The following is a 144,179-nucleotide window of genomic DNA, read 5'->3' as shown; positions in this document are numbered from 1 at the left end:
TAGATGGTGCCGTGGGGCCTCCCGCTGTGTATAGATGGCGCTGTGTGGCTTCCTGCTGTGTATAGATGGCGCTGTGTGGCCTCCTGCTGTGTATAGATGGCGCCGTGCGGCCTCCTGCTGTGTATAGATGGCGCCATGCGGCCTCCCGCTGTGTATAGATGGCTACGTGCGGCCTCCTGCTGTGTATAGATGGCTACGTGCGGCCTCCCGCTGTGTATAGATGGCGCCGTGTGGCCTCCTGCTGTGTATAGATGGCTACGTGCGGCCTCCCGCTGTGTATAGATGGCGCCGTGTGGCCTCCCGCTGTGTATAGATGGCTACGTGCGGCCTCCTGCTGTGTATAGATGGCTATGTGCGGCCTCCCGCTGTGTATAGATGGCGCCGTGTGGCCTCCCGCTGTGTATAGATGGCGCGGTGTAGCCTCCCGCTGTGTATAGATGGTGCCGTGCGGCCTCCTGCTGTGTATAGATGGCTATGTGCGGCCTCCCGCTGTGTATAGATGGCGCCGTGTGGCCTCCCGCTGTGTATAGATGGCTACGTGCGGCCTCCTGCTGTGTATAGATGGCTACGTGCGGCCTCCTGCTGTGTATAGATGGCTACGTGCGGCCTCCCGCTGTGTATAGATGGCTACGTGCGGCCTCCTGCTGTGTATAGATGGCTACGTGCGGCCTCCTGCTGTGTATAGATGGCGCCGTGTGGCCTCCTGCTGTGTATAGATGGCTACGTGCGGCCTCCCGCTGTGTATAGATGGCGCCGTGTGGCCTCCCGCTGTGTATAGATGGCTACGTGCGGCCTCCTGCTGTGTATAGATGGCTATGTGCGGCCTCCCGCTGTGTATAGATGGCGCCGTGTGGCCTCCCGCTGTGTATAGATGGCTACGTGCGGCCTCCTGCTGTGTATAGATGGCTACGTGCGGCCTCCTGCTGTGTATAGATGGCTACGTGCGGCCTCCCGCTGTGTATAGATGGCTACGTGCGGCCTCCCGCTGTGTATAGATGGCTACGTGCGGCCTCCTGCTGTGTATAGATTGCTACATGTGGCCTCCTGCTGTGTGTAGATGGCGCCGTGCGGCCTCCTGATGTGTATATGTGACACCCCAGGGGTCTGGTTGCCACAGTAATAGAGATATTATGTCTGAGAGCAAGTGGGAGGTTTCTCTGGTCAGGATCCCTAAACATGCAACATGGCCCACCTAGACCTGGGAGGGGAGGAATCTGCCCTTTTAAACTGGGTCTGGGGCGGGATTAGAGCAGACGGAGTCAGAGTGGAGCTGCAGACAGTTCCAGACAAAGGGAAAGCAAGAACAGGAGCTCTGTAGGAGCAGCAGCAGAAGTCCAGGGGCTGGAGCTGAGCAGAGTTCGCCCTGGACGAAGACACTAAAGCCGGACACAGGAGTCCGAGGCTGTGGGGATTGATATACACCCAGCAGCAACCAGCCGGCAGGGGATTCCAGGTCCTCTGGCCATAGAAGCCCGGAGGCTCAGTCACAGAGAAGGGACCAGCGCCGCCATCCAGGAGCGGAGGCTAATAGAAGGCCCCAAGTCACCAGCCATACGGGTGAGCACCACACGGTATACTCAGGGACGTGGGCTACTTGTAACCGCTGACAGCAAGGTAGCCAGGAAGAGTGCAGATTAACGGGGAGGCCTACAACTCCACCTGGCCAGGGGAACTCCTGCTTGCTCGCAGACTGACCAGGCCCCTTATACTAGCCAGTACTCCCGGGAGGGTCTGCCTTGTACCATCAGTAAAGACCCTGAACTGCACCTCACGTCTCTGTGATTCCTTGCCGCTCCAGCACCATTAGCACTGGGACCCTCACACCATCACTCCCATCATCTTCCACATTAGCTGCCCTGAGGCAATACTTCTCCCGTGGGGAGTCATCCCATACTCAGCTGCGCAAACAACATCAGCCTCAGCGGTCTGCAGCGCAGCGGCGGTCCCCACTGACCGCAATCCACGGGTGGCGTAGTCGGACACTTATTACAACACAAATAGACTGCCACTGGTTTGACCACCCTGGGCACGGACCGGGTCACCGCCACGGAGAACTACAACCCCCAGCGATCCGGTTCCGGGTATTCCCCCTGCACAGCAGCAGCAGCACAGGCCCAGGGGGCGCGTCAACTTTGGCGTAGTCGGCAGGATTTCGTACCCGCAACCACCGGGTACTGCGTGCCTGAAAAAGACTTTTGAACTTACCTGTGGTGAAGTTTCCCGCCGTCCGGAGTCGTTTCCCGCCGTCCGAAGCCGTTTCCCGCCATTAGACGCCATCTTGGACCGTTTCCCGCCGTCTTCTGCCTTCTTCCCGCCATCCGCAGCTGCTTCCCGCCATCGGACGCCATCTTCGGGACGCCGAGCAGGAAGAAGAGAGGCGTGGACGCCGAAAGCGCGCGGGATCCGAAGCTCCGCCCCACACAGTGACGCTGCGCAAGGTCCTGGAAGGGAGGAAGAGCGACGCTGACGTCATCGGAGCACGACGCCAGGTCCTCAACCCCGACGATCGACTGCGGAGCCGCGGCCTACGGAAGAAGAGCATCGCAAGGTAGGCCACGGTCCACTAGGGGGGAGGAGGATGCCGGATACCGAGGGGAGCTCCACTGCCACAGCCACCGCCAGCACAACCGCTGCAACAGTCATGCCATTCACCATGCCCTATATCCCGGGGGCAACCTGGCTACCCCAGTACTCAGGGGAGTCACATACTCTAAATGACTTTAGGGAAAGACTGGATAGCCTCTTCCAGGTATACCCCCTCACAGAAGAGCAAAAAGTGAGCATCCTGGTGGCCCAATTAATCGGGGCAGCCCAAAGGGAGGTAAAGTCCTGACCACCCTGGGCACGGACCGGGTCACCGCCACACGGAGACTACAACCCCCAGCATCTCAGCGATCCGGCTCCGGGTATTCCCCTGCACAGCACAGGCCCAGGGGGCGCGTCATATAGATGGCGCCATGCGGCCTCCCGCTGTGTATAGATGGCGCCGTGCAGCCTCCCGCCGTGTATAGATGGCTACGTGTGCTCAATATTGAGTCATACAATTAATGTAAGGCTATGTGCCCACGATGCAGAAATGCTCCGGATTTTTTTTGAGCATTTCTGCATCTCCCTGGCAGAAAAAACGCATGCGGATTTTACATGCGTTTTTCCTGCCAGGGACAAGCGGATGTGAAGCGTTCTTCACATGCATTTCTGCATGCGGGTTATCAAGCGCTTTTCCAAGCGATTTTAGCATCACTTGGAAAGTGCTTGACAACTTGGTCACACTATATAAATCCATGCAACCGGCATGGATTTATATAGTGTGACCGTAAAAGGATGGTAAAAAATAAATATATAATTACCTTCTGATGGTCTGCCAACGTCAGCAGTCACGTGACCCGTTACATGACTAAATGACGTCACGGCAGGTCCTTTTCAGACCATCGTGAGCTGTCGGCAAGCCAGGACGCATCGGATAAAGACACCGGGGGCCATCAGAAGGTAAGTATGATATTTATTTTTTATTTTATTCTTTTTTTTTACAGGTACTATGGTACCTGGGTCTGGAGGAGAGTCTCCTCTTCTCCAAACCCAGGTACCATCCGCACATTGAAACACATGGAATCCGCATGTACAGATCCAGTGATGCGGATTCCATGTGTTCCAATGCAAGTCAATGGCAGCGAAAACGCCGAGCTTCCGCAAAAAAATTGGTAATGCTGCGGATTTTTCCACAATGATAATCCACAGCGGAAATTTCCGCAGCATGTGCACAGCACATGCGGATTATCATTGGGGAACATGGCAGACCTTCTACCAAGCGTTTTTTAAGCGTTTCTGCAGCGGAATTGCTTAAAAAACGCATAGTGGGCACACAGCCTAAAATTTTTTATTATAATTAATATTGTGCCAAATTAATTTCACGTGAACTATCACATGATCTATCACAGGGGATCATGTGACATGTGATACATCAGGTGTGTGTGTGTGGGGGGGGGGGCCCGCGCCTTCTAAACTGCCCGGTGCCCTTGCTACTCTTAGTCCACCCCTGCAATTGCCATTCAGCATTCTCAAGCCCCTAGTATACATCAGACTAATGTCAGCCACACCTTCCGATATTGTCGGGTTCGACTGACAGTCTAATGTCAATGTGGGTGACGGCCAACTGATTGTTGGGGGAGATGATGAGCAGGCATGCCCGATTTCGGACTTTCGGACTGCTAATCGCTATATTCTCTGGGAGTAAAGGCTCTGTTCCAGATATCTGTCGGCGGTTTTCTCATGCAGAATACAAGAGCGCTCAGCTGAGTAAGTGCTCCTGTATATGGAAAAGACAGCTGAGATGCCTGTCAGCAAAAGAATCATCCGGCCAACAGTCATCTAATGTGTATGGGGCCTTTACAAACCTGTCTGAGAATCCCTGTGACAGCTGTAATAGCAGCTATATTAGTTGTCACTTCACAGGATCAGTACCACCATTTCTGGGTTCAAACAAAATGGCCCCAGTTTTCAGCACAACAGAGGATATAATATGTGTAGCATCGGCGTCTCTGCCCCCTGACAGGCAGAGACGCCGTCCCCCTTACCGCCGCGCTCCTGGCCCGGCTCTTCCAGCTCTCCAGCTGCTGCTGCCGGCGCGCGCAGTTTCCCGAGCACTGTGCTTAGGGCGCGCGCGCTCCCTCCCTCTTAAAGGGGACGCGCGCGCCGTCCTAAGGAGTCCACGGCCAATGGCCGGAGGACTTCTCATATAAAAGGCACCTCCTCCAAAATGGAGGTGCCCGTGCAAGGTTGTAGCTCTGTGTACTTACTCTGCTTCAGCCCTCAGGTCCCGCTGCCAGCCTGACTACCAGTCTAGCCCGCCAGCCTGACTACCTGTCCAGCCCGCCGGCCTGACTACCAGTCCAGTCCGCCAGCCTGACTACCTGTCCAGCCCGCCAGCCTGACTACCAGTCCAGCCCGCCAGCCTACCTGTCCAGTCCGCCAGCCTGACTACCAGTCCAGTCCGCCAGCCTGACTACCAGTCCAGCCCGACAGTCTGCTCTCAGCCCAGCCGACCAATCTGTCTATGGGCTTGGCCAGTCTGCTTTTCTGGAGCCTTTACCTGCCGTGCCTACCAGCCAGCCTACCTGGAGGTTCCTGCTTGTTACCTGCCGTGCCTACCAGCCTGCCTATCTGGAGGCTCCTGCCAGTTACCCGTGGTGTCTGCCAGTCTGTCTACCTGCCTGCCGTGCTCATTTGCTATACCGGTCAGTCCCTGCCTTCTCACCCGTGGGAGTCACCTGCTCTCATACAAAGACTGGCCCAGAGTAGCACCTGGTCCCTCTGCTAGGTCCTTCCCTGGTTCACGGAATCGATTGAGCCGCCGTGCGACCTTGGTCAGTCTGAGTTGATACCTAGTTACGCCCCTCTGGTCCCTCCTTGCTCCGCAGCAAAGAGGTTCCACCACCCGGATCCGTAACAATATGTCTGATTAATTTATCAGTAACCAGTTTAATCTGTCATCCTAATCCCAATGCATACAAAAGAAAACATACATTGTAATTCCTTTTAGACTAAAGCCTAAAGCACATTAGATGAACAATGGTTCAGCCGATCTTGCAGCTATCTCACCCGGCGCTCCCATACAGAGCGGTCACTCTGCCGAGGGCTCCTGTGTTCTTTGCGGAAGAGCCTCAGTCAGACATTTTTGGTGGTAGCTTATCTCTTAAGTCTTATCTCTAAATCAGACAGGTCAATCCTCATCTACCTCAACAATCATCTGAAGGCCCCTCCCCGCCGTACATATTAGAACCTGTGGATATGGTCAGTCTTTGCAGACATTAGTCTATTGTGTATGGGGCCCTTAAAGGGGTTGTCCAGTACTTTATATTACTTTATCAGCGGATGTCAGAGCCGGCTGCAGCCGGGGGTCACGTGATGCCTGTGAGCGGCCACCGATAGCGCTGCTCACAGGCATTATCTGCAACGTAAGGTAATTACAAAAAGTCTTAGGGGACCCGGGGGGAAACATTGGGGGGGGTAATCTAAAGTACTGTACAACCTCTTTAAAGGAAATCTGTCAGTAGGATCAGCCCTCCTAAGCCTTCTATATGGGCATGTAGGTCATAGTAAGTTGAATAAAGTGATACTTTAATATCTACTACGATCCATTGTTTTATTCAAGGGAAATCCGCATTTTCTTAATATGTAAAGGAGCAGTTTTGGACTATGGACCGGACACTGATCTGCATGAGAATCTGACTCCAGAGCTTATTTTTTTTTGTAAAAGGGGGCATTACCAGTGTGATCACGCCCCAATAACTTAGCAATTTAAAGAGTGCTACATCCCTCTGTAAGACTTTTAACAATCTTTGGCTTTTCTGAGTCAGCTAAATCATATTTTTGGCCCATTTTGCCTGAGGAAAACAACCTGGCTAATAATTCTGCTCACCTTAATAGTAAAGGGTGTTATCTCCTTCGGTCACCCCCCCCCCCCTCATTAAACAAATACACATCACCTGCTCTGCTTCATCCAATAAGTATTCAAGTTTACAGAATTTGGAGTTGAAAAATTAGCATAAAAATTATGATACAGTAAAAATACTCACCTGCCTAATAATTGTGCACACAATATAGGACCCCCTCCAATCCCAAGATCCTGAAGTTTGTCGTTTGAATTAAGCAATTGGAGTGTACTCAGCTGTCTCCATCTGTCCCTTACATAATAATTGGAGTTGTGGTGTGCATCGCTCAATTCAAATAGTGCACTTCAGAGCCTCAATCTTTGGGTCAGTTGGAGTCTGAGTCTCTAGCAATCAGCAAGTTATCATCTATCCCCTGGATAGGAATTCACTTTGCAAATTGGAACAAACAATGTTTCATGGTTGCACTGATGGCTGATGCCAAGGATTTTAATACGCTGAAATAAAAGGAAGTTTTATAAAAGAAGCGGATCGTGGATATTTTCTCTAATATTACCTTTAAAGAAACATTACAAAATACATAGGTCTTGGCATAGCTTGAAACTACTGTACTCCAAACTAAAGTTTGAATCAATTCTGTTATGTATTTTGGTTTCCCCAGAGGCACCAGGGTGACCGCAGCCTCTGTACTCCCTACAGGTACAGTTACTTATTAAATTATAAGGGCACTGTGGTGTAAGTGCCCCCAAAGGTCATGAAAATCACAAGCCTTAAGCAAGGACTTTATTGTACTTTTTATTATATGTTACGGTTTTCTTTTGCTTTTCTAAGGCACCAAAAATTGTCCTTGCTGAAAAAGTGATTTTCTTGTAACTATGCACCAAGCATTCTTTTGTTATGAGTTACCATATTTATGTGAAAGTCAGTAGCTATTAGTCAGCATGCTCGGAACGTGAGGATGAACCCACTGCCTCTGTTTATAGTGCCATTTGGCCCAGGCACCATCTGCAAATCCTTTTTACAATCCCAGAGAGAAGGGGCCACATTCCCACTTCTTATTCATATTTCCGTTCCTATTAAGATGGCCCAGAGAACACTTACAGCGATGGTACTTGGAAACCATGTGGCAAAAATTACAAAAACCACAATGAGGCTCCTGTACACGCGCTGCCCAGGTCGGATCTCACTGACCTTTCACACAGTCGTTTCCTACAGTTTATTTTTTTGGCACACTGATTTGAAACGTGTTGTGACCTTGTGTCTGATGTTACGGTTTATGTACGGTAGGTATGCCGGCCTGTCATTTCTTATTTAGGTATTAAATGGAATCTTCCTTTCTTACAGGAAATTAAAGCTGCTCGTACTTCAGTTCTCTTATACATTTGAAAAATGCTCTCTAGGAGAGACAGAAATAGTAAGGACATCCCGGTCATTGATAGATTCTGACAGTAAAAGCATCAGTGCCAAATTCCAATTTGGGGCAACTTTCCAGAAAACATTTTGAAATATCTTACAGAGAAGTTCTATGATAGGTAAAATGCTATCCTGGATTTTATCAATGAAAATCAACGTATAGCTCCATATCAGTATGGGTTTATGAGTGAAGATCGGTCTTTTAAGGCCTCATTCTTATCTATTATTATTTATTTTTAGAGCACCATTGATTTCATAGTGCTGTGCATGAGAAGGGCTACATACAAAATACAAATATAAATTACAGTGAACAAACTAACAATGACAGACAGGTATAAAGGGGAGAAGGCCCTGCCCCAGTCTACTAAACAATGGGGAAGGAGACAGTAGGTCGAGGGGGTTATGGCAGCTCTGGTGGTCAGAAGATAGCTCCAGTGGAGGTCAGGAGGCAGCTCCAGTGGAGGTCAGGAGGCAGCTCCAGTGGAGGTCAGGAGGCAACTCCGGTGGAGGTCAGGAGGCAACTGGATTATTGCATGCTGTAAGCTTGCTTGAAGAGATGTTTTCAAGTTCCGTCTGAATGTCTGGAAACTGGCTGATAATCGGACGTGTTGGGGCACCAAATTCCAGAGTGTGGAGGATTCTGGGAAAAGTCTTGAAGGCGGTTGGGTGAGGAACGTATAAGTGTGGAAGAGAGAAGAAGGTCTTGAGAGGACCGGAGATTAAGTCTTGGATGGTAACGGGAGAATAGTTTGGAGATATATGGAGGAGACAGATTATGGATGGCTTTGTAGGTCAATGGTCAATGTTAGTAGCTTGAAGTGAATATGTTGGGGAATTGGGAACCAATGAAGGGATTTGCAGAGGGGAGAAGCAGAGGAATAGTGAGGTGAGAGGTGGATAAGTCGTACAGCAGAGTTAAGGATGGACTGAAGAGGTGTGAGAGTGTTAGCAGGGAGGCCACAGAGGAGAATATTGCAATAGTCGAGGCGGAAGATGTTGAGGGCATGCCCTAACATTTTAGTAGATTCAGGGTTGAGAAAAGGATGGATTCTGGAAATATTTTTGAGTTGGAGGCAGCAGGAGGTGGAAAGAATTTGGATGTGTGATTTGAAGTACAGGGCAGAGTCGAGAGTTACTCCGAGGCAGCAAACATGCGGTACAGAGGAGAGCATGATATAATTTATTGTGATAGATAGATCAGGTAGGGGAGTTAGGTGAGATGGAGGAAAGATGACGAGTTCAGTTTTGTATACATTGAGCTTTAGGAAGCGTGATGAGAAGAAGGAGGATATGGCTGATAAGACACTCAGGGATTTTGGACAGCAGAAATGAGATGTCTGGGCCAGAGAGGTAGATCTGGGTATCATCAGCGTATAGATGGTATTGGAAGCCATGAAAATTAATAAGCTATCCTGGGCCAAAGGTATAGATTGAGAAGAGTAAGGGTCCCAGAACAGAGTCTTGAGGGACTCCAACAGAGAAAGGGAGGGATGAGGAGGTAATATGGGGGTGGGAGATGCTAAATGTGCGGTTTGAGAGGTATGAAGAGAACCAGGAGAGGGCAAGGTTTTTGACGCCAAAGGAAGAGAGAATCTGTAGTAGGAGGGAGTGGTCGATTGTGTCGAAGACAGAGGATAGGTCTAGAAGGAGAAGTATAGAGAATTGTCTGTTAGCTTTGGCAGTAAGTCGTTGCTAATTTTGGTCAGGGCAGTTTTGGTGGAATGGTGAGGACGGAAGCCAAATTGTAGGTTGTCAAAGAGCCGAGTTAGATTAGAGATGGGAGGAAAGTTCAGCATGAACATGCTGTTCGAGGAGTTTGGAAGCAACAGGAGCAGCATTATGGGGTGATAGCTAAACATAGAGGTCAGGTTGAGGGATGGCTTCTTTAGGATAGGTGTGATAGTGGAACGTTTGAAAGCATGAGGGAAGGTACCAGAGGTTAGCGAAAGGCTGAAAAGATGGGTTAAGGCTGGGATAAGCCTGGTGGTGAGGTTGGGGAGGTGGTGGGATTTGGACAAGTGCACAAGTTTGAGGTGTGATTTGGAGAGAATATGAGTAAGCTCTCCTTCAGTGATGGTGGAGAGGAAGGTTATGGGAGAGGGGCAGTGGTCTTTTATACATAGGTGTTGAGGTGGCTGGGCAGTAAAAACATGCCTTGTTTGGTAAACCTTGTTTTTGAAATGCGTGGTGAAGTCTTCAGTAGAAATGAGGCATGTCGAAGTGGTCAGCCACTTGGTGGTATTTTCTCTCTGGCACGGCAAAGAAATGCGGGAGGGCAACTGATGAAAAGTTTGATTTGAGGTCATTCACATTAATCAGGTGCATCAGACCCTTCAAGAAGCAGGATCAGAAATATGTTACAATTTTGCAGTAAAAATTGGAGAAAAAAAGGGGAATACCGTATTGACATCAGTTGTCATTGATGGAGGCAAAAAAAACTGATATGAAAGGCCAAGGTATAGTGAAACCTGGTCAAGAACTAATCTGATCAGCTTCTATGAGGAGGTTAGTTTTAAGCCCCTCATACACATTACTGTTGGCCACACCTGCCAATATCGACGAGTTCAGCCAATTGACAGAAGAGATGTCAATCAGGTGTGTCCGATTTGGGACTGCCGATCACTTTGTTCTCCTGGAGACAAGCCGCTGGTAGAGATGTCTGTCGGTGGCTTTCTCATTGGTCGAAAGAGTGCTCATGTGTATGGGAGAGCCAGCAGATATGGCTGTTGGATGAACGATTAGCTGAAGCATTGTTTGTCCAACAGCCATCTAATGTGTATAGGGACCTTTAGACTGAACTAGGATGAATCAATGGATCTCATAGACCTTGATTTTTCCAAAGCACTTGATACTTTACTGCATGAAATATGTGTAAATGGGTAAGTAATGGGCTCAGTGATCAAAAATGGTGGGTGGTTATTAATGGAACATGTTTATATTGGGTTTAAATTACTAATGGTTACCACCGAGGTCATTATTACATGAAAATAGAAAATTACTTGCTAAACTGATAAGGAAAAAGACTTGAGAAATGTAGCAGACAGTAAACGGACAACTTATCCCCTGTCCACAGTGTAAGTAATAGAGCCCATTGCCTTGTAAAGGCTCAAAAAGACCCAAGACTGCATCCACTCCTGAAAAGGAAGCAACTCTATCACCAAGACACTCTATTATAATTAAAGAGGCCTACAATCCTACATCGCTTCCAATAAAGGGGTTCCCCCAACACAACATCAAACAGACCAACACCATTTTAATCCCCTTTAAGAGCAGCAACCAGTCTCTGGCAGCTGCCGGCACTAAAATTATGCGGTGCATTAAAAGATAATGCATCTTTACAAATCAAGTGTCAAATTGCACAAGGAATATTGTGCATAATTATAGACATCAGGACACAAGAAATACATTGTAAAGTTTGAGCAGCTTTAACCCCTTTTTGACGTGATCAGTAATAGTACGTCTTACTGACCTGGGCCTTATGAACCAGGTGCGTACTATTACGCATCACAGGATCGCGCCTGGACACAAGCGGTGCGGGGCGATCACCGCCGGGTGTAAGCTGATGTGACAATGTGCCAAAAGCGGTCCTGCACCGCTTCCAGCACGTTAAGCCCCGAAATGCTGCAATCGAAGTCGATCTCAGCATTGCGGGAGCAAGGGGAGGTAAGCGCTGCTTACTTACCTCTTCTCCGGTGTCCCGCGCTGTCTGTGCCAGGTCCCAGGGGTTGTCATGATGACATCCGGGTCACCAGGCATCAGCAAGTTAGCTAGATTGTGCTCAGTGCACGGTCTAACTAACTTGTGTGTGCAGGGCTGCAGCCTGCATAGCATAGAGATGGGTTAAAAAGTGAAAGTCCCACAGCGGGACAAAGTGTAAGAGTAACAAAATAAAGTGTCAGAAAGTGAAAACATTTTTTTTTTAAAAATTGAAAAAATAAAAATAAAATAAAAATACTGTACCATAAATAAATATTATTATGAAAAAAAAAAAATAATAAAAGTACACATATTTGGTATTGCCGCGTCCGGAACGACCTGACCTATAAAACTGTCCCACTAGTAAACCCCTTTATTGAACACAGTAAAAAAATAAAATAAAAAACGAAGCAAAAAACAATGCTTTATCATCATACCGCCAAAAAGGTACCAATAAAAACGCCCCTGTGGACTTACAAAGTATAATGCCCTATACATTAGGGCAGGGTAAGTCCACTGGGATATATGCGATAACCCTACAAAGACTCCTGTATAACCTTAATATTGGATTCACTACGTGCTGCTATGCTATTCTATAATTAATCCCGATTTATTAGACCCACTTTCTATACGTTACTCTGAGATTTTCCTGTTCTCTTTCTCCCATTTTATGTATTTTTATCTCTCTGCCAAGTGGCGGTTTTTATATTTAAGGAGAAATAAAAATCATTTTTATTGATAATTTGGGTGTTCTATTTTTTCGTTATTTATATCTTCTGCGTGAACGCCCACATATGTATTTTGCTTAATAACGGGGGTTATTTTTAGTGTTATATACCTGTGTCAAAATCTGTAGCATAAAAGTTTTCCATGTCGAGACTTTGTACTTTTTCCTCATTTCCCAAGTCTGTGAGGTTGACAATACCTAATCTATGGCATAAGAGCTCATTCAGACATCATTTTTAGCATAGAATTCTGTTTTTCACCTATCAGAGTCTTTGGGCCTTTTCACGTCTGTTTTTTTGACCCGAGCGGTCTGCACAAAATCATGGGAGACATGTCCAATTTTGATCTGAGGCAGGGACCAAACTCGCCAATGCAAGTCTATGGGTCTGTGAAAAAATCAGACAGTAGTTGGATGCCATCTGTCCATTTTTCACAAATTATTTGACAGGAGAAGCTTGAAAAACCTCAGTCATTTTTTTTTCCGTATGAGAAAAAGTGATGAAATTCTGATAAATATCTGATCAAAAACACAGAAGAAACTTCGAAAGTTTTTTGCATACGAGAAAAATCCCCGACATCTGAATAAGCCCTAACATGGACCAAAAGAGCCTATTACATTGCCACCATATTGAGATGGAAATTTACATGAACAAATCCATGCATATGTAAAAATACAACAGAAACAAACATACAACAGTCCTAGCTTCATTACACATTTTATTCAATGTTTTGACAAATATTCAGATACAAGAAGTTTGAACTGCGATGTTCTTAAGTTGACCACTTTCATTTTCAAGATATTAATAATTATAATCAAAGATTTGACAATTTAAGAAAAATTTAGTTATTAAGGCTAAACCAATTCAGATTATTAATTATTATTATTGGCTGTCACGCAAATTTCTGCTATAAATCTCTCATGTCCGCATTTAATCTAATGGCCCTAGTACATATTAGCCTTATGCCGCAATGGCCAATTTTCATTTTTGCGCTTACATTTTTACTTTCCCTTTTTCCAAGAGTCAAAACTTTTTTAATTTACCTGCAACGTAGCCATAAGAGGGCATGTAAATTTTTGGGATGGCTATAGTTTTGAATGACACTATTCATTTACCCTATTTTGTACTGAAGACAGGAAAAAAATTAATATGTGGTGAAATGGTGAAAATAAAAAGACTCCACCATTGTTTTTGGGTTTTGCCTTTACTGTGCAGTTCGGTAAAAATTACCTAACAACATGATTCTCCAGATCAGCAAGATTGTGCCAATAAAAGTATAGTTTTCTGTTTTTGTATGAACAGTAAATGGTGAAAAAAAATCAGATATTTGTAAAAAGAAAAATATTTGGTTTGTGTAACTTCCCAAAAGTATGAAGATAATGGCAAAATTGGCTTTCAGCAGGGGTACGCTGTATATACAGATTACTATGGGGTGTGTTCAAGATACAGATTACTATGGGGTGTATGGTACATACTGATTACCATGGGGTGATGACAGGTTATTATTGGGTGTATTGTACATACTGGTTAATATGGGGTGTATTGTATATACTGGTTACTATGGGGTGTAATGTATATACTGGTTACTATGGGGTGTATTGCATATACTGGTTACTATGGGGTGTATTGTATATACTGGTTACTGTGGTGTGTCTTGTATATACCGGTTTCTATGGGGTGTATTGTATATACTGGTTACTATGGGGTGTATTGTATATACTGGTTACTGTGACGATACAGAGTAAAATCTTAATAAGCCAGACGTTTAGATTTGTTAAGTCAAGAGAATACACTATTGTGTTTAAATTACATTATTGTGTTTAAATTGTCTTGTACGTTTGTGTATTTCTAAAAGTCAGACCAGTATTTGTCTAACCCTGATTGTGGTCTCTTCTTGGAAACAATGTTGTTTGCTAATATGCTAATTGTACTAAAAGCCAGCTATTTACAACAGCCCCTGTGATACCAACTATGTAAATAAATTAGCTCAATAATAACAGAGTCCTGCACCTTTACCTCTTACCTGCGTCTGATGACCTCACACAGATGTAAATATAAACAGGGATGTCTGTAGTGCTAGAGACAGAATGAGACTTGGGACAGAGAATCAAGAAACATCAGAAGGACCTTAGAAGGAGTATGAGAGACATCCTTCAGGAAAGTAGATGGATTGCATGGCATCCAAAGAGACACAGATTTGTATTCTACATGATTATAGTCTAAGTGTACCGGCCCTGACTGGAAAGATTCGGATCTGCTCCATTAACCATCAGAGAGACATGGATACATTTTGGGGAGTCCAGGAGAGGACAAAGAAGTCACCTGGCCCCATGGATATGTTGTTTTAAGGGGTTGAAAGGGGGACCGACCAGTTGCCTGGCCCCATGGAAACTTTCGGAGAGGCCAGATTTGGACCCTTGGGTCTCCTGGTCTTGTACCTCAATGGACTGCTAGCTTCCTAAGCTTGCCACTACCTCCTGTCTGTGGGGGCCTACCAGAAGCAGGGGGCCACTAGTTGAGGTAGTCGGCCCTGTAAGTCTCCAAAGTCGCAGCTGTTCTATTCCAGGCGGGCAGAGAAGGAAGGGTGAGACTGTGTAATGTTGTACCATCTTGGGGATTTGCTGGGACTGTTCTACGTATTTATTGTCCGCTTTGTGGTTCAATAAAGTATTGCCACACTGTTTTACACTCACCCTGTGTTGTCTGAGTGGCGTTACGCCCACGGAAGACCCCGGGTCTTCACAGTTACTATGGGGTGTATTGTATATACTGGCTACTATGGGGTGTATTGTATATACCGATTACTATGGGGTGAAAACAGGTTATTATTTGGTGTATTGTACATACAGGTTATTAAAGTGTATATTGTAGAAATAGATTATTATGGGGTGTATTGTATATACTGTCTACTATGGGGTGTAGATAGGTTACTATAGGGTGTATTATAAATACAGGTTACTATGGGGTGTATTGCAGACACAGGTCAGTATGAGTTGCATTGTACATACAAGTTACTATGGGGTGTATTGTACATACTGGTTATTATGGGGTGTATTGTAGATAATTGTAGATAAAGGTTACTATGGGATGTTGTAACATACCTGGCGGCGTCCTTGCATAGTGGTCCATCTCCCACTGTGCAAGAGCGCGCACTTGATTTCCAGTCCAGACTGCCACCCTGGCTTCTTTCCATACTGTCTGCTTTGCTCTGCTCTGGCTGCTTAGGGCGACGCCCGCCGAACTTCCTGTTTCTTGTAGCTGCTGCAAACACACCCCTAATGCGTCCTCAGTCTATTGTTGTCTGTCACCTGGTATTTAAACCAGCTCCTCCTTGGAATCCATGCCTGAGCATCTTGTTCTTTCAGTTGGCTTCTAGTCACTGATGTGCCAGGTCCTGTCTATGTTTCCTGCCTTGCGGTATCAGTTCCCGTGTCTGAACTGTGTCCTGTCTGTGTACTCTAGCCAGCTGTCTGTCTGCCTTCCTGGAGGCTGTATTTCCAGGCCTGTCTGAACACGCTCCTAGCCTGTTCGTCCCGCCCTCTGGGGGCCGCATGCCCAGACTCGCTCCTGTATCTCGCTGCAGTAACAGTTCCTGTCTGAACTGTCTCCTGACCTGCTTCCTGTTTTTCTCTATGTCCGTACCTTCCCTTTCTCCTGCATTGTCTGAACCAGAACTTGGCTTTACCTTGGCTCGTTCCTGTATTTGTTGCAGTAACAGTTCCTGTCTGAACTGTCTCCTAAACCTGTTTCCTGTTTTTTCTATGTCCGTACCTTGTCTTTTTCTGCAGAGTCTGAAAATGCTCCTAACTCCTACTCGTTGTCGCTGTACTTCCGTTTGTGTGTTTAGAGTCCACTCGCTACTTCATTGCAAGTATCTTGTGTGTATCTGGTTCTGCCTTTCCCTTCCAGTCTGTTCCATGTGAACAGAGTCCTATCGCCTCTGCTCTGCCTTGCTCGCCGCTCCGGCGGTTTCTGCCCACTCTGCCTTGTTTGCCGCTCCGGCGGTTTCTGCCCGCTCTGCCTTGTTCGCCGCTCCGGCGGTTCTTGCCTGCTCTGCCTTGCTCACCGCTCCGGCGGTTCTTGCCTGCTCTGCCTTGCTCTCCTCTCCGGCGGTTCTTGCCTGCTCTGCTTTGCTCACCGCTCCGGCGGTTCTTGCCTGCTCTGACCCTTTGCTCACTGCTCCGGTAGTCTCACTCTGCTCTGACCCTTTGCTCACTGCTCCGGCAGTCTCGCTCTGCTCTGACCCTTTGCTCACTGCTCCGGCAGTCTCGCTCTGCTCTGACCCTTTGCTCACTGCTCCGGCAGTCTCGCTCTGCTCTGACCCTTTGCTCACTGCTCCGGCAGTCTCGTCCTGCTCTGCTCTTGCTCGCCGCTCCGGGCGGCCTCACTCTGCTGTGTTTGTCCACCGCATCTGCGATTCTGTTCCTGAGTCCCAGTCTGTACTGGGACCTATCCACTCTGTGCTCCAACCTGTCGTACCTGCCAGTACCTCCCTGCCTGCATACCAGTCGTGCTTACCAGCATCCATCCGTCTGTGTGCCAGCCTAACCTGCCTGTTCCTGTATTCCCCGGTGTGGGTCAACAGCTGTGTCCGCGGTCTGACCTGGAGTAGACCCTGGTCCCTCTGCTTGGTTCCTCCTTGGTGCACTGGCGTCGTATGCCATCGTGCGACCTTGGTCGGATCGGGTGGATACTTAGTTACGCCCCTCAAGGCATTCACTCTCCGCTACGGTCCAGTGGAATCACTACATATACACGCACACGCCAGTCAGTCCGGGCGCGTGCATTACAGATGTATTGCACATACTGGTTAGTATGGGTGGAATTGTATATACTTGGTACCATTGAGTATAGATAGGATATTACTGGGTGTATTGTACACACTGATTACTATGGGGTGAAGACAATTTATTATTGGGTGTATTGTACATACATGTTACTAAACGGTGTAATGTAAAAATACAGTAGCGACCAAAAGTTTTGCGTTTTTTTTAAAGTGTGCTTACGGTACTTCTCCTCTGGTTATTGAGATGTCATTTTCCTGGTGATTTTAGTAAACCGGAAGCAAGTAGTTGTCAGCTATAAAGAATAAAATTGTGTTTGACATTGTTTTATCCCTTTATGTGTTAGTTTTTAACATTTGCTGGGCCAAATGTTTTCCATATTTTGTCATGGGTAGTCGAATTTTGAATAAAATTTTATTTTCATTTTTTTTGTGTGTTTTTAGGTTAAAACATGGCAAAGACCAAGCCAAATTTATCAGCAGATGTCAGGAAGCTTATTCTGAGAGTGAAGTCAGGCATAAGCCAAAAAGAGGTAGCTATGGAATTCAACTGTTCTAAGAGTCAAGTGTCACGTATATTAAAGAAAGAAAAAGAAGGTTATGGAACAGCTAAAAGACCTAGAGTTGGACGACAAAGGAAAACTTCCTCCAGAGTTGATCACATTATTAAGAAAAAGTCAGTATCTGATGTCCATAAAAGTGCTGTACAGATTTTGCATGAAATGAAAGAAGAATATGGGGTCAAAGTGAGACGCCAAAATGTGATGCGACGGCTAAGAGCAGTACGGTTGAATGCACGAGTTCCAGACAAGAAGCCTTTCATCTCTGCAAAGAACCGGAAGGTCAGACTTGAGTTTGCCAAAAATCACAGCCAATATAAAGAGACAGATTGGTCTAAGGTTTTGGGGTCGGATGAATCCAAATTCAATCTGTTTTGTAGTGATGGCAAGCACTATATATACCGCCCAATTTGAAAACATAATGATGTAAGGTACCAAACACCTACAGTGAAACATGGTGGTGGCAATGTCATGGTTTGGGGCAGCTTTTCTGCATCTGCATAGAATCGATGGAAATATGAATGCTACCATGTAAAAGGATATACTGGAGAATGTAATGCTGCCACATGGTAAAACCAAAGTAGGCCGGGGATGAAAATTCCAGCAAGACAATGATCCTAAGCACACATCCAATTTAGTCAAAAATTGATTAGCAAAGAAAAATGTTTGCCTGTTGCAATGGCCAAGCCAAGCACCTGATTTAAACCCTATAAAGCACCTATAGAGTTAGAGTGAGGAGTTGGGGCCCGTACCTATAGCAATAAAGATGAATTGTTTGCAGATTTGCAAATGGAATGGAGCAAGATCCCTCAAGATGTCTTGAATACCCTAGTGGCTTCAATGCCCTTTCAGTGAGGTACAGTAATTAAAGCAAGAGATTATGCTACAAAATACTAAGTTATGGCAGATTACTCTCTATGTTGTGATCAATAAATAGTATATGCAAAACTTTTGGCAGTCAGTTTTCTGTAATTAAATGACCATACCTATATTCAAAAGCATTTTGGTTAAAATGAAGGTCTTGCATGAAGACAACTTCATGCACTTTGAATTCATCACCAGGGAAATAGCATCACATCAACCAGACAGAAGTAATCACACTTAAAAAAAAAAAAGCAAAACTTTTGGTCGCCACTGTAGATTGCTATGGGGTGTATTGTACATACTGGTTACTATGGGTTGAATTGTATATACTGGTTGCCATGGGGTATAGACTATTACTGGGTGTATTGTACATACAGGTTACTATGGGGTGCATTGTTTATACTGGTTACTATGGGATGTATTTTTATACTGGTTACTATGAGGTGTAGATAGGTTACTCTAGGGTGTATATTGTACATACTGGTCACCAGGGCCGCCCTCAGGGCATTACTGCTCTTACTGGCGTATGGGGCCCGGTGAGCAGACCGGGTCCTCGTTCTTCTGCACCCAGCAGTAGCATGTTCGGTTCAGTTTCTGTGAACGTGTGTCCTTGGACACATGTTCACTTTAAATGAAATTTATTGCCATGCGGGAAGCTTCCCGCACGGCAATAGTTAACAGCCGCCAGCCAATCACAGCCTGGCAGCTGACGTCAGCGCGCACATCACTGGCGTATGACTTTACTGTCATGCGTCAGCGATCGTCCTTCGGGTGATGGGAGATCCCAGCGCCGCTGGAGTGTCGAAAGGTAAGGTGAAACTTTTTTTTTTACTTTTTTTTGTAAAGCTGCGCCATGGAGGAAGAATGGAGAGACACGGGGGCAGGATGGAAACATGGACCAGAATGGAAACATAGGGGCAGAATGGGAGACATTGGGGGCAGAATGGAAACATAGGGGCAGAATGGAGAGACATGGGGGCAGGATGGAAACATGGGGCAAAATGGAAACATGGGGGCAGAATGGGAGACATTGGGGGCAGGATGGAAACATGGGGGCAAAATGGAGAGACATAGGGCAGGATGGCGAGACATGGGGGCAGGATAGAAACATGGGGGCAGAATGGAAACATGGGGGCAGAATGTGAGACATTGAGGTAGGATGGAAACATGGGGGCAGAATGGTGAGACATGGGGGCAGGATGGAAACATGGGGGCAAAATAGAGAGACATGGGGGCTGAATAGAGACATTGTGGGCAGAATGGAAACATGGGGCAGGATGAAGAGACATGGGGGTGCAGAATGGAAACATGGGGGCAGAATGGGAGACATTGGGGGCAGAATGGAAACATGGAGGCAGGATGGAGAAATATTGGTCAAGGACGGAAAGACATTGGGGCAGGATGGAAACATGGGGGCAGAATGGGAGACATTGGGGCAGAATGGAAACAAGGGGGCAGGATGAAGACATGGGGGCAGGATGGAGACACGGGAGCAGGATGGAGAGACATGGCGGCAAGATGGAGAGACATGGCGGCAGGATGGAGAGACATGAGGGCAGGATGGAGAGACATGGGTCAAGATGGAGAGACATGGGGCAGAATGGGAACATGGGGCAGAATGGAGAGACATGGGGGGCAGAATGGAGAGACATGGGGGGCCGAATGGAAACATGGAGGCAGAATGGAGAGACATGGGGGCAGAATGGAAACATTGGGGAAAAATGGAGACATTGGGGGCAGGATGGAGACATTGGGGGCAGAATAGAGACAAATTGAGACATTGGGGGCAGGATGGAGACATAGGGCGGAGTAGATACATTGGGGGCAGGATGGAAACACGGGGGCCAGAATGGAGACAAATTGAGACATTGGGGGCAGGATGGAGACATGGGGGCAGAACAGATACATTGGGGGCAGGATGGAAACATGGGGGGGCAGGATGGAGAGACATGGGGGGCAGAATGGAGAAACATGGGGGGGCAGAATACAGACATTGGGGCAGAATGGAGACATTGGGGACAGAATGGAAACATGGGGGCAGAATGGAGACAAATGGAAACATGGGGGCAGGATGGAGACATGGGGGCAGAATAAATACATTGGGGGCAGAATGGAAACATGGGGGCAGGATGGAGACACATGGGGGCAAGATGGAGAGACATGGGGGGCAGAATGAAGACATTGGGTGCAGAATGGAAACACTGGGCGTAGAATGGAGACATGGCGGCAGGATGGAGACAATGGGGGCAGATTGGACACAAATGGAGACACGGGGGCAGGATGAAGACAAATGGAAACATGGGGCAGGATGAAGACATGGGGGTATGAAGAATGGAGACATTGGGGGCAGAATGGAGACACTGGGGGCAGAATGGAGACATGGGGCAGGATGGAGACCTAGGGCAGGATGGAGACATGGGGCAGGATGTGGGATATTATTACTGTAGAGGCTAATTAACGGATATTATTACTGCTGTGATGTTTTTTAATTTTGAGGATACTGTTTTCAGTGAGGAGGGGATCCTGTTCCTGTGCAGGACGGCACGATGTCGCTTTTTTTTCTTCATCTGGTGTAGTGTAGAAGTTGGGGAAAAATTGGGGAATGTGCTCTGGGAGCGGTGCTCTAGATTACTGTGTTATTTTATGCAGAGACGAGTCCTGGCTGGAAGAAGTGATGGCGGTCTGTGCTGGATGAACAAGAAGAGCGAAGATGAAGGACCGGTGAGTCAGTGTGTTACCTGTACACTTACACTATATACTGTATACTATGTACAGAGCTCCTGTGTATAATGGCACTTTTGGTAATATTATTATTGTGTTTTTTATTAATGATCAGGAATGTAGTATTCGGTCACTATGTGGTGGTAATATGTGGTCTGGTCATGATGTGGCGGTATTTGTCCCTTGTATGTGGTATTATCCGGTCACTATGTGGTGGTAATATGTGATCTGGTCACGGTGTGGCGTTATTTGTTCCTTGTATGTGTAGCGCCGGCGTCCCTGCCCTCTGCTAGGCAGGGACGCTGTTCCCCTCACCCCTCTGCTCCGAGCCCGGCGTCCTCCTCCCGCTCTGCTGGCAGCGCGCGCTCCCTCCCGGCCACTGTGCTTAGGGCGCGCGCGCGCTCCCTCCCTCTTAAAGGGGCCGCGCGCGCCGTCCTAAGGAGTCCCCGGCCAATGGCCGGAGGACTTCACCATATATAAGGCACCTCCTCCAAAATGGAGGTGCCCGAGCAATGTTGTTGCACTGTTCACTACTCTGCTTCAGCCCTCAGGTCCCGTTGCCAGTTACCTGCCAGATTCCTGCCAGTTTGCTGCCTGATATTCTGCTTACCTGCCTGCTAGCCTGAGATCCGACGGTCTGCCTACCGACTCCTGTCAGTCTGTCTAAGGACCAGCTTGCCCGCTCACCTGGGAGCGCTCCTCTGCTACCTGCCTGCTAGCCTGAGGTCCGACGGTCTGCCCTCCAACTCCTGTCAGTCTGTCTATGGACCAGCTTGCCCGCTCACCTGGGAGCGCACATCTGCTACCTGCCTGCTAGCCTACCTGGAGGCTCCGCCGTCACGTGCTGTGACCACCTGCCATTCCAGAGACTCCTGCCCGCTCACCTGGGAGCGCACACCTGCTACCTGCCTGCTAGCCTACCTGGAGGCTCCGCCGTCACGTGCTGTGACCACCTGCCATTCCAGAGACTCCTGCCCGCTCACCTGGGAGCGCACACCTGTTACCTGCCTGCTAGCCTACCTGGAGGCTCCGCCGTCACGTGCTGTGACCACCTGCCATTCCAGAGACTCTCGCTTGCTCACCTGGGAGCACACATCTACCATCTGCCTGCTAGCCTACCTGGAGGCTCTGCCATCACAGGTCGTACCTACCCTTTACCCAGAGACTGCCCCGGTCACTTGCTGTGACCTCCTGCCCGTTCATCCAGAGACTGCCCCGGTCACTTGCCGTGACCTCCTGCCCGTTCATCCAGAGACTGCCCCGGTCACTTGCCGTGACCTCCTGCCCGTTCATCCAGAGACTGCCCCAGTCACTTGCCGTGACCTCCAGCCCGTTCACTCAGAGACTGTCCCGGTCACCTGCTGTGACTGCCTGCCCGTCTTCCCTGGTCGCCATCCGCTCCCTTACAAGGACCGCCCCCTTGTATAGTAGCTCAGAGGTTCCGCCTCCCAGACCCGTTACAGTATGTGGTATTATTCGGTCACTATGCGGTGGTAATATGTGATCTGGTCACGATGTGGCGGTATTTGTCCCTTGTATGTTGTATTATTCGCTCGCTATGTGGTGGTAATATGTGGTCCGGTCATGGTGTGACGGAATTTGTCCCTTGTATGTGATATTATTGGTCATTTTAAAAAATGTACAGTATGTGACACATTCCCATGAATAAAAATATAAAAATAAAAATTACAGAGTATTATAAGAAATGTTTAATAGGTTATAGTAAAGTAGGGCCTGGCCAGAAGAGTCTCCATGTCCTGATGGCGGCTTAAAAAATCTTTTGGCCAAAACAAAAGCTGCTGGCTATGTATGTGAAATGGTGTTCAATGGGAAGTGTTAATGTGTGATTGGTGAGGACGTGGTGCAGAAAGATGAGTTTTCCAAGAGTGGGTGGTGGGACTGTGGAAGGTTCAAGGGCTGAAGGTGGAGCTGGGGTGGAGCCTGAATGGAGTCTCAAGGGGGCCCGAAAATTTTGCCAGCATGGGGCTCCGAAATTCCTGGTTACTATGGGGTGTATATACAGGTTACTTCGGGGTGTATTGTACATATAGGTTTAAAAAGTAAAGCGTTTGTGCACCAGCTGAGTGACTGCTCCTCTATGCACCCCCGAGTCGCTGCTCCCCCGCGCACTCTTGAGTCGCTGCTCCTCCGCACACCCTCGAGTCACTGCCCCTCTGCACCCCCAAGTCGCTGCTCCCCTGCGCACCCCAGTCGCTGCTCCCCCGCGCACCCGAGTCGCTGCTCCCCCGTGCACCCCCGAGTCGTTGCTCCCCTTCGCACCCCCGAGTCGCTGCTCCCCAACACATCCCCGAGTCGCTGCAACACTGCGCTCCCGAGTCGCTGCTTCTCCGCACCCCCGAGTCGCTGACCCTTTGCACACCCCCAGTCGCTGCCACTCCGCACCCCCGAGTCGCTGCCCCTCTGCACCCCCCCGAGTCGTTGCCTCTCCGCACCCCCAAGTCGCTGCCCCTCTGCATCCCCTTAGTCGCTGCCCCTCCGCACCCCCGAGTTGCTGCCTCTCCATACCTCTGAGTCGCTGCTCCTCCGCACACCCCCGAGTCACCAGGGCTATGGAGTGAGTGTCCAATTTGATGGAGTTGGAGTCGGTATAAAATGGACCGACTCCTAAAATATATAATAAATTGGGTACAGTAGTTCAATGTAGTTTGTGGGGAATATTTTTTCAAAAGAATTTGGGAAAGTTATGAAATGTCCTATTCCTGATCTAAGGGTCTAGACTTTTAGCTGAGATGAATCTGTGCTGCAGTTTATGTAGATAAGTAGTGAAGGTCCTCCTCTACAGATAAGGGGAAAACCAAACAAACACACAGGGAAGGAATGCCTGCACTCATCTCAGAACTGCTTGAGTGAACAGGAAAGCAGGATTAAGAACAAAAAAAGAACAGGTTCTTGCTATTATAACTGATAATTAGTGATGAGCTAGCATACTCGCAAGTACTCGGTACTTGCCCGAGCATCTCAGTACTCGAAATGCTCAGAGCTCACCGAGTACTTGCGAGATGCTTGGGCGGATCCTCGGGTTCCCTCCCTGCATGTTTGGTGCTCTTTAGAGCGCCAATCTACATGCAGGGATTGCCTGCCACTCATTGTAATGCCGCAGCCATGGTGGTTGTGGCAATACAGTGATTGGCTGGCTGCACAGCGTCATCAGGTCTATATCAGACCTGGAGCCGCCATGCTCGTCACAGTCACTCTGGAATCAGACAGTGTAGGGAGAGCTGCTGCTGAGCTAGGGAGAGATTTACTTTTTTCTTGTTAGTGTAGGTGTACCAAACTATATTAGAGACACAAATCCATCTCAACAAACAGTCCGTCTGAGGACTAATCCATCTGCAGAGATATCAGGCAGGCAGTGTATATAGCAGACTGCAGTGCACATAGCACAAGAGGCTCCATTCCAGTTCTGCCTTCGGCTGCTGTTAGATATTTCTAGACAAAGGCCCAGGTCTCGGGGGCCAGGAATAATTTTTTTTTCAGAGAACACCGTTTTTCTGCGCCATTTGCTTGTTGGAACTGCAGAATACAGCCAGGTCCTTTCCATATTACAGCGCTAAAAATCCAGGTATTTAAAACTGTGTTTTCTCCGTCACACGGATCACATATACATTTTCAGAAAATACTGCCATTTTTGGCCTCCATTCAAATTTTTTTTCACTGTGTCAGCGAAGTTTTTGACACCGGTTTTCTGTTCGAAATAGTTACCTACAGGCCAGGTATTTAAAACTGTGTTTTCTCCGTCACACGGATCACATATATACGTTTTCAGAAAATACTGCCATTTTTGGCCTCCATTCAAATTTTTTTTCACTGTCAGCGAAGTTTTTGACACCGGTTTGCTGCTTAAAATAGTTACCTACAGGCCAGGTATTTAAAACCGTGTTTTCTCCGTCACACGGATCACATATATACGTTTTCAGAAAATACTGCCATTTTTGGCCCCCATTCAATTTTTTTTTCACTGTGTCAGTGAAGCAATTGACACCAGATTGCTGTTCAAAATTGTTACTTACAGGCCATGTATTTAAGACTGTGGTTTGTCCGTCACACAGATCACATATAAGTTCGCTTCAAATTCAGTCATTTGTAGTGAGCGTGGAAGATATTGTCCTCCATTTAAAATGGGCAAGGCACGTGGCAAGGGACGGGGAACTGGACGTGATGGTGCATGCAGAGGCCGAGGCCAAGGCCATGGGCAAGCTGAAATTGTGCCACAACACCCACATCCTCTCGCCCGACCTTCCTGTCCCAATTCATAGGGGACCGCAGCACACCACTATTGAACCCAGAGCAGTGTCAAAAGGTTGTTGGTTGGATAGCGGATAATGCTTCCAGTCACTTAGCCACCACCACCACCACCCTGTCTTCCACACGGTCAAGTCTCAGTAGACATGAGTCTGGACAGCATATTCCTCACCCTGATCCTCCTTCCTCCCACCATGCCGAGTGCCCGGAGACAAATGATCCCACACTTGGACACTCTGAAGAGCTGTTCACTTTTCCATTTATAGATTCGGGCCTCTCGCCCGGTCCACTTGAAGCGAGGCAAGAGGAGATCGCATGTAGTGATGCCCAAATATTTGAGCAGCCACGGTCACACGAAGGCGACGGTGGGAAAGTGTCACAAGAGGTGGACGAAGATGAGACACAATTGCCAGAAAGTCAGGAGGAGGACCAGGGTGCGGAAGTGGAAGACGAGGTGGTGGATGATATAGTAACTGACCCAACCTGGCAGGAGGACATGCAGAGCGAAGAGAGCAGAACACAGGGGGAGGGAGGCAGAGCACCCCAACAGGCAGGAAGAAGCAGTGTGGTGGCCGCAGAGAGAAGGCAGGCAACCGTTCCCCATAACACCAACACGAAGGAAGTTGCCAGTACAACTGTTAGGTCTTCCCGAGTCTGGTTGTATTTTAAAGACTCTGCCAATAACCCCAAAGAGGCCATTTGCACTACCTGCCAGCCCAGCATCAGCAGGGGTGGTAAAACGACCAGCCTGACCACCATGAGCATGATCAGGCACATGGCAGCAAAGCACCCGACTTTGTGGGCCGAACCCCAGGGTCCAGGAACAGTGTCTGCGGGTGGCACCATTGCTTCTTCCGCTGTTGTGCATGCAAGCCAATCCCCTGTCCATGGTGCATGCGAAGATGCCTCCTGCCCTGCACCTGTCGTTGCACACTCTCAAGTAGCAGCATCAGGAAGCACGTCCACGTCCTTGTACCAGTGCAGCGTTCAGTTGTCCATACCCCAGTCCTTGGAACGCAAGCGCAAATACACAGCCAACGCCCCACAGGTCACAATACTAAGTTCTCACATTTCATGACTGCTTGCGCTCGAAATGTTGCCTTTTAGGCTCGTGGAGATGGAAGCATTCCACAGCCTGATGGCGGCGGCCGTCCCTCGGTATTCGGTCCCCAGCCGCCACTATTTCTCCTGGTGTGCCGTCCCCGCATTACACAAGCACGTGTCCCAAAACATTACCAGTGCCCTCAACAACACAGTTACCGGGAAAGTCCACCTAACCACGGACACGTGGACAAGTGCATGTGGGCAGGGACGGTACATCTCACTGACGGCACACTGGGTTAACATAGTGGAAGCCGGGACCCAGTCAGACCTTGGGACGGAACACGTCCTCCCGATGCCAAGGATTGCGGGCCCTAGGTTAATCAGGGTTGCCCCCACGGTCTACAGCTCCTGCACCTCAGCCTCCTCCTCCTCTCCAGCATCCATCTCCGAAATGACCACATCAGTCACAAGCTGGAAGCACTGCAGCACTGCCTCGGTCAAGCGGCAACAGGCTGTGCTGAAGCGAATATGCTTAGGTGACAAACCACACAATGCTGAAGAGTTGTGGACAGCTCTCAAAGAACAGGCAGATCTATGGCTCACACAACGCTGAACCTACAGCCAGGCATGGTCATGTGTGACAATGGCCGGAACCTGGTGGCGGCTCTGAGGCGAGCTCACACACGTACCATGTCTGGCCCATGTACGTAACCTCAGTGGTTTCTCAAATCCTACCAGGAGCTGCCGGATCTGCTTGTTAAAGTACGCCGCCTGTGTGCCCATTTTAGAATGTCACCTACCGCTTCCGCCGCCCTTGCCATGTTTCGGCAGCGTTTGCAGCTTCCGGCGAACAGACTGGTGTGTGATGTCCCCACGCATTGGAACTGTATACTGCAGATGTTGGGAAGGATTTGTGAGCAGAAGAGGGCAGTTGTTGATTACCAGCATCAACAAGGCAGTCGGTATTCAGTTCAGACTCCACACATAAGACCTCAGGAGCGGACATGGATGTCAGACATATGTACCATCCTCCAAAACTTTGAGGACTCCACCAAGATGGTGAGCGGCGATGATGCCATAATTAGAGTCACCATCCCGCTTCTCTGTCTTCTGAAATGCTCTCTGCTCACAATCAAAGAGGATGATTTGCAGCCGGAGCATGATGAGATGGAGCAAGGAACCATACAGAGTGATTACCCAGCATCATCTTATCCCAACGTGGATTGGGGGACAATGAGGAAAAACAGGAGCTAGTTTCATGCACTATAGACGGTACTACCTGCACAGCTGTCATACCGTCTGTTAAGCGTGGATGGCCAGAGGACAGAGAGGAGGAGAGCATGGTCAGTCATCCTCTTGGTGAGGACACTGAAGTCTTGCCTGTTAGTAGTCTGGCACGCATGGCTGAGTTTATGTTATGCTGCCTTTCCCATGACCCTCGCGTTCTAAAAATTTTGGGTGACAGTCATTACTGGTTGGTGACACTTCTAGACCCACATGACAAGGAGAACTTTATATCTCTTATTCCTGAGGCGGACAGGTCTACAAAAATGGGGCTGTAGCAGAAGGCCCTTGTTGCGGAACTATTAAAAAAATTCCCATCTGAAAACGCTGGCGAAAGAGCTCACACTTCGTGGGACAACCAAGGAGTACAGGAGAGAGAGACACAACTTCAATCCAGCAGAGGCAGGGGAACACTGTCAAAGTTCTGGGAGAATTTTCTCAGCCCCTCCCATCGCACAAGCCCTGAGGCGCGGGGTACTCTCACAAGGAGTGCAAAGTTTGGGAAGATGCTGAGGGTGTAGCTTGCCGACCGTACCAACGTCCTCCGTGAATCCTCTGTGCCTGTGGGTATCCAAGCAGGATACGTGGAATGAACTGGCTCTCTATGCCTTGGAGGTCCTGGCCTGCCCTGCCGCCAGCGTTTTATCAGAGCGGGTTTTTGTGTCGCTGGTGGAATTATAACTGATAAGCGCATCCGCCTGTCAACTGAAAATGCTGACAGGCTGACTCTTATAAAAATGAACAAGGGCTGGATTGGGCCAGACTTCTCAACACCACCGAATGATAGCAGCATAACATAAACTCAAATGCAGTGTCTTTTCTTGGGAGGTGTATTCCCACGCACCTTTTCACACTCAGATATGGGTATACGCTTCCTGATTTGGGCTACTTGCTCTTGTTCTCCTCCTTCTCCTCATCCTCCACCACCATATCACCAGGGTGACCGTGGTCCGTGATGCAACACCCACATAATTTTTTTAAAGGGTGTTTATGATGACCGTAAAAAATTTTTTATACAGTATGTTCATGTATACCCCCCAGGGGTAAATGTTTGTCAGCCCATACACTTAGTGCATGGGCATTACAAGTATAGGAGGCCCGCTCCTTTCTAATGGGAACATTTTTTTATGAGGCCCTCCTCCACATCTCTTCCAAGGGGCATTGGAGTGCCTCCAAATTTTTGGCAACCCTTGCATTCACTGCATAGGCAAACACAATGGGAGACCCACTTCCGAATAATGAGAACATTGCTTTCAGGAGGCCCTCTGACCTTCACGTCTCTTTCAAGGGGGATTGGAGTGCCTCCAAATTTTTGGCAACCCTTGCATTCATTGCATAGGCAAACACAATGGGAGACCCACTTCCTAATAATGGGAACATTGTTTTCAGGAGGCCCTCTGACCTCCACGTCTCTTCCAAGGGGCATTGGAGTGCCTCCAAATTTTTGGCAACCCTTGCATTCACTGCATAGACAAACACAATGGGAGACCCTCTTCCTAATAATGGGAACATTGTTTTCAGGAGGCCCTCTGACATCCACGTCTCTTCCAAGGGGCATTGGAGTGCCTCCAAATTTTTGGCAACCCTTGCATTCACTGCATAGACAAACACAATGGGAGATCCACTTCCTATTAATGGGAACATTGTTTTCAGGAGGCCCTCTGACCTCCACATCTCTTCCAAGGGGCATTGGCATTCCTCTAAACACAATGGGAGACCTACTTCCTAATAATGGGAACATTGTTTTCAGGAGGCCCTCCTCTAAGTGTCTTCAAAGGGATATTGGGGTGCATCCAAATTTTCAAAGTGGTATTGGGGTGCGTCCAAACTTTGGGCAGCCCTGCCACTCACTGCATACACAATAACAGTATAGGAGACCCACTCTTTAGTAATGGGACCAATAAAACATAGCCGGCTGATGGCTCTCTAAGAATAGTGAGGGCCGACTGCTGGCCCTTTAAGAATAGCAAAGGCCGCCTTATGGCCCAATAAAAATAGGCTTTGTGACTTTCAGAGTCCCTCCTTCATAAATGAAACACGATGTGTTTGATGATATGTCACACACCACATGGCCAGATAAGGTTGTAAAATGTTAAAATGACATTTCCCAGTGAATGCATTTGTCAGGGTTGAAAGCAATGCAAAAGTGAAAAAACACATCAAAAAGGCTACGTGTGAACATAGCTCAAGGTGTGGAGAAGCATTATGGTTTTTGGTTATTTATTTTGCTTTATATATAAGTCATTACCCTGAAAAGGATGTTCCTTAACATATTTCCCAGGAAAATCCATTTTGGTTTTGTTTTTGTATGTTTTATTGTGAGTCCGTAAAAGTGGCATAATACCTCTGACAACGTTGTTGACAGAAGTGACCTGGGAGTCAGAAATGCTGCCAGGGGTATTCCCCATGCTGTTCCCATGTCATTTGAGCACTGTTCCCATCGATTTGGGCAATTTTTAGGCCCTCTGCAGACCGCCGGGGGGAGCTGCCTGAAAAATGCTCGAGTTTCCCATAGACTTACATTGGGCTCGTTGCTCGGGTTGAGCACCCGAGTATTCCAATGTGCTCGACCCGAGCATCGAGCACCCGAGCATTTTAGTGCTCGCTCATCACTACTGATAATGCTTCAAACATGATAAGTACAATTAAACTGATGAATGAGAATAATGAAGGTTAACAGCAGCTAGAAGAACATTTCAGATTCAGTATGTCGGAGATGGAAGGCCACAGTTCTGTTCCGATAACGGAGGAACAAACAGATATTACTACAGAAGAACAGCACAATGATTCTTTACAATTAGATGATCTTGTTGAAGCTGCTTCACACCTCTCTCCTATTCATCACATGCGCTGTGTTGTGCACACACTGCATGCAGCTGGCAATAAGAGATAGTCTGCAAGAGGGACATGCTGCAACTTTGATTAGCAAAGTGAGGAAATTGGCTATTGCTGCCAGAACCCCTAAAATTGATTCCATCCTGAAGAGACGTGCTGGAAAAGGGGCAATTGTGGAATTACAACATTTTTCACTTGCTCTCAAAGAAGTAGAAGGGTTCAATCGTTCATCAAAACTGACCGTGCACTAGGCAATTCCTTTATACCCTGAAATTGTAACAGATGTTGCCCATGTGCTTACTGCTTTGCCACCAACCCAAGTTAGTGTAGAGAGGCTGTTCTCTAGCCTTAAAATAATTAGGTCAGATTTGAGGTCATCTAAGAAGGAGGATCTGATGGAGGCGATACTATTTCTCAGAAGGAGAAACGTTACCCCTTAGACCTCAGTCCAGAGCCACTCATATAGCGAAATCAGTTCTCATACTTTGCACTGACGAGGGCCAACAGCCTGAAACACCGTGTCTGCAAATTAAGATTCTGATTTGGCTTTTATCCTGAGTCATATTGTTGATTGTGACTTGTAGGATTGCGGCTTCCAATAGGTGGCGTTATAGAGTTCAAGTCCTCTTTTTCTCTGAAGAGGCAATTTGCATATTTCTCAGAACAAATTCATAGACTGCACAAATGTTATTCAGTATTTTTGTTGAAAACAGTTTTTTTTCCACTTACTGGATGGTGTATAATAAATTGTAAATATGCTAAAGTTTTTTTGTTCTAAAGTTGTATTCCAATAAATATTTTCTGCTCTATCTAAATAGCTTGATTATTGTATCATAATAATGATTAAAAGCCTGATGTTACCATTTTACTACAGTAAATTTATCACTTAAACTTAAACATGAGCCATGTATGAGGGAGTCGTGGAGTCGGAGTCATGGAAATTGAGGAGTCGGAATTTGAGTCGGAGGTTTGGCTTACCGACTCCACAGCCCTGCGAGTTACTGCCCCTCCGCACCCCCAAGTCGCTGCCTCTCTACAACCTTGAGTCACTGCTCCTCCGCACAGCCAGGCCTGTGGAGTCGGAGCCCATTTTGGTGGAGTCGGTATAAAATGTACCAACTCCAACTCCTAAAATATATAATAAATTGGGTACAGTAGTTCAATGCAGTTTGTGGGGAATATTTTTCATAAGAATTTGGGAAAGTTATGAAATGTCCTATAAAGGTCTGTCCTATTCCTGATCTAAGGGTCTAGACTTTTAGCTGAGATGAATCTGTGCTACAGTAAATTTATCACTTAAACATGAGCCATGTATGAGGGAGTTGTGGAGTCGGTATCATGGAAATTGAGGAGTTGAAGGTTTGGCTCACCGACTCCACAGCCCTGCACCCACCCCCGAGTCGCTGCCACTCCGCGCTCCCGAGTTGCTGACCCTCCGCACCACCAGGTCGCTGCTCCTCCACACCAAGTCGCTGACCCTCCGCGTTCCCTAGTCGCTGCCTCTGTGCACTCACAGGTCGCTGCCCCTCCGCACCCCCAGGTCGCTGACCCTCCGCACCCCCGGGTCCCTGACCCTCCGCACCCTCGAGTCACTACCCCTTCGCACCCCAGGTCGCTGCCTCTCCGCACCCCCGAGTCACTGCCTCTCCGCTCCCCCGAGTAGCTGCCCCTCCACAACCCCGAGTCGCTGTCATTCCGCGCTCCCTAGTCGCTGCCTCTCTGCACCCCCGAGTCGCTGCCCCTGCGCACTCCCGAGACCCTGCGCACCCCCGAGTTCCTGACCCTCCGCACCCCCGAGTCCCTGACCCTCCGCACCCCCGAATCCCTGACCCTGCGCACCCCCGAGTCCCTGACCCTCCGCACCCCCGAGTCCCTGACTCTGCGCATCCCCAATTCCCAGACCTTCCGCACCTCCGAGTCGCTGCCCCTCCGCACCCCCGAGTCGTTACCCCTCCGCACCCCCGAGTCGTTACCCCTCCGCACCCCAGAGTCACTGCCCCTCCGCACACCGAGCCGCTGCCCCTCCGCACCCCAGAGTCACTGCTTCTTGCACCCCCAGGTTGCTGCCCCTCTGCACCACCGAGTCGCTGCCCCTCCACACCCCCGAATCGCTGCCCCTCCGCACCCCCGAATCGCTGCTTCTTGCACCCCCAGGTCGCTGCCCCTCCGCACCCCTGAGTCGCTGCTTCTTGCACCCCCAGGTCGCTGCCCCTCCGCACCCCCGAGTCGCTGCTTCTTGCACCCCCAGGTCGCTGCCCCTCCGCACCCCCGAGTCGCTGCTTCTTGCACCCCCAGGTCGCTGTCCCTCCGCACCCCCGAGTCGCTGCCCCTACGCACCCCCGAGTCGCTGCTTCTTGCACCCCCAGGTCGCTGTCCCTCCGCACCCCCGAGTCGCTGCCCCTACGCACCCCCGAGTCGCTGCTTCTTGCACCCCCAGGTCGCTGTCCCTCCGCACCCCGAGTCGCTGCTTCTTGCACCCCCAGGTCGCTGTCCCTCCGCACCCCGAGTCGCTGCTTCTTGCACCCCCAGGTCGCTGTCCCTCCGCACCCCGAGTCGCTGCTTCTTGCACCCCCAGGTCGCTGCCCCTCCGCAACCCTGAGTCGCTGCTTCTTGCACCCCTGAGTCGCAGCCCCTCCGCACCCCCCGAGTCGCTGTCCCTCTGCGCCCCCCAGTCGCTCTACAGACATGTGAGCCGCCTATCTCTGGCTCAGGAGTAGGTTGGATCAGTTGTCAGACATCTCTCGTCCTGACCCCAGGCCGCCATCCAGCGCCGTGCGCGGCGGCGGCATCTTCCCCCTGCAGAGGAGAAGGGACATTGTTTGTAAACTATCCCTGAGTGAGAGGAGAGAATGGGCGGTAATGACAGGGGGAGGGGAGCTCACTACAGCCCTGGCTGCACTATAAAGCCCATTGACACGCTGTGTGCAGACACTGACAGAACGCAGTGCCCGGGAGTAGCCGGGACAGGAGCCGCATCGTAGGAGGGCGCTGTGCTGCACGGGGAGCGTCTTACGTGCGGCAGGTAGGGGAGTGCATGGAGTCCTGGGATGGAGCTACAGCAGCCGCAGCCTGGAGAGCCTTCATAAGACGCCCTGCTATGTGACTGTCACATAGGACTGATCACCCCGAGCTGCACAGCGACCTCCGCACTGGAGCTGGTGGATTGCGGTACTGCACACCTGTGCACACTTGGGGAATCGTCGTACTGGGGTGCAGCCCATGTGGAATCTGGATCTCCGCTGGCTCAGACAAGTCCTGCCCGCCGCTCAGCCGCCTCCGCCCTCTCCTGAAGCTTTCCCTGGGGCTTTGTTCCTTCCTGTCCCGCAGTGGCTCCCAAGTGCTGCTGCTGCTGCTGCTGCGGTGGTGGTGGCGGTGCTGGCGGCGGCTCCTCCACCCAGCCGGCCCCCCTGGACCCGGAGAACGGGGGTGCAGCCGGCCCGAGCGAGCGGGCACTGAAAGCTGGACGCATCAAGAGGATGGTGCGGCTGGCAGCGGAGCTCCTGCTGCTGCTGGGACTTGTGCTGCTCACACTGCACATCACTGTGCTGCGAGGGAGCCCTGCCAGCCCGGCCAATGCCAGCAGCCAGCACCAGGTGAGGCGGCACTACCTGCACCGGGCTCTAACAGAAAGGGACAGAGATGAATGCCACCTGCGGCTCCGACACTGGGCGCAGTGTGAATAGGGTATAAGGAGTAATCAGTACTGCCAGCCTGATGGTGGAGAAGCAGCCCACAGGATGATGAGGAGTGTGGGTGATGTATATGTCAGAAAGAACATAGATCTATAGGTCACATACTATATATGTCAAGGACATGTATTTATAGGTCAGAAAAGAAGCATATATTTACAGGTCAGATATGTATATCTGCAGGTGAGATACGATGTATATGTCAGATGTGAGGTACAATGTACAAGTCAGATACAATTGTAACTATAGGTAAGATGCAATGTATAGGTCAGATGTGATGTATATGTCAGATACACGTCACATCTGACCTATACATATACATTGTATCTGTAGAAGAGGTGCGATGTGTATCTATAGGGGAGATGTAGATCTATACTCGGATAATGTGTTTGAGTATCAGAGAATGGGCCGATTTTAATCAATGTTTTTGATACAGTTTTACTATTAGCGTGGCATCTGTTTTGCAAACAAGATTATAATCTTTCCCATATGCATGTGCTATCAATTTTTTTCTTTTTTTTTATTATTTTTGCTGTCAGTCTGTTTACAAAAAAAAAACTACCTGTGAACATTCCTATATACTATGAGTATATCTTCTGTCCATGAAAAAACGAACCATCACATTCATGGCACACGTACCCTATGTATGATAATCACAATACCTCTTTCAATTTTCTCCAATTTGGGCTCTGTTCACATCTGTGTTGGAGGCTGTCGCAGATTCGGCCAGGAAAAGCTTCTCCTACTTAGTCCAGTTAGAGGACGGACACTGTGATCTAAGCCTGATGGACCCTATTCTAGTCAGTAGGCTCCATCTCACGCTGTTGATGTCTGTTATGTGGCTGATCCGACGCTGCAATAATGTTAATTGTTCTGTTTCTACGATGGAACAAAAAACGGAAATAACATCAAATGTGAACGCAATCATAAAAGTAATACTTATTTTTCAGGTTAACATAGTTTTACTGTTGAGGAATTTAGGGGCCGTTGTCAACCCTGACCATTGTAATTAACTTTTTGTGATTATTGCTGACAACTGGCATCTTCTTTCAGTGTATATGTTCTTCTGATCACGCACAACCAGTGGGACAGTATTCCATCACCACCGCTCTCATCAGACTTCTGGAGCGTCCCTATGTGTAGAATATAAGCTTTTCTTCAGTAGGGGGAATCCAGCAGTAGACGGGCAGCTGAGCAGTTTTTGGGTTGATCGACCTGTTGAGGTTTGGTTCCTGTGTGTAGATGTGTGATTTATCACCATACTGGTATATCATGCTGTATTCTGATTGTTACTTTGGCAGATACTTTGCTGTATGTTCCGGATTCACTGGCCACACAAGATGATTTCGGAGGATTCATCTTTGGTGACTAGTACCATGCAATTGGTGTAAATAATTCCGCAAATGCCAAGATGAGACTGAAGGGATCAATACTAGGAATCGCATGTCCTACCACAGACTTGCAGCTGAGCTGACCTTGTAGGACTGAGCTATGCTCTAAGATCTAGGTTCAGGCTTATGTAAAACAACCTTTGCGATATCAGTGTGATCAGTGCCTGGAATCCCTATGACTACATCGGTGCTCCCTTCTTAAAAATTCCCTTGGCAAACCCTTTCATTTCAGTCCCAAAAGCAATTGTGTAATTTTTCCAATTTATGTGTTAGATGCTGTTGAGCATCATTTTATCACCTTCCTAAGCAGTATCTGGATCAGGTAGCCGATGTACCTAGAAATCTGCTACAGACTCCTAACCTTTTTGGTTGTCTTCTACTGAACTTTTCTGAAGTTGTGATGTTCTCTGTACAACATATATCCTTGCTGTGTCTTCTAATCATTACTATCACTAACTCAGAAACTGGACATAAGAATAAAAATATATCTCCTGAAATGTCCGAATTTATGCCATCAAGTACTACCTTTTATAGAGGCGAGATGAGAGTCCAGCTGCACTGGGTGGATTTATTGGATGCGTATAATGCTTTCTGGACTTTATCTTTTTTTTGGATAACTCTATCAAACATTGGACTTCAAAAGTTGTCCATGCATTCATGTGGCATTTTTTACAGAACATGGTCCTAAAAAGTGTTTTCTAAAATCCTGAGATGACCCTACTGTAAATGTGGCAAGATGAGAATTTCAGTGCTATGTCCAGGGGACACATTGTAGATGTTAGTAACATGGCATGTTGGATAACCCTATAATCCGATCTGGATGAATTTGGACATATTTATGTAGGCTGTAGCCCATCAGCTTGATGTTGAAGTGATGCCATTCCTGTTATCTTCAGTCTGAGATTTCTAATATCTTCTGTAAGGGAATGTGTGTGGGGTGTTTTTTTTTTTTTTTTTTTTGTGTGAAGTAGTTACTAACCATAGAGCATTAGTTTAGGTCATCGGGTATGTGTTTGTCCCTTCACCCCCTCCATTTAGGATGAAAACATATTGAAGCAATTGTAACAAGGAAGTTGAAAGGCGCACGGTGAGGTTCTGCTTCTACTGTGCGCTCATCTTAAACATTGGGCAGCAGTGTCACTGATTTAGGAAGTACAACGACCTATTAGTATAAAATCTTGTTTTAATAATCTGATATATCAAATGCACTATAGATTACTAATCTGTTAACTGGGCATGTACCTATTACATTTGTGCTTTTTGACTGTAAAGTGAAAGTCTGCTGGACGATGTTTGGAGATCCTCATCCATTGTTCTCTGGCTGTTGGGAGATATTTGGAGACTCTCTTCCATTATTATCTGGATTTTTGAAGATGTTTGGAGACCCCTTTCCACATTTTTCTCTTATATGTGAGTCAACTACAGTCCAAAGATGGTATTGGTGTTGGTTCTGTCATACGAGCTCCCACCAATCTCTATATTCAAAGTTTTAGGCTAGTTTCACATATATTATGCTGTTGAGTTTGTGTCCGTCAGTCCCATGATTGCGGCCGCTAGTCAGTGTGAAAATAGCCTTAGTGGGAAATTTTAATGTATTGATTTATTTCATGGAACCTCTTTAGTAGCTAGAATTAGTAAAGTTCCTTAGCGACCATAGCCTTTAATTTCCTAGTGATTTTGTAGAGTTCAGGCAATAAGGTACTGGTATCCAATATGTGGTCCCAACATCAAGATGGGAGTTCTTCTTCTTCCCTTTTTTTTTTTTTTTTTAAACATTGGGAAAAGATCTCTAACTTAAGGCTAAAGAACTTCATAAAGCTCCATATACTGGACTCCATCTGTCTAAATTTGTCCAAGGAGCGCAACTTCTCTTTTTTTAGTTTCCAATACGAGCGTAACATGTTCATGTGCACACATCTTTTTCTGGCGACTTCGCTCTGAAACTTGCCTAAAAAAATGAACATATTCATTTCTATGTAGAAATTAGTTGCTGTTCATATGTTCAGTCTTATGATCGTCTTTAAACCACTTCAGGTTTCAGGACATACGAAGCGGCTTAAAAAAGTGACCTGACCATTTTTATGGTCCCTAAGGAAGACGTCACAAGCTAAATAAAGTCTCTATAGGAAGCCCAAACAGACAGATGGAAGAGCCAGGCGTCTTTTGAAGCATTTTAAAAATACCAGCATGTCCTGAAGTGAATTCTGCTTAAAAAAGCTAGGTAGGTTTGCCCAAGTTTGATGTATGCACAATAACCTAGGAATGCCATGCTGTGTGCATATGACGGGTAGCTTGTCAGTCTGATTCAGGATCATCCAAAGCAAGGTGACAAGCGGATTGTTCAGGAGCAAAATTGTCCTTGGTGCCATATGTGTAAAGTTTTCGGCGTATGAACAGTACAAAATAAAGATGCAAAGATATGAAGATTTTGCATAAAAAATGATCCCGTTGGTGGTTCTGAAGTCCATTTGTGTTGATCAAGGTGATGACTTCTCCATCTTGACCATTTTATGCAGTAGATCAGACCACATTAAGATCAGCAAATGAATCCCCCCTCCTGAAGCGTGAATGCCGCTCCTGGTGTATATACTGTATCGATCACTCCAATACACCCTGACATGCATAATAACTTCTACTTAAAAATCCTCCCTTTAGTCGTGAATGGTTTAAATTATCCTCTTCAATGTAACAGGATTTGAAAGCTTCACATTGTAATTCTATCTCCTCGGGTCCTTTCAAGTAAACTATTTCGGTTGAAGCAGCTGTATAACTATAAATTGTAATGATAACAGATATTAGCATGACTGTATTTATTATATATACAGATATATAATCCCATATCAGCTTTAAGGATCTTGTATATAATCAGATGTTGGTGGTGCATGGAATAGACAGAATCATTGTGTAATTTCAGCGTTTAATGTTCCACCGTAAATTTTCTGCTATGGGATCAGGTTTTTTTTGGTCCGATGTCTGCACAAATGGCGCGGTGTCCATGGGTGCAGATGGGCAAAGTTGAGGTGTTTCATTTCATCCCCTTCTATGGCTGTAATCTATTCCAGGTTCATTTGTGCATGGCTGATTATGAAATTATAGTTCTGACTTTTTTTTTTTTTTTAATAAAGTTTTGCATAGGGCTTGGGACGCCATAACGAAGCAAAGTGCACAGGAGCCGAATGAAGCTGCATGGCAATGAATCGCTAGAGGGGAAACTTGATCCCTTAGGTTTTTTTTTTTTTTTACAGAATTGTTTTTGGCATTTGCCATATCAGTTATTGCCCTGGACTGATCAAGGAGGCCGAGCAAAAAATTTTCCATGCACTGTGATTGCCCGACCGGTGCCCACCTTCGTCTCCGGTTGTCTCTGACACGTAAACCATTTGGCCAGACACAACTGGTATATGGAAATTCCGCCTTAATGGGGTTATCTGGTGAAGAAAAAGATATCACCTATTCACAGAATAGGTGGTAACTTATGGATCAATGGGGGTCCGACTGCTGGGATCTGGCAGAACGGGTCTCTTTTACCTCTGTTAGGATGGAGCGGCATTGCACATGCACAACTGAAGCTCCATTTATTCCATTTTGAGCTGCACTAGGCCCTATAGAGAATGAATTGGGCATCGGTCAGACATCCGACTTGCAGCTCCATTTTGTAACTTGGATAAAATGCTATCTTCCACCGATCAGTGCGGGTCCCAGCAGTTGGACCCCCACCGATGCGTTGCGTATCACCTATCCTATTGATTGGTGACCATTTCTTTTTGCTGGTCAGCCCATTTTAAGATCCTAAAATGTCATAGAGTAGTCAATTTAATGCCAGAATAAAAAAAATCTGGCCAGCAGCATCCTCATCCATCTCTTTACATGAAGCCCTATTAAGACTTGGAACTCCCCACTACAGGTCAACGCTAACACCCTTACGAGCATTGGCTCTGGCAGATGGGGCACGTCCATGTTTTTTCCAAATCAATGCAGGGTAAATGAGCAAAAATCATCTGTTCACTGAGAGTATGCCTCCCAACTTGCTTATCAATCATGATGTAAATGGCTGTCTGTTAGCACTTGTTGCACTAGGTGGAGCATGCTACTGATTGTGAGTGTGTAAGGTTTTACAAAACCTTATTTTGCTAGCCCTTTGGGAAGAGTCTTCTCCAGAGATCCACAACAAATTTACTGTTCAGCACCATCTGAATATGGCCTACCACAATCAAATTATCGGTTTTGGAACTGTTGTGCTATGGAAATTTTGGTGTGGAGCCTAAAGTTGCCATAAGAGACATTTATGACTTGTTAATGGAGTATGCAATAAATTTCCCAGGGCATAAGCGGATCAAGGGGAACCTATTGAGTTCTATAGGAGATCAGAAAACGTTGACTTGACCCATTCTATATCCTCATAGATTTCAGTTACCAGTGGTGAAGCATGCACAGCCTCTTCTGCCTCCTCATTGTTCAGGTTTGCTTGTCCCTAAAACATAAGTTCATGGGTTATTCTATAGATCTGTCAAAAAAATGTTGCCATATTGATCAAAAGTGGACAGTTTACATAAGATCATTGCTTATTTTTTTTTTTTTCCATTTGTACAAATGTAGTGCTAAACTTTATCATAATAATAATTTTTATTTTTATAGCGCCAACATATTCCGCGGCCCTTTACAAATTTTAGGGGGGACTTATACAGATAATACAGAATAAGTATATCTCATATCGAAAGGAGTGAGGGCCCTGCTCGTGAGCTTACAGTCTATGAGGAAATGGGGGAGACACAAAAGGTAAAAAGTACATATATTGTATAATGCAGCCTTGATATACTAAATGGGATAAATAATAATACATGGACTGGTCGCCAGCCAGTATGTGTGCAGTCCTGACAGAGGCTATTATGTGCATGGTTGGTATAAACCTGAAATTGAAGAAGATTTTAATATGGGGGGAAAACTGGGATAGAGAGAGAGAGATATGCAGATGGGAGTGGGGGGGGGGAGAGAGAGAGAGAGAGAGAGATGCACATGGGAGAGAGATATGCAGATGGGAGTGGGGGGGGGAGAGAGAGAGAGATGGAGGGGGGGAGAGAGAGAGAGAGAGAGAGAGATGCAGATGGGAGTGGGAGAGAGAGATGCAGACGGGAGTGGGAAGTTCGGATTATGGAGGATTTTAGTTTTAAGTCAATGGCAGAAAACTTATTTTACTTAATGTGCTTCATAAGGATATATCCACCATTTTGAAGCAAAACACTGGGGTATACACATACGAGACTCTGGAATAGTGTAAGAGCCTTTGTGTAGTGGACCTTCTTCTTAGTCAGTTTAGTTGGTATGATTGTGATAAGGCTCTATTCACAACTGTATCTTTAATGGTTTGGTCCACCATAGGAACTAAACAACGAAAGTGACAGTGCGGGATGCATCTCCTGATGGACACCAGAAGCACTTGATGCAACCTTTTGAATATAATGGGGTCCATCAATAAGGAGCCTCAAAAGCAGATCTGAACAGTACCTAATATGATCATATCACACAATGAAGTTTCTGTTAAAGACGTTGTTTCATCATCTTAACTAGTTATAATATCAAAGTACTTGTAAAAACAAGCAACTTTGCAATTTATCTAGTATTAAAAATCTTCTCTGTTTTCAAGAGTCAGGATCTCAGAGTGGCCGGTTACCTAGATAAGGACCACGGACTCCTTGTAGCATTTATGCTTTAGAGTCTGGTTGTGCCATCGAAAAGTTGGCCAGATTGTGGAATCCGACCAGCCTAAGTCCCCCTGCACTTCACCCATGCTGCATAAGTGAAGGTGCCTGGAAGAGAACTCTGGTCAGACCAAGCTATCAATCTTCAGGAGCACACCGCCCCTTACAAAGCAGGAAAGACAGTGCTGCTCTCCTGAAGAAAAGTGTCACTCCGAGTGGGTATGGACCCACTGCACCACAGGCTGGGCTTACCCTGGAGGGGCGTAACTAAGTGACTACCTGGCTCTTCATTAGAACCTCTGATGGTGCGGTTAGGCTTGTGCTGCAGGTAGCTGCCAGGTACCACTCGAGCAGTCCCCAGTACTGCAGCAGCTGACCCCAGGGGTCAGGCATGCAGGTATGGACTGAGTGTCGGACAGAATCAGGATCACTGACAGTATGGATATTGGTGCTGGTTCAGACACAACGGGTTGAGGTTCGACCAGAATGGCTGGTTCAGACAGGACTGGCTCAGGATCACTGGACAGGTACTGGTACAGGATCGCAGACTGGGTACAGACCTGATAATAGACTATTAGCTTTGAGACTCACTATATACTGAAGTTGCTCCGACACCTCCCTACAGGAAAGGGTGCCTTCAATACCTAATGTCTCCCAGCTATAGGCTGGCGCTTTAAGAAGTGGGGAGCATGCACACCCTAACCGTGTTGCCAGGAGACCTGTGCGATGTGTACAAGTCCTGGAACCGGGGAGCCGGAGCAGGAGATTAGTGCCCTTGCCAGGGGGGGGACAGGTACCATGCAGGGTCGCCGGCATTACAAAAAGCAGATGAGAACAGTTCTTTAAGCACTAGGGCTCCATATGAACACGTGGTTTCCCAAAAATCTAACCTTCACAGGGAAAAAAGGAGAGTAAAAAATCCCAGAATATTTTTATTTTTTTACATTGGATGCTTAATAGCTTTCTACATTAATTTGGTTATGGCATTAAAATGGAATTGTGACTTTATTGCCATCAAATCATTATCTTGGGGACATAACTAAAAAAACATTCAGTGGCATTTTACAATAAGCACCAAACAACCCAAAATAAAGTCCCATAAAGCCTTATCTCTTATGGCCTTATGACTTTTTTTTGTGTGCAAAACAGCATTAAAGGACTGATTCTTCTTGCATTTGCACCTTTTTTCTTTAACTAGTTTGTTTTTCTTTCGCATTTTTTTTTAATTTGCTCCCAATTCTTCACTGTTTAAGTCTATTTCATGTGTTCTTGAACATTTTTTTTTTTTTTTTTCCTCTCAATGTTCTTCAGTCTAGATGTGGATTTTGTTTTGCAGTCGATTCATCAATTGCAACTTTTAAAAGTCACAAATTTTTTCATAAATGTTCTCCCCTTACAGCACAAGATGTGTTTATTAAAAAAAAAAAAAAATCTAATTCTGTTTAAACAACAAGTGCCTATAATGACATGTTGAGGAGTAAAATGAGATGGACGTTTCTGGTTGAATATGCTGCTGTAAAAGTATTTGATAGTAACTTTATTACGCGTTTCAAGTTTGTGTTGAGCTTTTTTTCAAAAATAGACTACATGCCATTTTTTTTTTTTCTCTTTTCTCTTCTACAAAAATGACGTGTTAGCCATAGCCTTAAGATCTAAAAGTTCCGCTCCTCTAAGAAAATGATAATGTTGATGAAGGAACTACTAACATCGAGTTGCATGTAGATATAGAAATGTGTTCAGCGTTATTTAAGACCAGACCCAGTCTGAGAATAAACAGGAGGACTTTCCTTAAGCGATTTTGCCAGTAGCTTTGAACTTGACTTTGCTCCTGATAAATTGGAGAAGAGCAGTCACAGCTGAAGAAGTGATAAAGAAATGATGGCACTTCTAAAAAGAAAACCACTGATCATCCCCGAACAAAATCCTTCTGTTGAAAAGATCATTGATTTTCCCCTGACAATTTAAGTGAACATCTGTGCGGAATTGAAGTGGATTTCTTCTGAGGTAGCATGTGCCGGGGTGTGTGATATTTGAGATCACAATGCAGGCCCTTCTCTCTGCACCCTATAATGAATATAGCAGGTCTGTTGATATTTCATTATGCCTCACTGTTGCGTTTCATCACTATTTAACGTGCATGTTCCAGGAATGATTGCTATGCCTCATCTCGGATGATTTTTATTTATGCAAAAAAAAATATTTAAAGATTTTCGTCAACAGCCTCCATTCTCTTCTCTCCCCTTATGTCATAACAGGCAGCTCTGGAATTGTACTGATAAGGGGCACGGCAAGTCTTTGCAAGACAAGAATATTTTTTTTTTGGGGGGGGGGGGGGTGGATTGTTTTATTTTAGCAGAATGCACTGAATTTATTTGTATGAACCTTTTTAACAAATATCTGAATTCTGTGCATGGAATGCTATACTTTTGACAGTATTTTATGGCGGCTGGGCCGCTCTCAGACACGATCAGAGTGAGGCTTCTAATATGGCATGTACCTAAATCACTCTATTGGAAGCCCCCCCCCCCACCTTTAGGCTTTGTTCTCACGTGTAGAAATACTGTTTGTGTGGTTTGTTTTGTGTGGATTTGACTTTGGGGTTCAGCTCATGTGACTGTGCATGCTTTTTATCCTTATTAGATTTAAAGAGTAACATTTATTTATTTTTTTTTAAGTTTTATTTTATGAACCAAAAGGACACCTGAAAATTAGCCACTTTGTAATATCTTATCAAATAAATCTGCTTCTTTCTCCTCCTAGGACTGATCATTTTCAATTCACGGGTAAAATCTGTATTCAGTGTAGACAGATAACATTACTGAGATAGGAGATGGCAGCTGCTATTGATAAGTATGTATGTAGAGAGTGAAGAGATAGAGGCAGAGCTCCTCGTACCTTCTTCCGTCTACATAGCAGATGACAGTTGGTGCCAAGATTCTATCTCCGTAATGTAAAAATATGTCTTCACTGAATACAGATTTTACCCATGAATCGAAAAATTTTGAATCCTGGAAGAATAAGAAGTAGATTTCTCTGATAAGATATTACAAAGTATATTTTCATGTGTACTATTGATTTAAAAATTTAAAATGACTCTCACTCTTTAGGTTTGTTACTTTTCTGAGAACTTTTAGCTTTGCAATTTGTAGCTGAAATTTCACAGCATATTCATTACATTGAAACATATCCTAATGGTGTAAAGATTTATGTAAAACCCCAGTATTACATGGTGGTAGTAAGACTGGTTTCATACATCCATGTTTTGGTTTTTTTTCTAATACAAAAGCAGTCCGTGTTTTTATTTCAGTGTACTTGATCCATTTGGGGTTTGTGTCAGTTCTTACAATTCTGTTGCATCCGGTTTTCACGTATGGGGTGGAGGGGGGGGGGGGCCTTATCATCTCTTATCCATTAGGCTTCATTCCCATGATTAGTTTTTGATGTTGCAGATTTTCTACAACTATTATGTAAAAAAAGGTTACTTGCATTTTTGACGCTGCATTTTTTTTTTTACTGCAGATTTTCCACAGCGAATGCAAGTAAATGGGGAAAAATCTGCAGATTAAACTCTGCGTACAGGCAAGACAAATTGACGTGTTGCGGATTTGAAATATGCAAATTGCCTCTTTAGAGAGTAAGATGAATAGAACTGTAGCGCCACCTATTGGAAGTAGCAATCCTAAAAATCAATATCGACCCTTGCCTAATGACATAGGAGAAAAACCAAACCGTGTTAGCAGACACTGTTTCGGAGTATTGCCCCTCGTCAGTGCAAATTATGAGATCTAATTTGACTAGGTGAGACGCTTAAGACGGAGGTCGAAGGGGTAACGTTTCTCCTTGTGGAGAGTGACAAGCCAGGCCTTTACACCTTTGATCCTAGCCAGATCAGATCTCATACTTTGCACTGGGGAGGGGCAATACCCCGAAACACCATGTTTGCAAATTGAGAATCTGGTTTGGCTTTTAGGCTATGTGCCCACGATGCAGAAATGAAGCAGAAAATTTCTGCATCTCCCTGGCAGAAAAAAACGCATGCAGATTGTGCATGCGTTTTTCCTGCAGAATACATGCGGATTCACATGCGTTTCCGCATGCAGATTGACAAGCGCTTTCCAGGCGATAGCATCACTTGGAAAGTGCTTGACAACTAGGTCACACTGTATAAATCAATGCAAACAGCATGGATTTATACAGTGTGAACCGTAAAAATTAAAACAAATAAAGCTATACTCACCCCCGGCGTGGCAGCAGCGCTGCTTCCTGGCTGGTTCCCGGCTGCCGGCATATCGCGAGACAGAGCGGTGAAGGGCCTGCGGTCACATGACTGTGACGTCACTTCAGGTCCTCAAGCGATGCCGGCATTCAGAGAGAAGCCTTCGGAAAGGTGAGTATAAACTTTATTTGATATTTTATTCTTTTTTTACAGGTACAATGGTACCCAGGTCTGGAAGAGAGTCTCCTCTCCTCCAGAACTGGGTACCATCCGCACATAGAGACGCATAGAAGCCGCTTGTACAAATGTACAGTCGCGGTTTCTGTGCGTCTCAATGCAAGTCAATGGCGGGAGTTCCGCTGCGCTTCCGCAAAATTAAATGACATGCTGCGGATTTTTGTACGCAGCATAAACGCTGCGGAAAAATCCGCAGCATGTGCATAGAACATGCGGAATCCCCTTGGGGACCATGGGGTGCGGATTACCTAGCGTTTCACAAGCGTTTATGCTGCGGAAATTCCACAGCATAAACGCCTGAAAAACGCTACGTGGGCACCCAGCCTTATCCTAAGTTATAGGGCAAGGTTCATTAAAGGGTCAATATTGACTTTTAGGATTGCTGCTTCCAACAGGTGGCACTAAAGTTCTAGTCCTTGTCCTTTTCCTCTCTGAAAAGGCAATTTACATACTTAATTTCCCAGCGGAGCATGCATTGCGTATAAGCCTCCTCACTCTGACATGCCAGGCCTAACTTGTCACTCTCCACAAGGAGAAACGTTACCCCTTAGACCGCGGATTTCTATAAATCCCATCCACTTTGCTAGAACTGTAAGATGCTGCGTTTTTAGCAAAGCGAAAATAAAGAGCATCAAAAACTTATCATGGGATTACAGCCTTAAAGAGTAAAATCTGGACAGCACGGTGCACTAATTACATCTGTCTATCATCGTATGCCAATGAATTGCATTCGCGAGCTTGAACTGCAAAACACAGATCAAAGTGTAGGACTTGTCCCCCCCCCCCCCCCCTTTTTATTTATTTATTTTTTTATTCTAGACCATCATTCAAAAAAAAGTACATGTGAAAACGCACATGTATCGTAATGGGTCTGTGGTCTATCCATAAAAGTAATGGGTAGCACATGTATTGGGAAAAACTGCTGTGTAAAACCGGCCGATGACCATATCGCAGCCACATTATTTCTGTTGGAGACCACCATAAAACTAGAGCCACTGGTAGTTCGGGTTGTATCTGTCCTATGGACGGTGTAGTACTGGTGCAATCCTCCCACCATCTGTGGAAGTTCTTTAAATTGAGTTCTGGTGTCAACTACTCCAGAAGATGTCACATTTCATCCCTGCCCTCATCTTGTATTTTCTTTTTAGAATTTAGCTTCTGTGACTTCATATAATAAATGTAATGAAGGCACATTTTGGGGCTTGATGGTTTTGTTTTTTGCACGTTGCATCAAACTCTTTGTATAGCGGTAATCTCCAATTGAAGCATTGGATCTTGGTGCATATGGCACGTGAGGCTCTCTACAATCCGGCTCTTGGGTTTCTTACAGTTTCCATTCATTTCACAGTAAGGCCTCATCTGTTTTTTTGCAGATGAAATTAAGGAGAGGAGGAAAAAAAAGTGCACAAGTGGCTGGAAATACATCAAGATTCCCCTATATACACTTCAAACTTGGTTTGTAGCTGCAAAGTGTTATTGGTCTATTCATTATAAGAATTTTTTTGACCACAAGTATTTTAAAGTACAGTTTTTCTGGTGCAATCAATTTAACAAGTGTCAGGTGGCATTACTGGTACTGTAAATGCTTTGTGTCTATAAATATGGCATTTCCAGACCCCGACGTTTCCTTATGCTAATTATAAAAGCAGGCCTTATTTGCTATCCATTATCACAGCTTGTGCAGCAGAATTAGATCATTGACTCCTTTATTATGCTATTATACGGGCCTGCATGATTGTTCAACCACAGGGCTGGGTGGATATTTATAGAATGGCAAAAAAAGGTAAATCCTCAGTCGTAATAATCCCTGAGGACTTCTGGGTGGTTTATATGGGGGTCTATATTTTAGGTGTGTCTATATGTTTCGGTCTCCTGGAATGACGTGCTTTACTTCTTGGAATAAGTAGTGTTTGGTCACCACGTGTTAAGGCCTCCTTACACATTAGAAAGCTGCTGGCCGAAACAATTGTTTGGCCAACAGCATTCTCTACGCTACTCCCCAATACACAAAAATGCTCTACTCGGCCGAGCGCTCTTGTGTTCTCTATGAGACACTCTGCCATGAGAGACTACCAGAGAACAAAAGGATCACTTTTTCCCCTGATTTCATCTGTTGGGAAGAAGCGGGAGGGGGCCCATACACATTAGATCAGGGGTCCTCAAACTACGGCCCGCATGAGGACCTTTATCCGGCCCGCCGGGCTATGGGCGGAGGAGAGGAGAGCGGTGCCATTGCCCGCCCTTCTCCCCCGCTTGCTCAGGGCCCCGGCAGGCGGATACTTACCTCTCCCCGTGCCTCTGCAGATCCGCCGTCTTCCTGCTCTGCGCTTCCTGTGACGTCTCAGGTCAGAGGGCGCGGTGACGTCTTTACACCGCGCCCTCCCGAGAGCTGTCACAGGCAGCGCAGAGCGGGTCAACGCCACCGCGACACTGGAGTCCAGACCAGAGCAGCGGCAGCAAGTGAGAAGAGAGGTGAGTATTGGATTTTTTTTTTTTTTTTTAATGTATGGAGGCATAGGTCATTATATGGGGGGTGACATCCTGCAAGCGGTATAATATGGGGGGAAAGGGACATCCTGCATGGGGCATGATATGGGGGGGAAAGGGACATCCTGCATGGGGCATAATATAGGGGGGGTGACATCCTGCATGGGGCATTATATGGGGGGGTGACATCCTGCATGGGGCATTATATGGGGGGGTGACATCCTGCATGGGGCATTATATGGGGGGTGACATCCTGCATGGGGCATTATATAGGGGGGAAAGGGACATCCTGCATGGGGCATTATATGGGGGGTGGCATCCAGCATGGGGCATTATAAGGGGGGGGGGGGGAACAGCCTGCATGGGGCATGATATGGGGGGGAAAGGGACATCCTGCATGGGGCATAATATAGGGGGGGTGACATGCTGCATGGGGCATAATATGGGGGGGTGACATCCTGCATGGGGCATTATATGGGGGGGGGGGGTGACATCCTGCATGGGGCGTTATATGGGGGGATGACATGCTGCATGGGGCATAATATAGGGGGGGTGACATGCTGCATGGGGCATTATAAAGACAGGGGAGTGATATCCTGCATGGGGCATTATATGGGGGGTGACATCCTGCATGGGGCATTATATGGGGGGGAAAGGGACATCCTGCATGGGGCATTATATGGGGGGTGGCATCCAGCATGGGGCATTATAAGGGGGGGGGGGACATCCTGCATGGGGCATTATATGGGGGGGAAAGGGACATCCTGCATGGGGCATTATATGGGGGGTGGCATCCAGCATGGGGCATTATAAGGGGGGGGGGGGAACAGCCTGCATGGGGCATTATAAGGGGGAAAGAGCCTGTCTATTGGGAACATTTACCTGCCTATTGGGGACCTATGCTGCCTATTGGGTACAGTTACCTACCTATTGAAATACCGGTTGATTTAACTTTACTTGTTCTTCATTTTAAATATTATATTTGTTCCTGTATTGTTTTTTTTTACTTCAAAATAAGATGTGTGCATAGGAATTTGTTCATAGTTTTTTTTTTTTTTTTTAAAACTATATTCCGGCCCTCCAATGGTCTGAGGGACCGTGAACTGACCCCCTGTTTAAAAAGTTTGAAGACCCCTGCATTAGATGATCAGCCTATCCTGACAATATCGGTGAGTTAAGACCGCTTTAATTTAATGTGTATAGGAATCTTTTGGCCATGCTAAGACATGTCATTAAAGGGGTTGTCCACTACTCGAACAACCCCTTCTCAATCAGCATATTTTCCCCACAGTAAAATAACATAATTATTCTCTCCTCCGATGCTGACGCTGTTCTAGCACTGTCTACACCCGCTATCCTGTGAATTGCATGATTGTTCTGTCATACGATCCCTGCCACCAATCAGTCCAGGCTTCACTCTCTACATTTGGACGAATCAGACGTCAAGAGGAAGCGAGCAGGCAGTCACAGCTCTCACTTTCTCTTGATGTATGTTTCACCCGAAGGTGGAGAAAATTAAGCCAGCACTGATTGGCCACAGGGATCACTTGACATAATGTCACACAATCTACGGGACAGCCAGTGCCGACACTGCTGGAATGGCGCTGACAGCGAAGATGAGTATAAGTGTTGTTGTTTTACTGGGAAAGGAAACATGCTGATTGAGATGGTTGTCCACTAATTGGACAATACTCCTTTAATCCACTTCATCCACTAATCTAAAGATATTTACTGCTTTAAAGGGATATTCTCAGGTTATTAAATTGTATTAATTACTTGGGCAGCATGAAAATAAGCAAGTTTGTAATTTACTAGCTTTTTATATCTGCTCTTGTTCTCCAAAAAATGAGTGATTTACATGCTGAATGTGCATAGTAGTTATATTCAGGGCTGTGGAGTCAGTAAGCCAAACCTCTGACTCCGACTCCTCAATTTCCATGACACCGACTCTGACTCCCTCATACATGGCTCTTATTTAAGTGATAAATTTACTGTAGTAAAATGGTAACATCAGGCTTTTAATCATTTCCTCACTTTGTTAACAAGTTGCAGCATGTCCCTCTTGCAGACTATCTCTTATTGCCAGCTGCAGCGTGTGCGCAACACGGCGCATTTTATGAATAGGAGAGAGAGGTGTGAAGCAGCTTCAACAAGATCATCTAATTGTAAAGAATCATTTTGCTGTTCTTCTGTTGTAATATCTGTTTTTTCCTCTGTTATGGGAACAGGACTGTGGCTTTCCATCTCCAACATACTGAATCTGAAATTCTAGCTGCTGTTCACCTTCATTATTCTCATTCATCAGTTAAATTGTACTTATCATGTTTGAAGCATTATCAGTTATAATAGCAAGATTTTTTTTTTGTTCTTAATCCTTCTTTCCTGTTCACTCAAGCAGTTCTGAGATGAGTATAGGCATTCCTTCCCTGTGTGTGTTGGTTTTTTTATTTTTATTTTTTTTCCTTATCTGTAGAGGAGGAGCTTCACTACTTATCATATACATACACTGCAGCACAGATTCATCTCAGCTAAAAGTCTAGACCCTTAGATCAGGAATAGGACATTTCATAACTTTCCCAAATTCTTATGAAAAAATATTCACCACAAACTGCATTGAACTACTGTACTCAATTTATGATATATTTTCGGAGTCGGTCCATTTTATACCGACTCCGACTTCACCAAAATGGACACTCACTCCGACTCCACAGCCCTGGTGACTCGGGAGCGCGGAGTAGCAGTGACTTGGGGGCGCGGAGGGGAAGCAACTCGGGTGCGGAGAGGATGATCAGTTATAATAGCAAGAACCTATTCTTTTTTGCTTTTAATCCTGCTTTCCTGTTCACTCCAGCAGTTCGGAGATGAGTGCAGGCATTCCTTCCCTGTTTGTTTGTTTTTTTTTTTCCCCCCCTTATCTGTAGAAGAGGAGCTTCGCTACTTATAATGTACATAAACTGCAGCACAGATTCATCTCAGCTAAAAGTCTAGACCCTTAGATCAGGAATAGGACAGACATTTATAGGACATTTCATAACTCTCCCAAATTCTTATGAAAAAATATTCCCCATAAACTGCATTGAGCTACTGTACCCAATTTATTATATATTTTAGGAATCGCAGTTGGTCCATTTTATACAGACTCCGACTCCACTAAAATGGACACCAACTCCACAGCCCCTGGTTATATTACTGGAGAGGAGTCCCTTCCTAACATCCCACTCGTCTGTCCCCAGCCTATTGATTTATATATAGTAGTTAGCTGCTCACTTCCGTACCTCTCAGCTTTTGAGAAGATTTAAAAATCTGTAGCCCCTTCGATAAGCTGTTCCCAGAGCAGTTCTTCTAATCGGGGCACTCACTGTACTGAGTCATGTGCTTGTTCTAGTAGCCTGATTTTTTTTTTTTCTTTCTATTTGTAAATCCAGTGATATCAGTGCATACTCCAGAACAAACAACTGATGGTTGAATGTGTTACAGCAAAACTTGTGCTGAGGTTTATAGTTCTACTAATACTGTTATCACCAGAACTGTTACTCAAGGAGGATTGGTTTCCCTACCAGACACCAGGAAGTAAGGAGACTACAGAGTTGTGAGCTGCTTAAGAGACAATTTGAGAATAGCATTTTAAGGGAGCCTGTCAGTGTCTTTTACCCCTCCCCCAAATAGTTTACATGCCTGTGTAGCTCTTTAAATGAAAAAGCAGTTAATACCTTTTGTGTCTGCAAAGATCTTATTCAGTAACGAGATATTTCTAATCCAATGTATATGGATATTGGAAGTAAATTGGGGCGGCACCATGTACTTCCAGCTCTTTCGGCCACCATCTCTATTCGTTACCTACTGCTACTCTCCTTGGTTGAAGGATCTGTTGAGTCATGAGAGCCAACGACTGGTCAATCAACCAGAGGAAGGTGGTTCTAGGCAGAGCATACAGAGGGAAATGGAGGAGCTGGAAGTACATTGTTGCGCCATAATGCACTTCCGGCCTCATTTACATATACCTTCAAAAAGCAATTTTTTGACACTAGAGCAGCATTTTGGGGGCTTAAAGGTATCAAATGTCTTGTATTTTAAGGAGCGACACAGCCATATAAACAGTTATTTTATTTTTCGTGTGTGTGTGGGGGGGGTGCTGACATGTTCCCTTTGAGAGGGAATCTGTCGCATAGTACACGCAATGGATATGAAGCTTGCCACCTGCAATCCAAAATCTAGACGTTTCGTTCTGCACAGTAGACCTTCATCAGTAGATTGAGCATCTACCCTTCATTTTTGAGGTGGACATCGATTGTATACCACAGCGCTATTTCTCTTGGTTCATGTTTCACTCTGAGCAATCCGTGTACTGATGAAGGTCAATTGTGCAGACCGAAACCTCTAGATTTTGGATTGCAGTTGCCTAATAAAATCAATCATCTCATATGAGTGCCAAGTTTCATATTCACAACTTTACGGGGATAGGATCCTACTTGGACACCTACAAGCCAGAAGTGCCGAGCCTTTCCCTCTGTTACATAGTATATTCAGTCCAGCTGAGTGTATATTTTGTTGGAAAAGCTTCACTACGACCTCATGTCCTGTGGGTGATACTGTGTGACTTCCTCCGCTCATATCATTGTGCATATAGGGATAGCTGGCAATCATGTAATAGGAACACCCACCCTAATGTAAGCCACTAAGGATGGTGGACTTGCTTGTCTTGGATAATGAACACTTGTCTATCCACTGGTAATCCACATGTTACCAGAAAAAAAAGATGCTTTTAAAGGGTTATTCCCATCTTCATAAATAGCCATTGTAGGCTAGTGCGTGTAATTGTAATTATTAAAATTTTCATATGTTTTTTTGAAATATTAACACGTTTTGCTTACAGCTCATTGCCTTGGAGACCGACCACTACTGATAGACAGCGGAACATGTGCCGGGCTTACTAGCTCTTTTTCTATTCAGCTTGTAATCACTGTTTTGAAACTGGCCAGGATCTCTGGAGCGCACTGTTACCCCCTAATCCCAGCCTGCTTCAGTGAAGTTCTTTCGAGCAATACAGCAGCGGTGGTCAGTCTAGTTGGCAACGGAAATGTAAGCAAAAGAAAATAAGTGTTAATGTCTCAAGACCGGGTAAAAACGGTAGTAAGCAGTGAATTCTTTTTACAAGCAATATCAGTCTATGAAGATGGGAATGAACCTTTAAAGAGGACATTTAGTCAAATTTTATTTTATTTTTTGCCATTCTCTCTGCAATGGAGAGGTAACATTAAAAACAAACAAAGTTTTATTCTGGTACGTGTCATAATGAATTCTGCCTGGATTAGATTGTAACTCATCCATAATTCTTTTTCTTTTTTTTTTTTTTTTTTTTTTTGCTTTTCAGATGACCTCCTTTTTGTATAATTTCCTTTTGAAATTTCCACTTTTTCAGGATGTCTTCCTTTGTAGCGTACTGCTTTATGTACCTGCAGAGTTAAAACTTGATCCTTTCTCCCCCATGTAAGTAATGCTCCCTCTTTTTTAAATCTATCTTAATTAGACAGGTGCAATATTTCTGCATACAGATGACCAAAGCGATTCAGCTTTAAGTTGCACTTTAGTATCCAATCTGAAAACCAATTTGACTTATAGCATACATGTCAAACTCTGGCCGCAGGGTGATTTTCTATTCGGCCCGCGACACTAGAACACCCACCCCTATGTTCGTCCATTATTCTGTATGGAGGGCTTTGTGGGCCCATTATACTGTATACTGGTTGGCCAGCAACTTTGTCCAAGTTTTTCACTTTGGTCCTCTGTCTGCATTTGACATCCCTGATTTATAGAGACTTACAAGAAAGATAAAAGTGTTTTTAGTTCAGTTTTTGCTTTTGTGCCCTTTTATGAAAATCTTGCCAGTGTGAGTCTTTTGTATATTTTTTAGATGTCTCTACTGCAAATTAGGGATAAATGTGACTTAAAAGGTAAAATGGTAGTATCGGATGTGCCAGATTAGAAGTGAATTGCGTATTTAAACTTGGTAAATTCCTAAAAACTCAAACATTTCCTGTAGTTTAGTGGTCCAAATCATATTACATTGATCTGTGGGGCATTTAAATTGAATCTGTTAATAGGTTTTTGCTACAGTATGTAATCTGAAAGCACCATTATGTAGGGGCAGAGACCATGATTCCAGCAATGTCACTTACTAGGCTGTGTTTTGCAGTTTCAGCACAATTAGTGTTGTTGTGTCTTGTGCCTCCTAGTCTAATCACACCCCCACCACTGATCAGCACCTTTCAGTCCATATACATTGGCAGCTTTCTGTGTACAATCAGTGATGTGGGTGGGATTATACAGGGCTCAACATTCTGAGCTCTGCTAGATCAGCAGCAGAGAAAACTGACTGTCGACAACTTCTGCACCCAGAAAACTAAGTGATACACTGCTGGAATCAGGTTTGTATGTCGTGCTGCTGTCAGATTACATGGCAAAAACCTTCTGCCGGATTCTCTTTAATCAATAGATGTTTTACGTCCAGTGTTTTAGGAGTTCTGGTGATACTTTGAATTGTAGAAATGTTCTGCTAATCCCATTTTAAACCTCCCAGTATATCCTCAGTACTTGCTTTTTTTGGGGTTTCATGGATTATGCAGGTGGTTTAAATTATTGCAATTAATATATTTTCTAGCTCTGTGCCAATGCATCCTAAAGCAGGTGCTGGCAGACAATAAAAAATATGGAAGATTATAAAATGCTCAAATGCGATTTACTAAAGCATGAATAATTTTTATTTGTGGTAAAAAATGTGCTTTTCAGCAAATATAAAAAATACTGGCATACTATATTTTTTTGGAGGTTAGGGAAATTTCTTCATATTTTTTATTTTAACTGCTGCATTAATGTGCCGTTTTGCAGTGGTCCACATATTTTCTAAAGGATTTTTTTCATCCTTAAACAGGTCCACCTTGATCTGAAGGAATGGATCTTATAGCGGGCCTGTGTCAAATTTTAAAATTAAACCCAGATAATCTGTTATTTACAGAAGGGGAACTTGGGTTTGTTTTCTGGCTGTGTTGTGTATCTTGCATACATTACACTAAATTGTTTTGCAACTTGATATTGGGTGTTTCTTTTAGACCTTTTTAGGGCTAAATTCCCACCATATGCCATAGTTTTTCCGGCAGCCGTCTCGCTCAACTGTCCGGTACACAGGAGCGGGCTCTCCTTTGCACGCGCTCTGGCGGGCTCTCCTTTGCACGCGCTCTGGCGGGCTCTCCTTTGCACGCGCTCTGGCGGGCTCTCCTTTGCACGCGCTCTGGCGGGCTCTCCTTTGCACGCGCTCTGGCGGGCTCTCCTTTGCACGCGCTCTGGCGGGCTCTCCTTTGCACGCGCTCTGGCGGGCTCTCCTTTGCACGCGCTCTGGCGGGCTCTCCTTTGCACGCGCTCTGGCGGGCTCTCCTTTGCTCTTTATAAGAGAGATTATCTCTGAGAGAATCAATGGACAAGCAGTCCAAAATTGAACATGCCGAATCCTTGTCTTTCCCGAAAATCCCCCCCCATACACATTTAACTGTCCTCCAAACCGTGCAGACACTACTTTCTAGTCCGTTTTTAAAAAACTGATCTCTGTTTTCCATAGACTTCAATGTTTAAAAAAAAAAAAAAAAAACAGATCAATTAGCCATCCATTTTCTTCAATTTGTAAGGCCGGAGACACATTAACGAGAGCACCGCATGCGATATTCTAATGACACACTGTTCCAGCTCTGCTGCGAGCGGGAGCCGAGTGTCGGTGCTCTGTGCTCCGATTCTCTCACATGAGAGAATCACAGCACAGCTGCGGAGGAGACTGAGAAATTAATTTCTCCATCTCCTTTTTTGTCTGCAGGAATCGTGCTGCACTTGGGTGATATCCGAGTGCAGTGCGACGTTTCACACACACCCATAGGCTGTGTGCCCACTATCCGTTTTTCAAGCGTTTTTGCTGTGGAATTTCCGCAGTGTAAACGCTTGCAAAACTCTTGGTAATCCGTGCCCCATGATCCCCATTGAAAATCTGCATGTTCTGTGCCCATACTGCGGAATTTTCCGTAGCGGATTTTCCTTGCGGAAAAATCCACAGCATGTCCATTATTTGTGCATTTCTGCATGCGGATTTGAGGTCCCAAAGAGAGAAGCTGCGCCCAGAGATATCTGACAGCGCCTCTCAGAACACAGGAGCACTTGGCAGAGCAAGCACTCCCGTGTATGGGGGAGATGGCTACCGGTCAAACGATCAGCCGACAGGCGTCTAATGTGTATGGTGGGTTTAGATGTTTTACGCCATTTAGAAACTATTATTCTTTAATAAATCTTCTTGATTCTTAGTTTCCGGCAGAGAAGCGTGTACAGAATTATCTTTTAAGTGTATTTAAAAATGAATTATGTTCTACTCGTATACTGTTCTGATAGAATACAGAGTGGTCTGTGCAAAATTGCAGCGACATGTTTCATGTTGATCCGGGTGTCGGTTGAAAGTCTATGGGTCAGTGAAAAAAATCGAACAGATGCCATCAGATTGCTATTAGTTTTTCATAGATGGGAGAAGATGGAGAATTTTTTTTCTCTTTTAAATAAGAGCAAAATTTTGGAAAATCTGATGACCCTTGGACCGATTTGTTTTCATACGAGCAAATCACTGTGTGCATAAGCCCTTCGTCTGAGCCAAAGTGACAATGACTAAAACAAACTATTCTGGGCAAAAATAATAATTTGAGGAGAGAGGACTCCAGATATACTGAATAAACCTATAGAACAAAGGTTATGGTCTCCAAATAATGAATAAAAAATTATATTTTTATTAACAACCACTTAAAAAGATCGAAGCAATAATGACCCGAATAATATCAATACAATGTGAAAAGATCAAAAGCTTAATAGTAATAATTGAAAATATCGTGTAACATGAGGTTCTCAATTAGAGATCAAAAAGATAGAAATGTCACAAGAAGTGTGTCCTTTGACTCTTGAACGTCACCAGGTTTGCTGGGCACACCACAATGCTGGAGACATGGACTCCACTGAGCATGCACCATATTACAGACCAAAAGTTTGGACACACCTTCTCATTTAAAGATTTTTCTGTATTTTCATGACTATGAATATTGTACATTCACACTGAAGGCATCAAAACTGTGAATTAACACATGTGGAATTATATACTTAACAAAAAAGTGTGAAACAACTGAAAATACAGTGCTGGCCAAAAGTATTGGCACCCCTGCAATTCTGTCAGATAATACTCAGTTTCTTCCTGAAAATGATTGCAATCACAAATTCTTTGGTATTATTCTCTTCATTTAATTTGTCTTCAATGAAAAAAACACAAAAAGAATTGTCTTAAAGCCAAATTGGATATAATTCCACACCAAACCTAAAAAAGGGGGTGGACAAAAGTATTGGCACTGTTTGAAAAATCATGTGATGCTTCTCTAATTCGTGTAATTAACAGCACCTGTAACTTACCTGTGGCACCTAACAGGTGTTGGCAATAACTAAATCACACTTGCAGCCAGTTAACATGGATTAAAGTTGACTCAACCTCTGTCCTGTGTCCATGTGTGTACCACATTGAGCATGGAGAAAAGAAAGAAGACCAAAGAACTGTCTGAGGACTTGAGAAACCAAATTGTGAGGAAGCATGAGCAATCTCAAGGCTACAAGTCCATCTCCAAAGACCTGGAAGTTCTTGTGTCTTCCGTGCGCAGTGTCATCACGAAGTTTAAAGCCCATGACACTGTGGCTAACCTCCCTAGATGTGGACGGAAAAGAAAAATTGACGAGAGATTTCAACGCAAGATTGTGCGGATGGTGGATAAAGAACATCGACTAACATCCAAACAAGTTCAAGCTGCCCTGCAGTCCGAGGGTACAACAGTGTCAACCCGTACTATCCGACGTCTGAATGAAAAGGGACTGTATGGTAGGATACCCAGGAAGACCCCACTTCTTACCCCGAGACATAAAAAAAGCCAGGCTGGAGTTTGCCAAAACGTACCTGAGAGCCTAAAACATTTTGGAAGAATGTTCTCTGGTCAGATGAGACAAAAGTAGAGCTTTTTGGGAAAAAGCATCAACATAGAGTGTACAGGAAAAAAAAGAGGCATTCAAAGAAAAGAACATGGTCCCTACAGTCAAACATGGCGGAGGTTCCCTGATATTTTGGGGTTGCTTTGCTGCCTCTGGCACTGGACTGCTTGACCGTGTGCATGGCATTATGAAGTCTGAAGACTACCAACAAATTTTGCAGCATAATGTAGGGCCCAGTGTGAGAAAGCTGGGTCTCCCTCAGAGGTCATGGGTCTTCCAGCAGGACAATGACCCAAAACACACTTCCAAAAGCACTATAAAATGGTTTGAGAGAAAGCACTGGAGACTTCTAAGGTGGCCAGCAATGAGTCCAGACCTGAATCCCATAGAACACCTGTGGAGAGATCTCAAAATGGCAGTTTGGAGAAGGCACCCTTCAAATATCAGGGACCTGGAGCAGTTTGCCAAAGAAGAATGGTCTACAATTCCGGCAGAGCATTGTAAGAAACTCATTGATGGTTACCGGAAGCGGTTGTTCAGTTATTTTGGCTAAAGGTTGTGCAACCAAGTATTAGGCTGAGGGTGTCAATACTTTTGTCCGGCCCTTTTTTGGAGTTTTGTGTGAAATGATCAATGATTTAGATTTTTGCTTCATTCTCTTTTGTGTTTTTTCCTTGCAAGCAAATTAAATGAAGATAATAAGACCAAAGAATTTGTGATTGCAATCATTTTAAGGAAGAAACTAAGTATTATCTGACATAATTGCAGGGGTGCCAATGCTTTTGGCTAGCACTGGATGTCTTATATTCTAGGTTCTTCAAAGTAGCCACCTTTTGCTTTGACTGCTTTGCACACTCTTGGCATTCCCAGCCGGCCGCGATCAATCACAGAAGCGGGTTTTAAATTTCGCAGCAACATCGGTGATTGGTTGCGGCCGCGACCAATTAGCGAACCGTGTTACTGAGTACTGGAGAGCGAGTTTAAATTTGCCTCCCATATCGCTGATTGGCCGCAGCCGCGACCAATCAGCGACCCGTGTTACTGAGAACGGGGAGTGGCGTTTATGTGCAGGTACTTTCGGTGTGAGCAGACGGGAGATGAACTGCTAGAGCCGGTCATCTCCCGGCTACATCGCTGCTGACTTCCATGCTGCTACCATCGGGAGATCAGCGGCTAGTGCCGCTGATCTCCCGACGGTGGCCTGTGTGTTTAAAATCTGGCGCCAATTTGCGGCCATGCTGCGGCATTCGCTGATTGGCCGCGCCCGGCCGGCCGCGATCAAATCAGAGAAGCGGGGTTTTAAATTTCATGCCAATTTCACTGATTAGTCGCGGCAGTGACCAATCCGCACAGCAGTGTTTAAACTTGGCGCCAATATCGCTGATTGGCCGCGACAAATCAGCGTCGTATTAGTGGGGACCGGCGCTGCCTGTGCGGGTACTTCCACTGGGAGATGAGCGGCTGCTCGCAGCAGAAGCATCCCGACCGGCGGCGCTGATCTCCCGACGTTGGCCGCATGGAGGTCAGCGGCGCCGCCGGTCCGGGTAGTTCTGCTGCTAGCGCCGCTCATCTCCCAGCTGGATTGCCGCTGACCTCCGTGCGGCAGATGAGCTGCTAATGGCCGCCATCTTTTTTTCTGAAATCCCGCGTCGCTGATTGGCCACGGCTGGACCAATGAGCGACGCAGGATTTCCTGGACAGATGGGATAAGATATACTAATTTTATATATATATATATAAATATATTTACACACTATAGCACACTGATATAGCTCGGCCCACGCGAAATGTGCGTCGGGCATATAGGTACACATTCCTGCCATTGGTAAGGAGCTTCCACTTAATTGATATGCTGCTATACTTTTTTTATTCACACAGTACTTGTGGTCACTCCATTTTCTAATTCCAATACTTAAATATAATGTCTGTAAAGCGCTGTGGAATTTATGGCGCTATATAAGTGAGTAAAATAACTAAATAAAATATATACATTGTGCTGACCCCATGTACTTTCAGCATGATTATTTATTGGTCATTCATTGTCTAGTGGAATACTCATTCACTCTTGATACTCATATTCCTTGATGTACTGTTGGGTGTTGTTTAGTACTTAAAGAGGTTGTCCTCTATTTTTCATTGATGACTTATCCTTGATGTTATCGGTGTCTGCTGCCGCCAGCCGGAAGTGCTGACTTGTGGAGCTGGCAGTCTTCTGATAGTGGCTGAGGCTTTCTACTCGACATCCGCCTCCTATTCAAATCAATAGGAGGCGGATGTACAGTATCCTGCGGCGGCCATTACCAGAAGATGGGCAGCTCCACAAATGAGTATTTCTGACCGACCCCGGCACTGATAACAGCTGATCGGCGGGGGGTGCTGGTGTCGGACCTATCCTAAGGATAGGTAATCAATGAAAAATTAGTGGACAAACCCTTTAAGTAAGGCGAAGGATCATTAATACTGAAGCAGCTGGTTTGGGCATTTCAAATATCAGAAATAAATCCAGCCACTAACGTTTCTGGGATAGATGGCAGAGATCTGAGTGATTAGGATGCAGCTGCAAACTGGCAGAAAATACCAGAATATGTTTTCTGTAATATAAATTCTATTTGCTTGTTATAAAGGCGCTTTCTCACATTCTGAATAGCATCAGTGTTATAAAGGTGCTTTCTCACATTCTGAATAGCATCAGTGCTATTTAGCACCATAAATGTATAAAATTGGTTCAATATGATTGATATTTTATATTCTGATACCAATGATGTTATATTTCACTTAATGAAAATTTGATTTATGGAAACCCTTTTAAAATACTATTATGCATTAGTCCTGTGGTGTTTGCTCATATACCGTATGTATGGCTCTTCTCTTAAAAGCAAAGTTTCCATGAAGGATCCTACCGGGAGGTTATACTGGACAGACCTTTCTTTAGGGTTTGACTGTCCTATTTAAAGGGAATGAAGTCAAGCAGTAAATTCACTGTTCACCCTTTTCACATTGACCCTCTCTCCCAGCATGGAGTCTTTGATCTTGTAACAATAGCACATTGGCATGGTGTAAGATTAGGACCCTTGAGGAATAAAAAGAATCCATGCAGTAACCCTTTGTTAGAATATTGTGATGGCCTCTCTTCTGCACAGCACAAAATCTGCAATACTTAAAATATCATTAACAAGTGTTAAACTTTATTACCAGTTAGTCTATTCATGTTGTCATTCCATTTGTTAAAATGTACTGATAATTGCATTGTATCATAGCTTAAAGCGTAACTATAATTTTTGTTAAAGTATAAAAAAAAAAACAAAAAAAAAACACATTTTCCTGCGCGAGCTCAGTAGGAACTCTATGGGTCCGTACAACGCTCTGTGAGCGAATGAATGAACCTATAGACTTACAGGGGCTGTGAACTTCAGAGCGGTGGCTTGTACGATCAGTGGGGGTTGCAGGACCTGGATTCCAACCGATCAGAAGTACTTTGCAAAACCTATAATATATAAAAAGCTCTACAAATATGCTAGTTGAGGTTTAAAGACTATATACACTTTCGCACAGATTAGTGTGGCTCAGTGGTTAGCACTGTTGCTTTGCAGCACTGGGGTCCTGGGTTCAAATCCCACCAAGGACAACATCTGCAAGGAGTTTGTATGGGTTTCCTCCAGGTTCTCCAGTTTCCTCCCACACTCCAAAGACCTAGTGATAAGGAATATAGATTTTTAGCCCTAATGGGGACAGTGATTATGATATCTGTAAAGCGCTATAGAATATAATGGCACTATATAAGCAAAGCATAATAAAATAAATTTCGTTTTTGATTGTTCATTTGCTTCCTAAATGCAACTTTGCTGCCACAGAATATCTGCAAATCCTGTATCTAGATGAGTGCTTTACCAAAACACTGATCTATAGCTATCTAAACTCCTGCTCCGTTCTGATGACTGTTTCACCTCCTTTCTCTCAGTGTTAGAGATAGCAGAAAGCAAAAAGGAGGATGTACACAGATCTGCTGTTAACAGGGGAGAAGTTATCTACAGCTTTAGGGAGGGCAAAGAAAAGGCGGAAAGCACAACATGAGCTGTTGAGTCCAGTGGTTGGCTGCAGCACTAACATCCCGTCTACTGTGCTCATACCCACTGCAATTATGACTGGAGCAGCAGTAGAACAGCATCGCTGGACCCAGGGAGGGTGATTTGAAGCTCGGTGTAATATTTTATAGGTCTGCAAACTTGGAGTTCTTAATATTTAAAACAGGAGAACTCTTTTAAAGGGAATATTCCATAGAAAAAGCAGCAATCACCATTTCCAAAGCAAAAAGTCCTGTATTGTAGCATTCTGGACATGCATGCTGGGGAACCAGGACGACGGCCGTTTTGCGTCTGACTCTTCCACAAGTCCAGCATGGGTCAAAGCAGATGCGACTCGGCCATCGTCCTGATTCCCCTGCTCTCCCTGCACACCGCAAGCATGTTCTGAATGCTACAATAAAGGACCTTTTTAACTTTGGAAATGGTGAGTGCTGCTTTTTCTTTTTCTATGGAATGCATCAATTACTATTTGTTTTAGCACTGCACCACTGTATTCCATTTTTATTGACTTAGCCAATTGTTCTACTAAAGGGTGATACATTTATTTTTCTAAATGCTGTGGTCTGGTGCCAAAGACTATCTCTCATTGTGAACATTTCTCTTTTAAAGGGAATCTGTTAGCAGGTTTTTGCTAGGTTATCTGAGGACCGCATGATGTATGGGTTAAAACATGGAATTGAGCAATGTGTCACTTACTAGGATGTGTGCCGTTAACTTACAATGAAAGTTTTATCACCAGGAGATTATCACTGCTTGGACTACAGCTCAGGCGACTGCTAGACCGACCACACCCCCTCCTGTGTTAAGCAGCTTACTGTCAATAGACCATGTACAGGGTGGGCCATTTATATTGATACACCTAAATTAAATGGGAATGGTTGGTGATATCAACTTCCTGTTTGTGGCACACTAGTATATGGGAGGGGGAATACTTTTCCAGATGGGTGGCCATTTTGAAGTCGGCCATTTTGGATCCAACTTTATTTTTTTCAATGGAAAGAGGGTCATGTGACACATCAAACTTATTGAGAATTTCATAAGAAAAACCATGGTGTGCGTGGTTTTAATATAACTTTATTCTTTTCATGAGTTTTTTTACAAGTTTATGAACACTTATAAAATGTGTTCAAAGTGCTGCCCATTGTGTTGGATTGTCAATGCAACCCTCTTCTCCCACTCTTGACACACTGATGGCAACACCGCAGAAGAAATGCTAGCACAGGCTTCCAGTATCCATTGTTTCAGATTCTGCTGAAAACAACTGATGAGGTAGCAAAAACCTGCTGACAGATTCCCTTGAAGGGTATTTTCACATGTGACTCATTTGCTGTGGACTCCCCTCAACAGCAAAAATATTATCAAATCATAAAGTTTTTGTGTAATATTTATTTTATCATGCAAATGCTGCAGATTTTTAAGCCACTTTGAAAAGTTCCATTATAAATTAAAATAATGTGGATTTAAATTCCACACAACATGTTACCTTATTTTTTGGACTATAAGACCTTTTTTTTCCTCAAATTTTGAATGAAAGTAGGGGGTGCATCTTATAGTACGAGATATATGTATATATGGTGTGGGGGGAGCTGCGGCGGAGCTGGGCACACGAGACTGTAGCCCTCTGCTTCATCCTACACTGTGCCCGCTACTAAAGAAAATTAATATTCACTGCTCCACATGTCCATAAGCTTGGGGAGCAGTGAATATTCATTTTCCTTAATAGCGCGCTCACTGTACTTGCAGCCGCGGCTCCTGGTATGTATGGCACCCGTCATCCCTCATCCTGGTATGCTTGGCACCCCATGATCCCCATCACGCTGCACACAAAAAATAAACATGCTCACTGCTCTGCGTCCTGCTCCGCTGCCGACAGATCTCACTGTGTGAGCCGCGCATGGCGTTACTGCCATGCACCCTCACACTGAAATGCTGTGCAGGAATAGTCACTGCTCCCCACGCCGGGACTGTGTGGGGAGCAGTGACCATTCATTATCCTTAATAGTGTGCACACTGTACCCGCAGCGTGGCTCATGATGCCGCTCTGCTGTCTGTGTGCCCGCTATTAGAGACCATGAATATTCACTACAACCCATGGGAGTGGGTTGTAGTGAATATTCATGGTCTTTAATAGCGGGTACACGGAGCCGCGCTGTGGGTACAGTGTGCACGTTAAGGAGAATGAATGGTCACTGCTCCCCACACATACAGTCCCGGCGTGGGAAGCAGTGACTATTCTGGCACAGCATCTCAGTGTGAGAGCGCATGGCAGTTGCGCCATGCGCGGCTCACAGTGAGATCCCTGTCGGCAGCAGAGCAGGATGCAGCGCTGGAGGAGAGAGGAGGTGAGCATAATTGTTTGTTTTTTGTGTGAAGCGTGATGGGGATTAGGGGGTGCCAAGCATACCAGGAAGAGGGATGAGGGGTGCCATACATACCAGGATGAAGGGTGCCATACATACCAGGAAGAGGGGATGAAGGGTCCCATGCATACCTGGATGGGGAATATTAACAGAATTGGGGGACATTACCACTATAACTGTGTCAGCAGCAGACCCCCCTCCCCCTTAACAGGGCATCATGACAACATTTTTTTGCTTAATTTTTCTTTCTATTTTCCTCCTCTAAAACCTAGATGGTCTTATAGTCAGAAAAATACGTTAACTTTTCAGAAAACTAAGTTAAACCCTTTAGCATGCAACCAATGTTTTCAGAATTTTTCCATTTTATTTAAACAAGGGCATTTGGCTTTTTACAGTGGCAGAAGTAGAGTCCTATAGGCTCCAAAACAAAATTTTGACCTGGCTACTTCCTCCCCGTGGTAGCATGCTCAGATGCCTAGGCCCCAGTAGGTTTGATATAGTCTGTGCTATAAATCTATCAGAACAACATGACAATAAAAATTTTCCAAGTGATAAATCTAAAATGATTATAGTTACAGAATAACAAATATTTTTCATATACAATTACTGTACAAAATCCACTATACCAAGGCCAATACATAAAGAATACCACATGCAAGAAACAAGTAATGCCGCCACACCATAACCAGACCACATATTACCACCAGATAGTGACCGAATAATACCACTATACTGATTAATAAAAATGACAGGACTAACCCGAATACTACCCACCATGGCAATCCTACAGTAGTTGTCACGGGTTTACTGCGACAGAGGGGGGCCAAACAACCGCAGCGTCTGATTTCACTTACTCCTGCACTGATCAGAAGCACTTCTTCATATTAAACGGTGCAGGTTTCTTTTAGCTGTGCAGGGGTTAAACTGTTCAGTTAAGAGTTCCTGAAGCTTCCCAGCTTGGATGATCACAGCTGTTCAGTATTGGCCACTCTCCTCACCTATATATACTCCCCTCTGGTAATCTGGATTGCCAGTGTTAGCCTGCCTGCTGTGGAGTTGAGGAGTCGGTTGTTGGTAGAGGCCCTTGGAGTGTTGATCTGACTGTCGCTTGGTGTTTTGGCTGTGTGCAAATCCACATCCTCTATTTGGTTTTTCCTTCTGTCTGTGAGTGCATATTTGTATGATTTGGTATTTTCACTTATCCCTCTATTTCCTCCCTTGTTAGTCTGGTGTGTGTGTATATACATACACTATAACTCCCCACTTCCCTGGGTGGGGGAGGGGTGCAGATATAGGGCTGATTCAGGAGTTCAGCAAGGTACGTGTCCCCAGCGTCTTCACCATAAAATGTAATCCCGGGAGCGGTGATAGCTAGGTCGCCCCTAGCATTAGGGACAGGGAAGGAGGCCCGGGTTATCCGACAAGAGTTGTGACAGCAGTATTGTTCACCTATTATGCTCCTTTAAAATGTAACGTCCCTCATTGTAACCCTGATATAATAAGAATATTTCCCTTTTTGGCCCCGTGAATCAATAATGTTCCTTTTATATGACCCCCATACAATAATGTCCTCCAATTGTGGCCCCCATATAGTAATAATAATCTCCTCCAATTCTTGCCCACCTAAGTTAATAAAGTCCTCCAATTATGGGCCCAATATATTAATGTCCTCCATATCTTGTCCCGTATAGTACTATTGCACCTCGTATGTGTCCCCCATTATGCCTCCACAGTAATTCACTACTATTTAAAACCACCTACCATTCCTTCTCCCAGCTGGCTCCCTGCTCAGCTCTTACTCTATAGCCAGTGACTCACAGCGTGCTTCATGTACCATAACACTGGAGTGCTCTGCAGCTGTAGAGTAAGGCTTTGACACACGTTGTGTTTTTTTCTGAAGCTGAATCTGCTGGCAACTTTTCTCTGTCAGGAAAACAGCTACATCAAAAAATGCAGGCTTTCCTGCGTTTTTGCAGTGCTTTTTTCCCTGTCCTTCTCGCTACTTAGGCATGTACATAAAGTTCTGTGAAAAAAAGAATCCCATTCAATTTTGCCATCAAAAACTCTGTAAAATGCAGGTGCGTTTTTTGCTGCCTTTCTGCAGCGTTTTTTTTTTTTTTTTTTTCACCCTCCATTTCTTCCTTTGGGTGAAAAAACGCTGAAAGAAGTGACGTTTTTTTTTCCAAAAAACACAAGCAAGTCAGAAAATACGCAGCAAACAAAAAGCAACATGTGTGAACAGAGAATTCTGGTTTCTCATACACTTTGCTGGTATTGCAAGACGCTGCTGAAAATTTGCTTAAAAATACGCAGCAAAACCCAACGTGTGTGAACATAGCCTAACTGTGGGGCAGGGAGCCAGTGGCTCCTTGCTCCACAATAGATTTTAACAGGAGGTGCGTTCGAGGATGAAAACTAGCGCTGGCCCCAACAGCTTAGTTGAGGTTGCACCCCCTATGACATGATCGTTACGACCTTGGCTTTTAAAATACTGTAATGTTCTTCATAATTAATAAGCAATGTGACAACTACTGCAGACTTTATTCTGACTGTATATCTTTGTCAGTTCCTTTGACAATCTGTTTTGCTTTTTATAGTTTTTACACATTCTAAAAGTCTTAAATGTTATCAGTTTTACTCGAATGGAAGAAATGTTTCATGCCTAAAAGAATGAGCCTTGTACAAAATATCTTCTAGACATTTGGAATGGCTTGAAACAACATTTTATAGAAAGTCGCTTTCACTGCTGAAGTGGAGACCCATTCGACTTTTCCCACAAAAGGCCTATCCATTACTTCTCTTGGGACCGGTGTATGAGATCCGCAGTGTTCCTATCTGGTGATACTATAATGCTTCCTGGTGATAATTGTGAGGAGGGTGTGGATGGAAAGCTGCTGGAATGTAGACGCCAAAATACAGGAACATGTTCAATAACAGAATCTTGAAGCATTAACCGAAATCTGAAAGAAATTGGATCTAGAAAACATACATCACTTGATACCCCCAAAGATAGTTTGGTTTGTTAACGGCTTAAAGAGTCTTACATATATTAAATGATTAAAACTAAACCGTTTTCTAATATAGGAAGACTTTAATATCCTTGGGGGTTAAAAGAAATTCTGGCTTTATGTTAAATACTAGGTAACGACTTTTCTCAAATTTCTTACTTTTGTTCTCCCAGCATAAACTTATGTGTCCAAAGAGTTAACTTGTTTTACTCCACCTATTTTAATAAATTTAGTAAGGTTTAATCTACAATAAAATCTACGTAACATTGTAAGTTCATAGGATTAGTACAAGATAACTATTGCTTTTACCAGTAATTCAGAGCTGCATTCACAATTCTGCTTGGTTGGTTTTTGGAAGGGGGCCTGTAGTCAGGTTCCTCCTTAGCCCCATGACTTAAATGGGTGAACCTTTATGCCGTATTTGTAATCTTCTGAATTCATTAGGACGTAGTGGTGGATGTCACAGGCACATGAAATACAAGTTGTAATATACTAGTGACAATAAATTGCTATGGCCAGGATTGTAATTTGAAGTCCCCAAGTGGGACTAAAGATGATAAAATAATATTTTAAATGGAGTCTGTCATCAGGTTTTTGGTATGTAATCTGAGAACAACATGATGTAGGGGAAGAGACCCTGATTCCAGCAATGTTTCACTTACTAGGCTGTGTTTTGCTGTTTCATTACAATTAGCTTTTTATCAGCAGGAGATTATCACTACAGGACTAGGTGTCTTGTGCCTTCTGGTTCAATCACACCCCCATCACTGATTAGCAGCTTTGTCACTATACAATGGAGACAGAAAGCTGTGGTGTGGACGGGTTATATACAGCATTCAGAGCTCTGCTAGATCTACAGCAGAGAAAACTCTTGATTCTATCACATCTACTTTTTGCAGCTCTTTTTTTTTATTTATTTTATTTATTTTTGTTCCCATTCTTTTGGATGGCAAAAAAGTTCTGCAAAAAACACTGAAAGAATTGACATGCAGCATGTTGGGCTCAATCTGCACCGAAAAAAAAAATTGCAGTGTGTGCATGAGACTTCATAAATCTCATGGATTATGCTGGTACTGTAAAATGCTACATGGTTTACAAAGCATAAAATACGCTGCATAAATGACACATGTGAACATGCCTTGTTTTGTGCCTACATAATTCTGCAAGGTGATTTCTACATTGCACTGAAGCCTAAGCCCCGGTGGTCACCTCCCTGCTGCGGAAATGCCTCCATCTATTGCAAATGCATATTCTTAACATTATTTTTTTAAAGGCTCATGCAGATGACTGTATTTTTGGTCCAAGTGCGATCCGACAAAACCTCAGATTGTCCCCGGACCAATGTTATTCTATGGGGCACATGTCTGATTTTTATTTCTTTTATTTTCTCTCTTCTTCTCCAGACAGTCTGTTCGAGGAAAAAATTTGCTGCAATTCGATGAGTGAAAATCTGGTGGTGCGACCCTAGCCTAGTAGTGCAAAGAAGGCAATAGACATGTCGCCTACTTGTGGCTTCTAATATCCAGGGGTGAAGCTGGAGAAGTGCGGCACTTCACAGCTGGCCTCCTAGGGGTTTGGGCCACAGCGATTGTTGGGCGTTCCGCTGCTGTACGGTGGCCATCTCTCGGCGGGGTGCACTGTACACTGCTGGCTCGGACATTCCTTTCATTCCTGTGTGTTGGTGCAAGGTTATTTAAACTCCTCATTTAAAGTGCAGGAATTGCCATCTGACAGCTCTGTGCGGTGATGTGTTTATTTGTCAGCACAGAGATGTAATTGTCCTGTCATCTACTTCTACGTCCAAATATTAACTATGGTAAATAGGAGACCTGTAGTGGCGGCATTCAGAGTGAATATTATATTCTTTGTAAAACGAATAGAACATTTAACCTCATCCCTCTTGTTTTACAATTGGCTCTGTTCACACCATTTTTTTTTTTTTTTTTTTTTAATTTTATTTTCCCGCAGCAGCCAGATGTTTCGGACAGGTTATGTAAAAATTCCATTTGCGGTGTTCTTTGCAATTACATGGTGTTCCAAATTATTATGCAAATAATATTTTCTCAGATTTTCCCAAATCACCTATATGAATTGCAGTCATTGTAATTTTCCAGTCAAATAACCATTAGAGTACAATTGAAAGGTTTTTGTACAAACTGCCTATGAGAACAGTATATTTTTAAAAAAATAAAATAAACTCAAACTGCACTCAAAATGCATGTTCCAAATTATTATGCACAGCAGAGTTTTCAACCTTTTCATTTTAATAAAGAACAAAAAAATGGTCATTTTTGAAATTATAAGCATTAGCTGGTTATTACAAACTGAAATCAAACAGTTTTCAACTCAAAACTTTATTCTAGGTGATGTTACATTTGCACATAGGACCCCTTGTTCGAAAGGAGCTTCTGAACTCTCTCGTCCATTGAATTTGTCAGGTTTTGGATGGTTTCTGCTTCAATTGTTTTGCATGAGGACAGAATACCCTCCCAGAGCTGTTGCTTAGATGTGAACTGCCTCCCGCCATCATAGACACTCCTTTTGATGATGCTCCAGAGGTTCTCAATGGGGTTGAGGTCAGGGGAGCATGGGGGCCACACCATAAGTTTGTCCCCTTTTATGCCCATAGCAGCCAGAGATGCAGATGTGTTATGTGCAGCATGAGACGGGGCATTATCATGCATGAAATGATCTCAATGGTCCAGATGGATGGAGTGGAGGATGGCTGGTTGATGGACACCCCATGCAAACATGGCTACGGCGCTAACAAGGAGGAGGTGGAGTAATGTTTTGGGCTGGAATCATGGGGAGAGAGATTGTCGGCCCCTTTAGGATCCCTGAAGGCGCTAAAGATGAACTCCATAATGTATGTGGATTTTCTCAAACAGCACTTCCTGCCATGGTTCAAGAAGAAGAACCGTGTATTTCACAGCAAGATCATTTTTATGCATGATAATGCACCATCTCATGCTGCACATAACACATCTGCATCTCTGGCTGCTATGGGCATAAAAGGGGACAAACTTATGGTGTGGCCCCCATGCTCCCCTGACCTCAACCCCATTGAGAACCTCTGGAGCATCATCAAAAGGAGTGTCTATGATGGCGGGAGGCAGTTCACATCTAAGCAACAGCTCTGGGAGGGTATTCTGTCCTCATGCAAAACAATTGAAGCAGAAACCATCCAAAACCTGACAAATTCAATGGACGAGAGAGTTCAGAAGCTCCTTTCGAACAAGGGGTCCTATGTGCAAATGTAACATCACCTAGAATAAAGTTTTGAGTTGAAAACTGTTTGATTTCAGTTTGTAATAACCTGCTAATGCTTATAATTTCAAAAATGACCATTTTTTTTTCTTTATTAAAATGAAAAGGTTGAAAACTGCTGTGCATTATAATTTGGAACATGTATTTTGAGTGCAGTTTGAGTTTTTTTTTTAAATATACTGTTATCATAGGTAGTTTGTACAAAAACCTTTCAATTGTACTCTAATAGTTATTTGACTGGAAAATTACAATGACTGCAATTCATATAGGTAATTTGAGAAAATATTATTTGGAACACTGTGATGTTTTTTCTCATTGACTTTCATGAAGGAAACTGTTAGAGAATGTAATAAGGCCCCTTGCAAATCACATTTGGAGACTGCGGCACAAAAAGGAGAAAATGTTTTTCCTCTTTCCCTTTTGACACAAAAGAAAAAAAAAACGTATGAAATGTGAGTCTTCCAAATGTGGCTTAAGCTCTGCTTCCAATGGACTCCACTGCTTATGGTATAGTGTTTGGCAAAGTTCAAAGTGATTGTTCAATTCTTTAAAAATTATGTCCTTCCTAAAAGGGCTGTGGAGTTCATAAGCCAAACCTCCGACTCCTCAAGTTCCCTGACTCCACAGCCCTGCCTCACTACTGAGCGTGTACATAAAGTGCAGCACAGATTCATCTCAACTAAAAGCCCAGATGCTTAGATCAGGAACAGAACAGACATTTATACGACATTTCATCACTTTCCCAGATTCTTAGGAAAACACTTACAGCACATCCTGCATTGTACTATTGTACCAATTTATTATATATTTTCGGAGTCGGTGTATTTTATTCCGACTCCACCAAAATGGACACCAACTCCACGACTCAGACTCCACAGCCCTGCTTCCTAATCCTTACCTCCCTCTCCCCATACACATAAGATGGGTGTCAGACAAACAGTGGTTTAACCAACAACCATCTCCCTTGACTCCTTCATAGACGATCGCTCTATCCAGCTCCTGTGTTCTCTGAGAGAGCTGCTGTCAGATTCCTCTGGCAGTGGCTTATCTCCCAGAGAACAAAAGGATCAGCCTTTGTAAATCTGGTGTGCAGATCCTTTTTTTCCCCAAAATCATGTCAGGAGGCCACCATATGCATCAGTCTGCTGCCTATTCCCTCCAGGCCAGCTTCAGTCTGTGTGTGTGGGGGGGGGGCCTATAGTAAAGGCCATTAACCTTTAAACTGTTTGAGGTCTGACCCTCGGCACCCCCGCTGATTCTTACAGTGAAATCTCTCTACAAGACCACCTCTTGCAGAATGCCTGCCTGCTTTCTAACCAGTTTTAGGCTGTGTTCCCACAATGAATTTTGATGCAGCATATTTTTAATAAGTCAAAAACGCAGCGTTTTGCAATTCTAGCAAAGTGAATGGGATTTCTAGAAATCTCATGCACACTGCTTCTTTTTTACTCAGCATAAACTGCGTGTTTCAAATCCGCAACATGTTAATTTTTCCCACAGGTACTCATGAGTTGTGTGGATTTTTCCCATAGACTTGCATATGCGTTTCTGGGGCGGAAGCGCGTCAAAAACTTATGTAATCAGCACAACTGTATTAAAGATTTCTCAAAACCAAATACCAAGAAGTATCAAAAACAAAGCAGCTTTGTTTAAAGCAAGACAAGAGACCAGAAAAACCACAGCATTAAATATGCGATAAGGCTAAGTGCCCACGATGCAGAAATGCTGCAGATTTTTTCCGCTTCTCCCTGGCAGGAAAAACGCATGCGGATTTTACATGCCTTTTTCCCGCCAGGTAGAGGCGTTTGTCAGGCGTTTTTGCATGCATTTCTGCATGCAGGTTATCAAGCGCTTTTCTAAGCGATTTCACTTGGAAAAGTGCTTGACAACTTGGTCACACTATATAAATCCATGCAACCGGCATAGATTTATATAGTGTGACCAAGTTAATAGTTAAAAAAAAAAAGAATAAAAATGGTAAAACAAACAAACTTTATACTCGCCTTCTGATGGCCCCGGTCTTCTCTCCAGTGCGTCCAGTCTCTCATATGGCTCGTGGTGGTGTAAAAGGACCTTCCATGACGACAGCGGTCGCGTGCCCTGTCACATGACTAAATGACGTCATGGAAGGTCCTTTTACACCATCGCGAGCCATTGCGGAGCCAGGACACACCGGACAGAAGACCAGGGGATATCGGAAGGGGAGTATAATGTGTAAATTTTTTATTTTTTTTTTTAACAGGTACTATGGTACCTGGGTCTGGATGAGAGTCTCCTCTACTCCAGACCCGGGTACCATTCGCACATTAAATCGCTTAATATCCGCATGTGCACATGTAGTCATGCGGATATTAAGCGATTCAATGAAAGTCAATGGCGGCGATTACGCTGTGTGTCCACAAAATTAATGGACATGCTGCGGATTTTCCCGCAATGATAATCTGCAGCGGAAATTTCCGCAGCATGTACATAGCACATGCGGATTATCATTGGGGACCACGGGGCACGTATTACCAAGCATTTTTTAAGTGTTTTTGCTGCGGATATTCCGCATAGTGGGCACGCAGCTTAAAAATGCACTAAAAAATGCAATGAAGAAAAGGCAAGTAACCTAATTTACCTAATGGGTGCAGAAAATCTGCAACATCAAAAACTCCTTGTGGGAACGTAGCCTTAAAGTATGTTCACATGTCGAGTTTATGCCGTGTTTTTTGCACCGAAAATCTCATGCACATGTTGCTTCTTTTTTCCTGGCTGATTTTTGAAGCACATTCTGCAGTCAATTCTTTAAGCATTTTTCACACATTCTAATGAATAAGAAAAAAAAAGCAGCAAAAAACACACGTGTGTTTTTTATGCAGTAATTTTCCTGCCTAGAAACTTGTTTCTAATGCAGAAATGTCTACAGCTAATATTGCACATACCTTTACTAAGACAGATTTATAATTTTTTATCATATACAATACATACTGTAAGGCTATGTTCACATGTCTAGTAATGATCCATTAGAAACGGATCCAGCAGCAATCTGTTGGCAAAAAAAGTTGTGCAGACACAACTTTAGTCCGTTTTTAAATAATTGATCCCTGCTGGATCCGTGTTTTTCACATTGAAGTCGATGGAAAACAGATTCGGCTATTAGCCATCCGTTTTTTTCTTTCATTTGGAACGGATTCATTTTTTGCTTACTGGATCCAGTTTCCATAGATTTCAATGCTAAAAAATTGATCCAGCAGAGATCAGTTATTTAAAAACCCGACTTAAAGTTGTGTCTGCACAACTTTTTTGCCAATGGATTGCTGCTGGATCCGTTCCAGCTGATCACTACTGGACATGTGAACATAACCTAAGAAAACATTTTCTCAGTACAATTTTTGGGTGGTCATTAGGTTTTTTTTTTATTTTTTTTACGTCATTGACCAGACCTAAGTCAAAGAGAAAGAGCTCTTCTGTCTCAAGTTAATGGCTCTGAATTGTCAGTAATGTACACATTTATCTCGACTCCTTATTGTTGGCCAGTTTGACCTCTAAAATCTTCACTCCACCACTAGAATTTTTATTCTCCACAATTCTACATAATTTGTGCACAGATTGCTTTAATTTTGAACATTAAGTGTGATTTGTGTGATTTTTTTTTGTTTCGCAGAATGGCAAGTCTTCTTCTGAATCCAACTTTCCATTTTCCCATGTTGAAAGACAAGGATATCTAGAGGACCAGGCTGCACGGAGGTCTCTTCCTAAACATCCTCTTATGACCAACGGACACTCCTCTTTACAAAGAGATGGACCAGGTTCATTCCTTTTGGATCTTCCAAACTTTCCGGATCTGTCCAAGGCTGATATTGACGGCCAAAATCCAAATATTCAGGTAAATAGCAGTGTTCAAAATTTAGGTGGTATATCACAGTGCTCCATAGTGGCACTGCCTTTTTCATCATTCTACAGGCGGAAGCCTTCTTTAAAATCCCAGAGCATTTGCCTACAGTCTAGATCACCTTATATTCTACAATAAAGAAATGATCTTGTACCTTAATGTCTTAAGGGAATTTATGAGCAGGTTTTTGCTACCTCATCTGAGAGCAGCCTGGTGTATGCAAAGAGGAGCTAAATCCAACGATGTGTCACTTAGATTACTGGATGCAGCCGTTCTCACACAATCAGAGCTTTTACATTTAGCATGAAGCAGAGCTGAGAAAGCAAACCCTGCCTACACCAGGCTCTGTATGTACAATGTCCATAGACAGTAAGCTGCCTATCACAGGAAGGGGCATTGATGGACCAGGAGGCCGGAGCTGCTGTGTCCTAGCAATGATGAGCTCCTGGTGCTAAAATGATCATTGCAAGCAAATAAAAGCACTGGGCTTGATAAGAGAGGCATCGCTGAAATCTGCGTTTTAACCCCTTGATGTCTTCAGGTTACATAGCGAAAACCTGCTGACAGATTCCCTTTAAAGGGAATCTGTCACCAGCTTTTTGCCACCTAATCTGAGAGCTGCATAATCAGTGTTGTAATGGGCTGTCAAGGGCCCACCAGTAACCAACTCCAGGCCCCCACTTTTCAGCTACATGCAAATGTGACATTATCCTCAATCACAAATCTATATAGCAATGAACTGAATAGATTGTTAAATGAATAAGATGCTGCCTTTATCAGTACATAGTGATTCAAGTATATAGTGCCATGTACTGCTCATATAAGAGGGCGGTGGCCCACTCCTGCACAGGGACCCACCAGAGGATTCTTCTGTGGGCCAGTCCATGCCTGAGCATAATGTAGAGGCAGGGACCCTTATTCCAGCAATGTGTCACTTACTGGGCTGGTGCTGTAGTTTTGATGATCTCCTACTGATAAAACTGGTTTAATCACTTGAGGACTGTAAAAGCTGCTGCCATGTAGTTCTCCATATTTTTGAGCTTTTTCTAACCCTGCCTCCACCACTGACTGGCCGATTTTTGCCTATGCACAGTGTACACAGGAAGCTGCCAATCAGTGGTGTGGGTAGAGTTATACAAAGCTCAGGAGTCAGAGAACCGGTAGATCTGCAGCAGATAAAAAGTGATTTAAAAAAAAAAAAATACAACACGCTGCCTAGTAAGTGATACATCGCTGAAATCAGGGTCTCTGCCCGAACATCATGCTTCTCTTAGATGGTGACCGATTCCCTTTTAAAACCAAACATTCTAACTAGAATTCCAAAGAAGAAAGCTGTTGGCTTTTGTGGCCTTTACAAGAATAAATGACTAGTGTTATTGTATCTTTATGATCTAAAAAATTGTATTCTATTCATTTATATTTCACATTTATCACAGCAAGTTTGCTTGGGGCAGATGGGAGTAACACAAGGATGATGTTTGGGGCTTTTTTTTTTTTTTGCATTTTTCCAAATTGAATAATGTATTTTTTATACACTTTTTAATAATTGTAATTTAATTTTCTTTCACTTCGCAAACAGTGGTAGTACAACTGACTGGACCCTATAGGCTCTTAGGCCACGGCCCCACTTTCAGTATTCGGTCAGTATTTTTTCTCAGGAGTGGGAGGCAAAACCAGGTGAGGAACAGAGAAAATTTATAATAGAAACAAGTCACCAATTCTGCATTTATCACCCACTCCTGGTTTTGGCTCCCACTCCTGAGAAAAAATACTGACTGAATACTGACCAAATACGGATAGTGGAGCCATGGCCTTAAAAGGAGTCTTTCAGCACAAGATGACTATTCAAACCAAGCATTGCTGTTTGGTGCACCCTTGGCATTACCGAACAGTTCAGTGCATTCTTGTGTTCCAGTTATGTCCGTCCTTCTCTCTCTTGATTGACAGTATTGTCCTTTTTAGGAGCCAGAGAAAGTTGGAGATAAATGGGCAAACTAGCAGGTAGGAGGTTGCACTCCAACTTCAAGCTCTCACCAAGGGTGCACTGAGCACCCGTGTTTGGTTTGACCAATCAGTTTTGTGCTGACACTCCCTTTAAGAAGCGGATCCAGTACTAATTGGCTCTTTTGCTCTTTTTCACATTTTTGCTCTTTTTCAAAAAAAAAAAAAATGTTTTTCCCTGCAAAGCTGCTGGCTAGAATATTGTTGTGCAATATGAATTCTCTGTTCTCAGGATCTATGAGGGTCTCAGCAGTCCCTTCCCCATCATTATAGTGTTATGGATGGGCCTTCCTAGCGATAAACTATAATAATAATTTTTTGGTCCAGTGTAGACTGTGGATCGCTACTTTGGTTCCCTTTGTGCAATGTGACAAATATAGTGCGAGGAGACATACGATAAATTGATTGCATGGTATGTGTTAGCAGCGTGAAGCATGGACTGTATTTTCTTCCGCTAGGTCTCTGCCGTTCTGCTGAGCTAGCTTTGCCATTTCATGAATACTAGACAGACGGCATGTTTACATGTGCTGACGTTAGTAGCAGATCGTTTTGTGATCTGTATGGGATACTGGTTACAACAGCTGTCTCGAGTCTGTCGATGATACATTACATGCTGCAGAATGGTGACTACACTGAGAAGAGTTGACGTAAGATTATTACACTAGACATAGAACTGTCTCATTTCTTATCTTCTTTGCAATTGTATAAATGAGCAGCTGGAGACCCGGAATTTGTACCAGCTGTTGTGGAATACATTTGCAAAGAACCGTTCGCTTTTTAGGTCATCTGTTGGTGATTTTTGGGCCCATACAGTGGAACTTTGTCTTCATGTGACTGGATACTTCAACTCTTTTCAGCTATATGGTCATTCATCACTGAAATATTACTTGTCACCAAGATTGTGGTTTGAAGCGTATGAGCCTCCTCTAAAGATGACCTAAGAACTGATTTTAAAATTGAAGAATAAAAATTTCTTGGCGCTCTGCAGACAATTGCTGGAGTTCCACTTTATCTTAGATTTTCAAGGAAGGGAAAAGCATGACATGACATTTTTATGACCATTTACACAGCCAGATATTGATTTCAGTTCAAGTTTATAGTTTTGGAGATCGTCGTTGGACAAATACAAGTAGGTGGGAAGGTGCACTGAATGGTTAGGCCACACCAAGGGTGCACCAAGCACCTGTGTTTGGTTTGACCAGTCATTTTTAGCTGACAGTCTTTATAGTGACAGATTGACTGACTGGTCAAACCAAGTATAGGTGACTGGTGCATAATGGCCAAGCATTTAACTGCACCTTCCCATCTGCCTGTTTCCATCTATCTCCACCCTTTGCTGGCTCTGTGAAGCCAGAGCTGTCAATTAAAGAGGGGCTGGAGCTAGAAGGAAAACAAGCCGGTGGGAAGGTGTTTAAATATTTGGCCCCGCCATGATGCATAAAGCGCCTGTACTTGGTTTGAACAGTCATTCTGTGCCGACAGTGTCCCTTTTAAGGAATAGTAGGTTGCACTCATTTGGCCTCCATCATTCAGTTGTTGAGGGGATACCCTAGCAATATGGTCTATAGTTGGTGTAGAATGCAATTGTTTTTCTTAAAAAAAAAAATATGTATTCACCTGTTTTCAGTTTAAGGAAATTGACAGATTCCAATAATATTCCATGAGTACAATACAAAGTTATATTGTGGTACCGTGTTAGCAAGAAAATGCGATGTAAATACTTTTATGCCCAAAAATGACAAAAGTATTCTCGGAGTGGTAACTTTATTGCCTAACCAGAAAAAAAAATGGGTATCGGATATCGCTGATTCCGATACTGGAAACCAATGCAAGTCAATGGGACACAAATATCGGAATGAAAATAAACCCTTTCTTTCCTTGTAGGTTAATTCTACATTAAGGAAAACAACTAACAATAATGTAGAATGTATTGGGGGAGGTGGTTGGCCAAATCGATGGGAACAGTGCTCACAGTGAAACATGAAAAGCCGGCAATTCAGCAGCGGCATACACCGGTACCCGACAATTTAGAACCGAAAGAATAGAGCTTCACACATAGATTAGATAGATAGAAACATGTCAGTCACATATATATATGAAGTACAGTGACAGTGTTGCTTACTGTACTTGTCATTTAGTGTAAAGGATTTATTTAAAAAAATATTAGTGTTTTCATGCACCGTCTCTTTAAAAAAGCCGGCCGGCAATTCAGCATCTGTACCCGACAATTTAGAATAAAAAGATAGAGCATCACACATAGATTAGATAGATAGAAACATGTCAGTCACATATATAATAAGTACAGGGACAGTGTTGGTTACGGTTCTTGTCATTTAGTGTTAAAATAAAGGATTTATTAAAAAAAAAAAAATTGGCGTGGGGTTCCCCGTAATTTTAGTCTCTAGCGGAGGTTAAGCAGACGGCTGAGGCAGATGTTTGAAGCCTGGGAAGAGGGTAATACCCACGGAGCTTCCCAGGCTACTAATATCAGCCCCCAGCTGAATACCTAGCCTTTACTAGCTATTAAAATGGGGGACCCCCCCCCAAAAAATGATGTGGGATCCCCCCTATTTTAATAGCTAGCAAAGGCTAGGCAGACAGCTGGGGGCTGATATTAATAGCCCAGGAAGGGTGCCATGAATATTGGCCCCCTCCCAGGCTAGAAACACCAGCCGTCAGCCGCCCCAGAAATGGCGCATCCATAGGATGCGCCAATTCTGGCACTTAGCCTCGCTCTTCCACGCTGCCCTGGTGCGGTGGCAGGGGGTAATAGGGCTGGGGTTCATGTCAGCGCCAGCTGCCATGAAGCCCAAGTTAGTAATGATGGGCGTCTATAAGACGCCCCCATTACTAACCTACAAAGTGTTTAAAAAGAAAAAACACACACTACACCCAGAAAAAAAATAATTTATTTGAAATAAAACACACCATTTTTTTTTTTTTTTTTAATTCTTCGTTTACTAAAAAAAATAGTTACCTGTCCACGTTCCTGCGCTGATCTCCCATGCACAGCTGTCACATCTGGAGATGGTGACAGCTGTGCATGGCTGCTGTAAGCTCACACTGCCGGGAGCACGTCCGCTCCCGGCAGCGGGAGCCACTGACTGAGGTCACCGGAGTGCATTCAGTCAGCGCAGCTCTGGAGACCTCCTTTACGGCACTGCTGTACCGTGGGAATTTCTCACGGTACAGCAGGGCCGTAAAGGAGCTAACCGGAGCAGCACTGCCTGAACTCCGGCGAACCCGCTTATGCAATGACGGGGCTGCTTTACGGCCCCGTCATTCTAGCGGAGGCAGCGGTTTAGAGCGGTCACATTCTATGTGGCTGCTCTAAACTGGAGATCTTCGTGGGACACTCGTGGACTACTACGGAGGGGTAAGGATAAGGTTGTGGTTTATTTTATATTTTATTGCAGGAGATCGATGGCTTCGGGGAATTGGGTGTCTAGGTGAGTATAGGTGTATTTTTTTATTTTTTACTTTATTTTAGGTGGCGATCGGCGGGGACAGGTAATGTGTAAACCTAATTTATTTTAGGTAACCACTGGCCACCAATGAAATGTATTTAAAATTTATTGGGGACCAAAAACAAAAAAAAAATATTATATATATATATATATATATATATATATTATAGGGGACTAAAAGAATAAAACACGTATAGGGGTAAAAATAACATATGGGGCAGTTTAAATAGCAGGATCAGGCTGAAGGGAACTACTGCTCCCATTGAGATGATCCTGCTGGCACGAGTGGACGGGGGACAGACATAGGCCGATGGGAGTAGTAGTGTCACATCGGCCGATGGGAGTAGTAGTGTCACATCGGCCTATGTCTGCCTGCACGCAGACACCGCGCACACACTAATCATGACTGGTCTGATGGTCTGGGAGGTGAGGCTGACCTGTGCGGCCATGGGAAAGTTCATGTGAGTTCATGCAATGCAGTCAAGCATGAACTCGCATGAACCCTCTGAGGGCACCTCGGCTACTTCAAATGAACAGCTGATCGGCATCACCTGATACCTCAGCTGTTCATTTGAAATAACCGACGGGAGAGCGTAGCACAGAACGGGAAAGCCGGCGGTGAAGTCTTTTCACTGCTGGCTTCCCCGCCCGGGTCCTTCGCTCCCCGCTCCTTGGTGCTCCGCTCCTCGCCCGGTCCTAACTTACGATCGGGATGGGAGGTGGCGAGGGGAGCGGAGGATCGGGGTGGGAGGCTGCGGGGAAGCAGTATGGGGCTGTGATTGTTTAAAAGCCGGCGGCTTTTTACCGCCCGCCGGCTTTTAAACAATCAGGAGAATTATCTCACGCTGGGATGGCATTCTGATGACAGGCTGGATGGCAGCTGAGCGCTGCCATCCAGCTTGTCATCCTTCAGAGACACTGCAGAGCGCAGGCATTATGGGAACTTCCGATTCCAGTATTCGATATTGTAAAAGTATCGGAACTCCGATATCGCGAATATCGGCCGATACCCGATATTACAGTATCAGAATGCTCAACACTAGTGGTGATGCAACCGACTGTACCCTATTGGCTCTTAGGCCACGGCCCCACTATCAGTATTTGGTCCGTATTCAGTCAGTATTTTTTCTCAGGAGTGGAAGCCAAAACTAGGTGAGGAACAATCAGTGAAAAGGTATAATAGACACAAGTCACCAATTCTGCATTTATCACCCACTCCTAGTTTTGTCTCCCACTCCAGAAAAAATAATGTTATGGATGGGCCTTCCTGGTGATAAACTATAATCACTATTTTTTTGGTCCAGTGTAGACTGTGGATCGCTACTTTGGTTCCCTTTGTGCTATGTGACAAATATAGTGCGAGGAGACTAATACGATAAATTGATTGCATGGTATGTGTTGGCAGCGTGAAGCATGGACTGTATTTCCTTCCTCTAGGTCTCTGCCGTTCTGCTGACCCATGAATACTAGACAGACTGCATGTTCACATATGCCGATGTTAGTAGCAGAACGTTTTGTGATCTGTATGTTTTGTGAGTCATAAATATTATGCATGCAAACTATTCTTCAGGCTGGATTACAAATCAATTAATTTGTAATCCTGCCTGAAGAAGGAGCCTCTGTGCTCTGAAAGCTTGTATATATGTATGTATGTGTGTGTATATATATATATATATATATATATATATATATATATATATATATATATATATATATATATATATATATATATATATATATATATATATATATATATATATATATATATATATATATATATATATATATATATATATATATATATAATTAGTTTAGACACACCTTCTCATTTAAAGATTTTTCTGTTTTCTAATGACTTTGAAAATTGTACATTCACACTGAAAATTCATAGTTTTGATGCCAACACATGTGGAATTATATACTTAACCAAAAAGTGTGAAACAACTGAAAATATGTCTTATATTCTAGGTTCTTCCAAGTGGCCACCTTTTGCTTTGATGACTGCTTTGCACACTCTTGGCATTCTCTTGATGAGCTTCAAGAGGTAGTCACTGGAAATGGTTTTCACTTCACAGGTGTGCCCTGTCAGGTTTAATAAGTGGGATTTCTTGCCTTATAAATGGGGTTGGGACCATCAGTTGTGTTGTGCAGAAGTCTGGTGGATACACAGCTGATAGTCCTACTGAATAGACTGTTAGCTGCTTTTTACTTGCCATAATACAAATTCTAAGTAAAGCAAAACGAGTGGCCATCATTACTTTAAGAAATGAAGATCAGTCAGTGCGAAAAATTGGGCAAACTTTGAAAGTGTCCCCAAGTGCAGTTGCAAAAACCATCAAGCGCTACAAAGAAACTGGCTCACATGAGGACCGCCCCAGGGAAGGAAGACCAAGAGTCACCTCTGCTTCTGAGGATAAGCTTATCCGAGTCACCAGCCTCAGAAATTGCAGGTTAACAGCAGCTCAGATTAGAGACCAGGTCAATGCCACACAGAGTTCTAGCAGCAGACACATCTCTTCAACAACTGTTAAGAGGAGACTTTGTGCAGCAGGCCTTCATGGTAAAATACCTGCTAGGAAACCACTGCTCAGGACAGGCAACAAGCAGAAGAGACTTGCTTGGGCTAAAGAACACAAGGAATGGACATTAGACCAGTGGAAATCTGTGCTTTGGTCTCATGAGTCCAAATTTGAGATCTCTGGTTCCAACCACCGTGTCTTTGTGCGACGCAGAAAAGGTGAACGGATGGACTCTACATGCCTGATTCCCACCGTGAAGCATGGAGGAGGAGGTGTTATGGTGTGGGGGTGCTTTGCTGGTGACACTGTTGGGGATTTATTCAAAATTGAAGGCATACTGAACCAGCATGGCTACCACAGCATCTTGCAGCGGCATGCTAGTCCATCCGGTTTGCGTTTAGTTGGACCATCATTTATTTTTCAACAGGACAATGACCCCAAACACACCTCCAGGCTGTGTAAGGGCTATTTGACCAAGAAGGAGAGTGATGGGGTGCTACGCCAGATGACCTGGCCTCCACAGTCACCAGACCTGAACCCAATCGAGATTGTTTGGTGTGTGCTGGACCGTAGAGTGAAGGCAAAAGGGCTAGCAAGTGCTAAGCATCTCTGGGGACTCCTTCAAGATTGTTGGAAGACCATTTCCAGTGACTACCTCTTGAAGTTCATCAAGAGAATGCGAAGAGTGTGCAAAGCAGTCATCACAGCAAAAGGTGGCTACTTTGAAGAACCTAGAATATAAGACATATTTTCAGTTGTTTCACACTTTTTTGTTATGTATATAATTCCACATGTGTGAATTCATAGTTTTGATGCCTTCAGTGTGAATGTACAATTTTCATAGTCATTAAAAAAACAGAAAAATCTTTAAATGAGATGGTGTGTCCAGACTTTTGCTCTGTACTGTGTGTGTGTGTAATAAAATATATATTACTTTTATGCCCAAAAAAAAAAAAATTTACATTGAATAATTCATAAATGTCACCCGAACAGACTCGTTTAACTACAATAGTCATAACTAAATTTAGAGCATACATGAGTTTATTAGGTAGTGAGCCAACCTATTTGCCTTTACATTCCTACAAGACATAATAGAAATATATCCACAAGATCTAACAACTGTATTAACTGTTTTGACTGTTTCCAGTAGTAATTAATACAGTATCATCAAAAGGAATAGCCTCTATAACAATAATCGATCAACACAATAATAGAGCTCCAAATAGTGTCTCCATTAAAATGAGGCAGAAATAAATTGTTAAAGATATGATTTTATTAGAAATAAATATAAAATGTACATAAAATGAAGCAAAGGAATCCAAATGTAGTAATGAAATAGCAAGGCATATGACCAATTACATTTTTAGTATATAATATTTTCCAATCATCCCTCAATGAGTTTAGATGCCAATAAATATGAATGAGTAAGATAAGAAAATTTGTTGCAAATTGCTTGTGCCTAGATATCCGTACTCAAAATATAATAGCAGCACAATTACACTATAGCACTTTGTTTATCTATAAATAAGATGCAAGTGCCTGTATTTCATTTATATTAAATACATACTATCAGCTAGTCAAGATATTGCACATAGGGAAAGAGAGAGTAAGTTTATCAAAAGTTAAGCATAGTGCCACTTACATATTGCGGTTAAGGAGCCTTGCTATCCAGCCACCACCCCGACGCCGCCGTTTCGCCCTGGCTTTTTCAAAAGGGATGATTAGAAAATATTATATACTAAAAATTTAATTGGTCATATGCCTTGCTATATGATTGCTACATTTGGATTCCTTTGCTTCATTTTATGCACATTTTATATTTATTTCTAATCAAATCATATTTTTAACTATTTATGCCTCATTTTAATGGAGACACTATTTGGAGCTCTATTATTGTGTTGATTGTTTCCAGTAGTAGTAGTAGTTGTGTTTTGGTGGTCTGTTTTCTTTTTTAACCATTTTTATCCATTCATGACCTGGTATATATATTTTTTTCTTTTTTTAATTTTATCACTCCGGTAATTCTCATGCCTTCTCAGCGCCGTCCTAATCACTGCGGTCACTGCTCTGCTTCTCCTTGTGTCAGGCAGTCTCACTCAGTTTGCCTCTTGCAGCACTCCTCAGCACTGCTGCATCTTCCTGCTATCTTCACCTGGCTATAGGGAGGCGTGGCCAGTCTCTGCAGAAATTTAACCCTGCTGTGTCCTGCAGAGATCAGCTTCCCTGGCTTATCCACTGCCAATGGGATATCTGGCAGCTCCTCCCTCCACTCCATGCTTGAGCTTTGGTTCTAGTCAGCAGTTTTACTAGCTTCCAGTCTAGGCGTGTTCCTGTTTTGTCTCCTGTTATTGCTGAAGCTTGTCTACCCATTCTGTCTGTCCTCTCCGCTTTTGACCTTGGCTTTGTATCCTGAACCTGTACTGCCTGCCTTGCCTCGGACTGTCTAAGTGTCTGCTTGTGCCCTCCGTACCTCATATTCCTGCCTTGACCCGTTGGTGAGCTGATGCATATCCGGGCATTGCTCACATCACAGGCTCTAGCGAAGACCAGATAGCCAATTAGTCACGTGAGGGTGCGACACCTGGAATCCCACCAATCAGCTGTTCCGGCCACCGCTGACATCGGAACTGCTTAGTTGCAGAGCTGCACAGCTCCGTTGACGGAATAGTGGCCGCAAACAGGTACTGCACGTCCGTACACTTAATTTGAATAGATGGCGAATGTGCAGTAGCAGGACTTGGACACTAAACAGTCAACAGGGTTGTGCTGTGCAGCTCCATAACGGTGCAGTCCGGCTGCCTCCGACACCAGGAACAGCTGATTGGCAGGGGCGCCTTGTGTCGCACCTCCACCGATCAGATCCTGAGGATAGGTCATAATTTAATGTTAAAGTTCCACACAACCCCTTTTAAGGGATAATTTAAGATATTAGCACATGAACAAGACTTTACATTAATTTATATGAACTACCTTATATTTGTGCAGCTATAGTTTGCGTGACTTGAACAAGAATGAACGTTCATACCGGTAATATTTTTGTAAAGGTCTATGAAGTGACCTCCCTTCCCCCTCGCGCGTATTTGATGGTCTTTACTGGGAACTGGGCTGAAGACTAGACACGGTGCAATTTTTCAGGCTAGATCCAAATACAGATGTTAACAATTTGAATGTCTTGTTTTGAGTGCAATTTCCTACCTTTAATAATGTAAACAGTTATTTCAGTAATGCCTATAATTTCTTTAATCTGGTCTGTTTATCTTGAATAGCAGTGAAGTGGGTTATGCCGACATGTCCGTTTAGAAAGTGCGAATTCCAGAACTGTGTCGCTGGCAGGAAGTCTCCATCGCTGCATTACCACGGATCATACAGCTCTGCAAAGTCCAGGGTAGTGGTCCATTTACATGTATGAACACATATATGATAATCCAAGGACAAGAATTCACATTATGCTTTTTTTTTTTTTTTTTTTTTTTTTTAACCCCTTCCCAACATGGCCAATTTCCATTTTTGCTTTGTTTTTTTTCTCCCCTTCTTGCAAGTGGCATAACTTTTTTTTTTTTTTTTTTTTTGTCCACTTATGATGACGTATGAGGGCTTGCTTATTGCGAGACGAGTTATACTTTTGAATGACGCCATTGATTTTACCATATAATGTACTGGAAAACAGAGGAAAAAAAGTCTGGTGAAATAGCGGAAAAATCTTCATTTGGATATTGTTTGGAAATAGTTTTTACAGCATATATTGTGTGGTAAAAATGACCTGATATCATGATTGTCAAGGTCAGTATGAGAATGCCGATTCCAAACTTGTACAGTGTTTTATTATTTTATTATTTTAAAAAAACAATCTGAATTTTGTTTTTTGTCATCATTCTCCGAGACCTGTAACCTTTTTCAACTTTCAGTCAATGGAGCTGTGTGAGGGCTTCTTTTTTGCATAGCAAGCCAATGTTTTTATTGATACAATTTAGGGATCGATCGAAAATTGTGATTGCTTCTTACTGCATTTTTTTCCCAACGTTGCTGAGACAAAAAAAAAAAAAAAAATGCAATTTTATTATTTTGCATTTTTTATTGGTTAGGGAATTTACCAATCAGATTAATTAATTTCATACTTTGATAGATTTGACTTTTATGGACTCGAAAATGCCGTATGTTTGTTTTTTTTTTTTTTTTTTCTTTGTTTTTTTTTTTCTTTACCATTAGCATATTTGTTAGTTTGCTTATGGGACTTCAACCTGTGATTGTCTGATCGCTCGTACTATATACAGCAATACTCCACAGCCCACAGGTTGAGCTTCAATGGAGCTCTGTAATGGCAGGCACGGGAGTCTCAATAGACCCCTGACGGCCGTAGCAACCCAACGGCACCCCAAAATCACGTGGCTGATTAGCGCATAGAATGATTCTCTCCCATGCTGGCACACTGTTAACGACCCTGTCAGAGAATGACTGCAGCATTTAATAGGTTAACAGTCGCGGCTCGGCGCAGATCCACCTGCACCGTTGGAGGCAGGTCCTGGCCACGCAGCCATTATCTGTTGTGTCTTTGATCCCGTTCCATATACCCACTCCCAACTTCAATAACATGAAATTAGAAAACGACTTAATTAGCTCTGCAGCCTTCCACATCAAGGTACTGATCGACTACCAAAACTGTGTGATAAACATTATTTTATGAAGAACTGGAGAAAACAGACTCAAAATCCTGCTTTGAACATCATCAGAATTGCACAAAAAATTTCGCCATTTTGACTCGACGGGGCTTTCAAATTCATCAAAAATTCCTACTTTTTACGCCAGAAATGCTACTCCAGTCGCGCACACCATTTACTAGAGGCACTGAACTCCTTAAACTGTGTGACTTTGGCGCCTTCAATTTCAGTAAGACTGGTGTAGCGCAATTATCGGAGCTGGCGTGGGCACATGGCAACCACCGCTCAACAAATGTATGATGAGCGGTGATGTTCGCTACTCCACAAATCCTACTCCGGCTGGGGCGCACATAGAGGTGTAAGCCGCTCATCGGATGCTTCTGATTCATGAAACGTTATAAGGCTCTTCATGAATCAGGAGCGTCTGACTCCAACCAATCTCCTCATTAATCGGGCCCGATGTGTCTTAATTTTAAGATAAAAAGCTGTGATTGTTCTCAGAACATGACTTGCCCACCTCACAGCTCAAAACTTGGGCCATGGCCCCACTATCAGCAGGAGTGGGAGCCAAAACCAGGAGTGGACGATAAATGCAGAATTGGTGACTCGTTTCTATTATACCTTTTCTCTGATTGTTCCTCACTTGGTTTTGGCTCCTGCTCCTGAGAAAAAATACTGATAGTGGGGCCGTGGCCTTAGGAGTAAATTTGCTTTTGGAATTGGGGCTCATTCAGATGTCGTTTTTTTCACTAGAGCTCATACCTATTATAGTCTATGGATCTGTTCACACGTACTCATGTTTTTCAGGACCTAATGGTCACTGAGACATGTCTGATTTTGATCCTGGTCACAGATCAAACTTGCCAATGCAAGTCTATAGATCCGTGAAAAAAATCAGACAGCGCTCTGATGCCATCCATGTGCTGTCTGTTTTTCACAGACTATTTATTATGAGAATCTTGAGAAACCTCCATCAGTTTTTGTTTATTTTTTTTCATCAGAGAAAATCTGATGACACCCTAACCAAACTCTGATGGCAAAAACTGATAAAACTCACATCATTTCTTTGCGTACATGAAAAATCGCTGACGTCTGAATGAGCTTTTACTTAGAGCATGAGGAACCAAAAATGCTTCAGCTTCCAAAGCGGGCCATACTCTTTAAATAACCAAAGGCTGGGTACGATCTACTGACAAGTTTTCCTCCCAAACCGAAGTGGTCCGAGGAAAATATCACTGCATGTCAGAGTTTTGGATTCAGATCGCACTCGGCCATGGAAGTTAATGAGACCATGGAAACCATTGGACCGCCCTGGGATGACATCTGAGTACAGTCCAATTTCTACGCACTGACACAATGGAGAAGATGGATAATTTTTCTTCTCCATCTTTTCATCTGAGCGAATGAGATCACACTATGATCACACTCCAATCAAAGTTCGATCAGAATGTGATTTGCATAATCGTCCCGATTCTCTCGAATGACAGAATATTGGCTGGTCTGCACCTGCCCTTACAACTAGAATTACCGTATTTTGTGGATTTTAAGACGCACCGGATTATAAGACACACCCCAAATTTTGGGGTGCATAATGGGAAAAATGTTTTTTTATATAAAATGGTGCGCCTTATAATCCTTTTTTACCTGAGGGGGTCGGCGGTGGGGGAGCAGGGGGAGCAGGAGCCAGGGTCACAGATACAGAAAGTTGGCGTATCTGGGACCCTACTCCACCAACGATGCTCCCATCGTAACATACCTTTGCATTATAAGACGCGCACCCCCCCTTTTCCTCCCAAATTTGGGGGGAAAAATGCGTCTCATCCGAAAAATACAGTACCTCACCTGGCAACTGTCAGACTGCACAACACGTCCTATCAATGCGAGTAATTGCAAAATTGAATTACATTCCCCTATCTGCCAAGACAACAATGTGTCCTATTTGTCACTGGTTTGACTTTTTATTTCTTTCTGCAACCAGGCTGTAAGAACTAAAATACATCCCAAAATCATTTCATTCCAGTTGGATTACTGGTTTTATTGAGTTTAAGATACAAGTATCATAACTAGAAATTTCTGTAAGTATACAGCAACAAAGGCAAATTAAAGTAATCTAGAAACAATGTTTCTCTAGAATTTCATATCTTCTGTTTCTAAATCCTAGATTTGATCACTATTGGTGGGTGTCCTCTTATTGCTCCAGTATTTTTTACTCCTTGAATGGTGAAGCTTTTTACAAGTTTGGATAATTTTAGACTTCCATGATGTGCTTGAATTTGACACATGATTGTTAGCCAGGGGGTTTCTCCCGTAGATCTGTTTTTAAAGCAACAACTAAATATGGATCCAATTGAATTTCAATTACGTGTGAAGGTGTCTTGGCTTCCCATTAAAGAATGAAGAATCTGTCTTTAGGCTTTCAGCTTTTGGCAACAAGTTCAGCGAAATTACTCAAGACTTCTTTTAGCTTTCAGCCATACAAATCCCAAATCATATTCTTTGTGATAACTTCCAGAAAAAAAAAAAGAAATATTAACTTGCTATGTCTGCTTTTTTTGTGATATCAAAAACCTTGTTTTACGAGTGAAAGAACTGTCTGACCTCGAGGTGTATGCGCACATGTGTCAAAAATCCTGCTCTTAATGCAGATGTTACTGTCCTTGAAATTGCTGGTATTCTACAACATCTGTGACGCACATGTATTTTCTCAATAGAAAGTTAGACCATGACCTAGAACATGTTAATGTAATGTCTTGAGTATCTATCCATCCATCTATCCTTGTATATGCTAAGTTTATTGAAATATTGTTGTATATCAATAAATAATGGAAAGAATATTACTTATTTGATAAAGAGGCATGGGCGGACCTATTGGAGCAACCTGTGCAGCCGCACAGTGGCCCAAGAGGTAAAAGGGCCCTCATCCACCTCCAAAGCAGGTGGAATTGGGCACTATGATGAGCTGCTGACTGGAAAGGGTCCATATGTTGTTCTTCACAAGGGCCCTCTTCTGTCTGTGTCCGCTCTTGTGTGGAGAGATGTACAGTGGGGAAAATAAGTATTTGATACACTGCCAATTTTGCAAGTTTTCCCACCTACAAAGAATGGAGAGGTCTTTAATTTTTATCATAAGTACACTTCAACTGTGAGAGGCAGAATCTTAAAATAAAAATCACATTGTATGATTTTTAAATAATTAAATTGCATTTTATTTTATGAAATAAGTATTTGGTACAGTAGTAAAACAGAACTTAATATATGGTACAGAAACCTTTGTTTACAATTAGAAGTCAGATGTTTCCTGTAGTTCTTGACCAAGTTTGCACACTCTGCAGCAGGGATTTTGGCCTTTCCGCCATATAGATTTTCTCCAGATCTTTTAGATTTTAGGGCTGTCGCTGGGCAACATTGAGTTTCAGCTCCCTCCAAAGATTTTCTATTGGATTTAGGTCTGGAGACTGGCTACGCCACTGCAGGACCATTTGAAATGCTTCTTGCACAACCACTCCTTAGTTGCGCTGGCTGTGTGTTGTGGGTCATTGTCATCCTGGAAGACCCAGCCACGACCCATCTTCAATGCTCTTACTGAGGGAAGGAGGTTGTTGGCCGAAATCTCGTGATACATGACCCCATCTATCCTCCCTTCAATACGGTGCAGTCTTCCTGACACCTTTGCAGAAAAGCACCCTCAAAGTTTGATGCTTCCCCAACTCCCCCCACCATGCTTCACAATTGGGATGGTGTTCTTGGGGTTGTACTAATCATTCTTCTTCCTCCAAATGGCGAGTGGAGAAGATACCAAAAAGCTGTATTTTGGTCTCATCTGACCACTTGACCTTCTCCCATGCCTCCTCTAGATCATCCAGATGGTCATTGGCAAAATTCAAATGGGCCTGGACATGTGCTGACGTGACAGGCGGACCTTGCGTGGCCTGCAGAATTTTAATCCATGACAGCGTAATGTGTTACTAATGGTAATGTTTGAGACTGTGGTCCCAGCTCTCTTCAGGTCATTGACCAGGTCCTCCTGTGTAGTTCTGGGCTGATTCCTGACCTTTCTCAGAATCCTCCTTACACCGCAAGGCGAGAACTTGAATGTAGCCCCAGACCGAGGAAGATTGACAGTCATCTTGTGTTTCTTCCATTTTCTAATAATTGTGCCAACAGTAGTTGCCTTCTCACCAAGCTGCTTGCCTATTGTCCTGTTGTTCATCCCAGCCTTGTGCAGGTCTACAATTTTGTCCCTGGTGTCCTTAGACAGCTCTTTGGTCTTGGCCATGGTGGAGAGGTTGGAGTGTGTGTGGACAGGTGTCTTTTAAACAGGTGCAATTAATACAGGTAATGAGTGCTGAGTAGGAAGGCTTCTTAAAGAAAACTAACAGGTCTGTGAGAGCAAGCATTCTTGTTGGTTGGTAGGTGATCAAATTCATATTTTGGGCAATAAAATGCAATTTAATTATTAAATCATATAATGTGATTTTCTGATTTTTCTTTGTAGATTCTGTCTCTCACAGTTGAAGTGTACCTATGAAAAAAATTACAGACCTCTCCATTCTTTGTAGGTGGGAAAATGTTCAAAATCGGCAGTGTATCAAGTACTTATTTTCCCCACTGTATATATCTCACTTATCAAGAGGAAAGCTAGCATTAAAGGTTTGGCCACAATTAAACATTTGTCATCGATGAGCAATTCACAATATGGCGACAGCCAAAGTTTTGTATTCTTCTATACTTGTTGTGACTGAAATAGAATTTTTCTATTACATTATTGCAGTCCCAAAGTGTTAAACATATAAAGGGGAATTTATCATCCCCCTCTACACCTGTTATATGGTATTTAAAAAAAAAAAAAGAAAAAAAAAAAAATGGCCAAAAAGTGGGCATGGCAAATGTACGGACAGCCAAAAGAAATGCTGGTCTATATAAATTTATTTTCCCTGTAAGCGGCAAACCTGTACATAGTGAGTCTTTATAGCGGTACAATTGTATCCAGTCTAGGCAATGATCTGTGAGCTAAACAATGTCAACTCCTGACTGATGCATTGGTTGCCAGAGCAGTGCCTAGACTGAGGGCTTTTCTACTGTTCAATCTCCTAAGAGTATGTTCACACACTGCACTTTTACATTGTTTTTTCATGCATCAAAAACGCTGTGTTGTATTATACCAGCAAAATGATTAAGCTTTCTAGAATATCATTCACACTGTGCATTTGTTTTTCCTTGGGGCGTTTAAGCTGAGGTGTGTTATCTTTGCAGCATTTTTCACCCATTCAAATGAATGCGTAAGAAATACAAGTATAAACCGCATAAAAAACGCACCTATCATACGCTGCATTTTTCTTTCAAAAGATGCATTTTTAGTGCAGAAAAGATACTGTACAATGTCAAATATTCCAGAACCAGGATTTGTATCTTATACCCACAAATTACAGGAACCTGTCTGCCTGACTTGACTGACAGTCCCTGTAAAGGAAATATATCTCATGATGTCCCTGTTTTATATATCCTTTTATACACCTTTTTTACAAATTGTTTATTTTATTATATTTTATTTTTATTACATTTAATTTCTTTTTTTGGGGTGTAGTGTTTCTATACATGGATATTCTCATATATGATTTATGAAATCTATGTAGAACCTAGATTATAAGCCATCACTGTCACTTTTTACCCCATTACCCTTTTGTACTTTCTCAGGTTACAATTGAAGTAGTTGACGGAGCAGACATGGAGCCAGAAAATGACATGCCAAAGGACAACAAGCCCAGCTGGCCAGTTCCATCACCTGACTGGAGAAGTTGGTGGCAGAGGTCATCAACACTACCCAGGATAAATTATGGAGGCCAGGACTACAAATATGACAGCACCACTGAGGATAGCAACTTCTTAAACCCTCTGAGTGGGTGGAACAGACAAGTTCCCAGTCATCGTACACTTGATCTGAAGGAACAGCCCGAGTATGGTAAGTTCATGTTACACAGCTCGCGCCGTACACACCGATAAGGGGTCAATAAAATGTGTCCATATCGTTGTTGAGAAGGTGGATTGTTTTTGAAAATTGTAGGTGAAGATCAGGGATGTGGATACGTCCTAAATGTGTGTGTGTGTGTGTGTGTGGTTGAAAGAAGTTTTCAATGCAATGAAACTATGGTGAGCTGCACCTCAAATGTTATCGTTGGTTATTTCTAGGATAGGCTGTATAGGGATTTGCAGGGTTGGTGTTTTTTCTGTCTATTCTTATATATATTTTGAAAAGCTTACATTAGTAGGATTTTTGCATTGCCTCTGTTTTGATGATTGAAAAGTAAGACCTCTTTTTGGTACTGTCCCTCCAACAATGGGAGTGGAGTGGAGTCGAGTCGAGTCTCTCATATGGGACGAGCATGACTTTTTAATTATATATATTCCTCAAAATAGTATAAAATAATAAGTCATGCTCGCGCCCTGACTTCCCATATCCCCCAGTGTCTCTGTACATCTTCTTCTATCTTGGTGAATGTTTGACCGGCGGGGAATATGACTGGGCAGAATGTACAGAGATTAAGGAGGGAACAGAGACTGGTCAGATCTGGAGTATGGAGGGATCTGTAAGATGGATATTATTAATTCTACTACTTTTACACCATTTTGAGAGTCTTTAAATGGATTGTCCACTACCTGGCTACTGCATTTTAAATAAGTAGACCCCTTGTAAAATAAAATTAACCTATACTCCCCTTTCCAGTATGTGATGTCGGCAAATAGTCTCCTGGGGCTCGCATGACATTGGGCTGCTGTGCTCTCACTACTTACTCTTGTTAGAGGTACATCCGAAGGTAGTGAGAGTGCAGCACGGCCATAGCGGCCACGGATTTGCTGCAGGTCTCTTGTGGCATAACCGGGTCATGGCAGACCCGACGCTGACATTGATGTAACAGGGCTGGTGCGGGAGGTAAACATTGAGTATTTTTATTCTACAAGGGAGACAACTTCATTTAAAAATGGATTGTCCAGGTTGTGGATAACCCCTGTAAATAGAATCTGTCGCCAGTTTTTTTTTTTTTTTTTTTTTTTCCCACCTAATCTGAGAGCAGCATAATGTAGGGACAGAGGCCCTGATTCCAGTGATATGTCACTTACTGGGCTGCTTGCTGTAGATTTGACAAAATCACTTTTATTAGCAGGAGCTTATCACTAGAAGACTAGTAATCCTGCTGCCAGATAGTCCTCCACTTTCATGAGCTCTGTATAAACACACCCCCACCAGCAATTGGCAGCTTTCTGCCTATGCACAGTGCACACAGAAAGCTGCCAATCAGTTCTGTGGGTGGGATTATACAGAGCTCAACATTCATAGATCTGCTGCAGATAAAATCATTGTTTTATCAAATTGACCATAAGCAGCCCAGTAAGTGATTACATTTCTGGAATTGGAGTCTCAGCCCCTACATCATCCTGATCTCAGATGGGGTAGCAAAAACCTGGTGACAGATTCCCTCTAATTAAACACAAATCTCTGGTCTGGTCAATCTTTTTAATGCCCTGTAAGTGCCACAGTTTCATTGCATTCAAATACAGTGCCTACAAGTAGTATTCAACCCCCTGCAGATTTAGCTGGTTTGAAGGCTCTAATTTATTTGCATCTTATCAAACTGCAAACGAGAGTAGATTTTATGAACAGAAGCATAAATCTTACAAATCAAAAAGTTATGTTGCTCAGTTGAATTTTATTAAATTTTAAACATAAAAGTGTGGGTCAATTATTATTCAACCCCTATGTTTAATATTTTGTGGAATAACCCTTGTTTGCAATTACAGCTAATAATCGTCTTTTATAAGACCTGATCAGGCCGGCACAGGTCTGTGGAGTTATCTTGGCCCACTCCTCCATGCAGATCTTCTCCAAGTTATCTAGGTTCTTTGGGTGTCTCATGTGGACTTTATTCTTGAGCTCCTTCCACAAGTTTTCAATTGGATTAAGGTCAGGAGACTGACTAGGCCACTCCAACACCTTGACTTTTTCCCTCTTGAACCAGGCCTTGGTTTTCTTGGCTGTGTGTTTTGGGTCGTTGTCTTGTTGGAAGATGAAATTACGACCCATCTTAAGATCCTTGATGGAGGAGCGGAGGTTCTTGGCCAAAATCTCCAGGTAGGCCGTGCTATCCATCTTCCCATGGATGCGGACCAGATGGCCAGGCCCCTTGGCTGAGAAACAGCCCCACAGCATGATGCTGCCACCACCATGCTTGACTGTAGGGATGGTATTCTTGGGGTCGTATGCAGTGCCATCCAGTCTCCAAACGTCACGTGTGTGGTTGGCACCAAAGATCTCAATCTTGGTCTCATCAGACCATAGAACCTTGAACCAGTCTGTCTGAGTCCTCCAAGTGATCATGAGCAAACTGTAGACGAGCCTTGACATGACGCTTTGAAAGTAAAGGTACCTTACGGGCTCGTCTGGAACGGAGACCATTGCGGTGGAGTACGTTACTTATGGTATTGACTGAAACCAATGTCCCCACTGCCATGAGATCTTCCCGGAGCTCCTTCCTTGTTGTCCTTGGGTTAGCCTTGACTCTTCGGACAAGCCTGACCTCGGCACGGGAGGACACTTTCAAAGGCTGTCCTGGCCGTGGAAGGCTAACAGTAGTTCCATAAGCCTTCCACTTACGGATGATGCTCCCAACAGTGGAGACAGGTAGGCCCAACTCCTTGGAAAGGGTTTTGTACCCCTTGCCAGCCTTGTGACCCTCCACAATCTTGTCTCTGATGGCCTTGGAATGCTCCTTTGTCTTTCCCATGTTGACCATGTCTGAGTGCTGTTCACAAGTTTGGGGAGGGTCTTAAATAGTCAGAAAAGGCTGGCAAAAGAGATCTTTAATCCACACATGTGAAGCTCATTATTCTTGGTGCCTGAACTACTTCTTAATACTTTAGGGGGACCAAACAGAATTCTTGTGGTTTGAGGGGTTGAATAATAAATGACACTCTGAATTAACTTTTTACGTTTTAAAAAAAAAAAAAAAAAAAAAATTTGCTGCAGTGCATTTCCCACTTCCAGGCTGATCTACAGTACAAATGTCACAATGCCAAGTTAATTCCGCATGTGTCAACCAGCTAAATCTGCAGGGGGTTGAATACTACTTGTAGGCACTGTATATTGTCTATATCAATGATTCTTTATTGACTTTTATTGCGAATCATGTGCATCAAAAATGATGATTTTGTCCATAGATTACGCAGATGGAGAAGGAGACTGGAGCACATGGACTGTGTGCAGCGTTACCTGCGGCAGTGGAAACCAGAAACGTACCAGGTCTTGCGGATATGCCTGCACAGCCACAGAGTCCCGGACATGTGACATGCCAAATTGTCCTGGTATGTGAATGAGGATTACTTTAACCCCTTCAGGACCCAGCCTATTTTGACCCTAAAGACCTTGGCATTTTTGTCAATTCTGACCAGTGTCCCTTTACGAAGTAAAAACTCTGGAACACTTCAACGGATCCTAGCGATTCTGAGATTGTTTTTTTCGTGACATATTGGGCTTCATGTTAGTATTAAATTTAGGTCGATAATATTTGCGTTTATTTGTGAAAAAATCAAAAATATGGGAAAAATTTTGAAAATTTTGTAATTTTCAAATTTTGAATTTTTATTCTGCTAAACTAGAGTGATGTGACACAAAATAGTTAATAAATAACATTTCCCACATGTCTACTTTACATCAGCACAATTTTGGAAAAAAAAAAATTTTTGGTAGGAAGTTAGAAGGGTTCAAAGTTCATCAGCAAATTTTCTTTTTTCCAGCAAAATTTGCAAAGCCATTTTTTTTAGTGACCACATCACATTTGAAGTCCCTTTGAGGGGTGTACATGACAGAAAACACCCAAGTGACACCATTCCAAAAACTGCACCCCTCAAGCTACTCAAAACTACATTCAAGAAGATTATTAACCCTTCAGGTGCATCACAGGAACTAAAGCCACATGGAAGAAAAAAATGAACATTTTTATTTTTCTAACAAAAATTTTCTTTTAGCCTAAATTTTTTAATTTTCACATGGGTAACAGGATAAAATGCATCCTAAAATTTGTTGGTCAATTTCTCCTGAGTACACTGATACCTCATATGTGGTCATAAACCACTGTTTGGGCACACGGCAGGGCTCAGAAGGGAAGGAGCGCCATTTTACTTTTTGAATGGAAAATTAGCTCCAAAAGTCAAATTGCGCTCCTTCTCTTCTGAGCCCTGCCATGCGCCCAAACAGTGGTTTATGACCACATATGAGGTATCAGTGTACTCAGGAGAAATTGACCAACACATTTTAGGATGCATTTTATCCTGTTACCCATGTGAAAATTAAAAAATTTAGGCTAAAAGAAAATTTTTGTGAAAAAAAAAGTACTTTTTTGTTTTCACAGATCATTTTGTGAAGCACCTGGGGGTTCCAAGTGCTCACTATGCATCTAGATAGGTGCCTTGGGGGGTCTAGTTTCCAAAATGGGGTCACTTGTGGGGGAGCTCCACTTTTTAGGCACATTAGGGGCTCTCCAAACGCAACATGGTGTTAGCTAACAATTTGAGCCAATTTTTCCATTCAATTTGTTTGCGGACACCATGTCCCGTTTGGAGAGCCGCTGTGTGCCCAAACATTGGAGCTCACCTACAAGTGACCCCATTTTGGAAACTATACCCCCCAAGGCACCTATCTAGATGCATAGTGAGCACTTGGAACCCCCAGATCCTTCACAAATTAATCCGTAAAAATCAAAAAAGTGTGTTTTTTTTTCCACTTTTTCATTTTTATGAATCAATTTGTGAAGCACCTGGGGGTTCCAAGTGCTCACTATGCATCTAGATAGGTGCCTTGGGGGGTCTAGTTTCCAAAATGGGGTCACTTGTGGGGGAGCTCCAATGTTTGGGCACACAGCGGCTCTCCAAAAGCAACATGGTGTCCGCTAACAAATTGTCGACTCAAATTGTTAGAAGACACCATGTTGCGTTTGGAGAGCCGCTGTGTGCCCAAACATTGGAGCTCCCCCACAAGTGACCCCATTTTGGAAACTAGACCCCCCAAGGCACCTATCTAGATGCATAGTGAGCACTTGGGACCCCCAGGTCCTTAGGAAATTAATCCGTAAAAATAAAGTTTTTTTTTTCACTTTTTCATTTTTATCAATCAATTTGTGAAGCACCTGGGGGTTCCAAGTGCTCACTATGCATCTATATAGGTGCCTTGGGGGGTCTAGTTTCCAAAATGGGGTCACTTGTTGGTGAGCTCCAATGTTTGGGCACACAGGGACTCTCCAAACGCAAAGGGTTCCAATTTGTTAGTGGACACCATTGTGTAGTGCATGTCAGGTTGGTGTGCGGTGTGGTATATTGTAGTGCATACACCACACACACACACACACACACACACACACACACACACACACACACACACACACACACACACACACACACACACACACACTCTCTCATACACTACAACACACACACACCAACCTGACATAGCCTCCTCAGCTGAGTACGCCCTAGACTGGGATGAGCGGGACGGGCGGGACATTTTGTGTGCTTTGTGCGTGTGTAAAAAAAAAAAAAAAAAAAAAAAAAAAAATCAAAACTTTATTATAGTGTGAGTGTACGTGTGTGTGCTTGGTGTAACCTTCTGCAGTCACGTGTGGGGGCCGGTCAGGCGTAGGGGGCGGTCAGACGTAGGAGGGGGCTGAGGAGATGGAGGAGCCAGAAGCAGCAGCAAGGGGGGTGATCACTGGGGCAGGAGCCGGCAGCAGCAAGGGGGGGTAGGAGGCCGGCAGCATCGGGGGGTGATTACTGGGGCAGAAAGGGGAGCAGGAGCTGGCAGGAGCAGGGGGCTGATTACTGGGTTTTCGGGGGGGGTGATCACTGGGAACAGGGGGGGGTGAACACTGGGGGAGGGGGTGATTATTGGGAGGTGGGGGGTGATATCACTGGGACTGGGGGATGGTGGGTTTGATCACAGGAGCAGGGCATTTACACTGAGCCTGCTGCTGCTGTGATCACAGTCCACCGGCTGTCAGAAGGAGAGCAGCAGCCGGTGGATGAAGACGTGGGAGAGGGAGCTGAGGTCGGGGTGCAGGTATGAAAGTGGAGAGGGGGGCGGGGTGGAGGGGGGGGGTCGGGGGGAGTGGCGGCAATACTTACCGCTGATCAGCGGTGGCGGCGGCAGACGCGATCCACAGGGTCCACAGCAGGGGGTCCACAGCAGGGGGTCCACAGCAGACGATCTAGGGTTGGGAAGGTGCTGGGAGGTTTCAGCCATCCCTCCATATCTGATTGGGGCTAGTATCCATGTGACGCTAGCCCCCCAATCAGATCTGGGGGGAGGGGGGGAACAGAGGTGACACTCCCCCCAGCCAGTGGCTGATGCTGTAAGCATCAGGCAATGCCCAGATTTAAATATTACACCAATTTTCATTGGTGAAATATTTAATTCATACCGATTGGCTGTTTCATTTTCACTTTTAGTGAAACTGCCAAACGGAGGGGTCCCAGGCACGGGGGGGGTTAATCCACCCCCCGGAGGGTCGACTTCAGGATGTCCAGTTGCGTGACACCTGAGCGACCCCGCTCGCAGGCGCTGCAGGGGCTCTTTCCCTCCATGTCACAGACGCTGTGACATGGGTCGGGAACGAACTGTTTTCCATGTCACAAACGGTGTGACACGGGTCGGGAAGGGGTTAAAGGGGTTGTCCACTACTAGGACAACCTCTTTTCATTCCGCAAGTCGCTTTTAAAATAAAAATACCTATACTCCCTTCAGTGTCAATACCGTTCCAGCGGTGTCAGCACTCGCGTTCCTGCGGCTCACATGAGGTTGTTGCGTCACATGAGCCCTGCAGCCAATCAGCACCGCCGTCATTGTCCCCGCCTCCGGACATATTGAACATCAACAGGAAGTCATGGCTGCTGCTCTCTGACTTCCTCTTGATGTTCGATTTGTCTGATGGCAGGGACAGACGCCAGCACTGATTGGACGCCAGGCTCATGTGACGTAACGACCTCATGTGAGCCCCAGGAACAAGAGTGCTGGAACGTACCGGAAGTGAGTATAAGGCCCTGGCCGCACTATCAGTATTCGTTCACTAATTTTTCTCAGGAGTGGGAGCCAAAACCAGGTGAGGAACAATCCGAGAAAAGGTATAATAGAAGCAAGTCACCAATTCTGCATTTATCACTCACTCCTGGTTTTGTCTCCCACTCCTGAGAAAAAATACTGACCAAATACTGATATTGGGGCCGTGGCCTAAGTGTTTTTATTTTGCCAGTCCAAACTTTAGGAATGAAAAGGGGTTGTGTTTTTCCATGGTACATACACATTGCCAAGTGTATAAAAGTAGGTGTTACTCAGGTTTTGTCTTATAGACAGGTAGACCGTCCTTGGCTGCCATGTGCTTCCTTAAAAATTCTTCTAGGAAACATGCCATTATTTAATCTGTTTTTGTTTTGTCTCACTAGTCTCAACACCAAAAGAGAAATGTTGGTATTTTTTTTTTTTTTTTTTTTTACATATATTTTTAGGCCCTTAAATTCCCTGCAGTTCATGTGGTGTCTGGGTCCTCAGCCAACTGATCTATGAAAAGCAGGGCTGTAGAGTCTGTATAAAATGGACCGACTTTGATTCCTAAAATATATAATAAACTAGATGGTGGCCTGATTCTAACGCATAGGGTATTCTAGAATATGTATGCGGCCGACCGGGCGCGACTAATCAGCAAAGCAGTGTTTAAATGGGTTGTGCACTACTTTAAATTAACCCCCCAATGTATCCCCCCGGAATTTTGTAATTACGTCATGTTGTCAATACTGCTTGTGACAACATCGCTGACCACGCACAGCCAGCACGTAATTCCCCCGGCTGCAGCCGGCTCTTGCTTCCGCTTACATCACGACTATTTGCGGCTGCAGCCAGGGGTCTCCTGTTCCGTGTACCACGGTGAATGACAGGCTGTGGGCGGTGTTATCCCCCATCGTGTCACACCCAGCATCCACCGCGTGCTCTGTTAATGAATGCGCGTGCGGTGGATGCCGGGTGTGACGGGATGGGGGATAACCCCGCCCACAGCCAATCACTCACCGTGGAACACGACACTGGAGACCCCCTTGGCTGCAGCCGCAAATAGTCGTGACATAAGCGGAAGCAAGAGCTAGCTGCCGCCAGGGGTCACATGCTGCCTGTGCGCGGTAACCCGAGTATAAACCGAGACCCCTAATTTTACAACAAAAAACTGGGAAAATTTATTGACTGGAGTATAAACCTAGGGTGGGAAATGCAGCAGCTACTGTTAAATTTCCATATCCTGGTATGTATGGCTCCCTCATCCCCTAATTGTGGTTTGTAAGGCTCCGTCATTCCCCTAATCCTGGTTTGTATGGCCTCCTTATCTTGACTTGTACGGCCCCCTCATCCTGGCTTGTATGGCCCCCTCATCCTGGTTTTGTACGGCAGTGTGTTGCGGTGTCTTCCTTTCCCGACGTTGTCTGAGATTCCGCATCCTGGGCTTGTCTGGCGGCAGTGTGTTGTGGTGTCTCCTGTTGCCGACGTTTTCTGTGAGATTCCACATTCTGGGCTTGTGTGGCAGCAGTTTGTTGTGGTGTCTGTTGCTCTCGACGTTGTCATTTCCTTGCTGCTTCTGCTGCTTTTCTGTCATCCTCAGTGGCGTATTTTCGCTTACGACCCTTTGGAAGACAGGAAGCGTAAATCGTGATAACGTGCAGTAAAGAAGTATCTGTTCAGCGCGCTGTGACTGGCAGAACGTATTCATTAAACGTGACAGAAGTACATCACACACTGTGACTGACCAAAACATGTTCAGTACGTCATGGGCAGTTGGTGAGTCACATGACCACATGGGCGGAGTCAGCCCTGCTATCTCCCGACGGTGGTGTACTTATTTTAAATCCAGCGCCAATTGGCTGGAGAGTGTGTTTAAATTTGGCGCCAAAACCGTGTTAGTGAGGACCGGGGAGCGGCGCTGCCTGTGCGGGTACTTCCGCTGCGAGCAGCCAGGAGAGGAACGGCAAGCGCCAGTAAGGGGCCATGGATACTAGCCCCCTTCAAGGTTAATAACATAAGTTCTTAGGTGCCTCAGAAACTGCGCATCAATAAGATACGACAAATCTGGCATTTAGCCTCCGCTCTTCCCACTTGCCCTGGTGCGGTGGCGAGTGGGGTAATAGAGTTGAGGTTCATGTTAGTCTTGTATTGGCAGCTGACATGAAGCCCAGGTGTTAATTGTGGAGAGGCATCTATAAGACACCCCCATTACTAACCCCATAGTAAAAAATTGCAAATAAAGACACCGCATGTTAAAAATCCATCATTTTAAATAAGTCTACATTGTTTTACTCATTTATTTAAAAATAAAAAACACCTGAAGCCATTGTCGCCTGTAAAAAAAATAAAAAAACAAATTTATATTCTCCTTACACCTAATCCCCGAAGCCATTTTCACCTGTAAAAAGTCAAAAATAAAGAACAACCAAATCCCTCACCCTTCCAAAGTGATGAAATAATCCATAGTGTCCCACAATGATCTCACTTGTAGAACAGTAACGTCCTGTCACGCAAGGTGTAGGAAAGACTAAGTGCAACACAAAGGGAAAGGGGAAAAGGAGGCCCAGACTCTGGGGACAAGCGATAGTGGAGACCTCCTAGGCTGATCTTAAATCACTTGGTCTCCCCTAACGTCCCTATATTGGTTCCGCACCAATCTCTGCACAGGAACCTTGCCCTGTCTTTCCCTGGCTTTTGGCCCTGGCTAGGGAAGGGAAGGGATGAGCACTAGTCGATCCCCACTGACAACTAAAGACAACAAGGGAAGATAGCTTAGCTTTAGTCACCTTCGGAGAGATGAGCACACGTCCTCTTAGCTCCAGAGAGTAAGAAGTACTGCTCTTGCTCAAGCCTTCACAAGGGGTCATGTGAATATCGCGTTTTTGCAACGTTTTTCACCCGTTGAGTTCAATTGAGTCAGTCAAATCCGCAGCAAATACGCATGTATAGAAATGATTGCGGATTTGCTGCAGATTTTTGCTGCGTATTTGACTCCATTGAAGTCAACGGGTGAAAAACGTGGCAAAAAACGCGATATTCACAATCATTTTTATACATGCTTATTTGCTGCGGATTTGACTGACTCAATTGAAGTCAACGGGTGAAAAAAGCAGCAAAAACGCGCAAAGAATTGACATGCTGCAGATTTAAGCGCACAGCAAATCCTGAAAGGAAAACTACTGATCATGTGCACAGCACTTGGTTTTTGGGGCCAATTCCGTACAGAAAAAAAAAACGCAGCACATCGCCTTACAGTATACATCAGGAAAAGTTCCTGACCTATACTGTAAGCTAAGTGTACACGTACCATAAAGTTCACAGAAATCTGGAGTTGTATTTTAGTTAACCTTTTGGTATTAAAAAGACGAATAAATCAGAACAGTGAAAAGTAGGAAAATCTTCCCCGAAGATTCCAGGTTCCTGCCTTATTTCATAGGGCTCACGGCTTTCTCCAGACTATCAGTAGCCATTCCTTCCAGAGCACAGGTTGCATCTGGTGATCAGATTTTATACAGAGGCAGAGCAGGCGTAATGGAGAATTTGGTATAAAAATTGTATTTTATTTCTTCACTTATAGTCCAGTACCACTTAATTCCTTTCAAATAAGTCATTTTTTGGCAGTTCAGGGCGTTTCCTAAAGTTGGTAAGAAAAGTGTAGCATTTCATATCCAATGAAGTGTTTGTAATTAAAGTTCTGTGTGGTCTCCGAGCCTCCGAGCTTTCTCCAAAGCTGCCATTTCCAGCACAATACATTTACAGTAAGTAAGATTTTATGGTTCACAGGATGCAGGGTTAAGATTGCTTTTTATACTAATACACGTATTGCTGTCTTTGGCTAATGACCGAACATGTCTTGGTACAGTTAAGCACTCCTGTACTTTATAACACCAATTACAAGGGCAAAAAATTGTGTTAATGTCTCTTTGTGACTGGCCTTGTCACAAAAATAACATGAACACGACAGGATTCGTTCACTTCACTAGCAGCTGATCCACTGCCCTTGTACTTTCTGCCTAGCTGTCCACTATTCTGTAACTCCTCGAGATTGCTAATATTAGTTAAAGGGAACCTGTCCTATCTTTACCTGAAGATACAAGGTTAATCGTGTTTAAACCCTGTCTGTTCGGCTTACTGAAGCAGCAGCTACAGGGAGAAAAATGAAGTTTTCTTATCCCTTCAGCTGTTCGCTTCCAGTCATCAGGATGTATATTGATACACAGTGAACGCAGCTGTAATCACTCCCCTCACATTGAATGACAGCCTGTACTGCAGTGTATGTGTGCAGCATGTGTGTGCAGAGCAGGCTGTCGATCAAAGTGAGGGGAGTGATTACAGCTGCGCTCACTGTATATTGAGTGGTGACTGTAACCGCTCCCTGCACTGCCCAGATGACAGTAAGTAGCTGCAGGAGGAATAAACCTTCATTTCATTTTCCAGGTATATCTGCAGGTAAATAGTTTCTGGACATGACTAAGGTGATTGACAGGTCTATCCTATAGCGAAAGACCTGTCAATCAACGATGGCTAGAGCCGGCCAGGGGCAGAGTCAGACTAGTTTTGATCCCTGACTATGGTCCCCTGAAAGAACTTTATCTATATTTTCTCTGAAATGTTTTGGCGGTCATGCTGCCAGGCTCCGATTCATGCTATTTGGAGTTTGGGCAGCATGAATCCGATGACCGGTTCCCTTTTAGGGGTGTAGTGTATAGTTTCATTATATATTTAATATAATCAAAGAACTTGAATTCTCTGAGGCAATGTTCACTTAGCATTTCACCCTACGTCAAGGGTTACATTCGAAGTCCCGCAAAACTGAGTTCGGACGTGCTGTATGCTTTGATGGAGCCATTGACTATGATGATGCAGACACTGTCAATGTGCTCTCAGACATCCTTTTTGGCGATATACGCCTATTGGAGGCGGGCAGCAAGACGTAGTCTGCTAGGTTTTGAAGTTCGCTTCGTCTAGGTGTATATGGCAGAATATTATCTCCGACAGAGCACAATGACACTGTCTGCATCATCATCATAGTCAATTGCCCTGTTCACGTAAATACTAGTGATGAGCGAGCACTAAAATGCTCAGGTGCTCGAAGCTCGGGTCGAGCACATTGGAATACTCGGGTGCTCGACCCGAGCAACGAGCCCAATGTAAGTCTATGGGAAACTCGAGCATTTTTCTGGCGGTCCCCCCTGGCGGTCCGCAGAAGGTCAAAAATTGCCCAAATCGATGGGAACAGTGCTCAATTAAACGTCAGGCAGGCATATTATATAGGCAGACAGGCAGACAGGGTATATACTGTGCATGAAAAACATAGCAGGGCACTTGGAACACACTAGTGCCCTCCGATTTTCATGCACCCGTCTCTTTAAAAAAGCCGGCCGGCAATTCATCAACGGCATACACCAGTACCCGACAATTTAGAACAGAAAGAATAGAGCATCACACCTAGATTATATAGATATTATATATGTGACTGACATGTTTCTAAGTACAGTGACAGTGTTGGTTACTGTACTTGTCATTTAGTGTTAAAATAAAGGATTTATTAAAAAAAAAAATTGGCATGGGGTTCCCCTTAATTATACACGGTGTTCCAAATTATTATGCAGGTTTTGGATGGTTTCTGCTTCAATTGTTTTGCATGAGGACAGAATACCCTCCCAGAGCTGTTGCTTAGATGTGAACTGCCTCCCGCCATCATGGACACTCATTTTGATGATGCTCCAGAGGTTCTCAATGGGGTTGAGGTCAGGGGAGCATGGGGGTCACACCATAAGTTTGTCCCCTTTTATGCCCATAGCAGCCAGAGATGCAGATGTATTATGTGCAGCATGAGACGGGGCATTTATCATTCATGAAATGATCTCGATGGTCCAGATGGATGGATGGAGTGGAGGATGGCTGGTTGATGGACACCCCATGCAAACACAGCTACAGCGCTAACAAGGAGGAGGTGGAGTAATGTTTTGGGCTGGAATCATGGGGAGAGAGATTGTCGGCCCTTTTTAGGACCCCTGAAGGGGTAAAGATGAACTCCATAATGTATGTTGAGTTTCTCAAACAGCACTTCCTTCCATGGTTCAAGAAGAAGAACCGTGCATTCCGCAGCAAGATCATTTTCATGCATGATAATGCCCCGTCTCATGCTGCACATAACACATCTGCATCTCTGGCTGCTATGGGCATAAAAGGGGACAAACTTATGGTGTGGCACCCTTGCTCCCCTGACCTCAACCCCATTGAGAACCTCTGGAGCATCATCAAAAGGAGTGTCTATGATGGCGGGAGGCAGTTCACATCTAAGCAACAGCTCTGGGAAGGTATTCTGTCCTCATGCAAAACAATTGAAGCAGAAACCATCCAAAACCTGACAAATTCAATTGACGAGAGAGTTCAGAAGCTCCTTTCGTACAAGGGGTCCTATGTGCAAATGTAACATCACCTAGAATAAAGTTTTGAGTTGAAAACTGTTTGATTTCAGCTTGTAATAACCTGCTAATGCTTATAATTTCAAAAATGACCATTTTTTTGTTCTTTATTAAAATGAAAAGGTTGAAAACTCTGCTGTGCATAATAATTTGGAACATGCATTTTGAGTGCAGTTTGAGGTTTTTTTTTTTAAATATACTGTTATCATAGGCAGTTTGTACAAAAACCTTTCAATTGTACTCTAATAGTTATTTGACTGGAAAATTACAATGACTGCAATTCATATAGGTAATTTGGGAAAATCTGAGAAAATATTATTTGCATAATAATTTGGAACACAGTGTAGTCTCTAGCGGAGGTTAAGCAGACGGCTGAGGCAGATGTTTGAAGCCTGGGAAGGGGGTAATACCCACGGAGCTTCCCAGGCTACTAATATCAGCCCCCAGCTGAATACCTAGCCTTTACTAGCTATTAAAATGGGGACCCAAAAAAAAAAAAAAAATGATGTGGGGTCCCCCCCATTTTAATAGCTAGCAAAGGCTAGGCAGACAGCTGGAGGCTGATATTAATAGCCCAGGAAGGATGCCATGAATATTGGCTCCCTCCCAGGCTAGAAACACCAGCCGTCAGCTGCCCCAGAAATGGCGCATGCGCCAATTCTGGCACTTAGCCTCGCTCTTCCCACTGCCCTGCTCAGCAGTGCATCTGAAGAATGGCATGCTGGATGGCAGCGTTCTGCTACCATCCAGCCTGCCATCTCAATGCCATTCCAGCACTGCAGCTGTTAACTTCCCTGTGCTTGCCCGGCCGCATCACTGCTAGGAGACACGGCCCTGTGCGCGGCCGTGTCTCCTAGCTGTGACGTCACGCAGTGCGCGCCCGGCCTGCAGTGCTGCACCGAAGAGGAGCAGGAGGACTGGAGCCGAGCCGGGGGATGGTGTGTGTGTGTGTGTGTGTGTGTGTGTGCAGATATCATTGTGTGATGTCTGTTTATATGTATTTTTGTGTTTCAAATGTGTTTATGCGTGTATGTATATGTCTGTGTGTGCGTGACTGCGTGCGGCCTCCCGCTGTCTCTGGGGGGGTGCCGTGCGGCCTCCCGCTGTGTATAAATGGCGCCGTGCTGCCTCCCGCCGTGTATAGATTGCTACGTGTGCTCAATATTGAGTCATACAATTAATGTAAGGCTATGTGCCCACGATGCAGAAATGTACCGGATTTTTTTTGAGCGTTTCTGCATCTCCCTGGCAGAAAAAACACATGCGGATTTTACATGCGTTTTTCCTGCCAGAGACAAGCGGAAGTGAAGCATTCTTCACATGCATGCAGAAATGCGGGTTATCAAGCGCTTTTCCAAGCGATTTTAGCATCACTTGGAAAGTGCTTGACAACTTGGTCACACTATATAAGTCCATGCAACCGGCATGGATTTATATAGTGTGACCGTAAAAGAATGGTAAAAAATAAATATATACTTACCTTCTGATGGCCTGCCGACGTCAGCGGTCGCGTGACCCGTCACATGACTAAATGGCGTCACCACAGGTCCTTTTCAGACCATCGTGAGCTGCCGGCAAGCCAGGACGCATCGGATAAAGACCCCGGGGGCCATGAGAAGGTAAGTATGATATTTATTTTTTTTATTTTATTCTTTTTTTTTTTTTATTTTTTTACAGGTTCTATGGTACCAGGGTCCGGAGGAGAGTCTCCTCTTCTCCAAACCCGGGTACCATCCGCACTTTGAAATGCATGGAATCCGCATGTACAGATGCAGTGATGTTGATTACATGCGTTCCAATGCAAGTCAATGGCGGCGAAAACGTTGAGCTTCCGCAAAATAATTGATAATGCTGTGGATTTTTCCGCAATGATAATCCGCAGCGGAAATTTCCGCAGCATGTGCACAGCACATGTGGATTATCATTGGGGAACATGGCAGACCTTTTACCAAGCGTTTTTTAAGCGTTTCTGCAGCAGAATTGCTTAAACGCATAGTGGGCACACGGCCTAAAAAAAAATTATAATTAATATTGTGCCAAATTAATTTCACGTGAACTATCACAGGGGATCATGTGATACATCAGGTGTGTGTGTGTGGGGGGGGGTTTCTTGATTTCATCTGGAAGAAAATATCCAACAGTACGTCCACCATTGCCACATAGGAGGGGCAGAATAATAGTAATTCAAAAGTCATTTGGAAAAAGCTCGCTGTGATGATTATGAACAACATTGTTCCCAAATGGGCTGAAACAATGTTCTATATTGCATGCTTTTTTTTAATTCAATATTGCTGTGCTAGAACAGTGAACCACAGATCTACTTTCTAGAAGAGCTTCTGTAAGGCCACGTTCACATATTTATCTGGTCAAAAAATGCAGAAGTGGTGCACATGTTTCTATTACTCAGGGCTCATACCCATATGTGAGGGAAAAAGTCCAATTTCTGGACCGAAAAAAAACGGACGAGTGCCATGCGATTACTATGCAATTTTTCCCACCTAGGATCAGTATGACATCCATATACAATGCGTTTTTTTTTCTCTGCAACTATTATTCTGCAATAATTTACAAAACCATTTACAGTGTTCTGTGCTACAGAATGGTAATCTATTTGTAAAAATCGGATGGCATATGGATGGTCCGTATGCCGTCCATTTTTTTTCTCGCACCCTTTGACTTGCTTTGGCGAGTCTCGTCCGATATATGCGGCCATACGTAGCATGATGCATAACTGATGACGATCTGAGGACCGGGACGTTTTTTGGTACACTTACTTAATGTCATAATAAACTAATCAAAAGAAGAGCCATGGATGTCGCCAGGTAAGAAGTGCTTCTTCTGCTCCCGACTTGTGGCCATAGATTTACTGACGCGGCCAACAGACATGTCCAGCTGATCGGTTAGCACCAACTCTAGTATGAATTTTTTTTTTTTCTTTTCATTATTTTACACCAGTCTGTTCTATTTAAAAAAGCAAAAATTAGCAGCTGGATATCTCCTCTAATAAATGGTTTCTCATCACTGGGCAGCACGATGTCTCAGTGGTTAGCACTGTTGCTTTGCAGTGCTGGGGTCCTGGGTTCAAATCACATCAAGGACAACATCTGCAAGAAGTTTGTATGTTCTCCCCTTGTTTGTGTGGTTTTCCTCCTGGTTTTCTGGTTTCCTCTCGCACCCCAAAAAGCATATTGATAGGGAATATAGATGGTGAGCCTCAATGGGGACAGTACCGATAATGTGTGTAAGAGCTGTGGAACTAATGACGCTATATAAGTGAATAAAACACTGTTAGCATTTTATTTTCCTTAAAAAAAAAAATAGTTTAGTGTTCTTAATCTACTGTTAGAGCAAGTTGTACGAACCTTCTATTTGCAGCTTCTTGTACCACACTGGGCTTAGGATGCAGAAGAACAAGATGGCTTTAGGAAACGTATTCTACTTTGGGAGGAGCGATGCAACTTTTTGGCATCTGTTTTGAATTACCCTGTGCCCCTTGTGAGTCAATGAAAGCCATGCTTTACCACCTGCTTTGAACTGTATAAGCCACCTGCAAATACTTGTGTGCAAATCAGATATGTATGTGCAAGAAAGGACTGTAGTTGCCATTTATTGCATTTCATTCCTATTCTCCAGGAATTGAAGACACATTCAGAACAGCAGCAACAGAAGTGAGTCTCCTCGCTGGAAATGAAGAATTTAATGCTACAAAGTTGTTTGGAGTTGGTAAGTGGGATAATGTTAAAGATGTTGACCGCTTTGATCAATCCCTGATGGGTAAAGGGAGTCTGGCAGCACAGAATGACTGTTCAGGCACAGGCGCTCCGTTCACACTTGGCCCAGCAGGTTTCAGTGCCAGTAGACACCATCCCACCTACTTCTTTTGCATCTATCTCTGCCCTATTCCTTGATTGACAACTCTGACTTTACAGAAACCAGAGAAAAGAAGGTGCTCTGATATGCTTGAGTGCGCCGAGCGCATGTGCTTGGTTTGAACAGTCATTTTTCTGCTGATGGACTCCCTATAAACTCATCACTTAGTGTCCCCGTGCAAGAACTCTCAGGGATTAGCTGGAATATGTGAGTGTAACTTGTAGCAAATATTCAATTAACCTGCAGTGCCTCCGCAGGAGAAAAAGAGTATTACACATTGTCACTTTAAAATTAATGGGCGGGTTTTTTTTGTTTTTTTATACACTGTTTGTAGCCTCTCTTATTTCGTAAATGTGGGTATTGAACAGGGGTAGATGAAAATGTATTTTCCAAAGCAGAAGTTACCTTTTCTATATTAAGATTTCCTATTGTGTCCTATTGTTATGCGACTTACAGGGAAGCTCCAGAACCCAGTGTTCTAGAAAAGCATTGTGGTTGCATTTAAGTCATTCAGTGACTGTATTCTCTTCTCCCTACAGAAGAAGGTATCTGTATACTTGCCCTGTTCATGGTGCACTTATGGCCAATGCCTACATGATATATTGGGAGACACAAAATAGATATTTGTCAAGAAATTCTACTTCTATAAGAGTGGTTGCTGTAAGAATTAGGCATTGTCTGGTACCAGTCTTACAATTGTAACATATCTTCTTACTTTGCTCCTAGATACTGATAGTTGCGAACGTTGGATGAATTGCAAAAGCGAATTCCTCAAAAAGTACATGCATAAAGTGGCCAACGATCTTCCAAGCTGTCCTTGCTCTTATCCTACAGAAGTCGCCTACAGCACCGCAGACATATATGACCGCATTAAACGGAAAGCATTTCGTTGGAAGGACGCAAGTGGTCCGAAAGAGAAACTTGAGATTTACAAGCCAACAGCCAGATATTGCATCCGCTCAATGCTTTCTTTGGACAGCACAACTCTAGCTGCCCAGCACTGTTGCTTCGATGACAGCATGCAATTAATCACCCGGGGTAAAGGTGCAGGCACCCCAAATCTGATCAGTGTAGAGTTTTCTGCAGAACTACATTACAAAGTAGACATATTGCCATGGATCATGTGCAAAGGGGACTGGAGTCGGTATAATGAGGTACGACCTCCAAACAATGGACAAAAATGCACAGAGAACCCCTCCGAAGAAGACTATTTAAAACAGTTCCAAGAAGCCCAAGAATTCTAGACATTTGCCGTGATGAAAAGATATTTATAGAAGGATGGAGACACCATGTTAGTGTTGGTACTGCGGGGTGTACAAGACTGGTGCAAATACTTTGTTTGTAACTCATGAGGATACGTGTCTGTATCTAGATTACCTAGGCATCTCTATAAAAATTTGGCAGATGGCAATTTTTAATCTGGATCCTGTGAATTATTTACATGATGAAATTTTGCTTATACCGACCCATGTTAAAGCCGGAGCTCGGTGCTGAAGACATGAACAGCTTTTGGGTATGGTAACCTAATGACCTGCCATTTCTTTTTGCTGCATAGACTGCTTGTAATGCTGCTGCAATGGCCAGATAGTCCTGCAGTTGCTGCATGAGATTTATTGATGATAGCCCTGGCTTCAAAGACCCCTCTGCCGCTGCATATTTATGTATGAACAGGCAAATGTAGGCACTCGTACATCTCACCGTCCTCCCATTCTTAGGCCGGTTTCACACGTCCGGATATTTCCGGTATCCGAGATATCTGTCTGTGTGGAGCACACGTACCAGTGTTTGGGAATCTGTGTACAGTTAGCGCTGTTCCCAAGCGCCGGGTGCTGAACGCTGCCCTCATCATAGTCCCCTCCCGGCACTGCGATCAGCACCACCAGGGGTTAATGATGACAGTTGTAGTCTGTCTCAACCTGTAAAAATAAGAATAAAAATAAAAAATCCATATACTCACCTGTCCTAAGTGTCCCCCGCTGTAATCCATGTGACTGCTCACACCGGGGAGAATGACTCCTGCAGCGAGCAGGCCCCGGAGCTGCGCTGCACTCAGTGAGTGACAGGACACCGCTCGCTGAGCGCAGCCCCGGAGCCCACTCACTTGGAGCGGCTCATTCTTCCCGGCTCCTCGGCGTCAGCGGTCAAAGGATTACAGCGGGGGACACTTAGGACAGGTGAGTATATGGATTTTTTTTATTTTATTCTTATTTTTACAGGTGGAGACTACGGGAGCAGACTACTATTCTCATCATTATCCCCTCATAGTGCTGATCGCAGCATCAATAGGGCAGCGTTCAGCAGCAGTCGCTTGGGAGCAGCGCTAATTGTACCCTGATTCCCAAGCGCCGATACGTGTCACACGGATGGCATCCGTGTGCGATACGTGTTTACATGGACCCATTAAATGGATCCATGCTGCTGGCTGAAAACTGACATGTCTGCATGTGGAGCACACGGACACACTGTCTGTGGAAACACACTGACATGTGCGCAGACCCATTCATTTCAATAGGTCTACGTGTGTCAATGTCTACGGTTCATGTGGAAGCTGTCACCACACGTACCGGAGATACTGACTAGTGATGAGCGAGTATGTTCTGTTATCCCTTTCGGCGAGTATGCTCGGGCAGAGCACCGAGTAGTTACAGCTGCTCGGTGTTGTGTTTGAATCACTCCCGTGTGCATGATTTGCGACTGTTTGACAGCTTTAGTACATGTAAGGAATGTCTATTTCTTACAGACATTCCTTACATGTACTAAAGCTCAAAAGTCGCAAATCATGCACACGGGAGTGATTCAAACACAACACCGAGCAGCTGTAACTACTCGGTGCTCTGCCCGAGCATACTCGCCGAAAGGGTTAACAGAACATACTCGCTCATCACTAATACTGACGTGTGAAAGAGCCCTTAGAGAAACATGTTTTGCTCCTTCCCAAGTAAGCCGTATCAGTAATCTGGCAACCACTCGCCCGCTACCCCATAATTACAATGTGTGTAACCTGACCTTAATAACTGATTTGAGGAGATGCTGTCGGAGTTGATACTCTACACAGTTTTCACTGAAATCGATGAGAAGTATGTGTTGGGTGCTCCAGAGCAGGATATGGCTAATAGACGGGGATTCTTCAGTTCACAATTCTCATCTATTAACTTAGAGGGGTATTCCCATCTCAAAGATCCTATCCCAATATGTAGTAGGTATAATAATATTAGCAAATACCTCCAATTAGAAATGTAGTATAGTTTTTCTGATTCGGCATGTCTTTCCTCATGTGCAGGTATTGCAGGATTTTGGGTATCCATGTTTATGACCCCTAGCAACTAGCTTATTGTCGCTATAACGGTGGTTGTAACCATGGATACCTAAGGTCCTGCAATGCCTGCACATGAGGAAAGAGACATAGCGAATCAGAAAAATTATAAATCATTTCTAATTGGAGATATTTGCTAATATTATTATTATTATTATTACACCTACTATATATTGGGATAGGATCTTAGAGATGGGAATACCCCTTTTAACTTTCTAATATAAATTTATAAATTATGTATCTAATGCACAAAACTAATTTTCAGACTTCCATGCAGGAGTGCTTAACCTTCTGCTGGGGTAAGATCCATGCTCTCCAACCATCATGTCATCCTAGTTAATGGGCAGCTAAAACAATAATTTATTGTTTATTAAAGGCGTCTTTTATCTTCACATCTTCACTTTCTTTCACCCCATCAGCAGCCGTACTTGTCTTCCCCTGCTCCATCGCCGTCTCTCCACCGCTGCTCCTGTTGATTTGTTACAAGCTGCAGTAATGACCTCAAGACTACAGTGCTCTTGCCCGAAGCAGCCAATTCTTGAGCTCAGTGGCTTGTGCCGTCTACAGCTTCATGACCACTGAACCCAGTGATTGTGACTACAGAGCACATTACCACTGCAGCCAAAGTCACCACTGGCATCCTGTAAATAACCACCAGAAGTAGCGGTGGCGAGTTGGTGCTGGAGCAGGGGGGTAGGTGCGGCTGATTTTATTCGGTGTAAATAGGGCAAGCCAATGAGTTGAACAAATTTGACCATGGAAAAGCCATTTAATTAGCTAGAAGTTCCATACCTATAAGAATAAATTGACAGAGGACTGAAAGGCTGTGGATTTTTTTGCAAAAAAAAAAGTGATGCAGCAGAATATAGTACAAGGAAAGTGAATGAGATTTTGCCCTATGTAATCCACACTCTGTAAAAATTTTCACATGGAAATTGACCTGCGATATGAATTTTTATGTTCGCTATATATCCGTTTCTGTTGTGGACCGTGCGGGGATTTATTTTAGATTTTATTTTAGATCTTCCCTATTTGGAAAGCAAAATTTGCAATCAAATCCACAGCAGATCAACAGGTGCCGATATAGAATGGCAAAATAACAGCCTTACCTTCCACTCGTTGCTTTTATTAACCAAATAAATTGCATCTGCCAGGTTTGTCAGCTATTTTAAATTGAAATCATACCTTATTGGTTGCTGTAAGTAATGGCGGGGACGACTTTAAAGTCTTTAAAATGGATTATGGGTCGGAAAGACTGGTTTGTGATAAAATAATTATTCCTCTCTAAAATGTCTTTGTACCCTGGTGTACAGACATGAGAAATGCAGTGGTCCTGATTCATCAAGATTGGCGTTTTGTACTCCAGTCTTGCTGGAGTAGGATGCGCCATATTCATTAAGAGACGTGCGCCTTTGCAAGAGGTGTGCTCCAGCCAGTTACTGGAGTACATTCCTATCGTAATTTATGTCACTCCTGGGGCGGGAATTATAATGGATTTGTCAGGCTTGCTCGACTACACCCAATCCCAGTTCGAGTTCTGGCCACTTTTCTAAAATTTGGCAGAGCTGGCTGGGACTGGTACAAGAATTTTGAGCAAAAAATTCTAACATTTCAAGCAGTTGTACACCAGAAAACTAGTGTAAAGGGATCGGCTCCAGAGTCGTCAGTTATTAATTAATTTTAGCAGCTAATGGAAAAGGACAAGTGGCAAACTTTCAAGACTACTTGGGTCTCTTCTTAAAACCTGGTAATTGATGGGTTTTAATAACTAAGTACACACTTTTTATCCTTCCTCTTCCAGTCCTGTCTGACAAACAAGCTCATTCTGAATTGGCCATACAAATTGTATATATTTATCATGATTGTTCGCCACCCATATCTATCAGATTTAGTAGTTTTTTTTTTTGCATCTCATATCTGTATATTTTTGGCTTTCAAGATGGGGCTTTAAGGGGAACCCGTCAGCAGGTTTTTTTGCTATGTAATCTGAGATCAGCATGATGTAGGGGAAGAGACCCTGATTCCAGTGAAATATCACTTACCAGGCTGTGTGTTGCTGTTTTCAATAAAATCAGTGTTTTATCAGCTGAAGATTATCACTACTGGACTAGGTGTCTTGTGGCTCCTGGTCCAGCCCCACCTCCACCACTGATTAATAGCTTTTTGTCAATTTATGGTGTACACAGAAAGCTGCCAGTTAGTGGTGTGGGCGGGGTTATACAAGGCTCAGCATTCTGAGCTCTGCTAGATCTACGACAGAGAAAAGTTTGATTGTATCAAAATGACAGCAAGCAACCCAGTAAGTGACACATCACTGGAATCGGGGTCCCAAGCTCTGTATTATGCTGCACAGCAAAAGCTAGTGACAGATTCCCTTTAAAAAAAAAAAAAAGTGAACGAAAAATAGAAGGTTATTTTTAAATGTTTGTATTTTGTTTTCTTAAAAAAAAAAATAACAATTTTTAATTAATGAAAATCCTTCCTAATATAGTGGGTGACCTTTCACATACTACCTTTTTCAAAATAGACACCATGGTTATTTATACACAACTAGGAAAATTCTGGGTAGCTCATTTCAGGTGACATATTTTTCAGGGACTAAAAATAAGAAAAATGGCACTTTCTCAAAAATACAGTATATTCAGTGTTTTGTCGTCTACATTATTTTGCTATTTTAGGCCTTGCGTTTATTTTTTATTTTTGTGTAGGCATCAACCAAATGGAGTCCAAAAGAAGAGAATATTTGAAGAATGTGTGGGGTTCATCTGTTATTGCTGTTTACAGATACTACAATATTTTTGTAAAGTATTTATTACGTTGTAGTTATATCATGCATTGCGCATGTCTATTGTATTGTGATTTTATGTTTTTGCTTTGTCTTTATTTTTCCTCTGCTGGAATGTGATCACATATGTGGAACACAACCACCAAGTTTGAAGCTGGTCATCTGTTATGTTTGATGTCCATTAAGAAGGTAATGCTAAATAAATTCACCCAAAGAGTTGTTTTTTTTTTTTTTCTTCTTTTTGTCTTTATTTTATATTGTTTTGGGGTTTTCTCTTAACATCTACAATTTTGTTTTCATTCAAATGAACTGAATCTATTCTGAAAAATTAGGAACCTAAATTGTAGATTTTTTACTTTCAAAGTAAATAGTGCTCTGAATTTCAGGTGTTGTGTTTTTGATTGTTTCGTTTTTTGATACACTTTTTTTTGTTTGCTTTGGTGCTTTTTTTTTTTTTTTTAAATGCATGTTAGGCCTCTTCATAAGAAACTGTCCAGAACCTCCACGGGGGGGAAAAAATGTCACGCTTAGAGCAATAAAAGTGCTAAAAGCCACATAAAAATAAAGTGCAAAATCAGTCAACAGTCAAGTCATACAGTCAACGCTGCCTGCAGTGGCTTTCCTGGAAAAAAAACAAAAAACTAAGGTGACTTTTTGGTGCCATAACTAAGCAAAACTAAGGTGTCATAGTATAGGCCTCCAGTGAAGCCCACCAGTGCATATCGAAGACTTTTTATGAGCTTTATATTTAAAGCAAATTATTGGCTCAGGTAGATCTGAAAAGTTCTAACTAAATAAGGCATTTCTGATCTTGCAGGACTGAATCTGTCCTGATCTGTAAACACATGGGCCGTGTAGGAATCACAAACCCCATTAAAACCTATGAAAGAAAATAGCAGCATGCCTCACATGGTATAATTTTGCTATGGATTCGAACCTGGGAAATTGCAACTGTGTAGTGGCCGTTGCCGTGTTCTGCAGCTCAGCTCCTATTGACATGAATCGGAGCTGAACTGCAGTAGCCAGGAACGACCACTACATCATCTATGAAGTTGTGCTTTTCTGGCTCTGTACACTGTTTACACCCAGCTGATAACAGCTGATTTGTGAGGGTGCCGGGAGTCAGACTTCCACCAATTTGATATTGACTACTTATTTTAAGGGCGCAGTCAGACAGCCATATACTGTACCTTGGACCACAATGCATGGACTGGCCTGCTGTTCTCCCGACTCGAGCGTGACCGCTCCATACATTTCTGTGCATCGGTCACGATCGGGTCGGAAGAGCCACCCTCAAGTCTGAGCATTGCAATCTGATTTATACTACCGTCTGACTGTGCCCTAAGGAAATATCACCTACAGTTGTGCTCAAAAGTTTACATATCCCGGCAGAATTTTTGCTTTCTTGGCCTTGTTTCAGAGAATATGAATGATAAAAAACTTTTTCTCCACTCATGGTTATTGGTTGGGTGAAGCCATTTATTGTCAAACTACTGTGCTTTCTCTTTTTAAATCTTAATAACAACCAAAAACATCCAAATGACCCTGATCAAAAGTTCACATACCCCAATTCTTAATACCGTGTATTGCCCCCTCTAACATCAATGACAGCTTGAAGTCTTTTGTGGTAGTTGTGGATGAAGTTATTTTCTCAGATGGTAAAGCTGCCCTTTCTTCTTGGCAAAAAGCCTCCAGTTCCTGTAAATTCCTGGGCTGTCTAGCATGAATAGGCAGTGACTGCAGGATCAGAATACATACAGATGTATGTTAACATGATGATGCATAATCTGCTACATTGAAGATTTTTTTTTTTAATTCAAGGCCATCTTAAAACTGCTTAGTTTTCCTCTTTAGATGCATTGAACGACAGGCTATGTTAATCTTCGTAACAATTGTTTTCAAGACAAGTTGCTTGACATGTTTTTTGCTTATATTTTTTCTAATTGTTGCTGGCAATACTCAACAAAAAATACTGCCAAAATGTATTTTAACATTTAACGTCGAACACTTTTCCATGTTTCATCGAGTATTCTATGACAAAAAAATAATCATTTCCTTTCAATATACTTTACCATGCAAAAAATGCTGTAAAGTAAGAATGCTTTCAAAACTAGAAGTGTCAATAGTTTATTTTTAGCAATTAACAAAAGGCAAAGTAAATGAGCAAAAGAGAAATCAAAATCAAATACCGTAAATGTTTGGTGTGATCACCCTTTACCTAGAAGAATTGATGTGGTTTTCAAGGCAGACTTTTGCACACATTTAAGGATTCTGTAGAATTTTATTCAGGTGAATGAGTAACTAATTTATACCGAACAGGTGATAATGATAATTATTCTCATAGGTAGGTTGAAACAGTGATTAATTGAAATAAAAACAGCTGGGTGGGCGGCTTAAAATTGGGTGAGGAACAGACAAGTTCTGCTACAAAGGTGAGGTTATAGAAGACTGTCATGTCTCAAGTCTTACAACAAAGCAATAGAAAGGTTATGATCGGCACGCTGGGTGGTTGGTGCTGCTCATTGGTAGAATAGATATCTAGACAATACACAAAAGACCACAGCACTCCTTTAGAACAATAACATTTTCTTCACTGTAATGGTCAGCATGTCATGTTCAAGGGTACCACATTTTACAAGATGGCCATGGTTTGTCTTCGCTGCCCTTGATCACGGCTTGTTAGTAGCCTCTCTATTGAGCATCCACCACACTGCTATGTGTGCTTTCAGCCTCTCTAGTGAGCGTCCACCACACTGTCAGCACAGAATGACTGTTCAAACTATGTCCCACCACTCGGTGCTTCATGGCGGGGCCAATCATTTACCTAAACCTTCCCACCTGCTTGGTTTTCCTCTATCTCCACCCTCCATCCTTCTATGGTTGACAGCTCTGTTTTCATAGAGCCATCTTGTAAAGTGTGGTACCCTTGAACATGACATGCTGACAGATCAATAAAAAAAAAAATTCACTGCAGCTAAGGAGTACTGTGTTTTTTTTTGTGCAATGGCAAGACCTGAGCACAAGGTAGTTATACTGCATCAGCAAGGTCTCTCCCAAGCAAAGAATTGAAAGCATTTTTTTTTTTTTTTTTTAAAGTATTCTTACTTTGAAGCATTTTTTATTCACTCGCTTTAAAACTTTTGCAAAGTATTTATTTCTCAGAAAGAAAGAAATCAGATTAGTACCCTGAGCACATGTGGACTAAGTATTTAAGAGTAAATAAAGAAACCAGTATACCAGCAGGCAAAAACATGGAGAGCACACAAACTCCAACTCTCAATGTGAAAGTTAACTGACCCTTTATAATGTTATATTCTTTCTAGTTTGACTCACAATTCACATAAATGCTTTGCACTGTGGAAAAATTGCATCATCCGCCATCAGGCATTATTTCATTGACCAGGATGGCTGGAACGCCACCAACTGACACACAAATGCACTGCGAAGAGGTCCACTTCCACCAAACATTACATGGTTGATCCTTGGTGCAGCAGTGTGATTTCGGCATATGCCTTTGAATCTGACAAGGTTAACTACTCCATGGAGTTTGCATGTTCTCCTTCTATTAATATGAGTGTATTTGGGATAGGAAACCTAGTTGTCAATCGTACATAGGTCAGGGAATTTCCTGATATGGAGGACCAGCCATCAGACCTTCGCAGTAAGACATTTATGCCATGTCTACATGGGAAATCCTGAATATTAATTCCTATGTTGCAGAGACGAGTAACTCTTAGACATCCCTGGCACCAGTTTTCTTGATTACATTTTAATGTATGGGTGCCATATATTCTTGAGTGTGGGGGGAGTTGGGCTCTAGAGGGCACAGATAAATCATACAATTTAGGCACTTGATCAATCATATAGTTCTCATATAGAAATACTAGCTATTGAACCCGTTCTACGCCCGGGTGGCGAGCATTTTTATTGGTATATGGTCTCACATGCTGGTATGTGCTGTCCCCACCATCCAATCCCGGTATGCTTGGCACCCCTCTTCCCCATTTCCGGTATGCGTGGCTCTTCCCCAATTCCGGTATGCGTGGCTTTCCCCCCCCCCCCACCTCTTCCCCATTTCTGGTATGCGTGGCTCCCCCCTCTTCCCCATTTCCGGTATGCGTGGCTCCCCCCTCTTCCCCATTTCCGGTATGCGTGGCCTCCTCAATCCCCCCCCATTCCTGGTATGCGTGGCCTCCTCAATCCCCCCATTCCTGGTATGCGTGGCCTCCTCAACCCCCCCCCAGTCCCTGGTATGCGTGGCCTCCTCAACCCCCCCCGTCCCTGGTATGTGTGGCCTCCTCATCCCTCCAATCACTGCACACATAAAACAATAAACACTTATACTCACCTTCCTTCCTCTCCTCTGCTTCAGCGCTGCGTCCTGTCTGCAGCAGCTCATGTCGGCATCTGAGCTGCGTGCTCTCAGAAGCCGAGGTGAGCTGCTGCTGGCACATTCACGCTTCTCCATGCCGGGACTATGGGCGTGGAGAAGCGGAATATGCTTTCTCTTTAGCGGCAGTCACTGACAGCAGGAGCCGGGGCTCAGCGCTCCTCCGTGGCCGCTACTAAAGAGAATGAATATTCCGTCTTCTCCACGCCCATGGGAGTGGCCTCAGAGGGAATATTCATTACCCTTTAGCAGCGGGCACACGTGGTAGTGTGCTCCACTGCCGCAACCCGCTCCTCTGCCGCCACCACCTCCTACTCACCTATCCTCCTCTTTCCCACGCTGCTTGGGGCCCGCCCGGGCCCCATAGCAGTGGCTGTCTTACCTGTAACGGCTGGATGCGGGTCTTCTGTCTGGAGCCAGACTGCGCGTCACGCATGCGCAGTCTATCGAGGCTTCGGACAGAGACGCGCATCTCCCGTTATATTATAGATTGTATTTGTGCATGAAATAATTCTTATCCTTTTCCAGGTTTGGATTATCAATACTAATTTTTTTTTTTTGTAAGGTGTAAATTTTTTTTTTTAAATTTATGCTGCTTTTAATACCCTTTTGATTAGATAGTTGTATATAGTCCTCCTCCATGTTACGTTAACATAACAATCACGCCCTTATTCACAGTCAAGGTATTTCTGCCAAAGGAAAAAAAAAAAAAAAGTAGATTTCTGTGCCTTAAAAACAACATCCTCTGTATTTTTGTTGGCAATGTGACAGCAAACTTTCTGTTTCAAGTGGAAATGACTGATTTTAGACTTCATATTTATTTTTTCTACCTTTCCGGCTTCAGACGTTCAGCCAGTCATTCCACGTCTCGTTTATCCATTCATATTTCAGAATCCATTTTTATGCAGCAAAGGAAAAATAAAGTGCGCAGGTAGAGCCCATAAAATATTTGACGTGAACATGAGTCCATGTCACAGAGTGCTCTTGTGTTTCACCGACTTCTGTATGACTACATTGGTAACACAAGTAAAGCTATTTTAATGACCGCCACACTCTCGGGGGCTGCTGATAGATCTCCGCATTTGTAAAAGAGCAACTCGGGCTATTTGGAAACAAACTCTGGAAATACTTTGATGATTGACAGATTTCCTACTTTCTAAGAAATGTAGGCTTAAAGAACATAAACTAATGGCAAGTCCTGAAATGTATATGAGAAACAAAAAAGAAAAAACATAGTGGCCGGGGGAAAAAAAAAAACTTTTATTTTTTGACTTTACAAGCAGCTAACATGACTTCATCCATAAATCTTTCTTTCCACACCACTGAACACAAAATTTTGTTCCTATTATGTAAGACCTTGTTCACGCTAGCAATTTTTTTTTTTTATAATAAAAAATATCAAGTACTAAGTGGCAGGTCCCATTTATTTCAGTGTGGGTTTAAAACAGATTCCAAAATTCTCGTTTTCAAATATACTCCTCAACATTGAAATTGCAATACCAAGAAGGAAAAGATGTTAAATTATGTAAATCACAGGAGGAAAAGGCATGTTGATGATATGCAAATGAAGAAAAAAAAATCCAAACGTCTCGATTTATTCAGTATACAATATGAGAGACAAAATACATGCACTTACACACCTTGGCTGCTATCAATGAGGTTATTAATGGTTGTCTGAGGAATATTCTGCCATGCTGAATGCAAATAATCAAGATCCGCTGCTGGCAGCTCCCTTTTCAATTGCCGACCAATGATGTCCAAGATGTGCTTGATGGGAGGCAAGTCTGGAGACGCTGCAAATGGTAGCACGTTTAGGCCACGCAGGCTGCTTACACAGCACAAGCAATACGTGGCTTTTTGTTGCCCTGTTGAAAAATGGTTGATGGTCATTTTTTATTCAAATGGTAGACATTTTAGGGGTCTCAGTGATCAGCAAGTTATTCCCTATCCTGTGAGCCCTTGGTACAACCTCTTCAGTGCAACTTTGATCAGGGAACTTTCAAGCATACCTCAAGTGAAGAATAACGATCTTCAGAGTTCACTCAGATCCTCCTGTAGTGTGTCTTTGTGGAGCTGCATCTTTACATTATCTGTGATATATCAGACAATGACAACTTACAGTTAGTGGAGAGATCTGCAACACAACTGGCTAGGCATTGAAGGAAAAGGCTCTTGTGGATAAATGTGTAAGGTGGAAATACCTTGGCCCCGATTTATCAAGATCGGCGACTTTCTCACCGGTCTTGAATGGTCGTGTTGGAGTCAGACGCTCCAAATTCATTAGGGGGTGTGTGCCCCACCAGAAATCTTACCCTAGTCCTGAACTGAAGTAAGATTTCCAGTGTAAGGAATGCCACAGCTCTTCATGAATTAGATAAAATGTGGTTTCCTGCATCCTCTTCCCACCCCAGCTCTGCCCATTTTGGAAACTGGGGTGAAAATGGCAAAAGTTGCGAAACAAAATTTTTGCACAATCTAAGTTGCACAAAAATTTGGCAACTTTTCTAAGCAATTTGTAGCAGAATTCAGGCCAAATTGCTTTGATGAATTAGAGCCCTTATATTTTAAATTTTGTAGCTATTTTGTTTTTATGAAAAGCTCCTTAGAGAAGGTTCTGTTAGAGGCAGACATCCTGTACATGCTTCAGTATTGTATGAAGCGGCAGTGCAGCAGAATGTGTGTGCTGTAGTGGCAGCAGCAATGAATGGGAATTAATGGACAGAAAATGATGACTACAGTCTTGAGAAAGAGAGGACAGCCTATCTCCAAGAAATTGGGGTTTAGCATGGGTGCTGTATACAGAGCCTTATCTGAGAGTATGGTTCTACCATTTCATCTTGCAGTCTAGTCCTCTAGCAGTACAAGAGAGCGGTTATGCTAAGTTCACATCCATACAGATGCAGTACTCTCTGCAGAGCAGTACGTTGGGGTTTCTATCATGTGTGAACGTGGCCTGATCAGTCAAATTCTCTGCGCTGTAATGATAAGATAACTGTTGATTCTGACCCAGTCTATACGGCAAAGCTGCAGAAATGGGAAATGTCAGTTAATTGGTTATGTTAATATATATATATATATATATATATATATAAATAAATAAAAATAAATAAATATTCAGGGTCACATAAAATAAAAATTACACAAAAAAATAAAGCAGAATGAAATAATGTAATTTTCTGATGTTTTTAATTAAGCAAATACCTGTCATGCCTTTGTATTAAATTCATGGTGAAAGAAAATACTGTTCTGCTAAATTCTCCGAGTCTGAAATTCTCTTGTATATTTCTGTCAGTACAGAATTACTGTATCATTTTTTTTTTTCCCGATTATCCAACACCCTTAATAATTCTTTAGACGTACGAGACGGAGAGCAATTGCACAACTTTTGACAATCTCATCCATCCTATCCCTACAAAATCACCTGCAGCAAATTTAGGAAAAGGAATGTGAGTAGGTCGTACTTGGAGTAGCTACAGAAATAGTTTGCTTTGAAGACTCCAAACTGCATTGCTAGTAAAAACGTTTGGAACTTAACCATCAAACAATTGCCAGCCAAGGAATTTTACAGAATTGTTCAGCTCTTGACAAGTTTCCAAACTTTGTAAAAGGAGAGAAGATGTTATAGAAGAGTTACAGGTCAGCGGATGGGCAGAGTTTCTGAAAATGGTTCTATTTTACTTCACATGGTGAAAAAATTATCTGGAGGATCTGGAACACGTAACTTTTGTTTGTCAGTCGTGAGCAAATGTGTTTTGCATTTTTACAGCCTCTTGACTGCAACTTGTGTACGTAAAAGAGAGAAACCATTCAAATGCATAGAGCTTAAGGGTTGCCAGTCACTTAATGCAAAAACACTCAGCTCCCTCCCAAGCAGACCATGAAAATGAATGAAGACTATGACTGTTTCTAATATAAAGCAGCCAAAAGAAACCTTGGAGGAAGCAAAGGAGGGTAAACTTCATACAACTCAGCCTATGTTTTCTCCCTTTTAAAAATAAATATTTCTTTTGGCCACTTTCACATCAAATGCTTCGCAGGTTATTCTGGCATCTTTGAGTTAACACTAAAATAAGGCTAATTATCTTATATGTCATTTTATTTGGTGCTGCCCAACTTAGCACTTACAGTTATAAAAAGAGATATACAGAAAGTACATTATTTATGTGCAGCAAGCATAGATACAGTAATGATCTGTGTGCTATAAACTTTGGAACTGTACTGTGGACACTGAGTGTGCCGCCATATGGTGCTCTTTGCAAGCAACGTGATATAAACAGATTTTTCCCTAAAAGCGATGATATAACATGATTTGTATTAGAGGCATACAGAGGTATATTAGGGTCCTATAGAAGTCTATAGGTGCTGTATAGAGTTGTACTAGACCGTGTGCACCACAGATACACAATTCTTCAGATATTTCTTAGTGTATTTTTTGTTTTTGCTTGCCTGAGTACTGACATAGCTAAACAATTATATAAATGCAGCCAGGTGGCTCAGTGGTTAGCACTGCAGCCTTGCAGTGCTGGGGTCCTGGATTCAAATCCCACCAAGGACAACGTCTGCAAGGAGTTTGTATGTTCTCCACGTGTTTGCGTGGGTTTCCTCCGTGTTCTCCGGTTTCCTCCCACACTCTAAAGTCATACTGATAGGGAATGTAGATTGGAAGCCCCTGTTAAAAGGCTCAGATGCCGCACACAGCACGCAGAGAGTATGGCAGAGGTTGAATTCAAGATTTGCTTTCTCCAGGCAGGGAGTGTAAATTTAAGTAACAACAATAAAACAGTAAAATCAGACAATAAACAATTGCGGTTTAACTATAACACGGAAAGGATGAACAATACGGCGCAATCCCAAAAGTTCAGGCTGAATAAGAGAAGGTAGATTACTGGAGGCTTGCACTTATCTGTCCTTTAGCGATAACTACGTCCGTCTTCAGACACTCACTCCGGAGGGTGTCCGTCTTCTGGCGGCAGTGGGCGGTCTCGGGCCTCACCCACTGGGCCCCCAGTCCTTTTGACCACACGACAGCGGTCACGACTCCTTTAAGAGCTGTAGCAAGCTCCTCCAGCATACAATAAATTGCGTTAGGATCACTAATCCCGGGTGAGTCCTCACCCGTAGGTCACCATCAGATGTCTGGAAAACTGTGGTGATGCAGGTAACTGAACGATCACTTTCTGTAGGCCCGGTACAGACCACACGCCCCTTGTTTTGCGGCAAGCTGTGTCACCCGTTCGTCCGTCACCGCAGACAGGTCAGCACGTCTCTATTTCACCGAGGACAGGGCAGCACGTCTCTCTCTCGTTGTCGGCAAGTCAGACTGTTTCTCCCCAGCTGCCGGTCTGCTCTCCACAACCAACTATCTCTTTCGCGCGAGCCCAGACACCTGACTTCCTCTCTTCCGTCCCTCTCCTCTGTCCCCCAGCACTGTCCAGGAAGTCCCCCGTGCACTCTTAATCCCGTCCTCTGGCAACACTGGGCAGGACCCTAGCAGTTCCGGCGCCGAAGCTCCGCACCTGTCCCTAGGCAAGTCCTCCTTCTTACACCCCAACGGGGACAGTGATGATAATGTCTGTAAAGCACTGTGGAATTAATGGCGCTATATAAGTGAGTAAAATAAATAAATAAAGGACTTATAGGAATCATCTTGTCATGTTTTGCATTATAATTGATGGGATAGGTTAAGGGAAATAAACAATCTATCATTTTCTGATCAATCAGCTGTCACAGGCTTGGACTGCCCCACCGGAGAACAGGAGATTCCTCCGGTGGGCCACTGTGCAAGAGTGGACCTTATATATGAGAAGTATTTAGCATAATATACTTGAATCACTATGTACAGACAAAGGCAGCATCTTATTAATTTAACAATCTACCCAGTTCATTATTATATAAATTTGTGATTGAGGATAATGTCACATTTGCATGTAGTTGAAAAGTGGGCCCTGGAGCTGGTTACTTGTGGGCCCTTGGCATCCCAGTCCAACACTATACATTACGCCATTGATGATAGTCATACAAAAATATCAGACATGCCTGATCAATCTTTCAGATGACTACGAACGTTCGTCGCCCAAAAGTCAATCACTCGCCATCTAAATAATCGAAAGCTTGATTTGGCCAAAATCGTCCTTTTGGTACAACTTATGTCTGAAGTGTATGAAGGCCTTACCTTGGGGATTCCAGACACAATTTCACTCTCTTAATCCAATCTTAATCTCAATCCAAGGGCCGGGGCGTGCTAACAGCCACCACTCTCAGTGCTGTGAGCAGTGACTAGTGTTGAGCATTCCGATACTGAAATATCGGGTATCGGCCGATATTCGCGGTATCGGAATTCCGATACTTTTGCAATATCATATACCGGAATCGGAAGTTCCCATAATGCAATGAGCCATTTTCATTTTATTCAGCCAATGAGGATCCTAAGAAGTGTGGACACATCCTGTTAGGCATGTAGGCATCTTAACTAATGGCATGGCTGTGATTGGCTGCTGAAATGATGTCATGATGCACTATAAAAGCCGCCGCCGCCATTTTGAGCTCACTCTGCTGTGAATTCAGTTAGGGATAGGACGCTGTTGTTCTGAGGGACAGTTTTAGCTACCTATTTGGTCTATTCTGCTTTACCCAAGCTACTTTATAAATCGCTGTGCCTTGCAGTGCTAGTGCACAGTTCTCTGTGCTGTTCACCGCTTTCTGCAAGGTCTCTGTGTGTGAGTGCAGCTCACCCTGTAGTGTGTGCTTCAGCCACGTCTGGTTATAGTGCACTCAGTGTGTGTCACTGCCTCATACATTGTCCTTTTTTGCCAATTCATAATTTTTCCTGATATCTCCTATTAGTGTGGTGGTTCCATCCGTATTCAGCTAAATTTGTTCCAAACACACTATATAGGAGTAGATAGAGAAATTTTTTTGGTCTTGCAGCGCTAGTGCACAGTGCTCTGCATCTGTACTGTTCACCGCTGTCTGCAAGGTCTGTGTGTGTGAGTGCAGCTCACCCTGTAGTGTGTACTTCAGCCACGTCTGGTTGTAGTGCACTCAGTGTGTGTCACTGCCTCATACATTGTCCTTTTTTGCCAATTCATAATTTTTCCTGATTTCTCCTATTAGTGTGGTGGTTCCATCCGTATTCAGCTAAATTGGTTCCAAACACACTATATAGGAGTAGTTAGAGGAGCCTTTCTGCAGCATTGGGCCCTGCAGCCCCAGCCAAATTAGTATTAGCCTATTTTTTGCAGCCTCATCTATTGCATTGTAGGTTACCTTCCTACATTGTAATAGCTACAAAAAGTTTGTGATACTATCGTTATTACATCTTTAGGCACATCCAGTGTCTTTTTGTGACAAAAAAAACCTAAATAAAGTTCACCAAACACTCCACTTTACAGTTGTGTAGGCCACATTAGCTCATATTAAAGTCTAGTCCACACTTTATAAAATTAGTGTTTCTTATACCTGTTAGCAGCTGTTCAGGAATAAGCACACTAAGCCCTTAGTACTTTTCTGCCTATCTTTATCAGTCAACCAAGATGAAGAAGGCAGGGAGTAAGGCATGTGGGCGTGGGCGTGGGCATGGAGTTTCTGCAGGGAGAGGACGTGAGGATTCTGTGCCTGCAGGGAGAAGACGTGGGGATTCTGTGCCTGCTGCGGGCACCAGTGACTCAGCATCCCCCAGTTTTACCAGGGAACAGTCCTTTATGCGCAGCTTTGTAGGAGCTAGCCGTACCCCACTGCTGCGGGAGGACCAAATTGAAGCCGTTGTCGGATGGATGGCAGCTAACGCATCGACTTCAATTAGTTCCAGATCCTCTCAGGTCCTGAGCACTGAAGAGCACCCATCTGTCTCTTCACCACCTGCCAAATTGCCCAGGCAGTAGGAGAGCCCTGGACAGGAGCCATCTCTACTTCTGTTCTCTGAATCTCTTGGCTTGGAAAGAGGGGGCCAGCCAAGCAGAATTCGAGAATTTGAAGAAGAGGTAGTATGCAATGATGCGCAACCGTTTTGTCTCTCTGAATCTGAAGAGGCGGGTGGGCCAGTGCCTATGGTCAGCAGCACACCTCAGTACGCATCTGATGATGAGACTCAGGTGACACTTTCTGGTGCGTACTGTGCTGTCGAGACTACCCAGGAGAAGCAGTTGTTTGAAGAGGGTGGTGTAGATGATGAGGTCCTTGACCCATCATGGCGTGAGGGACAGGAAGGTGGTGGGACCAGCTCTGAGGAAGAGATTCCCCGAACAGCCCAAAAAGAGGGAGGGGGCAGACTTGGTTGCCTGTAGCCTCCACTTCGGCACCCATTAGGAGCATGGCTCTTCCAAAATCCAAAGCGGGCGCTCCCAAGACTTGCAGTGCCTGGTCCTTTTTTGACACAGTTGCAGATGACATTTGCTTTGTCAAATGCAAGCTGTGTAATCAGAAGGTGAAAAGAGGGAAAAGTGTCAGCAACCTCAATACCACAAATATGTGGAAACATGTGCGGACCAAGCACGTGGTGGAGTTACAAAAACACACTGAAGACCTAGGCCAACCTACAGCGCCACCTACCACCTCTTCAGCTCGTGTTGTAGCCTCTTCCTCCAGCTCACACACAGCTGGTTCGGCTTCCTCACAGGATCGCCATGGAAGAATCTCTGGCACTGTTGTACAGAGACACAGTGTAATTCCACCCACAGCACCACTTTCCCAGTCATCCTCACACTCCCAGGCCAGTCTACAGCCATCGTTAGCACAGGCATGGGAGAAAAGGCGCCCATACTCGGCAAACCACCCCCGAGCACAGGCTCTGAATGCTGGCATTGCTAAACTACTGGCCCTTGAAATGCTATCATTCAGGCTGGTGGAGACTGACACATTCCGTAACTTTATGGCATTGGCAGTCCCACAATACAACGTGCCCAGCCGATTTTATTTCAGCAGGCAAGCCGTCCCTGCCCTGCAACATCATGTGGAGGGAAAAATTAAACATGCGCTACAAAACGCCGTCAGTAGCAAGGTCCACCTGACCACCGATGCGTGGACCAGTAAGCATGGACAGGGACGATACCTTTCCCTCACTGCCCATTGGGTAAATGTTGTGGAGCCGGGTACAGATCTTGAGAGTGGCGCTGTAAGTGTTCTGCCAACTCCAAGGATTGCAGGAATCCAGTCTGTACACATTGACTCCTCCTCATACTCCAGTTCCTCTGAATCAGCGCTGCAGGAGCAGTCACGGTCTACCTCCACATCGACCTGTGAACGGTTACCTGTTATGGTGACCAATATGAGCACAGCCGTGGCCAAACGTCAACAGGCCGTATTAAAATTAATTTCTTTGGGGAATCGAAGCCACACAGCGCAGGAGCTCTGGAATGCCATCAAGCAGCAGAGCGACGTGTGGTTTGTGCCAGCGAATCTCCAGCCAGGCATGGTAGTGTGTGACAATGGCCGAAATCTGGTGGCAGCTCTGGGCCTAGGCAACCTCACTCACATCCCATGTCTGGCACATGTGCTCAACTTGGTCGTGCAGAGTTTTTTGAGGGACTATCCGGATCTTGATGCACTGCTTCACAAGGTCCACATAGAGTGCGCTCACTTGCGGCGTTCCAGCAATGCAAGATCACGCATTGCAGCTCTGCAGCGCCGATTACGTCTTCCGGAACATCGCATCATATGTGACCTACCCACCAGGTGGAATTCAACGTTACATATGTTGGAGAGGTTGTGTGAGCAGCAGGCAGCAGTAATGGAGTACCAGCTGCAGCAGGCGCAAACAAGTCGCAGTGCGCGCCGTTCACACTTCACCACCACTGAGTGGGCCTCTATGAAGGACATTTGCCACGTTTTGCGTGCCTTCGATTATTCCACGCGGATGGCGAGTGCAGATGATGCACTAGTCAGCATGACTATCCCCCTTATCTGCCTGCTTGAAAAAACACTGCAAGCACTAAGGGACGAGGTTTTGGAAGAGGTGGATGATGAGGAGTCACAAATGCCATCTGCTTCTCTACAGTCTGCGCAACGTGGTTCCTCACAAAGGCCTAGGCAGGGGACACTTTGTGAGGAGGATGAGGAGGAGTCAATGGATGAGGAAGACATTTGTCCAGAGGAGGGAGGTACACAATGCTCTAGTAGTCAGTATCTAGAGCGAGGGTGGGGTGATGCAGAGCAGGCAGAGATCACGCCTCAAGCAGGGGACAGCGTTTCTTGGCCAGTTGGCAGTCTGCAGCACATGGTTGATTTCATGCTGCAGTGCCTGAGAAACGACCGCCGCATCACCCACATTCTCAACATGGCTGATTATTGGGTGTCCACCCTCCTAGATCCTCGCTACCGGGACAACTTACAAAGCCTCATAACACCGTTGAACCGGGAGCGTAAAATGCGGGAGTACCAAGACGCACTGGTGCATTCCATCATGTTCTCCATTCCAACCGAGAGCAGTGCTGCTAGTGCTTTACAAAGCAGCTCAGTGCGTCGAGGCAGTGGAGGAAGCTCTGCACAAAGAGGGAGCAGAAGCAGCGCCTCAGCACAAGGCAAGACCAGTATGGCCAAAATGTGGCAAAGTTTTGTGTCCCCGCCGCCACAAATGTCTACACCATCACAGACGGCTCCAGTCAGCAGGAGGCAACGTTTCCGTCAGATGGTGACAGACTACATGTCTTGCCCTCTTAGTGTACTCCCAGACGGCTCTTCTCCCTTCAAGTTTTGGGTCTGTAAGCTAGATACATGGCCAGAGCTAAGTCAGTATGCATTGGAGGTGCTAGCTTGCCCTGCTGCTAGTGTATTATCGGAACGCGTCTTTAGTGCCGCAGGTAGTGTACTAACAGACCGTCGCATGCGACTATCCTCCGATAACGTTGACCGGCTTACTTTTCTCAAAATGAATAAGGCCTGGATCTCTCATGAATTTGCCAGTCCTCTTCCAGAATAAATAATTGTTGGCAAAAGTATCCAGGTCTCCTGTTCTGTTCATGTTTCTACCACCTGAACTGTAATCCCTGAGCTCCAACACCACCAGTTGGCGCTCGGAAGTGCCGTCTGCACAGTCAACACTTGCTGCCGTGTTATTGGGGGTTCAGTAACGTCAGCTGTTCCCCTGCTGTGCGGACGGCACTTTCTCCTGCTCTGTCCACATCCACTGTACTACTGATTTAAAACCTCCTCCAAATACACCTCTGGCTCCTCTGTTTTCAGTATTATCCCTGAGCTCCAACACCGCCAGTTGGCGCTCGGAAGTGCCGTCTGCACAGTCAACACTTGCTGCCATGTTATTGGGGTTCAGTAACGTCAGCTGTTCCACTGCTGTGCGAACGGCAATTTCTCCTGCTCTGTCCACATTCTCACTACTACAGATTTTAAAGTTGCTCCAATTACACCTCTGGCTCCTCTGTTTTCAGTATTATCCCTGAGCTCCAACACCGCCAGCTGGCGCTCGGAAGTGCCGTCTGCACAGTCAACACTTGCTGCCATGTTATTGGGGTTCGGTAACGTCAGCTGTTCCCCTGCTGTGCGGACGGCACTTTCTCCTGCTCTGTCCACATTCTCACTACTACAGATTTTAAAGTTGCTCCAATTACACCTCTGGCTCCTCTGTTTTCAGTATTATCCCTGAGCTCCAACACCGCCAGTTGGCGCTCGGAAGTGCCGTCTGCACAGTCAACACTTGCTGCCGTGTTATTGGGGTTCAGTAACGTCAGCTGTTCCCCTGCTGTGCGGACGGCAATTTCTCCTGCTCTGTCCACATCCACTGTACTACTGATTTAAAACCTCCTCCAAATACACTTCTGGCTCCTCTGTTTTCAGTATTATCCCTGAGCTCCAACACCGCCAGTTGGCGCTCGGAAGTGCCGTCTGCACAGTCAACACTTGCTGCCATGTTATTGGGGTTCGGTAACGTCAGCTGTTCCCCTGCTGTGCGGACGGCAATTTCTCCTGCTCTGTCCACATTCTCACTACTACAGATTTTAAAGTTGCTCCAAATACACCTCTGGCTCCTCTGTTTTCAGTATTATCCCTGAGCTCCAACACCGCCAGTTGGCGCTCGGAAGTGCCGTCTGCACAGTCAACGCTTGCTCCAGTGTTATTGGGGTTCAGTAACGTCAGCTGTTCCCCTGCTGTGTGTCCGGCAAATTCTCCTGCTTTGTCCACATCCACTGTACTACTGATTTAAAACTTGCTCCAATTACACCTCTGGCTCCACTCTGTTTTTAGTATTTACCCTGGGTTCCAGCACCGCCAGCTGGTTCTCAGTAGTTCCATTTGCTCTTGTACCTTCTACTACCCATCCGGGTTCCAGTACCGTCAGCTGGTTCTCGGCAGTGCCATTGGATTAGGTGCCTCCTTCTCGGTATCCAAGTTCCACCAACGTCTGCTGGTCCTTGGTAGTGCTTTCTGGCTGTAACATACCTGGCGGCGTCCTTGCATGGTGGTCCATCTCCCACTGTGCAAGAGCGCGCACTTGAGCTCCAGTCCAGAATGTCTCTCTGGCTTCCCTCCATGCTGTCTGTTTGTGTCTGTTTCTGCTGCTTAAGGGCGGCGCCCGATCACTTCCTGCTTTTTGTACCTGCTGTGGGTCACACCCCTTGTGCGTCCTCAGCCTATTGCTGTCTGTCACCTGGTATATAGCTCAGCTGCTCCCATCTATCCCTGCCTGAGCATAGTGTTTCATTCAGTGTGTGCTTGCACTCTGAAGGTGCCAGGTCCCGTTCTTTGTCTCCTGCTTTGCGGTATCAGTTCCCGTGTCTGAACTGGGTCCTGTCTATGTCTCCTGCCTTGCGGTATCAGTTCCCGTGTCTGAGCTGAGTCCTGTCTATGTCTCCTGCCTTGCGGTATCAGTTCCCGTGTCTGAGCTGAGTCCTGTCTATGTCTCCTGCCTTGCGGTATCAGTTCCCGTGTCTGAACTGAGTCCTGTCTATGTCTCCTGCCTTGCGGTATCAGTTCCCGTGTCTGAACTGAGTCCTGTCTATGTCTTCTGCCTTGCGGTATCAGTTCCCATGTCTGAACTGAGTCCTGTCTGTGTTCTCTTGTCTGCCTATCCTGGAGGCTGTATTTCCAGGCCTGTCTGAACACGCTCCTAGCCTGTTCCTCCCGCCTTCTAGGGGCCGATTACCTAGACCTGTTCCTGTATCTTGTCTGTCCTGTCTGAACACGCTCCTTGCCTGTTTGTCCCGCCTCTCTGGGGGCCGTATTCCCAGACCCGCTCCTGTATCCCGCTGCAGTGTCGGTCTCCTCCGTACACTCAGTTCCAGTCTGAACTCTTTCCTATCCTTTACCTGTTTTGCCTCTATGTCCGTTCCCTTCCTTTTTCTGCAGAGTCTGAACTCGTACCTATCTCCTGCTTGTTGTCTCTGTACTCCCGTTTGTGAGTTTGTGGTCCACTCGCTACTTCACTGCAAGTATCCTGTGGGTATCTGGCTCTGCCTTTCTCTTCCTGTCTGTTCCGTGTGAACAGAGCCCTGTCCCCCCTGCTCTGCCTTGCTTACCGCTCCGGCGGTTCTAGCCTGCTCTGACTCCTTTGCTCACCGCTCCGGCGGTTTTAGCCTGCTCTGACTCCTTTGCTCACCGCTCCGGCGGTTCTAGCCTGCTCTGACTCCTTTGCTCACCGCTCCGGCGGTTCTAGCCTGCTCTGACTCCTTTGCTCACCGCTCCGGCGGTTCTAGCCTGCTCTGGCTCCTTTGCTCGCTGCTCCGGCAGCCTTGCTCCGCTCTGACACTTTTGCTCACTGCTCCAGCAGCCTTGCTCCGCTCTGACCCTTTTGCTCACTGCTCCGGCAGTCTCGCTCCGCTCTTATCCTTTTGCTCACTGCTCCAGCAGTCTTGCTCCACTCTTGCTCACCGCTCCAGGCGGCCTCATCCTGCTTTACTCTTGCTCACTGCTCCGGCAGTCTCGCTCAGCTCTGACCCTTTGCTCACCGCTCCTGGCGGCCTTGTCCTGCTCTACTCTTGCTCACCGCTCCAGGCGGCCTCGTCCTGCCCTGCTCTCGCTCACCTCTCTGGGCGGCCTCACTCTGCTGTGTTTGTCCGCCACATCTGTGGTTCTGTTCCTGAGTCCCAATGTGTATTGGGTCCTATCCCGCCAGTGTCCCTACCTGCTAGTGCCTCCCTGTCTGCGCTCTAGCTGTGCTTGCCTGTACCCCTCTGCCTGTATTGTTCCTGAGTCCCAGTGTGTACTGGGTCCTATCCCGCCTGTGTTCCTACCTGCTAGTGCCTCCCTGTCTGCACTCTAGCTGTGCTTGCCTGTACCCCCCTGCCTGCATACCCGCCTGCCTGCATCCCAGTCGAGCCAGCCTATACCCACCAGTCTGTGTGCCAGCCTACCAGTCTGTTCCTGTATTCCCCTGTGTGGGTCAACAGCCGTGTCCGGGGTCTGTCCTGGAGTAGCACCTGGTCCCTCTGCTCGGTTCCTCCTTGGTGCACTGGCGTCATATGCCGTCGTGCGACCCTGGTCGGATCGGGTGAATACCTAGTTACGCCCCTCCAGGCATTCACTCTCCGGCACGGTCCAGTGGAATCACTACAATCACACGCACACGCCGCTCAGCCCGGGCGTGTGCATTACACTGGCACAGGTACCTCCTGCTTAGTAACCGAGTTCCAGTACCGTCAGCTTGTCTTCGGCAGTTCCATTGGCTCTTGTACCTTCTACTACCCATCCGGGTTCCAGTACCGTCAGCTGGTTCTCGGCAGTGTCTTTGGCACGGGTACTCCCTCCTGCCCAGCCTGGTTCCAGCACGCCAGCTGTTTCCGGGTAGTGTCAACGTCACTTTGCCTCCAATGCGTTGTCCTGTCGGGTTAGCCGACTCTATGGTGCCTGCAGTTTAGGTGACTCCTATGTGGGCTGCGGGATCTGGCAATGAAGGCTGGTTCCATAGTGCCTATAGGACAAGCACCCCCTGTAGGACTGTGGGTTTTGGTAACTGCGGCCGGCTCGCGGCCTTGAACTTTTTTTTACATGGGTACCTTCTGCTACCCATCCGGGTTCCAGTACCGTCAGCTGGTTCTTGGCAGTGCCTTTGGATTAGGTGCCTCCTTCTCGGTATCCAAGTTCCACCAACGTCTGCTGGTCCTTGGTAGTGCTTTCTGGCACAGGTACCTCCTGCTTAGTAACCGAGTTCCAGTACCATCAGCTGGTCTTCGGCAGTTCCATTGGCTCTTGTACCTTCTGCTACCCATCCGGGTTCCAGTACCGTCAGCTGGTTCTCGGTAGTTCCTCAGCTTTCTTGTACCTTCTGCTACATTTCCAAGTTCAAGCTTTTTGAAATGGTTCTTGGTAATCACTCTGGATCTCCCTTACGAGGACCCTGAAGACGAGGACCCTGAAGACCACCCCGAAGAAGATGAGGACCCTGAAGACCACCCCGAAGAAGACGAGGACCCCGAAGACCACCCCGAAGAAGACGAGGACCCCGAAGACGAGGACCCCGAAGACGAGGACCCCGAAGACTAGGACCCCCGAAGACGACGACCCTGAAGACCACCCCGAAGAAGACCAAGAAGATGACCCTGAAGAAGTTGACCAAGAGGACAAAGAAGAGAAGACAAGCACCAAGATACAGAAGAACAAGAGACAGAAAACCAAGAAGCAGAAATACAAGAAGCTGCAGAACAAAAAGCGGAAGAACATTAAGCATAAACTAAAAATCAGAGCAAAAGATAATATCTAAATTATAAGCAGAAGATGACTAAGCAGTGTATGGGGGTGAGTCCGTTCCTCCTCGTGGTGCCCCTGGAAAAGACCTGCTGCTGCAGGCCAAACTGAACGCGGACAAATCCTGTTGTAAATCTTTTGTGACGGGCAGAACGAAAGGTGTAATGTCCAACCTTTTATAGATAACTACAGGAATGCCTGTCACAAATAAGAATATGATGAAGAAGAAGAATATGAAGAAGATGAAGAAGTAGAATATGAAGAATGTAAAAAAAAAGAATAATACGAAGAAGGTGAAGAAGAAGAAGATGAAGAAGGTGAAGAAGAAGAGGATGAAAAAGATGCTGAGGATGATGAAGGAGAGTGTGGGAGAAGTAAAAAAGAAGGTGAAGAGCATGGAAGTAGTGAAACATAAATATCTGACAAAATATAAAAATACTTAACATAGTCAATATTTCCGTAACGCAGAACGTCTTAAAAAAAATATTAATTCCTGCTATTCCATTTGATTGGGCTAAACCTCTATGCCTTTATTGTCTCCCCCACCTCCCCCAATACATTCTACATTATTCTTAGTTGTTTTCCTTCATGTAGAATTAACCTACAAGGAAAGAAAGGGTTTATTTTCATTCCGATATTTCTGTCCCATTGACTTGCATTGGTTTCCGGTATCGGAATCGGCGATAGCCGATACTTTTTCGGTATCAGTCCGATCCAATCCGATCCGATATTTCCCGATATCGGAAGGTATCGCTCAACACTAGCAGTGACTTGAATTGCTTCGGCACACCTGCATGACTGAAAGCCGGCGGCCCCCAGGAGAAATAAAGTTCATTTTCTCCCAGGTGCCGCACTTTCAGTACAGCAGCCTGACACCTTCATAAAGCTATTAACCTGCAGATTAACCGTACAGTTTAACAGCGTAATCAGACCTGATAGGATCCCTTTAAGTCCTTACATTTTATTGCAGCCCCCGGAATTGGTTCAGTCATCGCTCTTGGCCACGAAGAAAATTGTGCATCCCTGCTCTAGAGTCAAGTCAATCAGTGGTTCTCCTGCAAATGGCATCACCGAAAGACCCAATTCTTGTGTGTAATCTTGCGAATTTAATAATGTGCAGAAATCAAGAAAATCTGAAGACTGAATGTCTACTCTGCTTAAAGCACAGTCTTCTCCTATTACACAGAATCTCTTGTTTGCACGTAAGCACGCCATACTTCACCCCTTCCCATACCTTGCATCCCTGTAGTTTATACATTCATGAGATGATTACCATCTGTATAATATAACCCACATCAATAGAAGCATAAGCAGGCATACTGCATAAAAGATGTGTCTATTGACCAAGAAAAAGCGAGCTCAAGATATTGGATGAACAGAAGAAAATAGATGATATCCATAAGTGTAAAAGAATAGCCAAGTCAACAGCACAAAAAAGGATGGAATGCCTTCTTCTGGCTGGTACTGGTTATTAGAACCACTTCTGGGATTTTTTAGAACATTCTTGGCATTGCATATTTGCCATGTACTCGGTCCAGCAGGAAGTCTTTTTTGTCTTAATAATCAGTTCTAAGAAATTCAAATTTGCTCAACCGGTTCATACCAATTGGCTACAGATGGTTCTAGGCTGGTGCTCTACTGAGAAGTTGAGTTGCCACCTCAAACAGATGTGGTCTTCAAGAAGATTGCTCAATTTGAAAAACACCTCATTGTGCAAAAATAACCTAATCCTCCAAAAATCCATGTCTCTAGCCGTGTGAACAGAGACAACTAGACAAGCTGCAACGAAAAAAAAAAAACTTAAAAGGAACGCTCCAGAATTTTTTTTTTTACAAAAATCTGATTAATAAGGCAGCAAGAGATGGTGGAAATGTATAGGTTAGTGCCCCAGAGACAGATGGTTACTAAGCACTGCCTGACAACTGTGTAGAATTGCGTTTGTTAGGCCGTGTATCCTTAGCAACCAAACTGTCAATCATGCAATGTGACAGCACTACAAATCAGATTTTTTTTTTCCCTGAAATGAAAACTGTACATTCTACCTATCATAAAAAGACGTTTTATAGGTAAAATTAATAATAACCAAGAGATGATTTTAAAAAAAAGGCGAATAATTTGATCGCCATCCAATAAGAAACCTAAGAAAAAGCGCAGCCCTTGCGGCATCCTAAGTTCTGTACCAGTTTACTTGAGTTCCGAAAAACAACCATTTTTTTACATTACTACAATCATTTTAAATGTAGTTCTAGGCTGACTCCTGACCTTTCTTAGAATCATTCTTACCCCATGAGGCGAGATCCTGCATGGGGCCCCAGACCGAGACTTGGGTTTCTTCATTTTCTAATAATTGTGCCAACAGTTTTTGCCTTCTCACCAAGCTGCTTGCCTATTTTCCTGTAGCCCATCCCAGCCTTGTGCAGGTCTACAATTTTGTCCCTGGTGTCCTTAGACAGCATTTTGGTCTTGGCCATGGTGGAGAGATTGGAGTGTGATTGATTGTATGGACAGGTGTCTTTTATACAGGTAACAAGTTCAAACCAGTGCAGTTAATAAAGGTAATGAGTGCAGAGTAGGAGGGCTTCTTAATGAAAAACTAACTGGACTGTGAGAGCCAGAATTCTTGCTGGTTGGTAGGTGATCAAATACTTACAGTTATATGAAAAAGTTTGGGCACCCCTATTAATCTTAAGCTTAATGTTTTATAAAAATTGGTGTTTTTGCAACAGCTATTTCAGTTTGATATATGTAATAACTGTTGGACACAGTAATGTTTCTGCCTTGAAATGAGGTTTATTGTACTAACAGAAAATGTGCAATCTGCATTCAAACAAAATTTGACAGGTGCATAATTATGGGCACCCTTATCATTTTCTTGTTTTAAATACTCATACCTACTTTTTACTGACTTACTAAAGCACTTTTTTTGGTTTTGTAACCTCATTGAGCTTTGAACTTCATAGCCAGGTGTATGCAATTGTGTCACCCTGGCCTGGATGCCACAAAATGTAATAAAGCTGTGTCTGAGAGCAAGGGGGAGGTTCTCTAGTCAGGGGAACATTAGCATGCAGTACCTCCTGTCTCAGGCCAGTAGGGGGAGCAGGCTGCCCCTATAAAAGCTGGTACTGGGGGCAGGGTTAGAGAGAACTGGATGGCCTGTCTCAGCACTGAGACGGGTCCCGGAGCAGAGCAGGGACAGAAAGTTGTATTGCACCCTAAGAGGAAGTGTGGCAGGAGAAGAGCCACAAGCCAGAGACAAGAGGCGAAGTGAGCCTGTCTTGGCAGATAAAGGACTTAATCTACCAGACTTTGGTGTCTGAGGCTGGAAGGATTCCACATCCCCCAGCAGATATCCAGTTCGCAGGGGACTGTATATTCCTTGGCCTAAGAAGCCTGGAGGCCCTGCCACAACAGAAGGGACCAGCAAAGCCGTACAAGGCTGGGAGCAGAAAGGAACCCACGTCGCAGGTCATACAGGCGAGAATACACGGAGAGCTCGGAAGCGTGGGCTGCATACATCATCAGCCCCAGCGGTCTGCCTTGCAGCGGCGGTTCCTAATGACCGCAAATCCACGGGTGGCGTAGTCGGACATAATCATCAGCACATAACGGACTACCACTGGCCTGACCACCCTGAGCCACGGAACTGGGTTGCCACTACTACTCCCATCGTTCCCCTACTGCCCGGATCCGAGTGCCCCACGGCCCAGAGGGCGAGTCAGCTTTGGCGTAGTCGGCAGGATTGCAACCAACCCGCCACAAACGGGTATTGCGTGCCTGAAAGAGACTTTGCACTTACCTGAAAAGAGGTTTCCCGCCATCCGGAGCCGGTTCCCGCCATTTCCAGCCGTCTCCCGCCATCTTCCATCGGTTCCTGCCATCTTCAGCTGTTTTCCCGCCATCCGAAGTCGTTTTCCCGCCGTCGGACGCCATCTTCAGGACGCCGCGCGGGAAGAAGAGGGGCGTGGACGTCCAAACCGCGCGAGATCCGAAGCTCCGCCCAACGCACCGACGCTGCGCAAGGTCCTGGAAGGGAGAGAGAGCGACGCTGACGTCATCAGGACGCAACGCAAGGTCCTCGTCCAGAGCAGCAGCAGCAGAGCCGCGGCCTACAGAAGAGGATCGTCGGAAGGTAGGCCACGCTTAACTAGGGGGGAGGAAGATGTCGGACACAGAGGCGCCCACTACCACCAACGCAGCTGCAGCAGCGGTGATGCCCTTTTCCCTGCCCTACATCCCTGGAGCGGCCTGGCTGCCCAAGTACTCAGGGGAGCCCCATGCCCTAACTGACTTTAAGGAAAGGCTGTACAGTTTGTTCCAAGTCTACCCCTTGACAGAGGAACAGAAGGTCAGCAAACTAACAGGGCAGTTAACTGGCGCAGCCCAAAGGGAGGTAAAGTCATGGCCCACTGAGGAGAAAAGGACTGTGAAGGGTATTCTGGCCCGGCTGCGGGGTACCTTTGACACACGTACCTCCGCTGAGATTAAAATGAGGTTCTATGGATGTAAGCAGCGGGCACAGGACAGCATCAGAGACTATGCCCTAAATCTGCAGGAAGCCTTGAGGGCTATTCAACAAACTGACCCTGGCAGTGTGCAGGAAACGGATAAGCTGCTAACAGAACAATTCATAGAAGGTCTGCTGTCTAGCGCCCACAGGGCCCAACTGCGCCTCATGTTCTTTCAGAACCCCGACCTGACCTTTGCCCAATTTAAGGACAGGGCCATAAGGGTGCTCCGTGAATCTGCAACCAGTGGCGCTATAAACCCCCGGCGTCCTGCTCTCACCTACCACCAGGAGGCGGCGCCCTCCTCTATGGACCCCGTGGGGGCTGATGCACAGGCCCTGAACCAAGCCCCGTCGAAAGACCTGCACCACCAAGTCCAGGAGCTGACCAGGAGCGTCGCGGCGTTGACCAGGACCTTCCAGGCGTTGCAAGTGGACCCGTCAAGACCCATCGAGCTGGCTTCAAGTCCGGTGGATGTCCCGTGGCGTCGACAGAGGAGGAGCCCACAGACCGCTACGCAGAGGATGGACAGCCCATTTGCCATCGATGCAACCAGCCCGGACACATTTCCAGGTACTGTAATTTAAATGGGTCCAACCTGGGGCAGAGGGCCAACCCCCAGGCATAAGATCACCAGGCCCTTATAATTGGCGCGATAAGTACATTGGGGGGCGCCCGGTTTTACCCGTGGTGCTGGACGGTATCCCCATGAGCGCCTTGCTGGATACTGGGTCGCAAGTAACCACTATCCCTTATGTACTTTTTAAGCAGTATTGGACTGATGCTGATATCACACGGTATCCAGACAGTAACTTGAGCATCATCGCCAGTAATGGCTTACCCGTGCCGCAGATGGGGTTCAAGGAGATGACCATTAAAATTGGTAAAGTTGAACTACCGGCACAGGGAGTGATTATTGTGGACATTGACCGTCGTGAAAGTCACCCTAAAATAACTGTGGGTACTAATGTGATCGAAAATTGTCTTTCAGAAGTAATTGTAATTCTACAACAGGTGGCGGTGAATGCTAGTTCCAGCCAACAGAGAGTCCTCAACAAGGAGATAAAAGCCCTGATGAGACGGCAGCAGGTAGAACTGTCTGGTGGTGAGATCGGTAGCGTAAGACTGAGTGACCCATTCCCCATTTCCATGCCTCCCAAAAGTGAAATGATGATCTGGTGTCGGACTGCAATCAGGTTGAGAGGTAGAGACTACCAAGCCATGGTAGAACCCGTGTACTCAGACAGCAGGCCCACCATTTTGACAGCCCGGGGGGTGGTTGATGTCCGTCATGGGAGGGTGCCCGTCCGCATCCTCAACATTGGGGAGAGGGAAGTACACTTACCCAGGTACGCTACACTCGCCAAACTGTTTGTTCTTGAACACAAAGCTATCAGGGCCGTGGAACCCTTGCCTCCATCTCCTCAGGTGGAGGGTAATGGCTCCCAGAAACAAAAGGAGGACTGGTGCCAGAAACTCCACGTGGGTGCTGACTCCACTCCCCTGCACTAAAAACGAGTCTACCGGGTGGTACAGGAGTACGAGAGAGTCTTTAGTAAGCACCCGCTAGACTTCGGCAGAGTAAAAGGGATAGAACACCACATCCCCACAGGGAGCCACCCACCAATAAAAGAGAGGCACAGACCTGTACCCCCTGCACATTATCAGAACGCAAAGGGCATGCTAAGAGAAATGAAAGAAGCTGGGGTCATTAGAGATAGCTGTAGCCCCTGGGCAGACCCCTTGGTTCTGGTGAAAAAGAAAGACGGCACCATGAGAATGTGCGTAGACTATAGACAAATCAACCGTATCACCCACAAAGACGCATACCCGCTGCCCAGAATAGAGGAGTCTTTAGCCGCACTAAAATCAGCTAACTTCTTTTCTACTTTGGACCTTACTAGCGGGTACTGGCAGGTTCCTGTGGCAGAGGCTGACAAGGAGAAGACCGCCTTCACCACCCCGATGGGACTGAGTGAGTTCAACTGTATGCCCTTCGGGCTCTGCAACGCACCAGGGACCTTCCAGAGGCTGATGGAATGCTGTCTAGGGCACCGAAACTTCGAGACGGTCCTCCTTTACCTGGACGACGTGATCATCTATTTGAAGACCTACGAGGACCATCTCAAACACCTGGCTGAGGTGTTCGAAGCCCTGGCAGGCTATGGCCTGAAGGTGAAACCATCGAAGTGTCACCTGCTGAAACCAAAGGTCCAGTACCTAGGGCATGTGGTAAGTGCGGAAGGAGTAGCCCCCGACCCTGACAATGTCACGGCAATCAAGAGCTGGCCAAGCCCCTCGAACATCAAAGAGGTGAGACAGTTTCTCGGGTTGGTAGGCTACTACCGAAGGTTCATCCCCGGGTTCACTAAGATGGCAGCTCCTATGCAGGACCTCCTGATCGGACAGTCTAAGTCCAGAAGTCAAAAGCCACCCTTCAAGTGGGATAAACCGGAAGAGGAGTCCTTCCGCCAATTGAAGATGGCCCTCACGGGGGATGAGATCCTGGCCTACCCTGATTATGGCCAGCCTTTTATTCTCCACACAAACGCCAGTAATGTGGGACTGGGAGCCGTACTGTCCCAAAACCAACAGGGCAGAGAACGGGTGATCGCATGC

At 44.7% G+C, this 144,179-nt stretch overlaps 1 protein-coding gene across 2 annotated transcripts; it reads left to right on the top strand.

Moving 5' to 3' along the window:
- Positions 1 to 33,453: 33,453 nt before the first annotated feature.
- On the top strand, positions 33,454 to 113,425 carry ISM1 (isthmin 1). 2 transcript variants are annotated; one of them, XM_073672214.1, is made up of 6 exons: positions 33,454 to 34,167; positions 74,692 to 74,913; positions 93,256 to 93,520; positions 96,772 to 96,915; positions 110,704 to 110,793; positions 111,667 to 113,425. In XM_073672214.1, the coding sequence occupies exons 1-6, from the start codon at positions 34,051 to 34,053 to the stop codon at positions 112,182 to 112,184; spliced, it is 1,356 nt and encodes a 451-aa protein (XP_073528315.1). In that variant the 5' UTR covers positions 33,454 to 34,050; the 3' UTR covers positions 112,185 to 113,425. The 2 variants fall into 2 exon arrangements, with proteins under 2 accessions (XP_073528315.1, XP_073528314.1); XM_073672213.1 differs by lacking the exon at positions 33,454 to 34,167 and adding an exon at positions 49,175 to 49,459.
- Positions 113,426 to 144,179: the final 30,754 nt, after the last annotated feature.

This window comes from Phyllobates terribilis, unplaced genomic scaffold (assembly GCF_046119375.1).
Source record: "Phyllobates terribilis strain yellow unplaced genomic scaffold, ASM4611937v1 Scaffold_3__8_contigs__length_932513732, whole genome shotgun sequence".
NCBI classification, from domain to species: domain Eukaryota; kingdom Metazoa; phylum Chordata; class Amphibia; order Anura; family Dendrobatidae; genus Phyllobates; species Phyllobates terribilis.
Note: the sequence above shows the minus strand (reverse complement) of the source record. Positions and strands in the feature narration are given on the sequence as shown.

What these genes read in the sequence shown, in the direction of transcription:
- ISM1 (XM_073672213.1), top strand. Translation starts at nt 49,190, where the DNA reads ATGCTGCCTATTGGGTACAGTTACCTACCTATTGAAATACCGGTTGAT. An exon ending in AGCCTATCCTGACAATATCG is followed by an intron (nt 49,460 to 74,691) that starts GTGAGTTAAGAC and finishes TTTGTTTCGCAG; the next exon opens with AATGGCAAGTCTTCTTCTGA. An exon ending in GAAGGAACAGCCCGAGTATG is followed by an intron (nt 93,521 to 96,771) that starts GTAAGTTCATGT and finishes TTTTGTCCATAG; the next exon opens with ATTACGCAGATGGAGAAGGA.